Source organism: Coloeus monedula, assembly GCF_965178545.1.
Source record: "Coloeus monedula genome assembly, chromosome: 9".
NCBI lineage: Eukaryota > Metazoa > Chordata > Aves > Passeriformes > Corvidae > Coloeus > Coloeus monedula.
The window spans coordinates 23,324,745-23,464,651 of record NC_138789.1 but is presented as its reverse complement, the minus strand read 5'-3'; the positions used below and the strand labels follow the sequence as shown (position 1 = coordinate 23,464,651).

The 139,907-nt window shown below is 48.5% G+C and overlaps 8 protein-coding genes across 9 annotated transcripts; 5 read left to right on the top strand and 3 right to left on the bottom strand.

Moving 5' to 3' along the window:
• Positions 1-17,114: 17,114 nt before the first annotated feature.
• Positions 17,115-37,388, top strand: DMBX1 (diencephalon/mesencephalon homeobox 1; the record flags this gene model as incomplete). Its single annotated transcript, XM_082287366.1, is given in 6 exon segments — positions 17,115-17,212; positions 17,214-17,268; positions 31,412-31,577; positions 34,813-34,991; positions 36,183-36,537; positions 36,988-37,388. Coding segments are annotated over 6 exon segments (1,254 nt in total).
• Positions 37,389-67,989: 30,601 nt separating this feature from the next.
• Positions 67,990-76,306, top strand: LOC309575848 (fatty-acid amide hydrolase 1-like). The gene is made up of 15 exons (XM_082286682.1): positions 67,990-68,181; positions 69,195-69,308; positions 70,026-70,169; positions 70,471-70,604; positions 71,620-71,826; positions 72,228-72,268; positions 72,826-72,950; positions 73,117-73,242; positions 73,465-73,562; positions 73,933-74,032; positions 74,333-74,373; positions 74,757-74,796; positions 75,338-75,446; positions 75,757-75,902; positions 75,992-76,306. The coding sequence occupies exons 1-15, from the start codon at positions 68,017-68,019 to the stop codon at positions 76,118-76,120; spliced, it is 1,719 nt and encodes a 572-aa protein (XP_082142808.1). The 5' UTR covers positions 67,990-68,016; the 3' UTR covers positions 76,121-76,306.
• Positions 76,307-79,103: 2,797 nt separating this feature from the next.
• On the top strand, positions 79,104-89,867 carry LOC309575849 (vitamin D3 hydroxylase-associated protein; the record flags this gene model as incomplete). The annotated part of the gene is made up of 15 exons (XM_082286683.1): positions 79,104-79,328; positions 80,301-80,414; positions 80,754-80,897; positions 81,245-81,378; positions 81,654-81,860; positions 82,382-82,422; positions 83,017-83,141; positions 83,510-83,635; positions 84,334-84,431; positions 84,912-85,011; positions 85,568-85,611; positions 86,246-86,285; positions 88,394-88,502; positions 89,325-89,470; positions 89,739-89,867. Exons 1-15 carry the CDS (start codon positions 79,119-79,121, stop codon positions 89,865-89,867), a joined length of 1,767 nt encoding a protein of 588 aa, XP_082142809.1. The 5' UTR covers positions 79,104-79,118.
• Positions 89,868-95,894: 6,027 nt separating this feature from the next.
• LOC309575850 (vitamin D3 hydroxylase-associated protein-like) lies at positions 95,895-105,205 on the top strand (the record flags this gene model as incomplete). Its single annotated transcript, XM_082286684.1, has 15 exons — positions 95,895-96,104; positions 97,433-97,546; positions 97,866-98,009; positions 99,260-99,393; positions 99,777-99,983; positions 100,446-100,486; positions 100,702-100,826; positions 101,952-102,077; positions 102,459-102,556; positions 102,728-102,827; positions 102,928-102,971; positions 103,418-103,457; positions 103,900-104,008; positions 104,266-104,411; positions 105,080-105,205. The coding sequence occupies 15 exons, from the start codon at positions 95,895-95,897 to the stop codon at positions 105,203-105,205; spliced, it is 1,764 nt and encodes a 587-aa protein (XP_082142810.1).
• Positions 105,206-106,157: 952 nt separating this feature from the next.
• NSUN4 (NOP2/Sun RNA methyltransferase 4) lies at positions 106,158-109,941 on the bottom strand (the record flags this gene model as incomplete). Its single annotated transcript, XM_082287347.1, has 6 exons — positions 106,158-106,600; positions 107,337-107,461; positions 108,138-108,292; positions 108,459-108,613; positions 108,757-109,178; positions 109,804-109,941. 6 exons carry the CDS (start codon positions 109,939-109,941, stop codon positions 106,327-106,329), a joined length of 1,269 nt encoding a protein of 422 aa, XP_082143473.1. The 3' UTR covers positions 106,158-106,326.
• Positions 109,942-111,136: 1,195 nt separating this feature from the next.
• UQCRH (ubiquinol-cytochrome c reductase hinge protein) lies at positions 111,137-112,443 on the bottom strand. The gene is made up of 4 exons (XM_082286830.1): positions 112,341-112,443; positions 112,234-112,254; positions 111,840-112,001; positions 111,137-111,393 (listed from the first exon to the last, which is right to left on the bottom strand). The coding sequence occupies exons 1-4, from the start codon at positions 112,362-112,364 to the stop codon at positions 111,361-111,363; spliced, it is 240 nt and encodes a 79-aa protein (XP_082142956.1). The 5' UTR covers positions 112,365-112,443; the 3' UTR covers positions 111,137-111,360.
• A 226-nt stretch (positions 112,444-112,669) lies between these two features.
• Positions 112,670-120,319, top strand: LRRC41 (leucine rich repeat containing 41; the record flags this gene model as incomplete). 2 transcript variants are annotated; one of them, XM_082286869.1, is made up of 10 exons in its annotated part: positions 112,670-112,796; positions 112,882-112,968; positions 113,289-113,359; positions 114,118-115,252; positions 115,665-115,910; positions 116,787-116,951; positions 117,287-117,385; positions 117,861-117,983; positions 118,860-118,935; positions 120,083-120,319. In XM_082286869.1, the coding sequence occupies 10 exons, from the start codon at positions 112,670-112,672 to the stop codon at positions 120,315-120,317; spliced, it is 2,364 nt and encodes a 787-aa protein (XP_082142995.1). In that variant the 3' UTR covers positions 120,318-120,319. The 2 variants fall into 2 exon arrangements, with proteins under 2 accessions (XP_082142995.1, XP_082142996.1); XM_082286870.1 differs by lacking the exon at positions 112,670-112,796 and having other exon boundaries at positions 112,935-113,044.
• Positions 120,320-121,681: 1,362 nt separating this feature from the next.
• RAD54L (RAD54 like) lies at positions 121,682-139,440 on the bottom strand. Its single transcript, XM_082286871.1, has 18 exons — positions 139,375-139,440; positions 139,151-139,240; positions 137,996-138,115; positions 137,194-137,254; positions 135,495-135,630; positions 134,650-134,719; positions 132,194-132,482; positions 131,657-131,781; positions 129,790-129,940; positions 128,507-128,633; positions 126,311-126,385; positions 125,769-125,899; positions 125,559-125,669; positions 125,292-125,415; positions 124,896-124,974; positions 124,611-124,790; positions 123,027-123,190; positions 121,682-121,899 (listed from the first exon to the last, which is right to left on the bottom strand). The coding sequence occupies exons 1-18, from the start codon at positions 139,375-139,377 to the stop codon at positions 121,698-121,700; spliced, it is 2,238 nt and encodes a 745-aa protein (XP_082142997.1). The 5' UTR covers positions 139,378-139,440; the 3' UTR covers positions 121,682-121,697.
• Positions 139,441-139,907: the final 467 nt, after the last annotated feature.

The following is a 139,907-nucleotide window of genomic DNA, read 5'->3' as shown; positions in this document are numbered from 1 at the left end:
ACAGCCAGCAGGTTTGGTGTCAGCAGCAGAAAAAAGGGAGTATAGGGCCATGACTCCAAAAATCAGGGCTATGAGATCATTTGCCAGACACAGCCACTGAGGGCTCAGTATGGTTGGGCCCAGCTCTGGGGCAGGAGATCACAGAGCCACAGAATATGCTGAGTGGAAAGGGACCCACAAGGATTATTGAGGCCCACTCCTGGCCCTGCACAGGACCATCCTCAAGAATCACACCACGTGGCCCAGAGCATTGTCCCAACCCTTCTGGGGCTCTGTCAGGCTGGTTCTCTGACTTCTTCTCTATTCCAGCGCCCAACCACCCTCTGGATAAAGAACCTTTTTCTAATATCCAGCCTAAGTCCACCCAGACCAGTAGTGACCTGGAGGCCCTGGAAGACCCACACATAAGAGGAGAGCAGTCACCTCTCCCTTAGCTCAACCTCAATTTAATACAAACCAATGTTCAAGCCCCCAAGGTGCCACAGCCCACTGAGACAGGTACTGGCAACCAGTTTCTAGCCAGGGAAAGTCCAGGTGCTTTCCTTGCATGAAAACCTTTGGAAACACACGTTGCTGGCGTGACCAGAGTGAGATTTGCAGCCGTGGGACACCTGCACAACCCACACAATTAAAAAGGCCAAATGCAACACCCCCTGTGCCCTAGCAACACCTCCAGGCCAGAAGAAGGAGATACCTCAGACAGAGGAGCACCTGGTGGCACCAAGCCCTCCATCCCTGACCACACTGTGGGGACAGCCCCGAGCCACTGGCACACGTGCCACCAGCACCCGCTGTGCCAGCGTGGGGAGATGGATGTGGGCAGGAGGAGGGACACCACAACAAACTAGTTTTGCCTGCCTGAGTTCAAAGATACATTTCAGCTGTCTACTTACTGCTCCACTCGGGTGAAAGCTCCCGGTGTCTGAAGGGGCTTTCTTGCTTCTCTTGGCATTATGGTCAAAATATCATTAAGACTTCTGTAGCTGGAACTGAGCTGTCAGTAAGAGAGAGAACTTGACTGAAGGCATTTTTGCAACCAAGGGATTTTAATTTTCCCCCCCTTCTTTTGCCTTATCTAAGAGAAAGAAATATAACAAAAAACCAAGACAGGGATTTTTCAGCTAAATTTATTTCTTCCAGCATTTGCTGCAATGGGGACATGTTTGGGTTTGCGGCTTGCTTGCTGTTTGCAGGGGGTTTTATGAGCTATTCACATTCAATGTTAAGAAAAGCAATAGAAAGCAGAAAAGGCTGAAGCAGAGAGCTGGGTGCTCCAGGCTTCAGATTCAAAACCTGGAGCTGAAAGTCAGCTCCCAGTCAATTTTTTAGGGTGAAAAGTAGAAGTGATATCACAGTAGCAGCAGTACAGTGAACTCCATGGATTTCAGATGGGTTCATCTAGACAAGAAAGAAGAGGATTTTACAATCTTACAAAGCATCTCATCGTGCTGAATAATTGCATTAAGCCTCGAAACGTTCCCACCAGGTTATTCAGTGTCCTTGTCCATAGCTTGGACTTTAAAGTCAAGAGATAAGAAAGAAAAATAAAGCATAATGTCGCACATTTCCTTTCTGGCTTTCAGAATTTTGAAATGTTACATAGGTCCCTTCCTGCAGCTTGATTAAAAGTCAAAGTGGAGAGTCTAGCACTGTCACATGACTCCTGGACCTGGAGATTTAGGGATGGAGAACAAATGGCGTTGCTCACCAGGCTGTAGGCTTTTGCAACTTTCTTTTCAGTGAACAGATTGATTACCAGCATTGAGCTCGAACTGGGTATTCCCACATCCCATCACTTCCCCCTTGAACAGAGGAAAAATATGGATTCAAATCTAAATCTGGGGAAAAAATATTTCCCACTCCCAGTCACTACCAACTTTTGAAAACAAAGGAGATGCCCTCAGCCTACCAGATGCTTTTTGGGAAAAGCTTTACCCAAAGAGCTGGGTTTTTTTGTTTTGTTTTGTTTTGTTTTGTTTTGTTTTGTTTTGTTTTAAATACAGATCAAACCCCTAAGACAGAGCCCCAGTGCAAATTCCCTGATGCTTGTTTGACTTCATTAGCACAAAAGCAAATGAAGGCTCTTTCCCCATTGTCCTGCTCCAGTGGAAGAGCGCTGAAAAGGCAAAGTGCCAGTGACCTGTGGAAACTCTCCCAGGCTGCTCCATCAGAGGGACAGAAAACATCCCATTACCTCCACAATTCTCACTTGAGCTCTTTAGAGCCCCCTTTACCTGTCAGCTTCCCATGGCTCTTTTGGGAAAGGCAGAGCCCTCAGGGCTGCATCCTCCAGGGCCTGTGAAAATCACAGTTTTTCCGAAGGCCAGCAGGGAGGAAAAGCATACTGAGGGAAAAAATTCCAGTTAGTGCCTTTCAAACACTTAGTTCCACCTGACATTTGATATCCTGGGCCTGGTTATGGGCTACAAGACCCAACCCAGTGGTTCATTCGTGTTCTGCAGTGTGGGGCTGGGACAGGGGCGGGGGATGTATTTTTCTCTGGCTGTGCTCTGAGGTTCGAAGTGTTAAAGTTTCCTGCTGATCATCCCTCTCCTCCACTGGGGTTTCCCTATTCCATGCCTGCTGCTGAATACGAAACAAATCAGCAGGTGACAGGAGGTGCTATAAAATCAGTCTGTCACTGAGCAGTGCAGTCCCATGCTGGCCAAACCAAAGTCTGCTTCCAAAAAAATCCCAGCCCTGTGCCACAACACTTTTTCAGGATCACGATTACCTGTTGTGGGAAAACAGGTCCATCAAAGGCTATTTCCATGAGCCAGGATGGGGGCTCCACTCAGCACCCACCAACTGTGCTGCCTTCCCTTCCCCTTGGCTGCTCTAAAGAGGGTAGGAAAAAGCTCCCACCTTGCTTTGGGAGGAAGAAAAGAAAACAGCTTAGCTGTGGAGGGAAAGACAGCTACTGTTTGCTATTCAAATCAGGAGTCACTTCTGGGCACAGGTCAATGAGAAAGGGAAACTTTAAGGCTGAAAGGATATGGACTTTGGAGATTTCTGCCCAGAAATGGTGTTTGCTGGTTTCATACGCCGTCCCCAGGCAAACACACCCCGCAATGCCGGGCGGACTTCAAAAGGGCCCTTTGAGTGTGGCTGAGCAGAGAGAGGCTGGGGGTCCTGGGGGAGCTTAGCCAAAGATTATACACGTCTCTGTGGCCGAGGACAAAGCTCCCGGGCAGCCAAGAGCCTCGGGGAAACACGTTCCTGTCACAGCTGCACACGGAGTCAAGTGCAGCCAGTGGGTGCAGTGCCAGCACAGGGGACCAGGTGGAACATCTGGGACATCATCAGTGGCTTTCCTCAAAGGTGAAACAGGATCCACAGCCATTGGTGCAGACTGGGCTGACCAGCAGCAAGAAGGGATTTGGGGCTCCCCAATGAGCTGGATTCATGGGGAATGTTCCCAATGAGTCAGGCAGAACCATTCCCCATCTGACTACAATCAGACAACACGTGGCAAAAAGATGTCATGCTCGACAGCCTCTCATAATGGGAGAACATCCAAAGAATCCCCCCAGAATTTCTCAGCACACTGAGCACCAAAACTGCTTCATTTCAGCAAGTTTCCACACCAGGGGGAGTTTCCTCACTTTGTTTAGCTTCTACGTTTATGCTACGTCAAAATACTCCTACAACTTCAGTTTTATTTAACACCCTGTTCGTGCTGTATTCGGTGTTTGCTCACATCCTTTGACGTCAGAATGCCAAAATTATCCACAGATAATTTTGCCTTCCCTGTGGTATTTGCACCAAAGCACATTTCAAAGTGCTGGAGTTCCCCTGAGGACAGAAATGCTGTTTTGGGTTTTTTTGCTGCTCCCCAGCCAGCTTGAAGGAAGGATCTGTGACGAGGAAAGGTCCCATCGCCATTTTGGGGCAAGGTCACAGCATGGGAGTAGACAGGTGGGCAACCCCATCCCTCCCTCCCTTCCCACTCAAGTGTGCTGAGGGAACAGAGACCTGCTAATGTCCCCCTCGTCACATCAGCAAGGTGGTCAGGCTGTATCAGACATGGTAGAAAAACATGGGAACAGATTTTCCTTGTTCTCTGGGAGCAAAGCATGAGTAAGGATGAAACCATGATGCTGCAACAACCCCACTCTTCGTCCTCCTCATCCTGCAGACAGATTGCCAAATGTCAGACTAGATGTGGTGGATAATGAAAATTCTTCACACGAGGTGCTGAGATATAAACCAGAGGAAGAAACCAATGGGTTTAACTGGTTTCCTGCAACACCCAGAGAACACAACGGGAGTGAGACAGGCACCTGCTCACTGCAGAGGCTCAAACCAGCGAGGTCCCCAGGGAACCACAGTGGTTCCCCATCATTCCTCCAAGCCCAGCACTTTCCCACATCTGAAGCCAAGCAGCGCTAAGCCTCACACACATGCTGAGCCCCCAAGTCAAACTGTAACACTTCTACATCCCACAGGGAAGAAAAATTCAACATTTGGTTCATGTTTGGAGTGAAAGCTTGGCCTGACTGTTTAAGAGCTTGATTTCTCCTCACTACCATATTTACACACACCCATCCTGAAATTAATAAAGAATTATCTTTAATGCAAAGTGGTTTCAGATGTGAGCCACTTCCACGGCCCATTATCAGCATCGTGTTTGTTTTTCCATATTGACCGTGTGTGTAATATAATCCTTGTTTATGATAATTGATTTTCCTTGGACTGCCTTCCTGGGAATAATATGCACACTTTTTAACTCTCTCTTTAAAGATCAAATGGCATTTGGGCCTGGTGATTTGAATCTGAGTTGGTCAGAGCATTTAATACAATAAAAGTGAGCTTAAAGGAAAGCAGTTAAACCCTGGATATTTTTCTTATTGCATAGGCTGAAAACCCTTGAATTGAGAGGAAAGTTTGCATCTATTTTCTTGTCGTCTATTTTAAAAGCTGTCAGAGTTGGTTAGTCTCTCTTAAAATTAGTCCTTTGGATCATCTTCTTACTAAAAACAAAATCTGAGCTTTTTTTTTTTTAAAGCGATAGCGGATTAGGGCAAGAAGCTTTGTTTAGCTAAAGCGAGGGATTAGAGGAGATTTGCCCCCATAAAGTTGTGGTTTGATGGTGCTTTTATCCCTGGATGTTGCTAAAGCTGTGTTGCTTCAGGATTAGGAGCATACAAAGAGTCTCCTTGTGCTGTTTCACAGCCAAGAGAAAGACGGGGGGGAGAGGGAGAGACAGGGGAACACATGCAACAGAATTGGGAATTCCTTGGTCACACAAATCTAAAGTTTAAACCCCCTGACACAAACTTTGCTGGACACGTTGTGAATGCGAGATGGCCAGACCTGTAGTGGGAACAGTGGATGCTGCAGTGGAGGGGGTGAGGCCGCCTGAGCCGCCACGTCCCAGGCTCCTGCCATGGATTCTCCTCCAAAATGAGCAAAGTTCAGCTGGGGCTGGCAAGAGAAGAGTGAAGGGAAGGCAAGGCCTCACCATGGCTTGGGCAACATTTCTCCTGAGTGGAACTTGGACCATCATCAGCAAACCCTGGTGAAAGGAAGCCCCAGCACTGCTCCAGACACGCTGGAGCCCAGCACTGGGAGACGAGGGAGTCCCGTTCATTCAAACACCAGCTGGCTGTGTAAGGGAATGGTGATCCTCAGCCTTCCCACCTTTGGGAGATGCTTAAATCTTGGCATGTGCTGGTGAGATGTCCCCATCAGCCAGACCCAGGTCCTCTGCCATGACTCTGGTAGGAAGCAGAATAAAGTGGAAAAGCCTCATATAATGATATAATGATATCCCTGCAAAAAAGTTGTACGTAGAATAGAAATGAATCAACACCAGGCAGCAAGTGATTACGGCACTTCATTTTCCCTGCCAACAGGACTTCCAAGCATTAGAAGACAGACTGTGGGAGTTTCTGGCAGGAGACAGAGAACCTCTAAAACCCTAAGGTTTTACACATATGGGAGATTTACCCCTACCCAAACCAAAATACAAAGAGGCGTTGCACTTGACAACCCCTCCTGCATGACAAGATCATTTCAAAAGCAGGGACAAGGAGCAAGAAAAAAATAAACCCCAGCTTAAATCCAGCAAGACTCCTGAATGACAACTTATTTCCATCCTATGGCAATTTATATATGTCCCCAGCTCTTTCTTTATTTTGGGGGACATGGGATCATGCCTTGATACCCATAGCACTTGTAGCAAAGCTGTGAGACTACAGATGTAACACCACATTGGGCTGTAGGGTCTAGAGGATCCTCATGCTCCAAACCCCAGTGTGTGTGACCCTGTGCAGCTGTGCCAGAATGAAAAAAAGAAGTATCCTTGTTTAAATGGAATGAGCGAATCAAGCTCTTCCCTCCAAAACAGGAAATTACATTTTATTAAAAGACGTAATACCTGTGGATACAAAAATGCTGCTAGCAAGGATTTTCTTGCTATTTTCCAAGTCTGTGAGAGACTTTTCTCTCTCACAGAGATAGTAACGGAGTTCTGTAAACAATGAAACACCTGCAACCGTGAAAAGTCTTGTTTATAGTACAGTAGAAAAATATTTTGACAATGGATGTTTTAGGATTTTAGCCAATCACCCCCAAGGGGTGGCTGATCCTTTGTCCAATTAGACTATGAAGAAAAACGTCTATAAAGGAGTTTGTAAAATAATTAAATAAAACAATCTTGCTGCACAATTCCCACTGGAATTGTGCTGGATCTTCTCTCCTCCTCCCTACGGCTTCGGGACATGGTAATATACCCTAGGGCATTTTAATAAATACCCATTAAAAAGAAACCCTAAAAATCCCTCTTGTCACAAGCAGACTATTATATCAGATTTTTCTGGAAAATCAAGTGACACAGAAGATCTTTGACTTTATCAAAGGACATAAAAAGATGATAAATGTTATAGTCTAAAAGCTGTAGGTCATACACTTGTGCATGAATTTGTACGTAGGCACACAAATATGCACATATGTACTTTTTAAAGCAATCACCTTTGCTCATTTGATACCGAATGGCTGATGGAGAAGTTTTGTTGAAAACAACGGGATGATGAGCAAAACTCTATTCCATTTTGCTTTCCCCTTTGCTTTGCCATGAAGGGAGAATGGGATGGGAGCAGGACCCTGGGTGGTCTGGCTGACACTGAAGTGACCACATGACAGTGTCCCGCTGGACCAGCAGTTTGCAGAGTGGCCAGAGGTGGTGGGATGGGTGGGAAGTGCATCCCAGGGTGGGTGAAAGGTGTTTGGAGAGATGGCTCTCTGGAGGAAGGGTTTTCCTCATCATTCTTGCTGGTGCCTGGCTGCTCCTCCCCACCTCTCCATGGGGGAATGCCCTTCTCCTTGGCTCACAGGAGGCTAAATAAAGGCCCAGGCTGATGTGGAGTACAGATGTTCAACTGTTTCTTGCACATCTAAAGTCTGTGCTTTTAGCCAAGCAGCCCTGGCCTCCATGGATGGAGCAATGTCACTTGTTCCCCCCTCCGAGTCCGTCCTCCCAAGCGCCGGAACACATGGACATTTCAGCCTGAGATTATTGCTTTATTGACTAAGTGCTCTATCAGCTGCAAGAGGAGCCACAAACCTGAAGGATAACAAAGCCTCTGTGGCTGGGGAGAAGAGGCAAAAGCCTCTCTCTCTCCTCTGCACCAGCCCAGTGGCATTTTCCCTTCCTTGTGGGCCACTTGCCAGCTGCAGAGCACTGTGACTCAGGCACGAACCTCCCTAAACAACAAGCATTTCCTCTCCAACATCTTTGCATCATATGACCTTCAAAACAAATCAGAAGATAAAATAAACACATAAAAGCAGCCAGGGTATTTGGCCTGACTGAACTCCATCAGGGCTGTGGAGCTGGAGGAATGCATTATCAGTTCTGAGCAATTTTTGATTTTTCCCCAGTGTGGGACTGCAGAAGTGGCCTTATTGAAAGGCCAGAATTTGCTTCCATTTCAACCAGTGACAGGTACATTTATATTAAGTTGATTCCCCCTTGAAATTATCCAAGTTTAAAGAATTATCTGTCTGCAAGGGGGGAAAAGAAAAAAAAGAAAAGAAAACCGTGCACCAGCCGTGGCTGTTCAGGATGATGTTCTGGGTTTGGAAATTAGCTATTTAAGTCAATAAATGGGTTAGGAGGCAGAGAAGGAAAGGAAGGTAGAGTTTGGGGTTCTTAATCATAGCTTCGCAGGCTTTAGCTGCTCTCCCACTGTTGAAAAATGTTTCAAAAAGCAAAATAAATGATCTTCTAGTTACTAAAGTATTGATTTTGCCTACATCCAGTAATAAAGAGCAAGTCACCTGTAGGTAAAACTCTTGTAAAATATATTTGATACTATAATAGTCTGGAGATAGAGTTACATGCAGCTGAGAGAGGCAGAGGGATGACAAATCATTTCTAATAAGGTGTTTACCTAACATATTTCATGTCATGTGTTACACAAAACTGAGCAGGGCCCATTTTCCTTTCCCCTCCTCTGTCAACCCCTCAGAGAAACCCACTGAGGTGGGGTGGCACAGGAGATGGCATGGCCTTGGCTGGTGCCCACAGCCAACACATCCCCAAAACCAGGACCAGTGCAGGGAAATTGGGTTGAAACACCTCCTCCAGCTGCTCAAACAACCCAACACAAGGGCTGGAGCCTCTGGTGCACAAGTGCTGGTGGAGGTGGCCACTGGGCCATGCTCCTGATCCAGGAGGAAAAGTTCCTCTTCCCCAGTCCTCTTATGTCCTTGAAGTTTCTGCTGCAGAAAACCCAGCCAGCCTGGCTGTGTGCCTGGGAGATGGATTTTATCCCCCAGGAAACTTATCTGTCATTTTGCTCAGAGGTAGGAACGAAATAAATGCAGTCATGCATTTGAGCATCCGTTACCGAAGGACTGAACTTAGTGCTAAATGATGTAAATCTAGATAAATATCATTGCTTTTGAATAAATTACTTGGGGTTTACACCAGCAAAATAGCACTGAACTGCATCCAGCCTCACTGCCAGGACAGGCAGAGCCTGCACTGGTGTCCAAGAGATCAATGTTTGGGCTTCTTCCTGAAAAGATGGTTAGGGAGATCCAGCTCCAGGTCTGATCTGCTGGTGAGGGACAAATCCTTGGTCCCTGTGGCAAAGCCCTCCTCTGGTTTCAGTGCTGGGAAGTTGGGATAACCCAACTCTCAGCATAAATCGAGCCTGAGTGCACTCTTAGCTGCACCCAAGCTGCAAGAGCAATGTCTCTCCTGAGGATAAGGAGAAGCAGCTCTCTGGGGCATAAACCACAGCAGAGAGTGATGGTGGATTCAGAGCACCCCACAGTGCAGAGCTGGACCTCAGCTAATGGAACAGAGGGCTGACACAACAGTGGCTTAAGGGTTCAGAAACATCAGGGTCAGAAATGCCTTCATTGCCCCAAACCTGTTGCACAACTTGTGCCCACACAGGCAGGCCCGTCGTGTTGTTCCCAGAGGATGCAGGTCGTCTTATGGATTTACCTTGTGCTCTTAAAACAAATTAAAAATCCCCTCAGCTGCTGACAGCTGCCCAAATTATGGGGTGCTGCAAAGGGAAGCCAAGCAGAGACTGACTTGCTACTTCACCACCTTTGCTACTCATGTGGGGAGGGTCTCAAGCTAGAAATTTCAGTCTCTCCATGCCAAGCCCATTGGGAGGGCCTGAATTTAAGCAACTTCCTGGAGTTTCTGTTCAGCTTGGATAACACTTCCAGCCCTCCAGCAGCTGGGGAACAGGCTCCAGGAGCTGTAACATCCCTATCACAGCCTTCCTCCACATCCACATTTCTTTTCACGAGTCCCATCAGGGTCTGAATAACAAACCAGAGCGCAGTGGACAGGTGGAGAGCTCTTCACCTCTCAAACAAGCAAGGAAAGACTTTTCTGGCAAGGAAACACCTGTCAGAGGAGAGGCAGCATCCCTTCATGCACCCCATGAGTGTGGAGAATATTAAAATTCCAGGCAGACCCAAGCCATAAAGGATGTCTGTGAAGCTGCGTGGGTGGATATGTTCATGCCAGGTTTCAGTACAACCATTGTAAAACCCCAAAGGAGTATTTCCCCCTAAATTAATCTATGGGTGAGACAGACACCAAAAAAAATCTCCCACCCTTCACAAAGTGATTGGGCAGATCAGGCTTCCATAGTGCCTCCTCCAGCAACAGCAGATGAGCTGAGCCTTCAGCCCGTGCTCGAGCTCTCCTAACTACAGGCCTGACTGAAAAGTGGCTTGTTTTCTAATGTTTCACTGCCTTTTGTCGTAAAATACAGAAAAATGTTAAAAAGAAAAAAAAATCAGCCCAATACAAAGGATGAAAGGTCTGCATTGACTTTAGGTTGTCTTTTCTCCAGCCTCATGGGGAGGAAGAATATTTTTCTCAGAAGATCTCAAAACTAAGGAGCTGCCAGGTCTTTTTGGCCATGTGGTGGCTGATGGAAAAACCTCCCACCCATGCCATGTCCCCCACATGACCTGGGTGATGTCACCTGCCCGCAGCACTCCATCCTCAAAGAACAAGAGATGTTTCATACCCAAACTACAACTGCAACACACCACAGCAGCAGGGTCAACTCAGAACCACCCACATTTCGTCCCTGGTTGGATTTTTTTTCCCAGGCTATTGAGTTACCTGGAGAGTGCCTTCAAATTCCTGATAAAAACCCAAATCTTCTATTAGTGGCACGTTTTTAAAATCACCTCCACTCATTTACATAACCTTTTTCAAGCAAATAATGACATTTCACTGGCTGTAGACTGATGGATAAAAATTGCATGAGGATAAGGAGTAGCTTGGGCACTGAATGGCCCCAGACCAGAATAAAGCCACAGATAAAGGGCTCTGAATCCAACCCAGGTGTTAACACAAAGGCAATTTTTGGTGCATCAAGTCAGAAAATAAAGTTAATAACATTTTAAATTAAACAGGAACCCTTCTGACATATTACTGCAAAATTTCGATTTTGCTGGTTCTTTCTAGGCAGTCTGTGAAAAGACAGGAGGAGAGACACCTGTGCCTTTGTGACAGAGCAGAGCAGAAGAGGAGTGTCCCCAAGGCAAGATGGACCCTGAAATCCATTTCTCCCAGGAGGGCAGGGACTCGGCTGAGGGAGGCCTCTCCACTGACTCTGCCTCTGCTGGGCACATCACTGCTCTATTTATTTGCCTTTTCTCATCACCTTTCCTGCTTATCTCTTTTGCCCTGGATGCCCTCCTTCATCTGCAGCTCCTGGGCTGGAGAGGGCCCCCTGTTTGGCAGGAGCCTCTGAACACAGCTGGGATTCACTGAATAAATAAATAAGTAGATCTGCCTGTCATAACTATACTTTAAATTCCCTGCACGGGAGAGACTTCCCCTTTACATTCTCTCAGCTAACACTTTTACCAGGAACCACAGGCTGAAAAAATTGATCTTTTTGGCTGTTTTCACCTAATGCTCTTGGTAGATTTGATTCCTTACAGGTATTTTTTTGAAAAATAGGCTAAACTGAGGAATGGCTTATTACAGTTACAAACTGCAGTTAATGGCAAAAAAAAAAAAAAAAAAAAATTCCTTGGCTGCATTTGAGAGAAGGTTGAGACCAAGGAGGGAATACGAATCATTCTTTACTCAAAAACATAAAACTAGTTATTATCCCAATTAAGAAAAAGCAGAAATGGGAGGAGGAGCTGAGCTTGCTCTGTATCTTGTAGTATTCAGCTCACATTCTCCTTGAGGGGCAAAATTATAAACTCACATGCTTCTGCAGCCAAGGTATAAAGTTTAGGTCTAGATGGAAGTGTTCTCTAACTCTTGCCAGAGGAATGAAGGGCTGGAAGAAGAATTGGAGGGAGTGTAAGAAAGCAAGCAGGAGAGAGAAGGTGTTGGGTTCCCTTTAAAGCAGGTACCTAAATCTGAGGATTTTTTTTTTTAAACCCTCTTTAAGATGAAGGCTCTGCTAATAACATGTCCAGAAGATGGCTCCTGGCAAATTGCTTTGTTATTCTTGTCAAAAAAAAAAGTCCCTTGGAAGCAGTCAATTTTAAACCATATATCAAAATGATTAATTGCCCTTAAATGAGCAGATGTTGAAGTACCCTTGAATGGGGCTAACGCTTTTTGGATTGCAAACATAATGTATTCATGGACTTGGAAAAATATCATTAGGGCTATTAATTAGCTATAAGCACCAAAAGCTTTGGTGACTCCAAGGTGTTCACTTTCTCTTTTTTTTCATCTTCTTCTTCTTTTTAAGACTTAAGGGGGTACAACTGGTTTTTCTGGAATAAGGTTAGCAGGTTTTTTTTGTTTTTTTTTTTTTGAATGCAGTGCAGGAAACCTTGTCAAGTAGCTCGAATTGGAAAAACTGTAAGAAATACTGGCTGACCTCTAGATATGGGTAGGAACCAGCCCCAGCAGCCAGGACTTAAGGAGGGAGCACTGGTGGGGCAAAGAAAGAGAAAGGAGGGAATAAAAGAAAGAAACCTGACATTGCAGGAGGCTGCTTAGAATATAATTCTGCCCTCAGTGGTAGGAAAATGTGCTAAACCGCAAATATTGCATGAAGGTTTGAGTCGATTTGGGGGGAAAAAGGTGCTTTGTGTCCTCTTAATTTGGGGAGAAAGAAACTTTTATTGCATACTTGACCCCAGAGGAAAAAAATATAAATTCCTCTTCCCACTAATCTCACTTTCCTCCAAACCTCCAAGAGCAAAAGGAGAAATGTAGCAAGCTGTGGCTTGAGACTTTTTAGTAACAGAAAATCCTTAACTGTGAGCCAACTGTGAGCCTGTTTTGGTCTCTTTTCAAATACTGCATCGAATATATTTTCAATGAATTCATGAAAAAAAAAAAAAGGAGGCAGAGAAGAGAAAAAAACTTTTTAAATCTGTTTAAGTTTATAAACAAGATTAAAGAAACAATGTCAAGGGTCTTATGGAAATGGTGATAGTGCCCCTTTAAATAAGAGCAAGTGGAGATTTTCTATATCACTGTGCAGTTTAAATCTTTCTTGATGGACCGGACACTAGTCCTCCTTAAATCCTTCAGAAAGCTGCTTTAAGGAAAAAGGCTGCGAGGAATTTCTTCTCGCTTTAATTGCTTAAGAAACGGTTCCCACAATGAGCTGTGGCCTAGATTTGCCTCTCATTTAAGTTCTGATTTTTAAAAGTTCACAAGTTAATCCCCTTTCGGTCTCACACGAATGCGGTTGGCGTCGGGGACAAAGTACTGGACAATGTCTGGAACATTTCAAACCCCCAAAAGATGCCCCATACCGAAAAAAAAAAAAAAAGAGAGAGAGCGAGAGAGAAGTGGGGGGGGGATGAGGGGGGGAACCCCAAAACAATCCAAAACAAAACCAAGCAGCAAAGTGGCCTTGATTTGGTTAAGTAGCTATTTTAAGACCTTGTTGCCATTATAATTTGAGGCAAGTAGAAATGTCTTGCTCTGTATTTGCCATAGATCCAGGGGTAAGGAGGTTTGTCAGTGTTCTGAGTTTTCTTCCTTGTTCATCTTCCAAAGATGGAGCTTTATCTCTCTTTATTCAACCTAAAATTAAATTTTCACTTCTCTAACACAGTTTACTGTCCTGGCAAGAGGTGTTATAAAATTCACCAAAAAAAACACCCAAAAAAACCCAAACAACCAAAAAGAAAAAAAAAAAAACCACAAAGAGAGAGAAGGAGGGAGTTAATGCATTGGCTGTTTAAAACATAACCAGGCTGGCTTTGATTTTAGTTGTTCTGGAGGAAACAACCACGATTTCTGTGCAAATGCAAACACATTATTCTGTGGGGATGGGGATGGGGATGGAGGGGTGTGTGTTCAATACCCGAGATAGGGAAATTACATGTATTTCTAAATAAAATGAGAAAACCACCATTTTCTTCCAGCAGTATCCCCTGATCGTTCCACTGTTTTGTTGTTTTGTTAGGTTTTTGTTTGGGTTGTTTTTTCCCCATTAAAAAAAAAAAAAAAAAAAAAAAAAGCAGTTTTTCAAATTAAAAGTAGCAGCTGTCCTTCCCGTCATGCAGGTGAGGGGGCTTAGAGCCTACACGGAAACCTGAAATTCACGGTTTACTTAGGAAAGACATAAAAAATGGTCTTTGAGGGGGATTTTTTGGTACATGTATAGACCTAGACAGTTTGCCAAAAATATTACCGTCAATATCACGGAAACTTAAAATGTCGTTTCTACGTGGCAAACTAATAAATTCCTCCCACCCCATCTCGAAGTGCAGGATCAAGTCTGGGTGGCAGATTTATTTATTTCCATATTTCATTTTGTCCTGTGAGGCAAAACTCACAGAGAGAAAAAATTGCCCGATTTCTACCCTCGTCTCGCCCGATTATTATTATTATTATTATTATTATTATTATTATTATTATTATTTATTTATTGATTTTGGCAGGGGTGAAAAGCACCATTTCTCGCCCAGCCGAGCCGAGGTTTTGTGTCGGACACGGTGCCGGACACAAGTTTGAGGAGCCCGGTGCGGACGGGGAGGCTCGTGGGGGGAGCGGGGGGTTCCTGGGAGGTCCCCCCGCTGCCAACAGCCCCTTCCCGGGGCTCCCTTCCCTCCTCCTGCGCATTCCGCCTCTCTCCCTCGCTTGCCCGCGTTTTGGAGAAGAAACCCCTGTAATCTGGACACGACTGGTGCCGATTCCCTGATGCTTTGCCCCATCGATACCTCGGGGCGGGGGGGAGATGCGATAAATCTGTTCCGCAGACAAACTGGGGTCACTTTTCCGAGCTGCGCTAAATGCGCTGTTTACTCGTTTCTGCGAAGAAGAGCTGAATTAAACGCAATTATTTATTTATAGGGGCTGGTTAAACGGCGGAAATCCCGTCGCTGGAGAGCTCGGGAAGATATTCTGAAGACAGAGGGAAACTCTAATTATTTCTTCGAGGGGAAGGGGGGAATTAAAACAGGCTTTTTCCTCGAAGTCATTGCAAAATCTCCCGTGCTCTCAGCGAGCAGAGTCGAGACAATGGTGACATCGCGGTCGGAGGGGTTGGGAATTCGTGCCTGGCTGCAAGCGACAATTCAGAAACAACTGAGAAGACGCGCTGCCCCCAGCCCGGGCAGGCACAGCCCCCCCGGCACACGGGGAGCCCCTTCCCCGCTGCACGGAGCGCAGCAGCCCCGCCAAGTTTGCCGCGTTTGGAGCAGATTTTTGCCCCCCGGGGTTGATGTTTGTGCCCCAGATCCCGCGAGCTACAGGTCCGCGGGGCTGCTCCCAACCAGGTTTTGAGGGGCGAGGAGGGGATTCCAGGGGGGCCGCTGAATTTTGGGAAGCGTCGCCTGCTGGGTCCCCGCCGTCCCCCGTTCCAAATCGTTGTGATTAGCGCGGAAGGGAAGGTGCCGGTGGCAAACTCGGGGTGCGGTGGCAGTGGTGGTGTCCTCTGCAGAGTCACCACAGGAAAAGCAAGAAGGGCCACTCCGCGTTGGTTTTGCGCGGTGGTGCCCAGGCCAGCCCCGGTTCTGGTCCCTGAAAAACGTCCCCGAAAAGCGATCACGGCGATCAAAGCGCCGAGTTTCGCCCAATCGGTTTCCTGGCCAAAAGCGGGTGGTTGGTTTCGAGGATGCGGGGGGAAGGCACAGGGCGAGGGGCTCTCCTCGCTCCTGGGGGCGAGCGGGACGTCGGTGGAGCGAGGGCAGGAACAGGTTGGAATAGATTTCAATAGGTTCACCCCCTCCTTCTCTTTCCCGAGACGATCATTTGGTACCCCATAACCACTGGTTTAAAAAAGAATAAATATGTACAATAAAAATATATACAAGAAAGTGGCACTTGGAGCCTTCTGGTGTCCCGAGCCAGACCGATCCCTTCTTTTTTTCTTTTGGTCAGAATTTGTTCAAAATATCAAGCTCAAATTAAAAGGTCCTCTCCCCCCCCTCTTATTCTTTCTTGTTCCCTTAATTCCTGTCTAAACGGTTTTGCTCTGGGAGAAGAAATCTTTTCTATAGGAGGGAGAGAGGAAAAAAAAAACCTTCAAGAAGAGAAGGGTATTATTGTTTTAATCCTCTTACCCGCAGTCATTTTAAAACAGGGTGTTTTGGAGCCTGAAATGGCGTCTCGTCTCCCAATCCCATCCTAAATCCTCCTGGGCTGGGAGAGAATCTAAAGGCAAGGAACTGGCATCTATTAGCAATCTCTCTAAAGGCTTTAAACTGCTCTTTCTGCTGCGAAGGCATGGCAAAGCTGAAAAGCAAACACAACCACCGCTCCAGTTAGTGAGCTCTGCCAGATAACCAGCCCGGCCGCTGGACGGGAAGATACCTGCGAAAATCCCGCAGAGAGAGTAAAAAAGGGAAAGAAAAGGAAATACAAGAAAAGGAAAAGCTGGTTTTCCACTTTTTATATACCGAAGGGGAAAAAAAAGTATTTCGGGGGAAAATATAAAAAAAAAAAAAAATCACGAGCGGGGAGATTCTTGGAGGATGCTCCTTCCTTCCCCGTCGAAGCTCCTCGGGGTCCCCCCTTGCCCGCTGTCCCTCCCTCTGCCTTCCCTGGCTCCCCTGTCCCGGCAGGGCCGCCCGTGGGCTCCCGGCTGCCGCAGCGGAGCTTCCCGGACGGGGCGGGCGGCGAATCCTTCGCCCAACGCTCCTCTGAGCTCCTTCCACGGCTCCTATTTTATCTCTCCGAGTTGTGACCGTGCCCGTGCCCCCAACCCCCCATTTTAAAGAGTAGTCGAGGGGTGCAGCAGGCTAAACTGGGACAGCGAGACGGCCGGGAGGAGGGTGGAGGACCGCGGTCGCTCTGTAATTAAGGTTAGGAGATTATCCCCCACCAGCATCCCCACTCAGGGGCCGTCGGGGGAGAAGGAAACTTCAGGGTGTGATCCAGCGTGGTGCTAAGCGGGGGGCGCGGAGAGAGGCACGGCTTCCCTTCCCTGTGCCTTACGGACCCCACCACCCCCCTAGTCCTGGCTCTAGCCCTCCTCCCTCCGCCGGCATCCCGTCCGCGTTCAGGGATTTAATTAGGCGTTTACACCTCGGCTTGGAGTAAATGACTAGTAAGAAATGTTGGGGGGGGGGGGGGGGGTGTATCAGCAGCCCCGCTTTGATTGACAGGGTGGAGGACCATTGAAAATCTTGCTGGGTAGCTCCCGGGTCGCTATGAAGCTCCTTTTAAAAATCCTTCTCCAATGCTGACTCCCGGTAGATGGCAGCTCCGCCGGGCGCGCAGGCAGCGCGCAGGCAGCGCGGGCGGATGGAGTAGGGCGGGCCGGGGCGCAGCGCCGCGCTCCCACGCGCGTCCCCGCTCCCACGGCGGGCGGAGAGGCTGCCCCACCGCCCCAGGTAAGAACCCCCCCGGGCAGCGCGGGTCCGGGTGGGCTGGGGATGCCGAGCGGGAAAGAAGAGCACTTTGGGGATGGCTTGCGAGGAGGGGGAATCTGTCCGGGGGGGAATGCGCGGCCGGCGGAGGGACCGCTGGCAGGGATGCGCGCACCGCCGAGGAGGAGAAGAGGAGAAGCCTAGCCCGTGCTCCAGCGCGAATTATGTGTCCTCCTGCGCTTCTTTTTTTTTTTTTTTTTTTTTCCTTTTTTTTCTTTCTTGTTTATTTGGGGTATACCACGCTTAAAAAAAAAGAAAAAATCCAAACCACGGCGAAAAAAAAAAAAAATGCAACCCCCCCCCACTACCAGCTCGGGGCTTCGTTCCCTACTGACTCCAACTCCGAGCCCGCTCCGGTGTGGTTTAGGCAGCTGGCGGGGATGCGAGGGTTATAAGCCGGCTCAGGGAATGGTGGGGGACGCGCATCCCTCTGTCAGCCGGGCTCCGCAGGAGGAGAGCGCAACTTTCCCCCCATTTACATAATGATGTTTTAGTAAGCTGCGCAGCCTGGGGAGAGCTGCCGAGGGCAGAAACACCCCCGAGAGGGGCCGGGAGCAGGGGACGATGGCGATGGCCCCTCTGGGGGTGGCTCCGGGATTGTTTTTTCTTTCTGGTGCGGCTGGAAGTTGACTGCGGAAGGGAGGGCGATATGCCGGCAGCGCTAGGAAGCCTTTTTAGGACAAATCACACCCCCACATCACCCCGTTGCGAGGTTAGACGGCAAAACGGACGGGGACCCCCTGTAAGGAGCTGGCAGGCCGGTCTTTGCGGCCCCCCCCCCTCCGCGTTCTCCCTCTTTAAGGGGTGTATAAATCCCGGACCTGCGCTGTCAGCCCTTCTTGATAAATTAAGGGCTTCGCAGTCGAAACCTATTTACACCTCCATTATAGGGCTAACCAAATGGGGATCCGCATGCATATTTTTACCGCAAGAGATCTCATACATCTCCGCCAGAGTCGCCCCTCGGGCCATGGGATAACAGATAGCGAAGGGGGGGTGGGTTGTGCTCCGCCGCGGCCAGCACTTCAGCGGAAAGAAGTCCGTGTTCCCACTCGGTGCTGGCTGCCCGGGGCACCCGGGACCCGACCCCCTTGCAGAGGGCAAGGAGAGGGCGAGGGTGACCTCCCTGGAAGCCTTGCTGGGGACGGGACACACGGGCTCCTCTAGTCCAAAGCAAGGCCCTCGGGGAAGTTTCTCCTCCGATGGAGATGGGGTTTGACTGCGACACTCGCCGTGCCGGTCCCTTTATCTGGGGAGAGAAGAGGCGAGAAACTCCCCAAACGGAGCCATCCTGTCCCCGCGGTCGGCGGCTTTCCCGGCTGTGCTCTCCATTTATTTCCAAGCGGCGACCTCGGGCGCCTGTGGGGGGACCCGGGATAGGTCCTTGGTGTCCCCGAGAGTCGCCTCGGCGAGGCCGTCAGCAGAAAGGAGGGAGGGGGTAACATCCCCCGTTTCCCGGTGGGATTCCCGCACCGAGCGCTGCCCGCTCCCTTTCGAAACGAAATGCGGGTGGAGCGAGGTGGCACCGCAGCCCCAGACCCGGGGAGGGCTCGGCCCAACAGCCCTGCCCCTGGCTGGGGGCTTTGCGGGGTTGTCCCCGCACCCTCTGCTCCAGCCGGCCGCGCTCCGGCTGTGTCCAGCATTCCGGCTCCACTTTCAGCGCCGGGGAAAAGAAATGTCCCCGCTCCGCCTCATCCCGTCCCCTCCGGCGGCCCCCTCCAGTTCCACATGGTTAGCTCAAGTTTTCCATGTAAATGACAGTAATAAATATCTAATCATGTCCCGCAGCTATCGGCGGCTCGCCGAGCAGCCGGCATTAATGAGACTTCCAGGGGAAGTGGAGGAAAGGAGAGGGGGGGAAAAAAAAATAAAAAGGAAAGTTTTTCCGCTCTCCCTGAAATGGTTTCTAGAGGCGAGGCCCGGCCGAGGTGACGGGGGGATGCGAGGTGCGGAGCCCCTCGCTCCTCCGGAGCGATCCCAACTGTGGGGTCGCGCTCAGGTTCAAACCCGTCCCCTCTAATTTTAACCCTCTCCCCAAAATCCCAGCAATTCCCCCCGAGGGAGGGGCGAATCCGGTCGCATCCCCGGGCTAGGGGCTGCTGTCCCGAAAGCCCCGCGGAGACGCGTGTGCCCATCCCCGCCGTGATTCCCAAACAATTAGCGGAGCTGCAATGAGCTTTGAATGCTGACGGTGGGCCGAGGGGGGAAGGCGGTGGGAAGGCTGCGGCTGAAATTAAACCATGAGAGTTGGATTTGTTCGCCTAACGCTAAACAAATGGACTGATTACCTTCTTTCCAAACGCATCAGTCATACTACATTAAGTAGCAGAGAGCTAATTATCCCAATTAGGAGGCTGATTTATAATTAATGGCTTAGACCAAGTGATAATTGGATGTTAATGGATAACAGTTTTGTCTGAAGTAGCCTCCCGCTTCCCCAAAGGCAGGGCTGGAGGGTTCGGGGTTTATTTACCCTCCCTCACCTCTGCACAGAACACAACGCAAAAGAGAAGCGAAATCTGCTTTTAGCTGGGTCGGGTGGGACCCTCCTTGGGCTGGGGGAGCCGCTGGTCGCTTCCCAGCCTGCCCAGGGCTCGGCAAGGAGGGCTGCAGGGGTAACCTTCAGCACCCACCTTCCCCAGCTTTTCAAGCAATATCTGCTGCTTTTTTTCGTCTCCTCCCCGAGTCTCCAAGCCTTGGACAGCTGACCCTGCTGGGTACCTCAGCCACCTACAGGATGTGGGTCGTGTTCTCGATGAAGGGCAAAGGCTGAGCCCCACGGGGTGCCCCAGCGCAGATGAGGCTGCTCTGTGTCCCGCCTGTCCTAAGGAGAGCAGGATGGGACTCATCCTACAGATGAGAGATTTTACACCCTCCCTGGCCCACACTCCCCATGCAATGGCAGGCAGGGAGTAAATCTGCAGTTTCTCACTGCTCTTTCTCCTGACCACATCTCAGAACTGGCTCACTGACTGTTCAGCTTCTCCCTTCCATGTTCACTTTTCACCCATGAGTAAGTTGATGCAAGCCAATCCCTCTTCCTTGTTTGCCCCAGCCGGAGAGACTTGGATCTACAACCCTTTGGCTTTTGGATTGTGCTTCTAAGCTCAGTTTTCCCATTCTAACTAAGAACTGTAATGGGCACAAAATTCCTGAAAGGGTAAAAATGACTTCAGCCCTGAGTTACCCCATGACTGATGAGAGGTTGTATTAAATTATGCCCACATCGTCAATGCAAAAATACACCCAAAATTGTACTGTCAGTACACAGAAAGCCAGTTTAGATGAGCTTTCCAGCTTTTCCTGCTAATTTAGACATCTTGATGTCTAAATGGGAGATTCTCCTCACGCTCATGCACATGAGCAGGGATCTTACTGCCGTATCAGAAGGCACAGCTCTGTTTCACAGAGCTGGTGCAGATGTTGCTTTTCCTTAGTGCCAGTGTCTCTGCCTGCAGCGAAGAAACGGAGTCAGAGGAGCTTCCCACAAATCAGAGAGAAGGACAGGCTGGTCAGGCAACTTTTTCACAATATAGTTGTAGAGGGAGTGACTGCAGTGGGTTTTGTCCCCAGTGTCTTTATCCTTTAAAGAATGTTTTGCCGAGAAAGAGGGAAATTGACTGAAAAGAAGCCAGAGCGAAGAGTTCTTTTTCCTCTGTTATTTTTACAACCAGCTCTGACAAAACAAAGGTGCTGCAGAGAAAGTCCAGGACCAAGCTCTTCTGATATAGCTACTTACTGGTTTTACTGGTGATGCTGTGGGTCTTAGCTAGAAGTAGTCAATGTTTTCTAAGATTCCAGTGGTTTTTCAGAGGCATCACAAAATTTAGCTCTTCAAGTGGAAAATGCTTCTGCTGAAGCACTGATGAATGTCAATGGGCCTGAAACCCTTTCAAAAGGTTGAGAGCTGATTTCCACAACTTGTGTCTGAACAGCACATTTATAGCTACCTTGCTTCTTCTGGAAAAACACAGGAGTGGGGAAAATGCTGAAGAACATGGATTCAATAAATCCCAAATTTTCCAATCCTATACAGCTAGCAATAAACTAACCTACTTCGGGGGAATTTCCATCAAAATATGCTGGTTGTGAAGAGGGTGGAGAATTCGGAAATGTAGCCAAATAGGAATTAATTCATGGTGCACCAGGGTTAGCCAAACTCCAGGACTTTTCTCACCAGTTTATTTCACTCTAAGAGTTATTGAAATAGATTTTTTTTTTTAAAAGTCCTTTTAACTTCATTAAGTTTTGGATCAGATTTCTTCTGTTTCCTAAAGCAGGTCTGGTGGAATTACAGCTCATGGGAAGGAGAGAGTCTCTGAGGGAGGGCTGGGAGCAGGATGGACCAGCAGTGCTCCGAAGGGAGGGAAATGGGTATTTACGCCAGGAGTTGAGGGTAGCTGGCACAGCTCTCCCAGGACCAGCTGTAGCCTCTGTATGGCCAGAGCAGATACTGCCTTGAGAAATGGTGCTGTAACACTGAAAGCGTGAGTGCGATGCTTGGGAACTCCACCTGGATCTTCCAAAGGAAGAGGAACAGTTGCACTGGGGGAGACGAGCTGATGGATCTCGCCAGGGAAAAAATGCTCGAGGGAGCTGTGGAAACCCGATGTCTCCAGCCGTGCTGAGCACAGGGTGGAGCGAGCAGGGAGCAGCTCTGCGAGCCCTCGGTGTGTGTTAGCCCGAGGTGGGTAAGCGTGCCTCTGCTGCGGGACTCCGCATCTCCCCACAAAACCCAGCAGACGTCTAGCAGCTCTGCCTGCTTTACAGCACACAGCTCTTTAGAGCACACATCACCTGCTGGTGGCCAAAATACATTGCTTACCTTGGCAGCCGCACTTCATTCGGTGTAGGGATCCAAACGCTTACGGGAAAGGAAGCCTTGCATGTACCCGTGGTGCTCCCCAGCCCCTGGCACTGCTGCTACTAACTCCAGTTCGTGGCCCTGTTTTAAGGTGGCACAAGTCTTTCCCCCACCCCAGCCCCTCCTTGTAAAAGCCACTGAGCTCGAGCATCTTTTTTAGTGCTAGGATGAAAAATGGTGTTACCACTTGCAAAGTTAGAACTTCTGGTTTATTCTTTTAAGGTATTAGAAATCCCCCACAATTGCATGGCTTGAGGAGCTGCCTTTCAGGATTTTTTTTTTTTTTTTCTATTTTTGACCAAGGCAGGATTGTCTGTCATTTTGCCTTATAGCTGATTTAAGTCTGAGCAGGAGCAGTTGCCATCATGTGTTTTGTGACTGTAAGAATCATCTGCAGCGGCAGAGGCAGGGTCCAGCTGAACTTGCAGGAACATCCTGAGTTCAGGCTCTCAGCTTCTGTTGCTTTTGAATTTTGCTTGCTCTTTATATCTCTCAAAATCACCTTCAAGTAGAATGGCACTTGGCATCATAACCTCACAGCCTTCCATGTAACCAGCTAGAAGAGCCCCTAGGAAAGTCCTTTTGTGCCAGTGGGGTTAAACTCCAGCAGTGTGGCAGAAACCGCTGCATTTCACAAAGATACGCTGCTCCCCTCCTCGTGTGCATACCAAACTCTCTCAACTTAACACCCAGAACTTACAGCTTCAACTTTTTACATTCTACTAGATCAGTAGTGGTGGTGGTGGGTGGAGAAATCACCCTCCCTGCATGCCTCATCCCAGTGCCTGCCCGTGGAGCCCAGCATCTGGGCTGAGGATTGCACTGGGAGTGCCTGGAGCAAGCCCGCATTCCCCTCTGCCAGCCCGGCTTCCAGGCTTGCAGCACCTGGAAGCAGCAGGAATGGAACTGGGAATGTCTTAAACTGCCTCAGCAAATCTTTACAAAGCTCATCTGTGCACTTCTTGCAGTGTTTGATCTCCCTTGTTAGGGCTCAGTGCTAGATTGTCAGATCAGTGTCGTGGTTGTGGTGCTCATGACAGACACAGGTCCTTGTCACTAAAGGTCACAGGCTTAAAAATATATTTTGACACAGAACTGTAGATCCTTGTCTTCTTAATGAGACTGTCATGGGTAAAATCCTCCAGGATATTGCTCCATCTTCCAGGGAAGGGAGATCCCTGAACCAGAAGCCCCAAGAGGCTGCCTTCAAGACGGTCAGTTTGCTCATGGGAACAATCTGCAATCAAATACGCTGCAGGCAAAAGCTGTTTTGGGGGCAGAGAGCAAGCAGCGAGCCATCCTCCTGCTTCCAGCAGCCCTGAAGAGGGGCAGAGTGGGGGAGTCTGGTTTGGAAAATTCCCTTTGCCAGCATTAGGGAAAACAAAATGCTTCTCAAGAAAGCCTTTTCCACAGAAGTGAGGCAGAGGGCTGAGCAGGTACTTCGGGGCTTTTTTTCGTACAAACACCAAAGATTAACCCTTTAAGCAGCTCGTGAATTCAGTAGTTTGATTGCAGGGTACTTTAAGGTTACTCCAAGTTCTGAATTCAGGGCAGTCCAGAGGCAGAGATGCTGTAAGGTCTGGAGGGGGAAGTAGGTGGGCAGCACAGGAACACGCAAGCCTGGCTGCAGTGGGATGTGACCGCATTCCATATCCACGGATGTGGTGCGTGCAGCATCAGTGTTGGCAGAGCTGGGCTGTAGGGTTCAGTTTCCATTCTGGTGTTAATGATAAGAAATCTTAAATGCAGGATTTTTTTGTTGTTGTTGTTGCTGACTGATGTGGAAGCAGAATGTGATGGGAAACCATAGTCAAAGCGATCTTCATATCAAGAGCTTTACCCAGGAAAATGTTCCACTTCAATATAAATTCCAAGAGCTTCTACTGAGGCTTGAGTGCTGCTCCAAAGGGGAGAAGGGAGGTTTGTCCTGGGTTGATCTGTAAGCACTGATTTTCTCGTGTAAATTACGACAAGCGAGGTATTTAGCACCCCAGTGATGTTTAGTAATGCCACTCCTGGCTGCTGGGCTACAAGCTGCTGGGCTGCAAGCCCTAAAACTTATCCCTCACTCAAAAGCAGAGACTTGGAGAATGTCTTTATTTTATTTTCTTCATTTTCGACCTAACAAGCCTGCCCTCTGAAGAATTCCTCTGCAAACAGAGGCATTGGAAAGTCTTTTGCCAGGAAGTGTCTAATCAATCGCTCACTTCTGTTATCTGGGGCTTTTGGGTGAAAAATGATGATTTCCCAAAAGCCTTAAATAAAAATCACAGCAGCTGATGTGAGTTACCCCTGTCAGCCAGGGCCTGTTACCTCAGCCACTCACAGCCTGCTGTCGAGAATTCGTAGAGTCCTGCAACAAAACTTCCTTGTCTCAGCAGGATGCTCTGAGGTTTGTTTTATTAAAATGACAAGCCCTCTCGCATGCCGTTATGTTTCCACTATAAAGAGATGAGCATTACAAACACAGTTTCTGTGCTCATCATCAGCACAGCCTCAAAGAGGCAATTATTTGACAAGGTCTATCCAAAAAATGGTGACGCTGTCCCTGACTGGAAGTATTTCCAGATTTCAGCTGCCAGCAGTCCTCCTGGTTTTAAGAAAAAGATCTCTTTATTTATACCAAGGTCACTAGGAATAGCTGAGTGTGAGCTGCAGGAATTGGCATAATTGGTCAGGTTTTGCTTTCAGTGGGTTGTGACTTGTTTAACTAGATCCTCTTTAATTAAGATCTCTCTCTGCACTTAGAAATTAACTTCATTTAAATCTAGGGATTTTCACAGGTGTAAAAATATTTCAGGAAGATCAAAAATGCAGAGTCCTGAGGGGTTTTTTTTGGGAGCTGTTCTCAATTCCTCATTTCAGTTATGAGGAAAGTCTTTTGGAAGCCTGTTTTTATGGTGCATGCTGCTCTCCGACTTTGACATTTGAATGAGAACCTATGATGTGTTGCAGTATTTCAAATTATTTATATTTCATCCACTACAAAGGTGAAATTGTTTCCTTAGACATTCAGTAATCTCACGTGAGGAACAAAACTGATTTATAACATGTTGGTTATTATCTTACATGATTTTGGGCCTTTATATATCTAAAAGATTTAGGGATATATTAGGAGAAAAAAAAAGAAAGATTGAAGAAAACCTCTTGCTAGGATCATTTATTCATAACCCCCCAGGTATGTAATTCATTTAGTACCAAATACATATAAACCCAATGTCTGTCTATAGAGTGAGCCTGTTTTCCTGGAATGTGAGTTACACAGAGTCAGAGATTTGTTATTTATCTTTCTGATTTGAAGTGTTTCTGAATAAGGAATTAAAGCATAAAATCATAACACAGAACAGCTCCGGGGGAGGTGAGGGGGGATATTCTGTTGTGGTTTTATTTTCAGTGGTGTTTTTTGCCAGTGGTAATAAGGGGGAAAGGATGTTGCAGCACAAACCATTTGCTGTTATTCCCTGTTAGCAATGACAGTGGGTTCCTGTGCTTTGCATAAACACCAACAGTGATTTGTAGCACCTTTGCAGGTGCTCAGGCTGAGGACCACAACTTTTCTTTTACATGACAGGGCTACTCCTATTTTTTTCTGTCACCTGCAGAACCCTGAACACCAATCAAGTGCACCAGATTTCTGTTTCATGCTTGGGTTTTTTTTAACTGATCCTTTTCTTGTGTGCAAGCTGTGCCTTCCATCAGGGCACACACCCGAGGCTGTGCCGAGCTCTTCCAAACTTTAAGTCCATCTGTGGTGAATCTCTTCATAAGCAATGAACTATGGTGTTGAAATTCCCTTCTGAAAGTGACTTTCTGAAGTCCAGATTTGAGGGGTTTTTGTACAGTTTATTCCCCATGTAAAGAAGGCCTCATACACCTTCCACACCATCACCAACCCTCCTGAGCTTTGATAAAGTGCTAAAGAAACACTTCACAGTGCCCACCAGTCAAAAGCAGACTCTGGTATCCTCTTCTTGAAACATCTAGGAATAATTCAGTATTTTTAACTCATAGGTTTTATCACCCCATTCTTCATTATGGCATCGGACTGTTTTGTGTAGATCAATGAATTGAGTCTCAGTACTTCTTTGAGTTTGACATAACTCACTATTTGGAGGGAAAAGAGAAAATGGTCCAAAGCCCCTGCAAAGCTACATGTCCTACATCCAGCCTCAGCCTCATCTCACCTGACAGTGTTTGCTTAAGAAGGGCAAAAGTCTTGTCCTAGGCATTTTTTTGCTTCTACCTCGGAAAACTGGCCAGAATAAGCTATTGAATAAACTTCCTCCATCTCACCTCAGTTTAGATTTGGGGAGCAAAAACAGTGTCTTGGTTTTAGAGCTCCGTCCCTCCAGAGCAGTGCTGGCACAGGGAGCTGCTGTGGATGCCCTAGTTCAGGACAGCTTGGGATGAAAATAAACTTGCCAGCAATGACAGGAGCTCTGTGGCCAGCACAAGGGACCCTTGAGTTTGCAGGATGCAGGGATAGATCCACTTCTCCATGAATGGGTTTTGTCAGTTCTGTAATTTTGCTGAAGACTTTGCGTGTGACTGGCAGGTGAAGCCAGGTACAGATTGATGATGTTTTGATGGGGGGAGTAACGTGATGAAATGTGGACAGAAAATTGCCCTTATTTCAAATTGTTGGGTGCACTTAATTTAGCTCCAGGCTCCAGGGTGAATTTTGTGATTTTGTTGTGATGGTTTGTTGTTTTGGGGTTTTATTCCCTGATAGAAGGGAAAATATGGATGTTCTCTTGCCACGTACTTCTCAGAAAACTTCAATACCTCGTTTTTTGAAATTGTTCTTAGGTCTGTTTCAATTCCACATACACAAGCCACTAGGAACAGGAATTGTCACCTGCTGAGGAAATGCATGGGTCCCTCTTTGCATCTTCTCTCAGGACAGAATTACATGCAAAAATTATACAAAATTAGTTACCAGTTAAATAGGGAAACTTAAAGCCTTGTACAAAGCTGAGAATATTAAAACCCAGGGTCAGATCTCCCTTGTTAGGTGTTAGGTGGTGCATGATTAATTGCACCACTCTTGTGCTGGATGACTTGATGGGAACCTGAGGTTTTCAAGGCCAGTGTTGGGAAGGGACGGATGGGAGCCACGCTAGTTGGAGCAGTGCAGCTCTGCTCTGGGGTAACGGGGTTCCTGTTTCCAGCTGGTAAATGTGCAAATTGTTTTGCATCAGATTGAACAGCAGCAGCTGAATACAGAGTGGTGGGGGCCGTGGATTAGTCTGGGATGGGCAGAATGCTACATTGCCTGGCCTCAAAGAAATGCAGGAATGGAGAAACCTGGATTTCTCACAGACAGCAGCAGTTAAAGCTAAGGGGAACCCCACGTCCTCTCTGTGAGGCTGGATCCTGGCAGGACACAGCTCCTGCAGGCTGAGAAGTCACAGGCTTGGGAAGAAAAACAGGCACAGCATCCATGAGTCTTCCATAGCAAAAATGTAAGTGAGAGGTAAAAGCCATGGAAGGGTTTTTGGCACTGAGGTAGCAATGCCTGGACTGTAAGGACAGAGTGGGAACGCCGGCAGCGTCTGGTGCGGGGCATGGTGAGGAGACCTGACAGCCGGGTGCTGAGAAATGTGGGAAGCAGGGAGAGAGCCGGGCTTGTGATGCCGGGGGTGGGAGAGTCACTGTTGCTGCCCTGAGGGGCCATGCAGAAAGGGACCACCTGCCCCAGGAGGTGCCAGCCCAGGCACTGCATGGCAGCATCCCCCCCCTGTGCTGGGCAAACACTGCAGGACCAGCCCACAGGCTCCCAGCAGGGGCATTCTTCCCTCACCTACTGTTTTCCTGCACCTTTCCTCAGCTTCTATCTCCTTTCTCTGCTGCTCCTAACTCTTCAATGATCTCTGATGCACAAAATCAGGATGAGGATCCTTTCTTTCAGGGTGGACCCTACTTTAACCTCCCAGTTTATCCACAGATGCTCAAGCCCATACCCTTCCATAAAGCAGGAGTTCAAACTTTGCTCTCATCCTCCTCCTGGCTGTGGCTGTTCCTGAGGCCCTCCAGCCATGCAGAGACATAAAAGATGCATTTGCAGATTTTGAAAATTAAGACCATCTATACAGCCAGTGGGAAGGGATCAGCTTATTTGGTTGCTTAATGAAATATAAAGATTATTTTAACCAGTGTAAGCACTATTCGACAGCTTGTGAAACACAGCAGTGGCTTGATGAATGGCTTCCTCCATTAAAAAAAATTGCTGCATGATGTCTTTTAAATATTTAATTTATTGGGGTTGGAGTGAGCTCAGAGCTGACAGTTAAACAGGAGCTATTTGTGGTCTCAGTTAACTTTGCTTACCCAGCTGAACCGTCTCGCTCAGTAAATTCCCTCATTTTTTACACCGAATCTGGGATGATACATTTGCTACACAAGTGAGTAGGAAGTTCTGCCTGTTGTCTGCACTGCAGCGTAAAAGGCAGTTATCACCAAAGCTGTGATGGGCATTGACTCCCATCCTGAGTCCATCCCTATGAAGTCCTTCTCTTTTTTCTTTTTTTCTTTTTGATGCACTTTCTTCTAGGCCACCCAAAAATGTTGACATAAAATCATCTTTTAACAATCAAATACGCTGCAATATTCCTGGAGCAAGTGTTTCAGTGGAAACACTGGGCTCCAGACACAACACCACTGGCAGTGTCCTTGGAAGACCGTATAGTATGGGAAAATTCCCCTCCTCTCCCTCTTCATTTTTCCTCTAATGTGCCAGCTTGCTGCACAGCTGACCACATGCAAGGGGGATTAGAAAAGAAAAACAGGCGTTTCTGTGAGTTGGGAGTCAAAGACACTTGGCCTCCCCCATATCTTCTGGCAAGGCTGAGCCCCGGTGTGGATTCTCCAGCGTCTGTTGAGGACAGAGGTCTGGCAGCAGCCCAGGGCAGTTAATAGGTTCTGTGTCCTCAAATGGTTTTCACGAAACACGCAGGAACTTAATAAGCTTTGAGACCTCCACCCTGCTGGCCAAAGCTGGTGCAACCAGCCAGCTGGTTCACTAGTGAGCTGGGAGGGGAGGAGGCAGAATGAAGCCGCAAATCTCTGTTTGGCTGCCTGTGTTGGCCAGAAAAGCCAGGCCTGCCCTTGTCTGTGACAGTGAGGCAGTGAACAATTTTATTGGGTGGGATGATGCTCTTGGGAACAGAACCACACCGAGGATGGGGTGAGGCTGCACCACAGATCAGCCTTTCCCAGGTGATAGCAGATGTCCTCTGTGGCCATGTCAGTGGTACATGTCACTGGGACATGTCCCTTAACACGTGCCACCAGCAGCAAAACTTTGCAGTCCAGGAAAGCAACATCACGGCTGTAATTTCACTGTGAACCCCATTGTGAGGAAAATAAATATACATGCCAAAAATCTGTTGGTGTGTGACATCCCTCACCTTGAGCAGAGAACCAGCAAACAATTTTGTCATTGCTTAGATCTTCCCTAAGCTGCGTTAGAGCAGAGCAGAGCTATGGCATTCTTGTATTTCAGTTGGCACCTGAACTAAAAATGTCCATTTTCACAGTTCAGCTTGGAATAGTGGGGAGTGAATGCAGAGAGGGCGAACAGGCAGACACAAAGCAGAGGAAGTTGGCATCAGAGTGTGTGTCAGAACTTTGTGGTGTAACCACACCTGGACCTGTCATCCTTCGTCAGCTCTCAGGGTTGAAATGATGCAGTGGCAGAGCACGAGGGACTTGGGGAAACAGCAGTGAGGCTGAGCACTAAATTCCCAAATTAGGGATTTATAGTTTACTGCAACCTCTTTGAGAAGACAATCCCAAAACCAGAACTCACATTCATGAGGGTCATCTCTGAGTTGGCAGAGTGTTTGACCAAACTCCAGCTGCATGTTTCCCTCCCCCGTTCCTGGGCACCACAACGGAGAGAAGCCACAAGATGCCCCACACCCTATGCTACAAAATTCGGCTTCTTTTCCAAGAAACTCCAGCTTGGTCTCTGGCTATGGCACAGGGTCGCTTCATGTTTGTGCTTCTTGCATCAAGGTGGAGAGTACAGGAGTTCAGAGCAGGAGGGGCAGTGGGACCAACTCATTTCCCTCTTCAACATGAGTCTGAACCTCCATGGTATAAATCATTTACGGGAAAATACAAAGGTCGTTTCTCAGTACAGAAAATACAGCAGATAATTGTTCTTCCAAGTTTTCACTGTTCATTGCATCAAGTTCCTCCTAAAACCATGGGCATTTCTCCTAAAATCATCACCTCCCTCCAGTGTTCAAATTGGTTTCTAAGAGGCTGCCTGAGAAGATGTCTGCTTTCCTTAAGTTAGTCCAGCTGACCCTCTTTCCCTGAACGTTTGTTCATTGCACTGGCTTTCCAGACGGTGACTTGCTGATGTAAACGGTGGTTTAAAAAATTTATTTTGTGGCTAATGTTTCACAACTTCCTTTCTGATGTCTTACAAACTGCAGAAACGACGTCCTGGAGGCCCTCAGTCATTTACAACAGGGATGAATGAAGCATTGCTCGGCTTTTGAGATCAATATTAGCTCAGTTTTACAGATGGTCTGTAAGGAAAAAGAGCTTGAAGTTTCATGCAGAGCCCACACTAGAAAAAAAAGCCATTAGTTTTCTGAAATAATTTCCTTGCTACTGAGCTATGAAATGTCGGTATTTATTGCAAACCTTATTCCCTCTTTAGCCATAACATTTTTGGTGCTATTACGTTGCAGATTTATTTTCTTTAACACCACATGCTCTTTTTTTTGTTCTTTCCCTGTATCATTTGTGTTTTCTTAAGAAGACCTGTAAGAAAAATGCATAATCAATGGAAACAAATTATAAATTAGTTCAGATGGGGAACATTATTTGACATTTCAGCAATGGGATTACAAAACAGTCTACTGTAGGAAATGATAGGGACAAAATCCCAGCTAACCCTGGGATAGAGCTAGGACAATGCATTAAAAGTCACTGTAATATGATGCGTTGTGGTATGCAAAAAATTAATTTCCCTTATTTCAATCAGCATGAGTGGGATGTATTCAGATTCTGGGCTTTCAGTTTGGAAGCCAGACTGGTGTTGATGGTGCTTAAGGAGATATTTGCATTCCCATCCCTAAACCTGTTGGAGCTGAGGGGTCGGACATGAGCCTTGCATGCAGCACTTGAATTTTGAGCTCAGCATTTCCAAAGCTCTCCTGAGACTCCAGGATGCTGGAACAGCACGTCCCTAAGCCCGTTTCTCCTGTGGGTGATGTTTTGCAGGTCTATGTCACCATGCAGCACTATGGAGTGAACGGCTACTCCCTGCACGCCATGAACTCACTGAGTGCCATGTACAACCTCCACCAGCAGGCAGCTCAGCAGGCCCAGCATGCCCCCGACTACCGGCCCTCGGTGCATGCCCTCACCCTGGCAGAGAGACTGGCTGGTAAGAACAACTCATGGCTTTTGCCCTTCCCTGGCACTAAATACCCACCCAAACAAACAAAAAGAAACCACAAAAAAAAAAATCCCCTTGTTGCTTGCATTGAGTGAAACTCCTCTGGAATATGACAGAGCCAAAGGCATGGTGTGCTCTTCAGGACTGGCCCCGTGGCCAAGCTCTGCAGGTGACACCTGACCTCCAGTGTTTGCTGGCAGCTTGCTTCAGACTGGCACCCGATGGCTGAGAAGTGGAGGGAAGAGATGAGATGTGGCCTCACTATATGGGATATAAAAGAGAGAATAAAAAGACACTGAAAGGTGTTATAACAAGTGAACAGAAAGCAGCAAAGAATTTTACAGTCTTGTCAGTAAATAAGGGCAAAATGAACATGATCACAAAGTAAATTGGATTTCTTGGCTCAGGCACCAGCTCAGGTCTTGCATTCCCTAACAGCCACCTCCTGCCAGCCCAGACCGTGTCTTGCTTCTCCACATTGTCCCTTAATGCAACCAGAAGTTTGAGGAATGTCTTCCTGGACGGGCAATCCACAAAGGCATGATGATAAAGGTCTTGGACTCTTTGGATCAGTGAGCCACAGCTGGCTGTCACATCTTCATGTCAGCAATATTCCCTTATCCAGCTGCTAATTGTGATCTTCTTAACACGGTTCTCAATGGCCTGTGGGATCTTTGAGGTGGTGCAGGGCAGAGCAGGAGTCACTGTCCTCATCAATAAACAACCAAAGCGGAATCAAGGAGACCTGGACTCTTCTACTGGCTCTGCTGCAAGACTGCAGAGTGATGACAAGAGAGCACTGTCCTTGTCCCAGTCATCCATCCCCTTGTTCCCTGCCCCTTTCAGTATGCAGGTGGTCAGATGGGAGCAGATGGCCCTGAACTCTGCAATGTCCCTTGCAGACCCTGGGTCTCAAGGTGCCCCTTTTCTAGCTGCGAAGATCTCTTGGAAGATGTTTGTGATCTCCTGTATCTTTTAGAGTAGAGCATGGAGGATTTAATGTCTTTGGCCCTAACTAGAGTAAAGCAGAGCAAGATGAAAAAAGAATAAAAAAGCTATTCTCATATTCTTGACCGGAAGATACAATTGGTTTCCTGACCTCTTATCTTTAAAATTAATAACCCACTTGGAAGACTTTCCAAACTAAATCCCACAGTCCCCTTGTTTGCTTATCATTGGCTGGGTAGGCATTATACACCTACAAGCTGTTTCCTTTGCAGTTGCCTCACATTCTGTTACTTCTGAATATCTTTCAGTGCAGGTTATAGATCTCATTTGCCTTCCAGGGACAGCCAGAATAAAGCAGCACAAAAGCAAATGACCTTAAGTCAGAAAACAGAGGTTTCTGATTGTAAGTGCAAAGCCTCACCTGCAATTTATATTCTCCTTCTTGCACAAAGCCTGAAAACATAGTTAAAACATTAAAATAATTGCTGGTTGCCTCTTGCTGGAGTGGCCAAACTTAATGCATGAGCTGCTGCCTCAGGGGAGCTGGTAAGTCTAACCTCTACTCTAGAAATTTGGGAATATTCCAGCCTGCAGGTAGGGTGTTTAACCAGTGCCCTTTCTCCTGTTTTTGTGTACTTGAAACACAAATGTTAGCTTTTTAAAATGTTTTGGGGGCAGCTTCAATTTCATCTCTTGTGCTGGAATATCCCTTCTCCTCACCTGGCTGCACTGTGAGCTGTGCCTGGGTGCATCAAGGATGGTCCCTCTGCCTCCAAAGGGGCAGCTTTATCAGCAGCATTTGAACTCCCCAAGGAGCTACGATACCTCAAACACAAGAGTCTCTTGTATGCAACCAGCACTATATTGTTGAAGACCTTTAGCCTGATCACATCTTTGCCAGGTTGCCAAAACCACGCAGCTCTGGCAATCCCCCAGAAGGGCGCTGCGAGTGCTGACCTAGAATGGAACAGCTGGAAGTTTTGGAAGAGGAATGTTTGAGCGGTGCAAAGCTGATTTGCTACGCTCCTTAGCCAGTGGATCTGAGACCTGGCTGTGTGGTGCTGGGGGTGGCCCCGACAGCAGGTTTAGGTTTATTGTTTAGATTCATGTCACGATGCTCGTGACAAAAGCACAAATAAACAGCAGCCAGAGCCTTCATCAAGCTCCGTGCACTGATAGTGCCACTTTTTCTCCCTGTTCCATTGTTTTCTCGTGTATTCATTACTCCCTTCTACTGGAAGTCACATTCTTAACCGAATTAAAAATGATACCAGACACTGCTCTTTCTGCATTTCCTCTTTGAGAGCAAACCTCTTGCCAGACTGCTTCATTCCAGGGCTGTAGCACAGCATGTCCCAACTTGCATAATAAAGGGTGGGTTTTTTTCATTTTCAAGTAACTTATTTTCATTGATTTAAGATCTTTCTACTCCCACGAACTGTTGTGCAATAATAACGCCCCTGGTAAAATAATAAGCCCTTTACTGTTGGCCTCAGATTTTCCCCAGTCTGAATTTCTTCTCTGCCCTCAGTTTTCCAAGCTTGGTTTGCAAAGTCTGACCTTGTGAGTAGCTGCTCTGCTGAGAAGAGCTCAGCACATGAGCTCTGGGCTTGCAACCAGTGGGGCTGGACGTGGCCCTGGCAGGAGTTTCCACCCCAGATGCTGGAGAGCGTCTGTGCTCAGTAAAGGATGTGCTTTAGAGCTAAATGCACAAAAGCACGTGAGCTTAAATGCTCTCTGAACTGCAGCCCAGAACAGCTCTCCAATATCATGCCTTGAAGACTACAGTGAGCTCCACAAGAGACATTAAAGAAGTACAACAGTGAACGTCCCCGCATCGTTTTTATTTGTGTTTCTTAATGAAAGATACCTATGCCATGGTGGGGTCTGGGCATCTGCATGTCCTGCCACACTGATGTTGAAGCAGATTGAGTTATTTCAACCAAATTCAGCACTGGAGTCTCAACAGCTTCCACAGATGTCACAGAAAGAAATTCTTTCTACAGAACAGGCTTTTAGAATCATAGAATGGTTGGGGCTGGAAGTGATCTCAAAGGTCATCTAGTTTTAACCCCTCTGCTATGGTTTTGTCTCTTTGGACACATCAATTAACCAGTAAAATCCATATGTGTGTGTTTATTAGCACTAAAGCAATCGAAAGAACATTTTGTAGTTTTTTCTGATGTTAGCAAGTGCTTTATTCGACTGTCAGCATACAAATTCCAATAATTAAATTGGCCACTTTTCTTGTCTTCCAACGGCTGTACATTTCAAGACATCATTTTGGAGGCACGTTATGGATCCCAGCACCGCAAACAAAGGCGAAGTCGCACGGCCTTCACCGCCCAGCAGCTGGAGGCACTGGAGAAGACCTTCCAGAAGACTCACTACCCAGATGTGGTGATGAGAGAGCGGCTGGCCATGTGCACAAACCTGCCTGAAGCCAGAGTCCAGGTACCGATACTCTGTGGGTTTGCGAGTGGGGATGTTTAAAAGAACATAGCGGGGTTCCCAGAGGGCTGACAGCTCCCTTGACCTTCCAGGATTCTTCCAATGGAACCAAAGATTTTGGGGCAGTGAAGTTGTCAAAGGCAGGGGCAGGGAGGATAAAATCATCCAAAGTCACACATCTGCTTAAGTAACTTCAAATCCACGCCCACATTTTTTAAATTTAGGATTGTCTGAAGTGCACAATGGTTTTCATTTGTCCTTTCACATTTCTTTAGGGGAAATTTTAGAAACAGCAACAGAAATCTACTTATTTATTTATTTGCAAGGCTTTTCTGGCTTTCTCAAAAAAGTAGAGACCCAAGTAATTCCAGCTGCTCATTTCCACCAGTGTCAATATTTGTAACGTCTCAGGCCAAGGTTTGTGTTTGCTTCTTGGTTTTGTTTGCTTTTTTTTTTAGTTTCAACTTGTGAAATGTTCTAGTTCATAACCTGCTGGTGGAGAGGTTCTTGTCTTTTAAAACGCAAATAGTCTTCATCGGAAAGAGAAAAACTACTGGAAAAAAATTAGTTCTTTGATATAAATATCAAAACGTTCTGATCAAAAAGTGGTTTGTTTCCCTATCTAACCAACCAAAGAACATGACCAAGATCTGCAAATATATTTCTTCTAATCCCTGTCTGCTGATTTAGGTTAAAAAAATATATGGATTCTCCCCTCCTTTCCTAAATGCAGTTGCCAGACAACAGCCTATGTCAGTAATGACTTACTTTGAGTGCTGCCATCGTAGTTTTGATACACTTACAACCCAATGGTTTTAGAAATGTAACAGACTGTAAGCCAATGTCACGTCATCAGACATTACAGCTGCAAGACATTATTTTTAGATGCAGCTGCCTAACCAATTCAGGGGGAAAAAACCTAACAAACCCCAAAAAACACCAGCAGTGGAGTGTCTTAAAGAATCAATATAGAGCCTAGGTATTTTTTAAAGTCTGATTGATACGTTATTTGTAGATGCACTGAAAACAGTCGAGGTCCAAGGTCCAGCAAAGTGGAATAACCATTGGGCTCAGTGGGCTTGCAGTACCTCATTACTTGGGGTTCCCCTGAAGCTCCCAGGCTGAATGATGCTGAATTTGGCACCAAGCGAGATTCTCACTGGTTTTTCTCCCCTGCTACTTGTGGCACTGAAGGTCTGGTTCAAGAACCGGAGAGCCAAATTCCGGAAGAAGCAGCGTAGCCTGCAGAAAGAGCAGCTGCAGAAGCAGAAGGACTGTGAGGGGAGCCACAGTGAGGGAAAGATGGACCCACCGGTGCTGGAGACCCAGGCTCCCACCCCAGACACTGAGAAGGTCCAGAGCCTCCCCAGCGAGGCTGGCACAGACCTCAACCTGACCCTGTCGGAGCAGTCAGCCAGCGAGTCAGCGCCCGAGGACCAGACCGAGAGAGAGGAGGAGTTCAAGAGCACCTTGGATGAGGCCAAAGTGGACAAGAGCCCTGGTGTGGACAGCAAGGCTTTGAACTGCAAGAGAGCGAGCCCAAAAGCAGGTGAGAGGCAGCATCTTGATGGGGGTTGGTGTTAGGACCCCTTTCCAAGGGAGTGCTGGTGATTGGGTATAGTCCCATGTTCCCTGTGGAGTGGGTGCTCACAGATAGGCTGCCCACACTTGTCCTCTTGTCCTCAGCACTGAACAGGCCCCACAGAAGGCAGCATGTCCATTGCTAGAGCATTGAAAGAGCAAAGCCTTCTGCCCCAGTTAGACCTTGGGGAGAACAGTGCCCAGCAGCAGCAGAGAGCTCAGCCCCATTTCTGCACTCTGAGGTGCCAAGTATGGGAAAGGCACACATTTAGCTCTCATGGGCTGTCACACCCCCTCTCATTTGCCCTCCAATGCAAGAGACAAGCCCATGCTGCTGCCCGAACCCTTCTAGGGTGTGAATAAGCACCTGCATGCAGCCTGTAGGAATAACCCCCATCCCCTCTGTCTCCTGCTACAGAGTCTCCCATCGGCGCGACTGTGACGCCTTCATCCAGCAGTGGCCTGGCTCAGACTCACTCCTACTCCTCCTCGCCCCTGAGCCTCTTCCGCCTGCAGGAGCAGTTCCGCCAGCACATGGCAGCCACCAACAACTTGGTCCATTACTCCTCCTTTGAAATGGGGACACCGTCTGCCATGCCCTACTTGGGCATGAACGTCAACATGGCCCCACTAAGCTCCCTGCACTGTCAGTCCTATTACCAGTCGCTGTCCCACGCTCAGCAGGTCTGGTCCTCCCCCATCCTGCAGGCCTCCAGCTCCCTGCCAAGCCTGAACAGTAAAACCACGAGCATTGAGAACCTGAGGCTCCGGGCGAAGCAGCACGCGGCGTCCCTGGGGCTGGACACCCTCCCCAACTGACTGCCCACGAGAAGATGCACCAGAGGTTGGCACTACACACGGCACTCCTTGGATCCCCACGTGCTCCCACCTCTTCCTGAAGTAAGGTGCTCCCATGCAGGGAAAACTTTGCATTTATTGACGTCTTACTAGCACCATGGTTGCGTCAGACACTGCTACTGGCTTGGTCTTCACTAAATATTTAATGAGGAAGGGGGAGAAGATCTATGTTTAGACAGATGAACTGTCCTCTGGACTGCCATGAGTTAAGGCTTTGACGTTGAGGAGGAGCCCCCTGTCCTCATTCCCTCGATAAGGTGCCAACTGTGTTATATTCACTTTTTTGTTGTTGTTGTTGTTGCGTTCTTTGGGGGAAGAAAGAGTCCTGCTTAGTCTTGTATATAGTTTATAATGTTGACAGCACCCATCACCTGTGTGTTACTGTCAGTGTTACAGAACCATGACCTCTTTTGCTTTTATTCCCCTTTCCTTTTCAATTTTAGTAGCTAGTATCAGAGTTACAAATCAGCCATCCTCTCGACCTCAGCTGGTAGCTAGTTGTTCTTCTTGGGTCAGCATCCTAAAGGTGTTCATGGGGAAGAGAAATGATTGTGCACTTCACCTCTCCACTTCTCCCTTCTCTGCTGAAGATAATTTTTTAACAACTGGGAAATGACCTGAAGGTGAATTTCCTGTTTAGGCACTTCCTATAAGGCAAGCATTTTTTGTTTTCTTTTTAATAGCACTTGCTCAAAGATGACGAAATATTGGCCAAATGCTGCTGGCTGGGAGAAAATGAAGGCCAAATTCGCAGGATTATTTTTGATCTATTTTATTTCCTCTTTGATCTTCAGTGAAGTGCAAACTTTATTTACAAATTACAGGGTTTTCTTTTTGGTGAGCATTTTGGTCTTACTTTGACTATAGATAATAAAAATTTCGTATGGACTCCTGGTGTGTTCATACACCATTAATTTTATGGTTCTTTGACGAAAAACTTGATGTAAGCTGTGTCTAGAAAAACTCTGATCACCAAATTCTATCCTCGAGCCCTCAGTTCCGAAAGTGGTTATCAAGCAAAAATGTAACAAGTGAAAAATGCTGAACTTCTGGAGGCAAGGCAGGTGTAAGCAGGGGCTTTATATTCCCTGTGGAGCTGAGGGGGAATAGATGAACTTGCCAAAAATGCAGGGTTTTCAAGTAACCAAAATTCACCAGCCTCAGAATTGTTGCATTGAACAGTTTCAGTCTCATTTCATTGGAATGACCCATCATTCATCCTTGGGTGGTTTTCCTTGTTGGAAAGGAATGATTCTGCCAGTTTAAATCACTTTTTGGTTGTTGTTTTTTCTTTTTTGCCTAACCAAATAAACATTTTGGACCCACTGCTATTACTCTGAGTATTAGGGAGGGATGATATCCAGATCTAATCTCTAATATCACCTAGGACCAAAAAAATCCAGAGTGACTCTGGGGCAGGTGGTTTGTTTGTATCCCAGGAGTGTCAACTGCGTGTGTCACTAACAGACTGGGAAGAGCTGTGCTGTCTCTCTGCAAATCATCATAATTGATTTAACATGAAGCATAGACCCATAGCCTGTGGCCCCTCTCACTCCCACCTTGCTTCATGCTGGGGCAGCAGCCAGGGGTCAAATTACCTCTTTAAACATGGAAGAAAAGAGTGTTTTCAGCTACATCCATGCTTCTTGAAAAAGCATCTAACTCCTGCAAATAGAGACGTAAGAATAGCCAAGTTTGATGGGAAATAGTGCTTTATCCCTCATAAAGCTGTAGCAGGAGCAGACCTCTGGATGGGGGCAGCTCATCAACCGCACCAGCTTCCAAGGAAAACGGAGTGTCTTCCATAAATATTTCCATTGTGCCAAACACTTCAGTTTGGGGCTTTTCTCTCATGCTTTAGTTTTCCTGACTGTGTCAAATCAGCCCCCGTGACCGGCAGAATTCTCCACTTTGCCAAAACCAAATGTATTTGTAGGAAGCAGATTTTTGGCTGCCACTTTCAAAGGAGTCTGAATAAATTAAAACCACCAAAGCACATTTACTCTGTCCAAAAAGAAAGCCCCAGCTTTCCTTTTTTGCAGCCTGTCACCCAAACCAAGGACACCCAAACAAAGCTTTAGTTTTCCTCCTCCTTCCTCGAAAGGCTCTATTCTCCTATATTTTTTCTGTGCCCTGCTAACCTCTGCACCTTTATGGGCCGTGGAATTGCTTTACCAGAGCAGAGCAAACACAAATTGAATTAATGCCCCTTCCGATGTTGTTCCCTGGTGCCAGTGAACAAGCGAGGCAATTGGGTGTGAGATCAGATCTACACTTCAGCTCTTTTTTAATTAATAAAAGATGCCCATGAAACTGCAGCTCATGCCAGTGGGTGTTTCAGGCAGAGAGCAGAGGGTTGCACTCTTGTACCATCCCAGGTAAGACAGGCATCTCTTCTCTGCCCATGGGGCTGGAACAGGAGGCATCAGCTCACAGCAGGGCAGGTACAGCCTTACCATGGAAGGTCAGAATGCATGGATTTATGGCCTGCTCCTGCAAAGTGAGGACAGGGAGCGCAGGAGATAAGCTCACTTGATCCAGCACTAGATTTGCTGTGATCCTCTGGAAGGAGATGAGACCTTCCCCACTGAGCCAAGGAGGGAAACTCTTCCCTGTGCCTCGGTGCAAAAATTCGTTTTAAAATTCACAGCCTTCACATGTCTTGACCGACCCTGGAGCCTGACCCCTTTCATCCCTGTGCTATTGCTGATCTCCTTCCTCACAGAGGCTTGGAACTGCTACCAGGGCATCTCTCACACCATTAAAAACCAACATCGAGATGAGGCCAGCACAGCTCAGGAAGCAAACTGGGAGAGGAGACATTCGGATCTCCATCAGTCCATAGGGGTGTCTGTTCAGTGCCATCCTCATCTGCCTCTGCAAGGAGCAGCAGCTGACTGAGGTGCAGCTGGTCCTGGACTGGGGCATGTGAATGATTCCCACCTGCAGATTAGTTCTCCCATTCTGAATCAGGATAAAAATATCTAAAATTTAAAAATAAACAGGGGAAAAAAAGGAGATTGTCTTAAATACAGATGAGCCCCTGAAGTGTTTTATGCAACATTTGGGGTTTACCTTGTTACAGTCAAGCTCAAACATCCATGAGGGGAGTGAGCTGACATGAAAAGCCAGAATTGATCTGGAAATGCAAAGACACATGAATTTAGGCTCACAGCTTGCAAAAGATTAGTAGTCAATTATCTGTCAAAATGGACTCTTTCCTGTGTATTGTTTTAAGGTCTCTGAGCTCTTGGGCTATTTTTGACCAATAGAAAATTATGAAAAAACATAGGGAGAAACTCCCCATTCAGTTTAATCCTGTGTATGTATTGGGAAGACTGAAGGGATGGATTCTGCATCATTCCTCTTTGAACTTTGCAAAGCTGGACGTTTCTCCAGGTGGGAAGAACCCCTGCGAATGTCCCCATTTGTGATGTGAGATCTGCTTGTCCCCTTCCCCTCCACCAGCCCCAGCTATTTAAGAAAATGAAGTCACTGATGAGTCTCAGAATCAAAACAGATTGAGGTTCCCTTCTCCTCGCTTCCAGATGGAGGTCTGACACTTCTTAACAAACATTTTAGTTGGATATTACACAGCTTCTTCCATCACAGGCATGAAATGCTTGGAGTGTAACACAGAGATCCTACCTCACCAGACAGATGAACGATTACAGGGGAGAAAAAGAGCTACCCATCCCCTCTGGATGCTGTGCCAACCTGGTGCCAGGGCATTGCTGGGACAGCTTCAGCCACAGGGAGGTTAAATGTAAAAAGGGAAGCAACATTTTGTGTTCTGTGAGGCAGGTGTTCAAGTTGATTTTTTAATGTATGGAAGGAATGCCAAACAAGTGCACAGCATGGCACAGAGGCTGGGAAAAGAATAGGTCCAATCCTTTAAAAACAGTGCTGGAAACTCTGCACAAAGTCTCCCTAGTTCCTATTTGGAAACAGGTTACAGATCTGGAGATTTCCTCTGCTAGTCTTTTCCCCTTCCTATGGTTTTGTTTACTTTGCCTCTGCTTGGTGAACCAGCTCCAGCTCCAAACCCTCCCTAGTGAATTCATAAAGGTTTTATATATGGTCCTTGCAGGATCAAGGCCCAGGAGAAAACCAGTCACAATATTCAGGGCAAAAGTTTGCATTTAAATTTCTTCTACTCTGCAAGAGATGTCTAATTAGTATTAAATTTTTAAAAAATAATTAAGAAAGGAGATATTTAAACAGTTCAGGAGAAATGCTAAATGAGAAAATATCCAGTAATGATGCTGGGAGACTAAAGGAAACTTTTTTTTTTCTTTTTTTTGTCTTTTTTTTTTTTTTTTTTTTTTTTGGCTAAGAAGGGGAAACATCCTTGATGGTGAATATGGGAATAAAGAGAGGTATGTTTTTTCCCTATATTCCTCCATGAAAAATCATCATTTGCTGTGTAGGAAACACAAAGAATGCTGCCAAATATGAAAATAACCATCAGCAAGCAGATCCCTCCACATCTCCTTTCTCATTTAGGTATTTCACCATGTGAAGAATTTTAATGTGTTGCCACTGCAGCCAGCCAAAGAGATGCTTGTCTTTGCTGAAGAAACACCAAAGTGGGTGGACACGGAGGAGGAAACTGTAATTATTTCTGTCCCTGTGTTCCACGTGTGCTACTTCCATTGACATGACAATTTTGAGCAACATCAGGATATTTCTGAAGAGTTCATACGTAAAGGATTAAAAAAAACCCTCTAGAAAAGGAATGCAAATTAAAGTCCACCATTTTCTATTAGTTTAATTACAGTAGCTATGAAGCATAATTCAGTTAAGCTTGAAAAAAGTCAATTACAGAACTTTCCTGCTGGTTTTTACAAGCTGTGTTGATTTTTCTTTTCCTCCCTTCTTAGCCCTCCATGTGCCCCTTGCTGGCTTTTTATGATCTGTTCTAGAGCAGCATAATACATCCCCTGGGTTTTTTTTCTTTTGAGTGAAAAAAAGCTATTTCTCTGCGTAGGTCTGCTCTCAGCCCAAATCCATAGTGGAAGGATAAGAAGAGGCTGGTGCAATAAACAGCAAAAAGGAAAACCCCCAAAAATTTCAACAATGCAAGATCAAACAAACAAAAAAATCCCCTGCTCTGCCGTGCGGCTGCGACCTTCCCACCGTGTTACACAACAGGCCAGCAATGATTAAGGTTCCCTGTTTTCCACAGACTTTGCAGATGCTCTTTGCTTCCCAGCTGCCCAGGCAGCAGCCTCCACATCGTCCCTGGCTTTCCTGGACTCCTGGGGAAGAGATGCACACGCTGAGGTGCCTCCTCTGCATGTGGGTGCTTCCCCTTAACTCAGGCTCTCGTTAATGCCAACGCTGAGCTCGGCCCCAGCGCCTCGTGCAAAGGTCAGGATGTGTCCCAGGACTTGCTGGCTTCAGAGGAACCTGCTGGGGTTTGTAGAGTGAGACCCAAACATGGCACAAAGACAGACCCTCATCACTGCTGTGATGCCAGAGTGGAATTATTGCACCAGCTTCAGTGGAGCAATGCCACGGCTGAGGACAACACCTAAGCCCCACATTAATTTGTAAAGAACATACAATTTTTCATATACTAACCAAAAAAAAAAAACTCATTTATATTTTTAATAGTCTGGGCTCCAGGCTGGAAGGCCTCTTCAAAATCTCTTTAAGACACACATTAAGTCCATAGCAAGTTAAATGGTGCAGCTGGTGCCCTATGAATGGCCAAAGCCTTTTCTAACTGCTCTGGCAATTGAGTGGGGCCATCTCATAAGGAAGAACTTTAGATGTGTCTGTGCAATGGAAAATAACTTTTTGGTTTATTTTCTCACGCCAGGAGGCAATCAATCTATTCTTTTTTTCCCAAGTTCTGACCCAAGGTGTACAGTTAGCTGCAAAGTGTATCCGTGTTTGTATGTCAAACCCATCTTGCAAAGAACAAAGGCTTTTAAATTGCAAAAAGGAAATCAAAGTAATATACTGTACAGATCGCTGTAAAATTGAGCTGTAGTGTAAGACCTTGTGCTTTAGAATTCACTATTGAGGAACTCAAATGTGTATCATATTTATTTATTCTGGTAGGTGAAAGAAGAAGAAAACAAAAAGAGTTTATATTCATTTCTGAAAAGCTGCAGCATGATGCTATGTACCGATTGTGCCAGTCCTGCTTTCTGTAAAATTATTGCCTGTTTTCATACTCCGCTAATAAAAAGGAAAAAACATCAAGGAAAATGCATTTTGTGAATCATTCATTAACCTGAGGCTGGGCCAACACGGAAAAAGCTGCACAAAAAGGTGCTGAATAACTGCTTCTTGCTGTTGGGGTCAACATCTCCAGCTGGGGTGGCAGGTGGAAATTCCCCCTAGGCTGCAAGGCACCAAAGCAGTGGCTGCAGCATCTCTTGTCACCTTCCTGCACAATCCAGGGAGAAATTCCTGCCTGATGAGGTGATGGTAGGAAAGACCTGACCAGAGAGCACATCTCTAGACAGTGGCGCAGGAGAAGTTTGACCACTCTCAAACGACTGGGGTTTCCATGGGATTTTGAGGATGTTTCTGTGCCTTTGGTGGAAGACCTGTCCCTTTTTCTACACCTAGCCACGGGGGGCTGTGCTCCAGGAGATGGCAGAGAAGCTTCTACAAGCTCGCTCCTCTACCTCCTTTTCCTTCAGGGTTAGTTTGAACCTAAAAGGTGAAACTACTCCTTGGGCCAGAGGTTGGTAATGATTTCATGGGCTTTTCACTTTGCCTACAGGCCCAGTTTGATGCCTGATGAAGCTGATGGGAAAAAAAAAAATTTTTCTGAATTTATCAATATTTTCCTGAAGTCATCTGGTAACAAAGTTCCTTTAAAAAAAAAAAATCAAATTATTCAATTTCAGAATGTCATCCCCCATTAATACAATTCCCTAATTTCTGCTCCCAAAAGTAGAAACATTGTAGAGAAAAACACACAGAAATAAAAAGGGGAAAGTAATCTGGCAGGAAATGCAAGTGCATTTGTAACAATGATTAATAACTTTTCAGACATTCTCAAGAAAAGTGACTTTTTCTTAAACCAGGCAGAGAACCAGAACAGTGGGAATGTGGGCAGAGACTGGGAGCATCCCTGCCTGCATAAATATTAGTGCTAATAGTTTTGACCCAATTCCATCAGTGCCTTTGAAGACTGTTTGATCACATGCACCCAAAATATCAGCCAGCCACAGCTGTCCTACACTGCAGCCATTGCTATTTTTTTTATCCACAATAAGGGAAATATTAATCATTAGATCTCCTTTTTCACTGAAGTTACAGGTCTGCTTTGGATATTAAAAACCCTGTGGGTAAGGAGTGTCTGTGACCATCAAGGACACCAAATAGCTCAGTAAATTCCTGCCTTCACAAAGAGGGAAATAAATGGATGAACTATGATCACATCCTTGCATGTGGTTATCTTCAATTAATAATTCTTCCCTCACACAAGGTTGATGAGGTAAAGTCAACCACCAGCTAAAGCTGGAACCCAAACTTGCAGGAAGTTTAAGGTGGTGTTTTGTTCTTGAAGACCGTGGCCTAAAGTTATCAGGAGGTTTGTTCCAGAAAAATACAATGTGAGGGGAAAAATAAGATTTGAAAGAGCTCCAGAGCTCAGTATTAACTGCACATGTGGCATTTTGATCCATTTCCATAAGGCATAACATAATATTTGCTAAAGAAGGAGGAGGAGGAAGGGGAAAAAAAAGACCACAGTTAATATTCTCCCTCGGATTCCCCATTTGCTGATTACTCTGCAAGCTGTGTAATTGGGTGTCTCTGGCAATATGATGAAATGTGCCACAAACATCAAAAAACGGTGCTATATTAAATCTGCTTTTCATAATCTCTTCTCATTTCCCAGACCTGAGACATTTTATTCAATTTTTCCTGACTAAGTTGATATGTAAAGCCATATAAACATATCAATGCAAATAAATACATATATATTTTTCAAATGCTCATTGAAATGCACTCATTACAAAGATTTGCATCAAGGCTCTCTCACAACTGGTAGCCAAAGAAACCAATTTTTTTTTAACATTGCATTATTTTTAAGAATAGTTTACAAAGGTACAGGCTACTTCTTTGTACTTCATTAACAAACCAAGCTCTATCTATCATGTTTCAGCCTTATCTTACCTGATTAGAAAATCATTTCCCTATTTGCATTAAAGGCAAAAATCTATGCAAAGTCACCATAATGTTATTCAAGCCCCAGAACAGCAGTGAAGATCCTATTATGCACTGGGGCAGCCTCTGTTTTCCAGAGCTGCAAGTCCAGCAGGGACCATGCTGGTGTTTTATTTTAACCTGCTGCAAGGCACACGACAGAGAAACCCATCTATTAATAATGCCTAAGTGACTTCAATACCTCCAGCTTTTGTCTGTATATCACTTGGGGTTTTTGCTTACATTTTACCTGGTGTCTCCACTATTTGCTGCCCCTTTTTGGATGAAAGCTGGCGTTTAGCTCGACCCTGAGATGTTCTTCAGCTCTGACCCTCCAGGCTCTGCCACCACCAGGTATGGTCAGACCAGCACCCCCAGGTGAGGATGGGGGATGATGGGGGATGATGGGGATGAGGATGATGAATCCCAGCCTCTGCACTGTCAGACTGCAGCCTGTTCTTTCCTTTTGCAGCTGATGGAGGAGAATATTTCCATTCCCATCGTGGCAGGAGAGCATCCCACTCCAGAAATGGTAGGATTGCAACACGCCTGCACCAGGCTCACCAGATTAGACACAGAGCCTGGAAGGTGTTTAACTCTCTGACTTCCATAAAAATCAGCAGATGTCAGGGAAACAGTTATCTCCAAGCCCTGATTAACCCAGGACTCATCCAGGTGGCTCAGCCAAGTCCAGTTAGACCCAGACTCTCATCCACGTTGCAGGAATAGGAGCAGGGCGACCCTATTGCCCCCTCGCAGCCCTAACCCTGCTCCTCTTTCACAAACTTGCACCCCAAGTTGTTTTCCCACTGGGAGCAGGGCAGTGCTGGGATGGGCCAAGTCCATCTCTCAACTGTGCTTTTCCTGGAAGCCACCAGAGCAGAGACCACGCTTACAGACCTTGAGCTTCCAGCAGCATCCATTCCGCATGGTTTTCCAAATCACCTTCCCCAAAAGTGCTGAGCAGGGAATGCAGTGGCCTAAAGCAAAGTTAGTTCACTCACACACAGATACAAAAAGCAAAGTACAGGCTTCCTTCAGCTCAGCTTTCTTTCCGGCACCTTCTCTCTGCATTAGCAAGGTGAAATATCAGCGTTGGACTGCACCGTGTCCACAAGGAAACACATGCATGGGAGGTTATTTCAGCAGAACACCCCACCATCAGGAAGCTCAGTTGAGGCTATTCCCAGGCTGACTTTTAATATATTTTCATCTATTTTTGTACAGTGAACTTTACACCACCCCTTATTCCTAAGGCAGCTGCAAGCAGTTTGGTCTAACACGCAATACTTATGCTAATTTTCTGATTATTTCTTTCTTACGGAGTCAATGAATAGGTCATGAGCATCACAAAGGCTCTGTGAGTTAGGCCAAGTGTCCATCTTAGTCGTTTGGTGGCCATGGACAGGAGAGCATCTCTCCAATGACACCATGAAAAGAAGCAGAGAAACACAAAGCAGTTCCAAAGCCCCCTCAAAATCTCCATTCAGGTCTCCACAGCTGCCCTGGGAAACGTGAGGAAAACTGAAATACACTGTGTTACCCTGGAAAAACCTGTGCTGATGGATTTTCATGTGTACAGTCTCATTCTTTAGTTAAAAAATGAACTTTCCTATAACAAGATAAATCACTTGCCTGGTGGAAGCAGCTCAGCTCCCTTCAGCTTGGCCTTGTTGAAGGCAAAAAAAATACTCAGAAGTTATTTGTCAGCTTCAGTTTTGCTTCATGTCACCAAAAAAAAAATCTTGTCTGATACCTCATGTAGTCCAGCCCTCTCTTCCCCAAGGAGAAATGGGAGCTATTTAGTAAAACCTTGGGATTGCCCCGAGGAGACCACCAGAGGTGAAACTCTTCCCCCAAGAGATTATCTGCTGTAGAGGGATCCACATATGGAATTAAGGACATATTTATTGCTGTGTCAAGAGAAGAGAGAAGCACCACATCTTCCTGAACACCAGCCCTGCTTCACCCCAGCCCTCCCACCCCAGAAACTGTATTTGCCTCACCTCCCTGTAACAGGCACCGTAAAGGAGAAAAAAAAAAGGCCTCTGATCCACTCTGAAACATGAGATATCTCTCAAACCCTCAATAACATCTTAATTTCCTCTCCTCGCTCTCTGTGCTGGAGATGATTACACAGGCAGGAATGTTTCTGAAGACAAAAAAAAAATTACATTAGTGGGGAACAATAGAGGGGAGACCTGGTGGAGCAGAAGTGAATTAGTTTTGCCTTCAGAGACGCCCACGGAGAAAAGAAAGGTGTCTGAGTGACCTCAAAGTAATTCCTCTGCACACAGAGCTCCTCTAAACAGCTTAACCAAAGAGAGATGAGAGATGTGCTTTTGATTTCAGCCCCATTTCCCAATTTTGTTTGTTTGCTTTGCTTCCACTTGTGTTTTTAAGTCCCTGCACCTCCCAGGACGTTTGCAGGGCTGTTACCTGCAGGAATGTGTCATCTCTCCATCAGGTCTCAGCACAGCAGTCAGGGGTGGGAGGGGGCTTCACCTCTGCCCATGTTCCTTCAGCTTTCAGAGAGAACAACTGCATTTTCCACATAAAATTTAAGGGCAAATTGACCTGGGGTATCCAAAAACAGCAGGGAGGGCTGCAGGGTAAGCAAGGGAAAACAGGAAAGCAAGGAAAGGAGAAGAGCTAGAGCCTTTCACACAGGGAATCGGGAAGGGCTGACATCCCAAATAGCTAGAATTTTATCTAAATGCCTTTTAGGTCCCTTATTACATATTTTTCCCCATTTCACTTCATTTTTAACTTTAAAAAATCCCAAATGCTTCTCTTTAGCACTAAGTAGAACGTTGCTAGCGGAAAAATTTTTTGTTTTAATTTCCCAACAATACCTGCAAAAATCTCTGAAAAAAACCAAAAAAAATACAAACCCAAAACCTAAGAACTTGCTTTTCATTCATCTTTACTTGAAAAAAAATGCTGAGGTTAAGCCCTCAAAGCCTGAATCAGGACCTCAGCCTAGGCCTTCCAATTGGCCTTTAAAACATTGCTTTTTGGCACATTTCTGGGGTCACAAGGGGCTCCTACCTCTGAACTTTCAGACTGTCAGGCCAAACAAAAGTGAGCACTGCTCTCTTTTTCTTGAGGGTGAAGTGGAACATACACCAATAACTGGTGTTCACCATTGAACACTGAAACACTGTACATTGAAAAATCCCTGTGCTGTCATGCTTAACAAATAAATTATCGAGCTGTGTAAGCAGGGCCAGGGATGCTCTTTATTTATTTATTTGTTTGTTTAAGGGGGGGGTGGGGGGGGAGAAAGTAGCTTGTCCATAAGTTGCTTGCAAAATGCAAGTGTCAAGCAGTGGGGGGAGGAAAAATCAACAACAAAGGAGCTTAAAATATTAAGAATCCCAAATTGTGTGAAAATTGCTTTCTGACAGATATCACCTATTGCAAATGAGACAGAAATACAAGTAATCTTGTAAAATGAAAGCCAAGGACAGACTTGTACCTGCCTTAGATGAATAAGTATCCCATTATCTTGAAGAATGAGGGCCCCAGGCTGTGATTATGCCACTATTGTATTCTAAACAGCATGGTTTGTCAAATGGAATAAATCCTAGCAAAATCAAATTAAAAAAAAAAAAGGGATCCAATTTGAGGGCCAGCACACGATTTATTATTTTGTTTAATGTCACCCTCTCGATGTTACTGATTATTGGGCAAAAAGTGCCGTGTTTAAGCATGTGTTTAGAGTCTCCTGTCCCCCCTGCAGGTTCCCAGGTGTCCCCCTGAATGACACTCAGTACTGGCCAGCTGTTTGCTGCTGCTGATTGCCACCACCCAGCTCAACAGCCTTAGAATGGCTCTAGATGGCCATGGCCCAGGCCAGCACCATGGGGAAAGAAACTCAGTATTTGGGTTTCTGCTTGGATGAGTCTCGTGGTGACACCGAGGGATGGGGTGAAGAGCACTTTGTGCTGTGCTAGAGTGCACAAAGTGGAGTGGCAAAACAAGCAGGAGCTAAAGGCAGACAGTGGCATCAAAAATTTACAAGGTGAAAGGAAATTTCCCACTGATCTTCTTGTCCTTTATGGATTTGGGATAACAGTCCATCTCCCAGTGTATCTTGAAAAGGTTTCTCCTCTTCCAAAAGTGCCACTTCTTATTTTATGATGTCTCAAGCTTGATTAACAAAAAAGGAGAGGTGGTTAAGAGGACCAAGCAGATTATACATGTTACGAGGTGTTCTGTGAAATACTTGATGTTGCTTTACCTGCTTGAGTCACAGGGTGGGACTGGACATGAACCTGCCTCTGCACAAGGTGGAGGCATTGCTGTAAAACTGCCATGATGAGTATTAAGGAGCCAGATCCAAATCACAGAATCGTTTATGTTGGAAAAGGCCTCTAAGATCATTTGGACCAATCATTAACCAAACACTGTCAAGTCCAGCCCTGCTTTGCATTCAGCTGACTTCCAAAAGCTGGAAAAAGTTTCCAAAAGTTGGAAAATTCCTCAGGAAGCTGACCCTGACATCTCCCAGTTGCACTCAGAAGTGGATGTTCAGGAGAAGCTGGTACAACCACAGACAACTGCAAACGGGAGGGAAGCTCTTGGAAATATTTCTGGGCAGCAGTTTGCTGAGGAGGGAGCATTCTTGTACCCTGGCTCACCTCAGGGAGTTGCTGCAATTCCTTGACTTTTCTTTGATGGGGCTCTGATCTCCTCAGCTGTGAGAGGAAGGTAATAACACTGCCTTTAACTGGCATAATCTATTCCCCGTGTATAAACCCTCGAGTTACGTAAAAAACACTGAGCCAGGAGCAGAGTGGGAGATGGAACATGTAAATGATACCTCTGGACACGGACCTCAGAGAACCTTTTGGCCAAACAGCCCTTGTGATGATCCCTCCCCCTCCCATAAACCCTGTCTCCTTGAGTTCTCCATGAACGAGCAGTGGTTGTTCATATTCTGGTACTTTAAAGGACCAAGGGTTTTTGGAAATGTAAGTTTTAAGTGCAAAAATACAGCAGTTTGTCAGGACCTCAGGGCAGGAGCTCTTAGGGCTTGAAAGCAGATTGCCCTCACACAACAAGGGCTGATTCTAGCAATGAGTGAGCTGACAGAGTCTAGGAATAATAGCAAGAAATGATGGATTTAAAGAGTCAAAAATAAAGCGGATGTATTTTATTTAGGCAAAGTTACAATTGAAATCAATAAGAACTAGAGAATGTAACCTTGTAATTTGACTTGAAAACATTATTTGTTAAGGGCTATGAAAAACAGAGGAATTTCAAAAGTCTAATTAAGTTTACATCATTTTGTGCGGGCTATTTAAAACTCCTGAACCTCATTGCTTCTGGACATGGGAATGTCACTCAGTCTGTTTCTCTCAAGTTTCATAGTACTGCCAGCCACAAGCATAAAGAAAGTTACTCTCGAGTTTCTAAAATAATTAATGAGATTTTGTCATGTAGATAAAGGACAACTTGACTTCTGTAGCTGTCAAATTTCTGTAAACCACAAGAGAAAAACTCACTTAAAAGCAGAGGTGTTTTCATATTCCCAGGTCTGCAGCAGCTGGATTCTAACCCCTTGGGCTTTCTCCCCCTCACGCCCCAAACTGTGCAAATTCTGGGCAGAGAGTTCCTCTTGCTGGATTTCTACAGCTTCTGCAATGTTCTTGTTCATCAGTGGGTCTCTTGATAAAGTTTTCCTGGTGCTTTTAATCAGGCAAGGGCTCTAGAAAAACACGAACCCTCATTATAGAATAGCTACCAGTAGTCATGGTCCAGAAGGTTAAAAAGACAGAAGTTGTTCCTTTCCCCAGCTACTTTGAGCAGCCCAGAAATGACATTACCTGCAGGACTTTCTTTTCCAACACAAACCAGAAACGATGGCAAGGTTTCTGTTTGCTTTGTGCAGAACAAGTGAAAAACATTCCACACCCACAGAGTCAAACGAAACCCAGATTTTCCTAAATGAATCTGAATATTTTACCAGAAACACTTCTTTTCTACAGAAACATACGGGTCTGAGAGGACTCACACGGGTCCAGCCATCGTGTTTCAGGTTGGGAAAGGTGAAGACACTGGCCCCTTCAAAATCTTCTCTATCACAGGGTCCTAACCTGCAAAAAGACAAAAGCATTTTCCAGGTGGAAACATCAAAAGCCTGCATGTCCTCAGCCTTCTGAAATGAGCACACAGGGGAATTTAATACTATTTGATTCCATTCCCCAGGAAAGCTCAGTGTGTTTGTGTTTTTGTTTTATATGAAAGTAGCTACAAAACTTTCCAAATTTTTTTCTCTTTCGCAACTACTTTTGCCTCTTGGTTTTCAAAACACGCTTTGAGTTTTCAAAATACACTTTCTGTTTTTTTCCCCCACCTCCTTATTTCAAAATTCTTCTGCTTTTCTGGAACTTCTCTTTCCTATCACCTGGAATGTTCAGAAGCAAGCCCCAAATATTTCCAATTAAGTTTCCACCAAGACTCCAATTTCACCTTAAAAAAGAAGGAGAAAAGGCAAAAAAACCCCAACAACTAAAATGCCCAGTGAAAGCCATGAAATCCCATGGCAGGAAAAAAAAATCAAGAAACTGGGACTTTCAAAAGGGAATATTCTCCCTGTAATATGAAGATTTGCACCTAAAAATCCTCCAGCAGCTATTTCAGCATTAACCACCGCTGGGGTTTCTTTTCCTGATTTTCCCCAGGCTATGGTGCTGGCTGCCCACGAGCCCCGCAGCAATGCCCTGACCCCCTCTCCCGGTTCCTGCGTCGTGGGGCGATGCTCCCCAGAGCCCACCTCCCCATTCAGGGCCATGATTATGCTTTCCTCACCACACTGAAAGCCCTGTGCAGAGGGGAGGGAAAGAGGGGAGAAGAATCCAAAGGCATTCTGGCACCCTGGCCCGATAAGAAACTTTAGCCCTATTCAGCGACTGACAACCGCTCGTAGAATATGATCTTAATCCTGTTTCTAACATTCTCTCGCCCTTCGGCCGCCCTATTCCAGGCTGTATTCTTCTAACCGTCGCTCCAGCAAATCCCCCAAAGAGAATTACTGGGGGGAGATAAACATCAAAGGGAAATTCAAGAAATCTACAGTAGGTTCACACAGTGGGGGAAAGAGGGGCAGGTGGGGGCTGGTGGAGAGGGCTGTCTCTCCCCTCGCCCTGGTTGCATTCCTCAGGGCTGGCTCTCTGCAGAGCAGTCCCCACAAACCTGCTCTGCAGAGTGCCATTTTTAGGATGTTCAGGTTTTTTTATCCCGTTTGAGGCATTTTTTCCCTTGGGAGTAAGAGATCCTGGTCATGCAAAGCTCTGTACACAGTCACCGTGCGTAAAAATGCACCCCTTCCCCAGAGAGGTGCATCACCTAAACGGAGAAGATGGAGGTGGGAGAAGTGGTGGATGTTTTCCTGGTAGGAAGCAGAAATGGGGAGAACCAATGGATTTGCCCAGCAGCACATGAGAAGTCTGCTGTAGAAATGAAACGAGTGAACATCGTTTGGGAGCTCCCAGTAATTCCCATTGGGCGCAGGAGCCTTCAGCACTCAGAGACACAGTCCCATGGTGCTCCCTAAAGAGCTTCCAGCAGGTTGCCAATGCCAGCTTGGAAGGAGCTTCCATGTGAGCCCATGGGAAGCCATTCATATTTGTCACAAAACTGTGGGTCTCCTCTGGTGTGTAACCTCCAGGACTAAGGAAAAGGTGGGGTTCTGAGGACAGTGCCAGTCTTTCCATCCTGTCTCACTTCAGTCCTCCAGAAATCAGGGCCCTGCTCTCTGCTTTCTGTGCAGCTGGTGAAAAAGAATAAGCTCCTACCACCTCCACCTTCACATGATCAAGGTGACACCTGGACCAGACATCCTCCAAAGACCCCTTCTAACCCAAATTACTGCTGTAAATACTGTGATTCAAGAGGAACTGACTTACAACAAGGCACAAAAAAATCTGTTCTTTAAAGATAGTGAAGAAAATTGAGACAGCTAAGTTATCCTCAACACTGCAAAAGTGCCCCTTACTAACTCTCCTGGGATCATTCATTCCTGCTGGTCCTAGTTCACAGATATGTTCACACAAACTCCATCAGCACTTTCTTCTCAGCCCTTTCCAGCAGCTGTGAAACTTGTGCAAACACAGTCTTGACCTGGTGCTGGCAACAGCCTGGCTCCAGGCCGGAGATGGGTTTGAATTGCTCGGAGGTGCCCTAACCCCACCCAAGCCTGCTCCTCAGTTCCCAAATGCTTAAAAAGAGGTTTTACTCTGGGGGAAGGGAAAAAAAAAAAAAAATAGGCTGTTGCAATAAGAGCACTCTGAGACCGTGTAGCAGCTTCCAGGAGGTAAAAATCTGATGAGCTGTAAAAGAATAGAGAGACCTAAAAATAGAGCTCCCATCACCCACGCTAAAGGATTAACTTTCTGTTAGGAAACAGGACAGCCTTGACCTTGAGCAAGGCAGAGATGCCTGGCTTGCTACTGTTGTCTCCGCTGCCCCATTACATGTGGTTTGGAGAAAAAGCTTCACATTCTTGGTTCTGGTTTTCCTGTTTGTCAAAGGAGGCTGAATACCCTTGTATGTTTATTGATGCTGTAGATTCACATCTTGTCAGATTTATCCCAAATGTCAAGGGTCTACCTGGACTGCGATGAATCATCATCAGTTAACAGGGTAGGAGCTATGGTGGACTCCTTCCAGCTCTTTTCTCTTGCAATTCTATGTCAAAACCTGTTTTATTTGATGCAGGAAGACATTTAAATATAGAACAGTGATGAAGATATCCACCTTCCAATAGTTATTTTGCTTTCTTTTAACTCATTTTGTGGTTTTGGCGTCTCATCTTTGCAGAGAAAGTTGAGGGCGGGGGTAGGTGGGAGAAGACACATTCCTCATTTCCATCACATTCAACAAGAAAGAAGAAGTCACAAAAGAGAGTTCCCTTTCCAGCCTACACAACCCCTGTCACAGATTTTTGGTGTAACTGCTTGATTAAAGCCACACAACACCCATGAGGTACTCTTACAACCACAGACAACCCTGAGAGAGGCCATAGGATATGGGAATGCATCTTCTTTCTGCTCATCTTTGGTTAAACCTGAGATGGAAAAACATGTCTGGTTTTGAAAACCAGTTCAAGAAAGATACGTATTAACTGGAGAGAGTCCAGAGAAAAATAATGAGAATAACTGGAAAACAGCATCTATAAAGAAAAATTAAGATTATTGATGTTTTGTGTAACTTGGAAAGAGACAGCAAAGGGAGTTTCAGATACATGGGTGCTGTAAGTACATAAAGGTCTGTGAGGGCAGGACCTAGTCCCTTTACTGTGTTCTCAAAGAACAGTGCAAGACGCAGGCTTAGAAATACAATCTTTGAATTTTGCTGATCAGAATACATCTAGGGCTTTCTGCTCTGCTAGCATTTCCTAGGTGTCCTGTCTCTCTGGGATGCTCTCTCTCCCACGTCATTTGATATGTTGGGAATTGTTATTTACTTCTCACACTTGGTGTGGCCTGAGGACTCCACTATTGCTAGGCTGGTCCCCAAACCTCTGTTTCAGCTTCACAATCTAATCTGTCACCCTGCACATCACAAGCCAAAGGACTTCAGTGAATTGACTCCCCCTTGAAACAGGGAATCCATCCTCCAGTCTAAAGTCTGCCAACTAGGAGGTACCCCCCACCTCACCTTCAGCAAATAATTACTGTGCTTAATTACCCTCTCAGCCCATGTTAATCTCACTATAAGGTCCTGTCTCATCCTAAGGCTCATACCTCCTTCTCGGGTTGCTTGAGATTTCACCCTTGATTGCTGATGGCATCCATGGTCCTGGTGGATATGAAAAGCTCAGATAGATCAGTTGCACAGGGAGGCTTAAGTGTTGCCAAGACCATAATGAAAATTCCTTTCTGTAGAAACTGTGACCCAGACATGAAACCCAACCCTCAGTGGGAGACTTCTGATTTCACAGGAGACAAAAGCCAAGCATGCTAAAAAAATTATCACTCTCTTGGAGAATGGGAATTTATCATTCAGGTGGGAAGTGCTCCATTAGCCTCCATGCACTGGCTTACTTAGGGCTGTTTTTCTTGGGATTTATCTTAAATCAACAGAATGGGTTTGGGAATACTCTGTGTTTGGCTTGTATGGACAACAGAGCAACCAAAACACTGAGCAGTATTCAGCATCCAAGGCTCCTTTCTTGTATCATCCCAGGAGTGTTTATTTGGACTTGAGGACTAGTTTGCTGAATATTTGGGAGATGGAGTGGTGATGACACGTCACTCACCGAGATGGTGCCACTAGGCAGAGGAAAAGATGGGGGGAAGCTCATCCTGCCCATAGAGATGGGGTATCCATCCACCTGGGCCTTGAACTCCATGTGCTGTTTGTCCAGTGGCAACTGCATTCACCAGTCTGCTCTACATGTCCAAGAATCATGTCCATGCCTGGCTTGGTGTCCAGGTGTAGGAGCCCAGATCCAGAACTTCCATCACATGGAAAAGAGTAAAGATATCTGGGTATATACATTGTTATTTGATTTCACCCATGACATCGTTAGATTGATTTAGAGTTAATATTCCCACAAAATCCATGCTTAAGGAAAAAAAAGCCCATAGAGATCCTCATCTCCACCCACAAGGGTTACCACGGTTTTTACAGAGAGAAGAAGAAACCAGTCCAGGGACACGGTGGTGCTGTCCCCATATTGGTACAGCAGCTTTGTGTTTTAGAGTCCCAATTCACTTAATTTCCTTGAATTTGTCTCATGACCTCTCTGCTTTATCCCTCCTCAAGTGGGGCAAGCAGGAATGTGTCCACATTCAAAGTGCCATAGAAATGGGTTACAAATTTGGGCATTCCCTGTGTCCAGAACAAGAGATGTTTCTGTATGGCCAGGCTCAGGACTGATCCTGCACTTTCAGGCTGAGCACCATGTCCGTGGCCAGCTGAGTCCCAGGACCGCACCATATCCCTGCTCCCCTTTCCCAGGGAACACAGCTGAAGAGAAGAGTTGGAGGAGCAGGATTTGTGAGCTGCAAAGTGCCCACATGCCACACAATGTGATCACAGCCACAAGGATGTGCTCACGCTGGGGAGGCTCTTGCCCTTTCTCCATGCCAGACCATTGCAAAATCAGCTTCTGGGAGGATTCTGCTTCTCATTTATTCCTCCTGGGTCTGTCCATGCATCCCCCCCATCAGCTTTGCCAAGTTTTAGCTCATTCTGCATTCTGAAAACAGTTCCAATTAAATGGCTTTTCAATCAGTTTGATCACAAGTGCACTTGCCAGAAGTGCGGCATGTCCATGAAATCAGGAATTTCCTGCAGGACAGCTACTCTCTGAAAAAAAAATATTTGGATTTTTTTCTTGGAAAATGATCAGTTCAAAAACTATTCGGCCTTGTAGCCAACATTTTTTTCTTTTTATTTCTTCCAGAATTTGGAGTAGATTCTCCCCCTCCCCCTAAAATTTTGTTCTCAACAAAATATTTCATGGATAAAAAACAAACCAAAAGCACTCTGTCCTGGCTCGGAGTTCAAACAGGCAGGAATTTTCACACAGCCCAGACCTGGGGCTTGGAAATACACTGGCTCCTTGACAAAGCCCATTTTTTAAAGTAGCTGAGAGTGCCCACATTTGTCCAAGGCACACCTCCAACCAGTTTAACACTGGAGAGGCAAACCCAGTTTGAATAATTCCTAATACAGCCCTTTCCAGTAAATATTTATTTTTGTTAGCAGCAACTATGTGAGAGCCATACTTTTGGGGTTGGCTCTTTCCCCTTTTCTCAGCTTCTTGAGGGCCAGGTTGTGATTTTATGTGGCTTTTTCCCTCGTTCCACACTCAGCAGTCCAGAGGATCGCTGTGATTTATCTGAGCAACAAGGGTGCACCTGGTGGTTACTCCCCAGACCAGATTGCTGTGAGATAGGAGAGCTGGGCTGTGCTCCCCGCCCTGCTCTTGATGAGGAGAGATTAGATGGGGAAGCCTGATAGCCTGGCTCTGGAAGGGTGCAAATGAGCAACCCTAAATACCTTCCTAGACCCGCTGACCGTAAGTCCTTGGCGGTGGCTGGTCCTTGTGGGATAATGCCAGGAATAGGCATATTAAGCACATGAATGTCAAGTCCTAATTCATCTCTCTAATGTTGTACAGTAGCAGGACTGTACACCCCTGCTGTGGTGTAATTTCACGCTGAGGAGTCTGATGGGGCTTCCTGCAGACTGATCCTTTATGGATCAGAAAACTCACTTTCTCTTTGTATTGGAGGGTCCTGAGATTATCTTATTAACCACATCCATGCCAGCTCTTATAAAACACTGGGCTCTGCCTCTTCTGAGGACTCCTTGTCGTGCTGCCTTTCCCCTCCTGTGGGTTCACTTCGCAGAGGTGAAGAACATTAAACCCAAACCTCTACACCAGCAGGTTTCACACTTGCATGAGCAAATGGGATATTTTGCATTTTCTTGGCTCAGGTACAACACTGACCTGGCTTGAACCCTAAATCAGTTTAAGGAGCTTGGTGCATCCACATTAGGGCTCCTGTATCCCCATTTGCAGGTTCTTTTCACCTCTCCTTTCCCTGAAAAAGTCAATGTTTAAACTACTTCAGGGTGATTGCTGGCCCAGAGCAGCAAGTTTGAATGCAGGAGTGGGTTCACCTCAAGTGCTGCCCTCTGTAGGACCTGACAACCTGGAGGAAGGGTTTCTTCTCTTCCACCAGTTAGGATGTCCTTGTGGCCTCCGAAGGTGTCAGGCTCTGCACATAGGTCAGGAAAAGGCTGCAGGAGGGAAGGCAGAACTGCACACATTCTCAGACACTCCTCAGGATGTGGGCTTTTCCAATGTGACGAGACAAAAGCCTTCTGCTTTCAACACCAGAGCACGGCTGCCTCCCCAGATGATGCCAGAGGGCCACCCCATAGCCACGTCCCAGCGTGTAACAGGGGATGATAGTTTATAATCTCATTTTCTGGGCTGGCTGCCCTTCTGGTGCCCCTCATGCTCCATGTAAATCATCTGGAGTCTGATTTCTTTGGCTCGCAGGACTGTTCTTTCCTTGTCTGCTTCTAACAGGCTCCTGGCTCAGCAGGGACCTTGTCAGTGAAGACAGTACCAGGACAGTCCCACAAGAAAAACTTCAATTCAGTCTTGCTTGGACAAAATGCTGCGGCCAGGGCCAGCCTCCCATCCACATGCAGTTCCAGCAGATTGGGGGTGCTCTGGCATGTTCATATCTCCTGTTCAATGTGTGTGCACTTCCCAGTCCATTGGCACCATTTCTTGGATCAGGGTTATCCCACTCCTTTTTGCTTCACCTGATGCACTTTAAAAAGGCAGTTCAACAGAGCCTTCAGTGGATTTCAGTTATTTTTATGATATTGTTCCTAGCTGCTCATGCTGTGTCGAGCTGCAGACCTGGTGGCAAGCTTTGGCACCACCAACAGCCTTTTGCAGCTAATGAAAAATAACCTGCATCTTAACTGCAGAAAACAGCATTGCCTGGGTCTTGCCATGGCAAATTATTTAATGGCTCTCCAAGCAAAAAAGTCCTTCCCTGTCTATTGGGCTGTGTACATTCCCTTCCAGCTGTTATCTTGCTGCACTGCTGAGCACCTCAATTTGCAAAGCAGAGCCACAAACTGTCCCATCTTCTATGCAGGGAGGCAGAGTTCCACTTTTTTGTAGAGAAGGGAAAGCCACTGTTGTCACCCCAGCACCTTGCACACAGCCAAAGCATCCTCAGGAGAGCCCAAAGCAGCAGCCCAGCCTGCAGCTGCCTCTGCCACAGCAGTCTGGTCAGAAAAAAAGGGATCTGTCAGGGGGATGTTGCTAAGTCAGGGGATGGTTTTAAGAATTTGATCATAGGGTGGTTGGGTTTTCTTTTCTAATGCAGAGAGAGTAGTGAAGGATTTGTTTTAATTGCTATATTCTTCTTGCTCTTATTTTATTTTCCCATAAGGGAAGAAACAAACCCTTCTGTTCCACCCCAGCTTCCCTTCACAGCAATATGGCAAATGGACAGCAGTAAGAAACATCATCAAATTCTCCAGCAAGACTGAACTATTCTTTCTTTTCTTTTATCTTTTCCCTTTTTTGTTTTTTTTTTTGCAAACAACCTACTCAAGAAACACCCTGAGGAAAATGTGTTACTTGCTGGCTTGCTGGAACCCTCTATTTCTATTTTAACAATCTGGCAACTCTCTCCTTTGCCCTCATGAGCTGGGTCAGGTTTGGCTTGGGCTTGGGACTTTTATGCTCTTTCCAAATAAGCCTATAAAGGTCATGGGAAAAGGCTTATGAAGGTGACAGGGAAAGGCTTGGGAAGGTGATGGGAAAAGGCTTATGAGGATGATGGAGGAAGGTGTTTGAGGCTGTGTGAGTCCTGAGACCCCACTGGATGGGAAGCAGCTGACAGCTACGAGGAAGGCTCTGCAGCCACACAAGCAGAGCTGAGGCCAGCAGAGATCACTGTGGGTCACAAGTGAAGCCAGAAGGGAAGTCCCCAAAGGATGTGACAGAGTGATCTGGTGCATGATGAGCTGCCCACTTGTTGTGGGACTGGAGCAAAAGCCATGGGAGAACTTTCGCCACCCTGTGCTGCTGCTGCCCACAGAGCTGCAGCCAGAGCTAAGGGGACAAGCGGGGATGGAGCATCCCTGTGGCACAGACCAGGGAGAGCCTTCATCCTGCAAAGGGGAAGATTTTCAGCCTAAATAAATGCATAGCCCCCTATTCTGCCTGGCACAGTGGGTTTCCCTGAGACTCAGCCCATGCCTTACTGAAGGACCTTTCCCAATCCACAAGCCGACAGATCCCAAAGCAGAAGGGAGGCCTGTTTGTTTAGACCTATATGGGTTAGGCAGCTCAGACTTTATTCTTGCACTTTGATAGGTTCCTAAATGAAAATCCAATAATATTTTAAGCAGAACGAGTTCCCATGAAAGTCATTTCTAAATCACCCGGCTCATCCTACCTGTCGGCTGGATTCTCCATCCCCACTGGCCTAAGCCCGGTGTAACATCACTGCTGCCAGCTCTTACTCCAGGAGCTGAGTCCGGCCCTGCCGCAGAGAGCAGCGCTGCTGCTGCCTTTAATGAACATGTAAATAGACAGGAGGCTTCAGAGCACAGTAACCCTGCAGTCAGGAAGTTCTCCAAAGCAGCTCGGGAGAAATAATACTTTATTCCTGGTGGTGCAAATAACTGATAGGGACTGGCTAAGAAGGGTTCATGCAAATACTCCTGAATTAAGCTCCGTCTGAAGTTAGAAAGGAAAGATGATAAACACACCCGGCTTTAAAACTGCAAAATATGCTTTGCAGGCATGAAACCGGAGGAGTAACAAAACTATCTGACATCACATTTAACAGCAAAGCATTTCTTATTCTCAGGGATGCAGTTACCTAGAGTCCCACTAAAGAGTCCTACCTATTATTTACATTTCTAAATCTTAAAACCATTAACAAAAGCCACTTAATTCAATTACTTTCCCTGAGCACCGATGTTATTACATTATTGTCACGAAGCCGAGTTTTGGCTCTGGGTTTCTCTTTTTTTTCTTTTTAAATTCATTCCTCTTTTCTCCACGCCGAGTGCCTCCCCGCCACCTCCCCGTCTTTCTCTCCCCCGATGTCATTGTGTAGAACTAATGGGGTAAACTGAAATGGTATCTGTCCTCATTGACAGGTTTATGAGAATTTAATAAAGCGTGGCACGGATAAAATGAGATATTACAAGGCCACACAAAGCTGATTGACTTCTCCACGTCAGCATTTTTATTTGGTTATTTATTTATTTATTTATTTATTTATTTATTTTCAGCACGGGGTGATCTCACCAGTCCTTTGGTGGTGCCGGCTCAGGAGGGATGAGAGGGAAAGGGAAGATACAGGCAATGGGAGGGGCTGATCAATCCATTATGGTGCTTGCTGTGAGCACGGGCCATGCTGCTTTGTGGCTTTCCAATGGCTCCAGGAAGATGGCATGGCAGGAGTCACCAAGGGCCTCCCCACAGCACATGCACATCTCTGCCCCTCGAGCCTCCACGGTGATGGGGTGAACTCACCAAAACCAGCTTGGCATGGGCAGGGGTCCCCACCACTGCTCCATCAGGGGGTCTGAACCAGGGTTGTACAGACCCTGCAGAAACACTCGGCATGGACAGGGCTGGGGGTGCACCCCCTTGTGCACTGTGTGTCCCTGCGGAGGTGACACCTGTGGTGATGCTCAAATGGACTTCCACAGACCACCTGAGGACCCACCTAGAGCACAGGGATGTTTGCACTGATCAACACAGAGCCATCCCAACCTGCAGTAGGGCCCAGGAGGTCATCACCAAGGAAGCCACTAATCACATCCCTCCAGGCATGGTCCTGCCCTGTGCCTCAGTTTCCCCTCCTGCCCAATGCCCACCTTGCTTGTGTAAATGTAAATTGCAGGCCAGCTGGGGGGGTCCTGCACAGATCAAACCTTCCCCCTGGGAAAATCAGTGTGTATATTTAAAGTGTGTTAGCTTCCATCCCAGGACAGAGAGCTGGAAATCTGAGCTGTGCTGTAACTGGCTGGCTGTCTCCCTCTCCTGGCCTGTTCAGAGAGTAGGGATCTCGAAAACGAAAGAGAGCGAAAGGGAGAGGGAGATGAAGAGGCAAAAGGAAAGAGAAAAGGAAAGGGAAAAGGGAAAAGGAAGAGGAAGATAAAAAGGAAGAAGAAGAGGATAAAGGAAGAGGAAAAGGAAAGGGAAAGAAGGAAACCTCAATGTGTGTATACTTTTACTGCCAGGCAAGGGAAACCCAAAATGCCAGTGGCCAAGGAGGTTTGGATTCAGCCCAGTCACATTCAGAGTTGCACAAGGGCTCAGGACCCTGCTATGACTCAGGACCCCACTTGAATCCTGACTCCACACTGTGGATTAACATCACTTTTGGGGAACTCTGTCAGGTTTAAACTTGGGGCAGCCCTTGTTAGCCTCAAAACTTGGGCCATGGGGCTTCAAACACAAAGAATACCAAGTGTTTCCCCTTCTCTGCAATGTGCACTCAGGGAGGGTGGAGATGCCCTTACTCATTCAATTCATTCCAATGTCAAGCGCTGGAACAAGCTGCCCAGGGAAGTGGCTGTGTCACAAAACCTGGAGATACTTAGGAAATGTGTAGATGTGGCACTTAGGGACGTGGTTTAGTGGTGTACTTGGCAGGGCTGGGTTAAGGCTTGGAGTCAGGGTGCTTTCCAACCCAAACACTTCCGTGGTTGTCCTCGAAAGGGCAGGCAGCCTGCCAGACTTGAGGCACGGTCCTGGCCACAACAAATCCTGGCAGCAGCAGAGCCAACAATTTGCAGGATCAAGTTCTGCAGGGATGTTCTCCTCAGCAAAAACAACCTGGCCCCGATGGATCAACAGCAGAACTCCCAGCACTTTATAAGAGCACTTAAAACCACCTGACATCAAAGCGCTGCTCCCCACAAAAGCTCCGGGTGTCTCACCATCCAAATAGCCCAAAAAGGGCTTTTTGCTTCGTACAATACTACAAGTTCAGAGCGTATGACACAGGGTTTAGGACGCTGAAGTCGCCGAGCCGGAGATTCCTGCCAGGCCGGCAGCTCAATCCTGCTCTCTGGTGGCTACCTCCAAAAGGCCAAACACATCCAGCAGCGATGTGTCCTCGGTGCAGCAAGGAATGATCCCCGGTGTTCCCCCTGCATTGGAAACGCTCTTTGCTCTTTATTCACTTAGCTCAAGGTTCAGCTCAGAAGGCAGCTGTGCACAAGGAGATGGAGATCATGGAAGGTTTTACGTTCCCCGCTTGAGCAGAGTGTGGGTCCATCACTGCAGGGGGCCCACGGGCTCCATAAAGGGGCTGCAACCCAACACACTTCTCTTAAAAGCCCTTCCAAAGTCTTTGTATCATGGAAAGCATCCTGCTGCTCTGCACACACTGCCCACAATCCCTGCAACAGCCCCTCCTGCAATGCCCCAGCCTGTAAACCTTCCCCCAGTATTGTGTCTCCCTTGAAGGGCCACAGTGTGTGAAGCAAGCTGGGGAGCATTTCTTCTGCATTTCCTCACCCCATCCGTGCTGAGATGTGCCCATGCTCCCAGCCCCACGGAACGGCAGTACAATGAGCTCTCCCAAAGCACATGGCATGAGCAGATGTCCCCTGGGGACAGCACTTCTGCCATTCCCACCGTGACCATCAGTCTCCCAGGGCTGGGCAATGAGTGCCTGTCACCCCAGGATTGGTTTTATCTATTCATCACACCATAAGGAAGCATCCTACAAAGACTGGACTCATGTCTTGATATTCTGAGGAGCATTTAGCCATCTTCTCCATACTGGCTTCACCCTATAAAGTTTTAAGCAGAGATTACCCCCGTTCTTCACTCTGTAATGCACAATAAAGAAAAAGTACGGGTGAAACTTGTCCCCCTGCTCACCAGCTTTGCTGCCCTGGCTCTGCTCCCCGCCCCAGCCAAGTTGCTCAGTGTGTAAGTGTATGTAAATCTGTGGCAGTACACACAGCACCCCCATCTCCTGCTCTCCTCCTCTGAGCAGACAGAGTAATTACAGTGCAGCAGTGCCAGCACAAGGCATTTCTGCTGATAAATGCACTCAATCTAAGCACAGTTTTATGTATCATTAATTCCTTTAGCATTCAAAAAAAAAAAACTTTTTTGATGGCAGATAATACTGTAATCACTCACAATTGCCAATAAAATTATCTTCATTGAGCTGTGTAAAACAACTACAGGAGTAATTTTACTCACTTAAAAATTCTTTCTTTTTTTTTTTTTTTTCTTATTTATTTTTTAATGCAAAGCTGTTTGGACTCAGACCGCTCTAACACAAACACTGCTAGAAATAAGTCCCCACTCCCTCATTTATATACAAAGGAGCTTTTCAGAGGCTGTTGCTTAAGGTGTCTTCAGCAATCTCAGGGATCTCCCAAGGGGTCCCTTCCATCTTAGGGACCCCTCTGCTATGATGTCTTCAGCTTTTCCTTCACCATGCCACAGCTGCTACATACACAAAGAGCAAGAGACTTTGTACAAGTGCAAGCCACATGTGCAAGTCATGGTCCTCTCCCAGGGCAGCTCCTCCTCCACTCTGCTGGTGGAGAAAACACTTGAGCACTTCTTAATCTGCTTCAGAACAGAGTCCACAAAGCTGGCACAAACCATGTGTTCAAACTGATTATGGGAACTCACATACTCCAGCTTGAAGCAGATTTGGGATCAACCAGCCCTCGCACTGACAGGGCTCTGGGGCACAGGCAGTGAGGAGCACAAGCACCTTTCCAAGGCAGAAGTGGCTACAAAGTGAACAACAAAAGCATCACTGAGTGAACAACTTGGTTGAAACATGCAGTTTTCTTGCAGGGATGAAAGAAATCACTCCCACGTGGCATTGCCTCTTGCCCAAGCTGCTGAACCTTCTTGAAGGGGTTTAACTGCAGCTCTGAGAGGAGTTGCTTCACCTCCTTGCAGACCATTGACTAACTCCACTTGAGAGTCAAGAACCTACAAGGAGAGGAGAAACAAAGCAAGAAGGCCTGCTGGCAGTTGTAAATGTAGCTTGAACCTTCTTCAAGAGAGCCAGATCCCAGGAAGCAGGTGACTGGCAGTTGGTGGCAGGAGCAGGTGTTTAATCTCTGGGAAACAGTCTAAAAGCAGTGAGGTGAAATGGAAGAAGTGTAAAACTCCTGGGTGAATAGTGAACAATCTCTTTTCCTCCTCGGAAGAGTAAATGAAATCAGCTGTGGGAGACCAACAGGAGATGCTGCTTCCCTACAGCACACGGATAAGGCATGGATGCTGGGAGTGCCAGAATCGCATTGCTTCACACAAGAAATATCTGTGTGAGCACACAGCTATTAGTCACTCCAACCTAACCTCTGGCTTGAGGAGCCACAGCATTCCGGATGCCAGGGAACAACACCAAGGAAAACACCGCTGCATATTTGCCGTGCTCTTGGCACTGCTCTGGCGTCAGGTGAACAGGAACTAGCTGGCCCTTCAGCCCCAGCCAGTCTGGCTGACCGTGAGTGATCTGTCACAGATAGAAGAACATGACAACTCTGTGCCCCTCCTTCGGTAACTGCAGGGTTGCAGCATCTCTGGGGTGTGGTGGCACCCACCCAGACACAGCTCTATGCACACAGGGATGGGTATGAGCAATGGGGAAAGAAGCCATCACAGATCCAGGAGATCCTTTCATCCTCCCTTAGCCACAGGCTCCAGCCCTGCCAGGCAGTGGAGGAGGAGCAGGGGTAGGATCAATCCTCAATTCCAGCACTCCAAGATTCAAGCCCCATTTGCAGTAGCATATGGGCGGCCCTACGGATGTAATAGCAGAAAAATGCACTTGCTCATCTGACAAGAACACACCAGTGTCCCAAAGGGACATCAGGGCATCGCCCCACAAGCCAGCAGTTGGCCGCCACCCCAGCCCATGGGGAACAAGACCAGACCCATTTTACCAGGCCCAGGCACATCCACCCGGACGGGGCATCCCCAGCCACCTCCTGCGTACGCTGGCGCTCCACGTCCGGTGCCATCTGCTGGCCCATCTCTGCTGGCAGCTCGGCCACAGCACACACCTGCTGCGTTTTGGGATTTCCCACACCCTGAGTTAACCTCCTGGAGCTGACTGGCCCCAGCAGAGACCCAAGCCTTACCACTGTCCTGCTTGATGCTTCACCCCCACACACTTCCCCGGGAAAGGGGAGAAGGAGAGTCTCCGGCAGCAGCTCCTGGAGGCACAGGTGCTCCAGGCATAATTCTCCTACTATGTTTTCTTCCCTTTCACAAACTGAACTGCAGAAGTTGAAAAAAATGTTCCTGCATGAGAGATTTTGAGCAGGATTTAAATTAGGGGGAAGAAGGCTGGAGAAGTAATTTTGTCTTCCACAAGAACTAATTTTACTTCTGTCTCTCCAAAGTTCACCACCTTTCTTGTTCTCATGTTGAAAGACCTCAGTGCACAAGGTTTTACAGCCTGCAAGGAAACAGCCCCATCTTGGCATTGTGCTGCCATGGGGTGAGATGAGTGCAGGAGCCTGGAGCCTGCCTACAGGGTGAGAAAGGAGGAAAGGGGAGATAGGGATCACAGTGTATGCTCTGCCAGCCTGGAGCTTATTACATCCTCCTGACTCATGGGAAGGGCACTCCTGCCAACTCACTCCTCTCTTTTGAATAGACAGCGGTGCCCTTGGGAGTTTGCAACCTTATATAACTCCGTGAGCCCTACAGCCTGAAAAAGGGCAGGGAGAGGGAAGGAAAAAAAGAAGTAAAAGAAAAAAAACTGCTGGGAAAACTGCTGTTCTTGCATGTGATTTCCTTGACGCAGACAACAGGCAGCTGCATATCCTCAGAGCAAGAAGGCCATCGAGTTCATGCAGGGCTGAGTATTTTTGAGGCTTCAACTCCCTTCAGCAAAGAGCCCCAGGACATGGAGTGCATCCAGCACACCCCAGGACTTTGTGGATGCACAGCACAGCAGCTCCCTCCGAGGGTGCTGCCAGAGTAGCCCTCAGATGGTGAAGACTGAAATAAATAAAGCCAGTGGCCTGAGAAGTAATGCCAGGAAAATCGAGTCTGGGTGCATCTAGCTCCACCACATTTTCTAGCTCAGCATCTGCCCTGGGGTGGCTTAGGAACAGCACATCCTGCTGGGAAGTGAGAAAGCATCCCAGATCCTTCCCAACAGGTTTTTCACAATCCTATGGGCAGTATCTAAAATGGGTAGCTTGAAATATTTTCTGACAAACTTTTGGAAGTCGTGGAGGGGGTTTTTTTAAGGACAGACCCCTCGTGGGGCTGGTGATGAAGAAATTATTTTGGCGTTTCCCTCAAAACGGAGTGCAAGGCCGCAGAGCAGGGATGCCAGACATCGCTGCTAGGAGCCGCGGCACTTTGCAAAGCACAGGCACACCCATGCTCTGCCAGTGACAAGTGAACTCCGCTGGGCACAGCCTGCGATATTCATTGTTTCTTTTTCCCACACAGCCGCTTGGCTCCAGGAAATGCAACAGAGCCGGGTACCTTTGGGACTCCCCTCCCGTGCTGCCACGATCCTCCAAGCCAAGACTGTTCCCAGAGGGGCTGAAAAATTACGGGGAGATCGAACCCTCCCTCGGCGAACGGCAAAACCAAATAAACCTTATCAGATAGAGACCACCCAGCACAGGGAGGGGCGAGCTGTCACCCAGCAGCTTTTCCTGCTCCCGGACCTCCCTCTCCCTGCCCGCGCGGCGCTCGCACGGCAGCAAACCGGTTAAATCCCTGTCCGGCTCGGAATCCCGCCCAGGTTTTGCCTCGCTCTCCCCGCGGGCGGCGGGCGGGTGCCCGTGCCGAGCCGGGCGGGGCGGAGCGGGGTGCGGGGGCTCGGGGTGCCGGGGCTCGGGGTGCCGCTGCCGCAGCCCGGCCATGCGGGTGCCGCTGCCCGCCCTGCTCGGCGGCTCGGCCCTGCTGCTGCTGCTGCTGCGATGGCGGCGGCGCCGGGCGCTCTGGAGGAAGGTGGCGGAGGCGCAGGAGCGGCAGGAGCGCAGCCTGGTGCGGATGGAGGCGGCGGCGCGGCGTTTTCGGGAGCAGGTGAGTGAGTGCCGGCAGCCGCGGCCCCTGCTCCATCCCCGCGGCGGCAGCTCCTCCCCTGGGCCCCCTCCCCGTCGCGTACCCTGTGCCGTCCTCCCTGCGAGGAGCAGCTGCTCGCCCGGCTGTCAGGTGCTCTCTCGGCTCCTTATATAGACCCGCGGGGATTTAGTGTCATTATTTTCCCTACGTCAGTGTGTGCGCGTACACCTCAGCATCGCGGCGATCGCAGGGATGGGGAGGAAACGCTGTCTGGGACAGCGGGAGACAACCCGTTATCTCGGTAACAGTCCCAGGCAGCGAGGAGGGGAAAATCCCTGTCTGAAAGCTCCCCGGCCCCGTCGCCGGGGAGGAAGGCTCAGGCTGGTTGAGGAGGCAGCAGGAAGAGGCGACAGGCGATGTGTTATCAGCAGAGACCAAAGTGCAGCCGCGGCTGCAGGCAGGGATGCGGTGGTGCCCCGAGATCCCGGCAGGCAGCCAGGCTGACTCGCTCAGGTTCAGAGTCCAGCTCGAGGCGTGGGGTTTGATGTGTTTTTCATGGTGTTTAGTAGGTGGTGAGGAAAGCTCTGCTGACCCAAAAATGACTAGCCAAGGGGCTCCCTGGTTATTGCACTTCCCTGTGCAAATATCATGGTTCTGGTTTCATTCCTTGATGGAACAATGTTTATAACCATGACACCAACTCCCACTGTAATTCAGCAAGAGCATTGCACTAAGCTGTTCCCCCAGGCCTAGCCATGACCTATCTGAACAAGGCTGCATGAAAGGCTTTAATTTATTCAGCAGGTGCTTGGTGTGACTGGTCTGAACAGGAAGAAAGGCTGAGAAAGCCCAGGCCAGTACTGGCCCTGAGGGTTTCACACTGTGCTCAGTGGTGTCAGGTAGAGCAGGATGTGGTCCTTCAGCGACTAAATGGCAGATATTTTTTGGGTGAGTTACAGAGGGCACCAAGGAGAAAGGAGGAAGCCATCAGCTGAACTAGAGGTGTGACATTGCCTGTTCAACCTTTCCCATAGCATCCTTCTGTGAACATGGTCTCCATCCTCTCTCTGCCGTTGCCGGAGCTCTCCAAGAAACTCCGAGATGGCTCCCTCCCTCCGGACCACGTCTTCTATGCCTATGTGGGCAAGGTGAGGAGCAAGGGTGGCGGGGCAGCATCTCACCCACGGTGGGGCTGGCGTTTTTTGGGAGGAGCCTAGCACAAGGTTCAAACCGGGCTCAAATGCTGCTGAGCTGTCGCTGCTCACTGGTACGTGATGCCCCCTTGTGTGGTTTTCTGTGAATGGTTAGAGAGCTGGGCACCTGGCTGCCGTAGCTTTCAGCTTGGTTTGGAGGAAGAAGGACCAGCAAGCAGCATCTGCAGAGCCCATACCTTTCGGGGAGCGCCCACTCCTTCCCTAGGGCAGGTATGCCTGTAGGGAAGATGCAGAATGCTGTTGTCACCCCTCCATCTCCAAATGGGTTATTAAACCTCAAAAAGTCAGTGTTCATGTTCATTCTCTACTTTTGCCATAAAGTTCTGATCAGTTCCTGGGTTCCCTCTTTGGGATTATCATTTGTGCCACCCCAGAAGCTCAAACAAGAGAATAGTGCACGGTATTCATCTGAGCTGAGTACCTCCTTTCATCAAGCACAAGCTGGTGCTATGCCCCCCCTGTGTCCAGAAATAATCTTGGAGTTTGGCATGAAAATGGCTTGAAGAGTATCAGTAAGGGCTGCCCTGATACCGACTGCTTAGATGGGGAGGTGGAAAAGAGGGAAGAGGCAGGTGTCCTTGGCAGAACAGAGGTCATTGTGCAGCACCATGGGCTGTGGCTCACCTGTGGGCTTTGCCTGCTTTCCCCAAGGCCCTCCAAATCGCCACAGAAACCAACTGCATCACGGAGTTCCTGCAGGAAAGCGAGACCCAGCTCCGGAAAGCCAAGCTGATGGAGAAGCAAGGTCTGCTCTATGGGGTGCCAGTCAGCATCAAAGATTCCATCGACTGCCAGGTACTGCCAGCACAATTCCGCCTGTATCCCGAAATCCCTGTGGGTTGAAGTTTGGTGGTGGGGGGAGGTTTGACCTCAGCACATGGCTTGACTTTGTCTTAGCTGATGTGGGATGGGCTGCCTGGGCAGGGGAGCCTGTCTCCCATGTGAGCCACAAAGGGTGTTCAGATTTGCCATCAACATGTGTGTGATGGGTGGGTTGTTGGAGGTGCATGTATGTGCTTAAATGTATAGATAAAAGTACAGACGTAGGAAGAACTGCAGTCCTCCATCTGAAAACCTCATTGTCCTCTTTTCCCAGGGTCATGATTCCACGTTGGGGTTCATAAAAAACCTCAACAAACCCGCAGCAGAGGACAGCGTGGTGGTGCAGGTGCTCAAGAGACAGGGGGCAATTCCATTTGTCAAAACCAATGTTCCCCAGTCCCTCATCAGGTAGGTGGGTGCTCTGTTCCCTCAGCACAGCAGCAGTGCTCCCTTCCCCTTCTCGAGGGAGGGTTTCTATCTGGTCTCATTCTCATTTCCCACTTCTTTTTATATAACAACACCTGGTCCCCATTCTTTGTGTCTATAAGTTTCACATTGAAAAGTAAATACATTTACACTGAGGATGAAAATTAACTCTAGTTCCACATGAAATAAAGAAGCAGAAGAGGAAGAGGAGAGGAGAGAAACTGTTGCCCTTCTGTCCTATGCTGGGTGGTTTTAAATCACTTTTCTTTTTATCTTTTTTTTAAATTAACCTCTCAGAGATGATCCTATTAACTCTAGAGTGCACACACATATTCATGGAAGGAGAAGCTAGTTAAACTAACAGCCTCAAATTATTCTGCCCCCAAACCTCCTGCTCTATCTGGCAAGACCACTCTTGGTGTCACTGATATGTGGTGAGCTCACGTGTGCTCTGCTGGACAGCCGTAGTGTCCCTGTGTCCTGCCAAGTGAGCTCTGGCAGCGCTCCTCTGTGGGTGACCATTGCCCAAACCGTTAGAAATGCCTTCCTTAAGGTGATGTGGCAATGACCGACCATAGTTCAAAAAAGCCACACAAAGAGGTTGCCCCGGGGATTATCGGATTTTGCCCCAGCTTCTGAGGAAGTCCAGTGTAAATATCTCTGCAGTTGGCATTTGGCCTGGTCTCAAGCAAGGGCTGAGCTTTGGGTGTCCTGTGACACGCAAGACTGCCTCAACAGGGAGGCTTTCCAGGAGGATTGTGCTGCCAGAGGTTCTCTCTGGGATAGGTTTAATGACACTGAAGTTAGCTGTTACTGAATCCAGAGCATGGGACCACCAGGAAAAAGCTCATGGTCTTCACCACCACAGTAAATGATGTCGGTGTAACAACTAGTGAGCTACCTGATTACCTTCTCAAGGTCTTCTAGTAGTGACTAGGCTCCACAGCAGCAGATACCTGCATTCCTCATTGCAATCTCTCTCTCTCTCTCCCTCCAGCTATGACTGCAAGAACTTAATCTTTGGTCAGACGTGCAACCCTCTGCTCTACACCAGAACCCCTGGAGGCTCCTCTGGTGGAGAAGGAGCACTTGTAGGAGGTGGTGGGTCCATCTTGGGCATTGGGACAGATGTAGGAGGGAGCCTACGTTTTCCTGCTGCCTTCTGTGGGATCTGTGCAATCAAACCCACTGGGAACAGACTAAGGTACTGTGAGAAATGCAGCGATGTCTCTGGGTGACACCCACTCCACCAGCCACTGTGCTGGGATGCTCCTACTCCTGTGGGCCAGGGAAACTCGGGAGGAACTGGGAAGGGCTGGTTTATCCCTGCCTGGGCATTTTCTGGGGCATCTATGAAGGGAAGCACTGGTTCCCAGAACAGAGATGGGGAGGCCTCTGCAATTGCATGCTAAGGGGATGGTTGTTCCTGACTGACAGGCCCTAAATCTGTCAGGCCTAGGCTGAGTGTCTGTTGGGCTTCCCCTCGGCTCTTCCTTCTGCCAACCTTCACTTCTGCAGTTTTAATTGATACTTGCTACTGCTTAAAGCCTTTCCCTTCAATGAAAACTACTCAGCTGCTGTATTTTGTGTCTCTTTTCTTTACAGCAAAAGAGGAATAATGGCTGGAGTCGTTGGGCAGAAGGCAGGTAGGAGTTATGTCTGTCCCGCAGCAGCAGGGCAGTGGTGAGAAGGATCCCCAGCTGGGTATGGAGGACTTTCTCCATCACCTTTAGAGAGAAGCAGGTTCCCTTTCAGGGATTTTTTCAGAGAGCTGCCCCCATATTGTGAATTCTGAGAAACTGAAATGCGCATGAGCTGAGAGGAGCAGTTTGTGTAGCATAAACCACAACGCAACCTGTTACCCACAAGGTGTGGCCTTGTCTGTCACTGCTTTGTGGGGGTGGGATTAGCAGTCAAAGGGAGTGTCTGATGTTGTCCTCATATCATGATTGACAAAGCTTTTTGTTTATTTTTTTTTTAAATCGTGAAATGGAGATGCCAGGGCGCATGTTAATGGATAACAGCTCTGGGTCCATAACTATGGACCTGTGGGTGGGAAGGCACTTGTGGGCATCCCCTGCCCAATTCTTAAAGAGGAACTGTTGCCAACACTAAATTAAGATAGTGCCAAGAGGTCCTGGTTTTGCAGAATGTACTCTTGAAAGACCCCCAGCCATGAATGCTCTCTTGTGGTCTCTTCCAGTGGCTGCAGCAGTGGGACCACTGGCAAAAGACGTGGAGAGCCTGGCGCTGTGCCTGAGGGCGCTCCTGAGCGAGGACATGTTCAGCCTGGACAGCACAGTGCCGCCCCTCCCCTTCAATGAAGAGGTGGGGACCTCCAAGGGGCCAGAGGTCCCTGGGGAGAGCTGCAGGCTGGAAACACCTGGCCCGTGGGTGGGCGAGGCAAATGCTGCTCTCCAGACTCGCCCTGTGGTGTGGGTGTGCTGCTGGCTCCGCTGGCACCCTTCCAGCCAGCTTGTCCCTCTCCCTGCAGGTGTATTCCAGCACAAAACCCCTCCGCATTGGCTACTATGAAACCGATTTCTTCACCATGCCCAGCCCGGCCATGAGACGTGCCGTCCGCGAGACCAAGCAGCTCTTGGAGGAGGCCGGCCACACGGTAGGGGCCTTGGGGCTGCTTCGACAGGGGGGCAAGCCCATCCTGTGTCTTTTGACTCAGCAGTTGTTGCTCAAAGGGAAAACATTGTTTTCAAGGAAGGATGGAGGTTTTCCTGTGGGCTTGTCAGGAAATCCTCAGCCCAGCTGAGCCTATTTCAAGCCCTCAATGGCTTGTCCCACACAGTGCCTGTGCCACTGATACCTTCCTCTGTTGTCCTTCCAGCTGGTGCCCTTTGAACTCACAAATGTGGACTGCGTGGTCTTTAACTACTGTGTCAGGGGAATGTTTGCAGATGGAGGCAGATCCTTTGTCAAGAAATTGTAAGTATGGCCTGGAACGGTTTGGTGGGATTGGTGCCTGTCTATAAAAATCCTCCCTAGGGTCTGGCTGGAATCTGGATATAGGTAACAAACCTAGTGGATGTAGGTAGTGGCTGGTAGGCACTGGCAGGGGTTTAACATTAAGCGATTCAGCTGCACCTTGGTTCTCTTTGGGATTGTTTCCAGCCTTGGAAGGAGGCTGGGAGCTGATATCCTATAAATGCTGTGAGAATCAAGTGTTGCCCACCAGAATGGAGCAAACCTCTTTTTATCACCTAGATTTGCTGTTCGGAGGGGTTGGCCTGGGAAAAGCTGATCTGCTGTGATTACTCCCTACCATTGCTCAGCTAAACCCCCCTCTCCCTTTCAGCGAAGGGGAGATGGAGAAAGGCGGCACGGGGCTGCTGTTCTGGCTGGCAAAGGCACCACACTGGCTGAAAACTCTCCTCTCCTGGATTGCCAAACCTTTCGTAAGGTCCATTTCTTTCTAGTGTAGACAGAGTTAAGCTATATGTGGATAACTTGTCTCCCACTGCAGTAAGGCTTTCTCATAAAGAAGTCTCTGGACATTGCTTCCTGGCTGTGCTCAGACACATCTCCAAACTGGAGTGATGCTATTTCTCTTCCTTCTCTCCCCTCTTTGGGGAAAATCCACAAGTCCTCCCTGCACACTGAGTAAACAGCTTGTATTTGTCACTGAGCTGTCTCAGAGGACGGAGCTGGGATTCATAGAAATGATTTTCCTTTTTTTTTTACTTTCTCCCGCTCAGGTGCCTCGATTTTCAAGTATCGTAAGAAGCATGAAAGAAAAGTGAGTAAATCTGAGCCTGGGAAAATGTGTGAAGATTTGTTTTGCAGCAGTGTTTGCTACATTATTGGTACTGCTGCAGCTGCACGTGTCTGAGAGAATGCAAAGCAGGAAATGCAAGGGTGGGAGCAAACTGAGAGCAGTTTGTGTCAACACCATAACCCTGCTGGGTTTGGAAAACTGTTTGTAAATTGAGGGTGGGAATGAGAGCAGGGGTCACAGCCTTTTGCTCAGGAAGAGGATGAAGCCTGTAGGAATGAAATATGGTGTTTGCTTCAGCACTGGTTAATGCATCCATCATGCCAAGAGGTAGTGACCCCATAAGGCAGAAAGAAGGTGTATGCACAGGGAAGGATGCCTTTCATTGGGTTTGTTTCCTTTTACAGCACAGTGGATGAAGTCTGGAGTCTTCATCATGAAATCGAGGTAAAGTATTGCAGTTTGGGGTTAAATAGTTTTTTTTTGATTTCTCTTTGGGAAGGAGCAGATTCAGCACTCACCAAGGTCAGGAGATTATTGGGTCCCTGGTGATGTAAGGTGGGAACACGTCACTCCTCAACAGATCTCACTTGGGTGTGCAAGTTCTCAGCACATGTAAAGGTTAGGACAACACGTAGGCAAGTTCATGATGCTAGATCAGACCGGAATTTTTGACACCTGCATATAAAAATGTAGATCATCAGACTTGCTTTTATTTCCCTTCTGATTTTCCAAAGACCCATGCCCATGTCCCAAGTCACCATGTGCCCATGCACTCAGTCTTTGCCTCCAGTTTACCAGGGAGAGGGTGCTTTGTAAGCTGGGAGGAATATTGTCCAGGCAGCAAAGCACTGCTGGGTTTTAGCAGGATCAGGCCTGATGTAGCCTGTTGGCTGCTCCCAGGGAGGGACCAAGAGCCCAGCTGGACACCCTGGCACCCTGGGACGGTACATTCACCCCACTGACCACCAGCACATTTCCTCCTCAGGACTTTTGCCACCAGTTCATTGCCCAGTGGAAAAAGCTGAATCTGGATGTCATGCTGTGTCCCATGCTGGGCCCGGCTCTCGGCATCGGCTACCCTGCGAAGCTCTCAGGTAGGACACCGACAGGGGACCTTTGCCGTGGCACTGTGCCAGTATCCATGAGCAGCCTTCCTCCTCTCCTTGCATCCCCAGGGTGCTGGCCAGCAGTAGGCAGAGCTCAGCTCTCAGGACAGCTGCGGCCCAGCCCATGGGGAGCACCTGGAACACACTCCCGGTGTAATGGGAGCCAAAGGGCGACTTCCATCCCTCAGCCCCTGAGTTCCCAGTACAAGTGCCCCAGTAGCTGGAATCCTGCGTACACAGAGGGGGGTGAAGGCTTTCCCTGCGCAGGCTGGCACTGCAAGCTCCCCCTCTCCCCCAGTGGCAGTCAGCTACACCATGCTCTACAACGCCCTGGACTTCCCTGCTGGTGTTGTCCCTGTCACGCTGGTGACGGATGAGGACGAGGAGGAGCTGAAGGGCTACAAGGGATACTATCAGGACTGGTGGGACCGGACCCTGGTGAAGGTGAGTGGTGCCAGGCTCTCCAGGAGCACGAGCTCTCCCATCCCTTCCCCTGGACGTCCCCAAGCCCTCTCCCTCTCTCTGTGCCACAGGCTTTCCGCGGCAGTGTGGGGATGCCCGTGGCCGTGCAGTGCGTGGCCTTGCCGTGGCAGGAGGAGCTGTGCCTGCGCTTCATGAAGGAGGTGGAGACCCTCAGCCTGAAGAAGAACAGTTTCTTCTGAGCCCCAGGCGCTCAGCCGGAGCAGGATTCCAGCTAACACCAGCGTGGGCCATCCTTTGGTGTGGCCCACAGGACTCTTGTTCCCCTCAGTGAGGATGCAGTGATGGCTGGGCTGGCTGCTGGCTTTGGGGGTGAGGGGAAAGCAAAGCAAGCTCTGATGTGGTGGAGCTCTTCCAATCATTGTCCTAATACAGTACTTCTTATTATCTGAGTCAGTTATTTCAAGCCTGGGTTTGTGTGTGGGGTTGGGGTGGATTTTAACCACCCCAGGGAAATACAAGAACATGATCTTTCTCTTACAGATGGGGAAACTGGGGTGTGGGGTGTCTTCTGTCCAAGATGCTGAGACTACTACTTGGAGTGCTGTAGAAACAGGGATTTTCCCCTCTGCTCTCAGCTCCCTGAGGATGAAATCTGGCATTTTCCCTAGCACAGACCAGCAGTGAGAAGGGAAAGCTGAGCCTGCGTGCAGACTCTGGCAAGCAGGGAGGGAGCTGTGGCCCACTTCCCACAGCATAGGGCTGCTGGCACCCTGCACAGCCTGAAGGAGAGATTATGGAATCACAGAAGAGTTTGGGTTGGAAGGGGCCTTAGAGATCATCTCATTCTAATCCCCTTCCATGGGCAAGGACACCTTCCACTAGACCACATTGCTCAGAGCCCCACCCAGCCAGGTCTTGAACACTGCCAGAAATGAGGCATCCACAGCTTCTCTGGGCAACCTGTGCCAGGACCTCACCACCCCCAAGGAAAGAATTTCTTATATCTTACCTAAATCCACTCCCTTTCAGTTGGAAGCCTGCATTGAGCAGCTTTCCAGGGTCAGATGGACAGCAGACAGCCTGCCCTGCACACCTTCTCCTCCCATTTAGCCCATGCCAGGTTTTCCAGCAGGATTTTCCAGCCACTGATGGCCACTGGCGCTGGGATTGGCAGCGGTGGCTGCCCCCGGCAGGTTTCCAAGGGTGTTCCAGAAAGGAATTTCACAATGCTAAAGTGTTTTCCCAATGCAGGGATGTCAAAAGCAGATGGTAACAAAGCTCTGGCAGGATTAATGTTTGGGTTTTTAATGTATTTATTGTAGTTTAAACCAGAGCCATGCAAAAGCATGGAGTGTTTTCAAGGGCTGGGATAGTTTATCACAGCCGCGGAGAAGTCACCTCCCAAGGACCCCCATTCTTTATCAGCAGGCTTTGAGAACAGGAGGGAGGGAGCTCCAGGCATCCCATGACTGAATGCTATGTAAAGCCAAGCCCAGAAGAGCCTCAGTGGGGTTACAGGTGCTTTCTGCCCACACAGAAAATGCTGGATGGCGTTATATGTTTACTTTAAAATTCAAGCCCGGAGGACTTTTCCCGGGAAAGGCAGTGCCACCTGCACCTCTGCTCCCAGAGCCAAGCACCACTTCACTGTTAGCTTAATCACTCTCTCCCTGGCACAGAGGTGGGCAGGGTGCAGGACTCCAAACCATGCAGCCACCAGTGAACCTGAACCTGTAATTATTCCTCACTGGAAGCCCTGAGCAAAGCTCTCCAGCAAACTCACAACCTTGGGACAGTGCACCAGGCAGGGCCGGAGCTGCTGGGTGGCTTTGGGGACTTGAAGCTGCCACAAGGGCCAACTGCAGGCTGCTCCCAGCCCGGCCTGGGCAGCAAGAGGTTGGTGTGAATGGCAGCACTGAAGCACTCAAGGCTGGGATGGGGCAGTGAAGACCAGTCAGTGGGGAGAGGTTGGTGACATCCACACTGAGTTGCTTGGTTCATTTTGCTGCCCGCCCTGTCCAAATAGGGAGGATTGTCCTCAGTTTTCCAGTCAGCAGTTTCTCTGCAAGGTCTCACGTCTTCCCCAAGCTTCCTCCCTGCTGCCACAGGAATATCCCATGGGACATGTCTGTAACAGGCAAGAAGGTAACATGATACAGCAGCACGACTGCTGGCTTCTGTCCCCAAGCACGACCTCTCCACCAGAGAGCAATGGCTATCCTGGATGCTTTCCCCTTACAAGCTGTGCTACCCTGCTGCCTGGAGCAGAGCCAGCGTCTCTCCAGATATAGGGGGGTGGCCTTGCCTCTTGGCGATGAGCTCTCAGAGGCATCCCCTGTCCCTTCCCTGTGGGCTCGCAGATGATTGAGAACTGAGAGAAGCTTAATTTTTTCAGCCTCTCCTCTTTGCATTAAGCCATGGGACAGTCCTGGGCAGGGGGAGCACCCGTGGCAAGGGGCAGCTTCTAAGACTACATGGTCCAGCTTCTTTGCATTCTGCTGGCTGGAGGATGGGTTAAAAACAGCAGAGCAGACTCTGGATCCATCAGAGGGGATTTCCCAAAAGTGCTCAACCTCTGATTCAGGTTGGCAAATGACTTTTCAAAGGGCCTGGGCTTGAAAATGACACAGAGCAGTCATACTCCTTGAAGGCATCTTCAGATAGTTCCTTCCACACTGCGCTTCCAGAGTCACTGTTGCACCTTCATTCTTTTGGTTCTCCTGTGCTCCCACCTCTCCACAGGAGCCGTTTCTCTCCCTGCATGAGGTTCCCCAGGACAAGCAGAACAATATTTTCCCAGGCTCACGGGGCTGCAGGTGAGGCTGCCTGAGCAACAGGGATGACAGCTGAGCACCTCTAGTTAATGGGCTTAAGTGTTCATTAACTATTACATGTGGGTATAGCAGGGCTAGCACAGAGCTGGGCTTTGCTGGCACTCAGGTACAGCCACAGCCTCTGGCTGGGGGAGACACAGCCTTGGGGACACCCCAGCCTTGGGGATGCCCCCCCAGACTGAGTAAGCTGAGCACACTGCTCTGCAGCCTGACCCACAACGCTGCTCCAGCAGCCAGACCCTTTCAAAGTCCACGGTCTGGAAAGTCCATTCCTGGACTTTGTTAAAGCAACTCTGCTTCAGAGCTGATCCTGCACAGCAGGCGAGCGCAGAGGCTGCATTCATCAGCCCTCCGACGAGAAGGTGAGAGCCAGGTGTCTTCAGCTGGACCTGAGAGACAAGTCATGACCCAAGAGCGACTGTGGCAGGTCCTGGATCCATCCTGGGCAGACCCTCGCACCCTCTCGGCTCTGCTCTGCAGCTCAGCTGCAGCTGTGGTGCTTCTGAAATGGCTGGGACGGAGGCAGGTCCAGCAGAAGATGGATGAGGCAAGGAGGTCTCGGGATCTGGCCCTGGAGAGGATGGAGAAGGCAGCTCGCAGGCTTAAGCAAGAGGTAGATTTGGGGTATATGCGCGGAAGGGGTTATATTTTGGATAACCAGAGAAATGGGGGAGCTCTGATCAGTCCCTCTGTGAATGGTGGCTGGGGCACAGGCACGTTTTGGAGCATCTCCAACCCAATGTTTTTTGAGGGTCATCACTCTCCATTGTCTCAAAAGACCCTCCCATAAAAGACAGTGTAAATTAAGTATTCCCCAATACAGACCCATTGAGGAAATCCTGAGGATGAAAGAAAGATTGGAGCTTGGGACCTTCTCAATCAGATCACCACCCCAAACCTCCCTGTGTCCTTTCTCCTCATCCATCCCTACTGCCAAGCCTTTCGTCTCCCATCCCCTTTCCTCTGCCCCTCCATAGGGATCTGTCTGCCCCATCATCCTCAAAGTACAAGAGGGCTTCATGTCCCTCCAACATCTGCACATCAGTGACCAAAAGCCATTTCCTCCTGTCCATGCCCAGGTAAAGAAGCACCTGGATTTGAGGAGGTCAGTCCCTTGGAATTGTCTTAAACCCGTAAGAAATACCTCCTGCTATTCTTTTCTTGGAAAACAGCTTGCAAACAGCCCACACTTTTTTTTTCCATGTTAATGATAAATTTCGTAAAACTTTAGCTGGTTGAACTGCTATTCAGTGAGTTGGAGTTAGAAGGGGAGTGAAGGCCTGTAGAAGAGCAAATAGAGACAGGTCAAACCACTCTTACAGGTTCATGCAACTCTCTAATCAAGGTACAGTTTTCTGCTTGTTTTGGTTTTATGAACTAAGACTCAGCAAATTCCCAGTCAGCAAATTCCCCACTCCAGCACACACAGTGCTCTGTGGGAGGTCTGCATGTCTACAGGGCATATCTCCTAAAATTTTCCACTCAAGGTGATGGCTGGGCAGATATTAGAATTGAGTATCTGCAGCCTTAACCAACCTCTTCTGTCTTTTTCCTCCCTCTGTACCCAATTTTCCACCCATTGCAGAACTCAGACACCCAGACCTCACACATCCTCTCGCTGACAATGGTGGAGCTGGTAGAGAAGCTGAAGGCGGGGTCCCTGTCCCCAGAAAGTGTCCTCTACTCCTACATGGACAAAGTGAGTGATACCTCCAGCATGGCAGAGATGCTGCAGGACTCTCCTGCAGTGGGACTTTCAAATTAAAAATCAGCTGGTTTGCTGAGAGAACCAGCAACACTGGGGATTACAATTTGTCAGTACTGTGATGTCTGAAGGGTGGTTTACAGGCAAATATGCATAGGACAGAGATCCAGGGCAGAAAAATATCTCAGAAATAAACATCCACAGTTTATAGGTAAGAGCTGAATAATAAATGCTGAAGTTTTGAGGAGCTTGAAAATTTAGCTTGAAAACTCAATATGTAATGTCTCCTTCCATCCATTCATCTGTCTTGCTGCTCTTCTGTGTTCTGGAGAGGCTTTGGAGGTGAATCGGGAGGTGAACTGCGTGACAGACTTCATTCATGGATGTGAGGGTCAGCTCCAGAAACTGAAGAAGCAAAAGGAGAAGGGGCTGCTTTATGGCATTCCCATCAGCATCAAGGACCACATTAACTGCAAGGTACAGCCCCAATTCCTCTGCCTTTTGCCTTGGGTCTGGGAGCAGGCCAGGATTTCCCATCCTCATCAGGACTGGCTAAGAATTCCCTCAGACAAGGATGTTCTGGATCCAATATTGTGGGACCAGCAAACCTACCTTTGAAAATTTTGATGAAAATTTTGTTTTCTGCAGAAGTTTCTAGCCTATTCTGATCTGGTTCTCCCTGGGATAGTCAGGTCCTGTTCTGCCTCTGAGAAAAGTTAGGTGGGAACTGTGTCACAAGAGGCATCACGACTTATGTCTGTTTTCGTCACAGCTCCAAACAGCATTTCTCCTGCACCTAAAGAGCTTTGTTTCCCATCCCCAAGGGCCACATCTCCTCCGGAGGGATGGTGAAATTTCTGGGCCAAGTGGAGGAAGAAGACAGCGTCATTGTCCAGGTTCTAAAGCACCAGGGGGCAATCCCCTTTGTGAAAACCAACATCCCGCAGACCATGATAAAGTAATGGCATGTTTGCCTTCGTGGGAACACTGTGACACGTGCCTCTCGCCATCCAAGCTAATCACGCACGTTAATTGCCTCCTTACTTGGATCTAAAAGGATTTCTCTTGTATTTGATGCCTCTTTCTTCTCAAATTCAGCTGTCTCAACAAATCTACTTCATGCTGATTCTACCTTAATTCCACACCCATCCCTGCACGGGTGCTCTATGCCCTGTGTTTATGGTTTGCAAAGGCACAAGTACCTCACTCACCTGCTGATCTTCCTCTCCCCAGCTATGACTGCAGCAACCTCATCTTTGGCCAGACACTGAACCCTCTCAACCACCAGAAGAGCCCCGGGGGCTCCTCGGGTGGGGAGGGAGCTCTGATTGCAGGGGGAGGCTCTATCCTGGGCATCGGCTCGGATGTGGCCGGCAGCATCCGCCTGCCCTCCAGCTTCTGTGGGCTCTGTGGCCTCAAACCCACAGGCAACAGGATCAGGTACGTGCCCACTTCTGTCCTCTTCTTCCACCCACTGCGGAGGCTGCAAGGTGTCCCCCACAGGGCATCAAACTTTGTAGTAGTGCCCATGGTTTCCCCCAGGGTTAAGTTAGCATTGAACTTGCTCTATTAATGACACAAGATGACTTCAATCTGTATGACACCAAAGACTTACTAAGTTTTTAATAGCCCTGGCCAAGAAGCTGAAAGCAAATACTACAGGATGATCTCCTTTTCAGATGTTTCCCAGCCCTTGCTTTGCTTGTAAGAGTTTTCTGTTTATCAGAGGCGGATTGCCCGTAGATAAGGAATTAGTTGCAGCAGGGGAAAGAGATGATAAATACTGTCCCTAGCAGCTTCCAGACTGTGTAAATCTTCCTCCTAGCCTAGGAAGTGTCAAGTCTTTACAGGAACTTTTGCCCATCTAGATTTGACTGAGGGCAAATGGGAAGTTTGCAGCTCAGCGTGGTGACCTGCCTTACAGAGCTGCTGCTAATCTGCTTCTCCCATTATGTCCCCAGCAAACAGGGAGCTGTTTCTCCTCTCATAGGAATGCAGTCAGGTAAGTCCATGATGACATGTTACTACATCAAACCTCTGCCTCTTACATCTCCTGCTACTGAGATGCCAGCAAGGGTGCTTGCTGTGCCCTGTGCCTCATGGCCAGCCGAAGCAGTGACCTACTAAAGCACCCTCCTGTTACAACATTTTGCACCATTTGCTGTGTTCTGGGTTGTGGCCAGTGTTGGCTGAACCTCAGCAGGATGGAATCAATGCAGTGATGGAATGGAACCAGGCAGTGCAACACCTATCAGGAGAGGTGTGAGATGTGCATCCCAAAGACCTGGGATGTCTCACTGGAGATGCTGCCAGGAGACTCTGGCAGCCGCAGCTGCCCCCAGGCAGCATTGGCAAGAAGGCTGCAGCCCTCCCTCCTCATGCCTGCAGAACCCTGGCCCAGGAGGTCATTAGGCTCATTAGGCTGCCTCTGCTCTGACAGATCCTCCCTGCTGGACCTCCTTGCTCGTTACACTCATTCCCCTCATTCCTTACTCCTCTTCCCTGACCTGAAACTCCCCCATGCTGGAGCCCTACCAGTAACTATGAGACAGCAGCAGCCCACCTGGCTGCAGTGACAGCCCCTTTGTGCTCGCAGTGACGGCGATGCTGGGGCCCATGGCGAGGGACGTGGACAGCCTGGCCCTGTGCATGAAGGCGCTGCTGTGCCAGGAGATGTTCCAGCTGGACCCCACCGTGCCCCCCATCCCCTTCGATGAGGAGGTAAGGCTCAGAGGTGCTCCCATGTCTCCATCTGCCCAGCAACAAAGAATGATCTCCGGAGATTTCCATCTGGTTTCATGTCCTGAGATAGCAAAGGATCCAGGGAAACACACATCCTTGTGGACAGGGGACACCCAGCATGAGTGACCCCCAAGGAGCAGCCACACAGCAGGGCTGGCAGGCAGGAGGTGGTGTTGGAAAGACTGTACCAAGGACCAGTGTGTTCTGGACAGCGCTGCTTTTCACCAGCCCTCTAGCTCCCACCATTCCCCCAACCCAGGAGAGCTCAGCTGGTGCCTCCCTGAGCCCTGGGACCAGTCCAACCTTGTGCTTCTCCTGGCTGCAAGTCATGGCTCCTCTCCTCGCAGGTTTACTCCAGCTCAAAGCCTCTTCGCATCGGGTATTACGAAGGAGATGGTTACTTCCAGCCCTCGCCCAGCATGAAACGGGCTGTCCAGCACACAAGGAAGCTCCTCCAGGATGCAGGGCACACGGTGGGTTTCCATGCCTGTGGTTGCCTGGAGCTGTTACCCTGGTCCTCACAAAGTCTGGACAAATCACTTTCCATCTCTGCTTCTGCTCCCTGTAAAAGAGAAAGGCAAATGCAACAGCTTGTTTTCCAAACTGGAGTGACCTTGCTTATATTTCTGGCCTAACAGATGTGATAATTGTGTTCAGATATCTCCAAGTTACCCCAAGCACTGTTTTTTCCATCATGTTTGGTGTTCCCATAAATATCAAACTCACAACAGTTTCCATGAACCCTCAGCTGTTAAACACAGCTTACAGATTTCTTAGTGGGTAAGTGGGAAGGAGGCTGGAGCAGTTGACCCTCCAGGGACTTCTTTTAGCCTACATTTTTCTGTGGTTCCACCAGTGGAGATTTCTATATGGGAGTTGTTCCAGCCATGCAAATTAATTTTAAAAATTGGTGGTTTGAAGTTTCTAAGAATTCTTCTCTAACGTGTGGAGGAGAGGAGCCTGTGCCAGCTCCCAGTATGTGTTAATGCCTTGGATAGGAAAATGGGAAAGGACAGCAGGCAGATGAAAATGAGGTCTTGCTGTCCTGGAGCAGCAAAGGAAGGTGTACATTTCTCACCACTTCTCACTGATCTCTGGTGACCACTGGTGAGGCAGGGAGGCTCACAGAAGGCTCTTTGCTGCCGGTTGGACAGGGATGGTTCTCTTGCAGCTCATTCCCTTTGCCCCGCCCAAGATCGACTACGTGATGGATGAGCTGTTCACCAGAGGGATTTTCTCGGATGGGGCCGCCCACCTGGTGGACTGCTTGTGAGTAAACCCCCATTGGGGTGTGGGCTGTGAAACCTGGAACTGTGAGGCCAGTGGCTGCACCCAGAGCATTTGTATCGTGGGTGCAAACCGAGTCATGAGCAGCAGAGGAGCAGTTTCTGGCAGGATGACTTTAGCATGAGCAGCAGCCAGTCCTCGTGCACAGGTAACATGGTGGGTGCCCACCCAGCCGCTCTCTCACCTCGGCATGCCCAGGGCTGTGCTTTGCACCACTGTAAAGATCTCCAGAGCTTTTATGGCCCTGATGACACAGGCAGTAAAATACTGATTTACCTGTAACTTCTGCAATGAGCATTTCCACCTCAGCGTCTCTTGTTCAGTGTTTTCCATTGAAACAGGCAGATTTTGTCTTCTAGCACCACCCCCCCAAGACAAACCCTGCCTTGGGAGCAGCATTGCTGTAGCTATCACTCTGGCACAGGTGACTTGTCCTGACTTTTTCACTCTCTACCCTTCCAGCAAAGGAGACATCGTGGATCCCAACCTGAAATCTCAGTTCAACACCTACAGGCTTCCTGCTCTAGTGAAAAGGACCTTGGCTATTATTTTGAAGCCCATAGTAAGTGTGTGGGCGTGTCTCACCTGTGTGGCACGAAATCTGCAAGGTGGGGAGGTCCTTTGTGAAGGGAGGTAAATTGTACCACCCAGGAATGCTTGGCTGCTTCATGTTAAGTGCCTGATGGGCTTCCTAGGGAAGTATATTTAATCCCTAAACCCAGGCTGAACTTATCAAGTGAGTCTGACAGCCTTTTGTGGCATTTTTGCTTGGGGAGGTTGAAATATGATCCTTTCTCAGGAAACCTGTGAGCATACAGCTCATCCAGCAATGAGCTCCAGGAGAATGGATATCACTAGCAAGGATCTAAACAGCTTTCCCACATCTCGAAGATGCTCTCCAGGACTAGTAATGTGGTCTAGAGCCTTATTTGTATGGGTTGTTGTGATTAAACATGTAAGTTAATGTGGGAGTAAACCCACTTCACTGGAACTGGCCTGTTCTTCAGAGCCACTTCTGCTAGGACAAGACAGATGCCCAAAATGCAGTTGCAGGGTAGCCAGCTATTCCAGCTGCATTGTTGTTGACTAAACCCAAGTTTTTCTCTTCCCTCCTAAAGTACCCACGAATTGCCCGGGACCTCAGCGCTCTCTGTGGAGTGGGGTAAGACACTCTGAGGTAGCTCTGGAGAAAGGGGATGTGCTTGGCTGTGCCCACCCATGCATGCAGGTAGATGCCAGCTGGCTGTGTGTGCAAAGCCCTGCCGCGGGGCTGCGTGGCACGGGCTGAGCCAGGTGAGTGTGTGCTGCCTCTGCACCAGCTGGGCTCAGCACTGGCTTACCCAGGGCTGTTCAGCCAGAGGTTGTTTGAAGAGCTTAGGCATCCTCAGAGTGACAGAGCTGGGATGACTCCATGGAGGTCAGCACAGGGAGATGTGGGCTGTTTTCCCCATCAGGTGGTACCCACAGCACCAAGTGCCAAGTTAATGCAGAGGTCTCTGCTTGCACGTGCGGTGTGGTGTGAGGTACCTGCACCTCCAGAAGAGGCACAGGCACACCAAACTGACAGCAAATGAATTTAGAAGACTGATTTTTATCCAGGTCTTCTGGCATGCTTTAACAAAAGCTCTTTTGATGTACCCGTAAGCACGTGTGCACCAGGGGAATCAGCTGGGTGGTGCCATTGCTTGTTCCTAGAAGGGTCATGCAGTTACCATAAAAATGGACTGTCTGGGCATTTTCTTAATTGTTTTCTGTTGCCACAGTCACAAAGCTCATTAATTCTGCCACCTTTCCAGATCTGCCAAAAACCTCTGGGATCAGCATGGAGCAGTGGCGGTAATGTGACTTTTATCTTATTTTCCTTACTTAGTGAGAGGTCTACAAAGCTTCGAAGCAATTGTTTTGCACTCTGTGATGGACTTGGGGTTGAAAATTATTCATCTTCCTTTGCCCTGCATTGTCTAAACAAAAATAGAATAGGAACAGCCACTAAAGATGAGGCTTCAATTTGTCTTTTCTGCTTCTTGGTGTGAATTCTTCATTTCAGGTATTAGGTGTTATTGTCGTGAGCTAAGGTCATGCTTGAACTATCAAGCAGAGATATTAGGAGTCCAAAATTGTGTTCTTGAACTCTGTGACTTAAGTGGTTTTCTTATGAACTCTTTTGAGATCAGGAACCTCAGACAGGAAGTTTTTTCCTGGACAACTGCATCCAGTGCTGCCGCAAACTGACCAAGTTCCTCTTTTAAACCAATTTAGTTTTATGCTTGCATTTGTTTTTATTGACTGGCTCCTCTCCTCCCTGCTCTGATGGTTGGAAACCTTCGTGTTTCCTGTGCTCTTTATTCCCTTCCAGTTTATCCTCATTTTATTTTTGTCCTTCAGTTTAAATAGCACCTCTCCTCTCTGGTATTTTCCGCTGCCTCCGTCTATTTATAGAGAGTATCCTCTTTCAGCTGGTGTTTTGCAATGCTGAAGAGGCTGTTTTGGTGTCCTCCCACAAGGCAGGATCTGTGTTCCCTGGGACACCCTCACAACCCTCCGTGAGGAGAAACATCCCCCCAGCCTGCACCACCAGCCTCTATCAGTGCCAGTCACTCCATGGATGTGCACTCTGGTCTGACAAATTATAGGGCAGAGGAAAAACTCCTAAAAAGCTGCCTGGTCACTGGTGGGAGTGTTTGAAATGAAATGGGCATGGGGTTTTTCTTAAGGTGAAAACAGATTCCTCTTCCACTCCCAAAAAAACCCCCACAGAAAACCAAACCTAACAAGTAAACATAAAAAACCCAAGACAGACAAATCAACAAAAACCACACAAAAAAGAGCCATCATCCAAAAAAAAAAAAAAAAAAAAAAACCTCCCAAAAGAAGCCAAAAAGAAAACACTTTAGAAGGTTTGAAGGCTTCAAAGATATTTTGAATTGTTGTAGCTCCGTGAAACCATATTCACATGTTTTCATCTACTGCAAACAAGAGTTGATTCAAAACTTTTGGCTAGTGACCAGCTTTTCTCTCAGAAAAAAAAATAAAGAAAAAAAATCAGGTTAGCTGCAGTGACTGTGTTTCCTGGAAACACATCTCATTGTTGAACTTTCAGCAGGAAGGATCTCAGAGTGCAGGTGGAAATTGAGGTCAGACTAAAGAATAGCTCCAAGGCCAGATCTTTTGTGAGAGTGCTGGAAGATTCTTGTACAGAAAACTTGCTGTGAAAAGGTTGTGCAGGACAGGGGCTGGGCCATGATGGGACAGATGTGTCCCTGTAGCCAGAAAACGGCTGCAAAAACAACCATACTGTGGTTCCACCCATGTCTGTTTGCTGAGACAAAGTGGGACATCTCTTCGAGCGTGGATTCATTCGTTGCCTGATGTTCAGCACAGCTGTGCCAAACCAGACTACAAGTCTGGGTCTCTCTTGGAGCTGCAGTACAATCCTGAAGCTGTGCCTCCTGCATTGTGGGGGATGTCCTGCCCAAATGTCTCTTGCTGCTTCCTTTCCTTACCTGTATCCTCATGCAGAGTGAAAGAAGGTTTTGTGGAAGTATTTTGGATTCATATCTTCTAATACTTCTACCAGAATAACCAAAGCTTTTAGGAAATGTGACATTTTAGTCATCTAAACAAACTGCTGTTGATCTCCACTCAATATAATTCCAAAACAAAGCTGTTCATGGAAAGGACTGGGTTAATACTCAAAGAAATCAGTTCTGAAACGCACACCTAGCATTAATGTCTAGGTCTGGGCAGCACATGGTATTCTGACAGGAAACCTAAAAGTAGAAGAATAAAATCCCTTGACCCCTTCAAAGCACAGCTCAGATTTTATCTTAATTTTTTTTGTTGTATCCAGGAAGGCTTTCTCCTTCCTTTTCCTCTCTGTCAGCATTGATCCACCACTGCTGTCCAGCAGACACCTCTGTCACCTCCTCTGCCTTTCCTTCCAGGCTTACCGCACCGAATTCATTGCCAAATGGAGGGAGCTAAGGCTGGATGTGATCCTTTGTCCCATGCTGGGACCAGCCTTCAACCATGGCTACGCTGGGAAGCTCTTTGGTAACGTCCCCTGAGGAATCCCTGCACACACCCACGGTGGTGTCTGTGGGCAGAGCTGCAGCAGGATGCTTGGGTCCCTTGGGCATTCCCCAAACCACACACGGTGCTCACTCTCCCCTCTGTGGAAGAAAACAAAGGAGAGGCCTCTGGGTGGGTCTTCCCACACCCACCCCTCATCTGAGCTGCAGATGTTTGGATTATTATGGGCAGCAATTAGTGGTCACTCTGTCCCAGTTGTTCAGTGGTGAGTTTTCTCTGTTTTTCTGCTGCAGAAAGCCGCAGAGCTACTCCTGCAGCAGAGAGTGGCAGTGAGGACAGCTGTGGTAAGCTTTGCTACAGGCTCTTGTGGATGCAGCTCTCTCACACTTCCCAAGACCCTGCAAACAGCAGGAAGGCTCATTGCGTGTGACTTGCAGAAAAAGGTGGTTTTTTATAGCTTCCAGCAAACAGTCAGGGTCCTCCAGCCCTCTAGCAATGACCTTTTGGGATCCAAAATCCCCACGGTGGTGTTTCATAACTGGACATCAGGAATATCTTGGAGAGATAGCTGGGATTTTTCCCCAGGGATAGATGCAGACTCTGAATTGGTCCCTCCCAGAGCACACCTAATCTCCACACGAATGACAGGTGAAGGCACAGGTCACTCTCTGCTCCCTGGTATCCAAACATCTCCATCAAAAGTCCCTTTGAGGCAGCACATTTTCAGGGCCTCCTTGGGACCAGCAACTTCAGCCTGCAATTCCTGCAACTCAAGTTATCATCTGAAGGTCTTTGCTGGCCCAGCACATTAAATTTTGCCATTTTGCATGCTCTGTATTCCAGCTGCGACCTCCTACACCAATTTGTACAACGTGTTAAACTTCCCTGCTGGGGTGGTGCCGGTCAGCACGGTCACGAGAGCCGACGAAGAAGAACTGAAGCATTACCGAGGGCACTACCGAGACCCTTGGGACAAGAGGCTGAAAGAGGTCAGCAGGAAAAGACCTTAAGCCTCAGCAGATTATGACTGGCAGAGTGACACCTCTGGGGCATTGTCCCAAGGCGTGTCTACATCCCCTAATGAGAGTGGGATCTTGTTTAGTAGCCCAGTTCGCATCCACTGTTTCAGTACCCTGTGGTGCAGCAGGGCTGGTGTTTGTCAGCCTGGGAGCTGTGCCCTCGCTTGTCTTCCTCTGCCCTCCCTTCCTGCCATGTCCCGTGCCTGCCCTGACTCAGCACTGTCCTTAACTTTTGCAGGCTGTGGAAGGAGCCGTGGGGCTGCCCGTGGCTGTGCAGTGCGTGGCTCTGCCCTGGCAGGAGGAGCTGTGCCTGCGCTTCATGAAGGAGGTCGAGACTCTTGCCCGCGGCACGAAGAGAAATGTGTGATTTCTGGGAGCCAGCCTCCAACGTGATGGCTTTTCATTCCCTGCCCTTCGCTCCAGCCACCTTCTACCCGATATGAAGCATAGTAGGTAGTAAGCTGAAGACTCTGAACTAATGTTTCAATAAAGTGGCACTAAATTTGGTTTTAAAATAGTCAGCAAAAATCCCGTCTCTGTCTAAATTGTCCTTCATTGTTAAACTGAGTCAAAAAAAACAAAAGAAAGGACTGAGAGTTAATGCTGGATCAAAGGGATCCAATAGCAACAGTTTCATGATATCTGTTGTATGCTGTGAGACCAAAGAGCTGTTTATTGTGTTATTTTACTTCCAACTGTGGGCAGGAGCAGATATTTGTGGGAGAGTATAACCTGGTAAGTGCAGGATTCCCTCCCTGGCTGTGCCATTGTTTGGCCAAGGGACTTTTTGGCAAAGACTTGCAGTCAGCCCTTGGGTTTAAATAGCTGCCAAGAGAGCTCTCCTCCACAAACTTGTCCGCTTCCTGAACTCATTTTCTGTCTAGATCTCCACACCACCCAGAAGTTTAGCTGTGCAGGGAGTAGTGCAAAGCTTAATATTCTCTGTTTAGCCATAAGCTGTGAGAAATGTTAACTGGTCCTATCACCACTGCTGTTCCTCATTATTTCTTCCAGTTAAGCAATGGGAAGAGGTGGGGGTTTATTGCCGACAAACGCTTAGGGAAAACGAGAAAGAATTTCTGTGGCTATGCTTAGGCCATTCCACTCTTGGGTGTTCCAACAACACTGTGACGATTGTGTGCTGTTTCTTGGCCCATCCTTCACTCTCAAGGTGGAGGAAGAGGCTGGAGGAGAAAGTGGGAGTGATGAAGGAGACGCTTTGAATAAGCAAGTGTGTGTTGAAACAAGGCACGCTCATTAGCGACGATCATTAGGGTGATTCTTTCCCCAAGCCTGCAGGCAAAGGGAGAGAGGCAAGGGGTGACACTGCCCTTAGTACTCATCTGCCTCCCCGGGGCTGCTCGGGGATGCTGCAGTCATCCGGCTGCCTGCCGTGGCCACCAGCAGGTCTGAGTCACAGAGTGAGCGTGACAGTCACACAGCCTGACTCACCACCCTCTAACCCCAGCGGAGCCGGGAGAAGCTCCATGGCACACCCTGCTCCGAGGAGATGCCCTGCCTCTGCAGGATTGCTGCCGGGGGCACCAGCCACGGAACCCCTGCCTGGGGGGAGCCTGTGGAATGACTGTGACCCTCTCAGGCCAGGAGCAAAGGGTCTTTAGCTGAACTCTCATAGGGAAGATGGGAGCTCTCCATTAAAGTCGTAATCTGCTCAGGTAACGCTCCTGGCTAGATGTGAGCATGCACAGACCTTGTTTTGCAAGGAAAGGACTGTGTCCTTCACTCCTGTATCTCTCCATATCTTTGCAAGGCTGAGCCAGGTGAAAAAGTCCTGTTTCTAAAAGGAATTTCCCCAGGCATACTTGTGCTCTGCATTCCAGCTGCTCCTTGTGGATGGTTCTAGCAGGGATTTGCTGTTCCTCCTGCTCTCCTCTCTCCTGCCTCCAGCTAGTCACCAGATCTCAGGATCCTGCAGCACTTGCTCCCAGACCCAGCAGCCAAGGGGAATTTCTTCCTATGATCCAGTAGATGCTAAAGTAGAGTGCATGGATGCTCCAATAAAGCTATCCTGGCGCTGAAGTGGATGAAGTGGAGAAGACATGCAAAGAAGAAGGTTGAAAAAGTGTGAGGGAAATAAGATACATGTTTGGACCTGACTTAGGGTCTGCCCAGGAATTTAGAGACCAGGTAACCTCCTCAACTGGGCAGAGAGCAAAGCATCTTCCTGGGTAAAACTCAGGGCCCTTCTCCAGCCGGGTTGTCCATGACATCAGTTGTCATTGCTGCATAAATGTAGGGAAAGTGGGGAGGATGATGCTGAGAGCAGTCTGGTGAGCTCAGAGGCTGAAACACTAGCAGAGCAAGGCCTTTAGCAGGGTATAACCTTAAGTTTTCAGAAGAGTTCTTCCCCCAGACCTCCTCCAGGCTGGAGAAGGAATGTCAGCCTCTTCCACACCCACCAGCACAGTGCTGCTGTTTCCAGCCCTGCTGCAGCTCCTTCACCAAGAGCTGTCAGCTCGGGCTGTGCAGCCCTTGCAGACCTGCACCATGTGTCTGCAGAGTGCTTGTCCAGCTGCCTGGCACTGACCAAAGTCCAGGCTTTGCTCTGTCTCAGAGAATTATGTACAAATGCTGCTTGAGCCAAAAGGGCTTTGTTTTTACTAGTTTCTTTCATCTTCAGCACAGTGTCCTGGAGGCAGTCTTTGATCCTTTTTCCTCCTCCCTCTTTATTTGAATACTTTAAATCTGCCCTTCTTAATCCATCTTCTATTCTGTGGCCAGATAAATAACCAAGAAAAATTGAGAGATTGAGGTATCAGGAAATCCAGGGGTTTTATTTTGTTTTACTTTATTTTGCAGCACTTTTTCTTTTGTTTGCAGTTCACATTGGTGTGTAGTCACAACACCAGGAGCAAATAAAACTCTCTAGAAGGATTTGCACCAGCAGAACATGAGTGGTTAGAATGGGTCAGTTGTCCCCTTACAATACACAAAGCACACAGAGCTCTCTATGTAGCAGGCAGTGGCAGAGAAAATTAGGGACACAAACATTCCCAGGACCCCAGACATTCACTTCAAATAAGTTTCAAGGAAGGTGGAAGTTGAAAAGCTTAAAGCAAATGTTTAAAAAGTGGGTGAATTGAAACACCTGAATATAACAAGGCTCACCCTGGAAAAACAAAAACAGCAAGAATTAGGGTTGGTACATCTTTCCCTCTGAAACAGCTGTTTACTGCACAAATCCTCACCCCTCCAAGAATCTCAATCTGCTCTTTCTTTCTTTCTTTCCTGTTATTGTTCTCCAGCTTCCTACATTCCCTACTTGCCCACGGGAGACCAGTGAAAGCCCAGTTTGCTGCTGTAAGCTTTGTGCCCAGCCATGGAGCAGCTGGGAACATCCCAGTCCCTCACCCTCAGGGCACTGGAGTCTCAGCTGTCACTCAGTGGGGACAGACCTGTGCAAGACACCAGACATGATGGAAGAAGTAGGGATGCTCCTGGACTCCTGGTGAAGAACTAAGAGCTCTCTGCAGCACCCTTTCTGATCATGTCTCTGGTCTTGCTGGATGAGTTCTAAGTAGGATTCATACAACCCACCTGGCTATGGAAAGGCTAAAGGAAAAGAGTGCAATACCCACAAAAGTGGGGAAAATGTGGGAATGGTCAGGAGAGAAAGCAGCCCCTGCTGTCAGAGGTCTGAGGATTGCTATGAGAGTTCTCTGTTCCCATCCTATCGCAGTTTATTCAGGAAAAGCCAGCAGGGTCCTGGGTGAGCAAGGTGAAAAAGAGCTGATAGAGGCAGACCCTCACCTCTCAACTGATGCTCGTGGTATTTGGAAAGGTGCAGCTTAGGCAGTGGCAAGTTTCTTAGCAGCTGTTATGTTCTGTGAATGCCAGTGGAGCTGGCCTGGAACTGAGGAAAGTGTTATGCTTCCAGTGGATATTCCAGGCTGAAATGAGTCAGAAACTGGAGAGTTCCCAGAAAACATTTATTCAGCCCTCTGAGCCAGATTGAACAAGTTCCCTGGAGGGGTCCAGTGCATTTCACTATGATTTCAGTATTTTGTAAAATGTCTAGAATTCTTTCAGAGCAGCATAGTTAATACGCCTCGTTTTGTAAATCATTTTAAAAAGGGCATCAGAGTGTTTGGTTACAAATACATGAACACAAGACACAGATGTCAGGATTCATTCTTTGTCATTTTAATCAAGGCTGACTTAAAAATATTTCTTACCAAATTGGAGAGAAAACAGTTCAGTTATAAAAATTTCTGACAAGACCCAGCCTGCTTGAGAGCTGAACCTGCTGACAGTGAATCAGTGCAGTTTTGCTCTTGCAAGCAAGGATGGTGCAGCTCTTGCTGGGGACACAAGGGGACTCTCTGACTTGGTTTAACTGCCTTTTTCTGGGATGGTCCAAAGTGAAGGACGTGTTGTGGATGCCACAATGAAATCCCAGATCAGAAATTCCACGGGCTGACTCTCCCTTTGAAAAGGGTCATGGTTGTCATCTGAACTCCACTAGTGGGTTTGACCTTGGACCTGGATCAACTCAGGTGACAAAACCAACATGGAAGAGTGAACATCAATCTGCAAGTCAGGCAGGTCTGTCTCCTCTGCTATGGACTTGAAACTGGACTTGGGACATCCCTCTACTTCCCTCCTTTACATTCCCTTGGATTTGTGGCCTTGTGGTGTCAGGAGGAGCCATACCTCGGATTCATGAAGGATGTGGAGATGCTGGCACATTGATAGGAAAAGGGTTTTCCCCAGCAGCATCTGGCCATCCGGAAATGCAGCTGTGCCTGCTGAAAAAGCTGTCCTTCGAAATGCCAAGTCAGTCCGGACACAGCTGTGTCTGTCTCTGTTAAACATTTACCACGTGTCTAAAGGGCAGGATCAGGGCACAGATCCCAGTGCACAGGCGGGTGTGGGAGGCCAGTGCCCTGACACTTCCCAGCACAGGGAGGAAGCCCTCCCACATCTGCTCAGCCCATCACAGAGGTTGCAGTGCTGTGACACAGGCAAAGAACCCACCTCTGCCTCAGGAACTGCTTGCACGGATTCCTGGAGGCTGGATGAGGACTGGGAGAGGGCTGGGCATTGCTACATGCTGACTCTGCTCACATGCACCCTCTGGAAGCTCCTGCTGCAGCCAGCACCGTGGAGCAGGAGAAGGATGAGCTGCAGGCGCATCCCCAAGCTGCAGCTCTTGTCACACCAGCAGTGCCATAGCTGAGGGAGCATCCCCCAAGGAAGGGTGCTGCTAGAAGGGACACAGGAAAAGGCCAGCTCAGTTTGTTACCACGTTGCTGCCAGCTCCAGAATGTTTTCTTGAGGGCGCCAAAGCCAATTTTGTTCAGAGTCCATAAATTTCTCTACTTAAGAACTAAGATAAGAACATTCCCAGCTGACACAAATTGTGACAGAAAACAGCAGTGAACTCTTACAAGTGCTAAGAACAGACATGACAATGGAAAACTGAGCACTAGAGGACCACGTAGCCCTGAAGGGAGAAGGCTCTTCAGCCTCCTATCCAAATCCAGTTCCACACTCTGCTGGAAGCTTGCAAAGTTTTGTAATGCACAATCCACAGCCGCCTAAACACTTCTCCCAAGGAGGGGACCCACAGGGAGGACCCACCATCCAAAAGCAACAGAGGAGATTGCAGACAGACCATGGCTGATGTTGGCTGGATTGTTGCCTTCAGCTCAGTGTGTGGTTCTTGGTGCTTGTAGTGAGAGGTATCTGTGCTGGAAAGATGTCAGACACCGGCCATTCCAATGTCTGGTGGAAATCGCTTGCTTCTGGCCTGCAAGCCTACGGGATTTTCCACTGCTGAGGCAATACCAGCACGCTTTGTCACAGGGTGGAACAGCCCCTCCTTCTGGTGCCTGAGGACACCACAGCAGTGCCAAAACAGCCTCTGGCCACCAAGGCAGCAGCAGAAGGGGCTTGGTGAGCCCAGGGTACCCCACAGATATGCATCCCCTCGGCATGCCACTCCCCAGCCCTGTGCAGGGAAGACTTCTTATTTCAAGCTGGTTTTCCTCTTCTCCCATTGTCCTCTCAGGCTACACAGGAAATAGGAGAGCAGCTATTCCCTTGCTTCATTTGTTCAGTTGACCCTACGGTCCTCCCCAGCGGAGAACCTCCCACAGCCCAGAAAGCCCCTATAAACCCAACACCCCAATGAACCCAAGGTTCATTGGCCAAACTTTGCATTCTCCATTTAGTGGTTAATCATTTTCACTGCATGCTCCACCTATGGTAGCTTTGCAGGGGTCAGCTTTGGGCTGAACTATCTGAACTATTTGCTGACCCTGAATAGTGGTGCTGGGGGGAGGGATGGGCCTGGGGAGTCAGGGAAGTTCTCCTGCACCTGCCTTGCTTTTCTTCCTCATTCCATCCCTGGAGACCAGAAACACACACGATGGTCCAGCAGCTGCTGAGACAGCTCCTGCCAGAGAGGAAGGTGGACACTTCTGCTGCCCTCGCCCTGCTTGGCAGCTCCGTGGCAGCCCTGGTGCTCTGGAAATGGCTGGGCAAAAAGATGATCCAGAAGAAAATGGAAGAGGCTCGGAGGACCCGAGACGAGGGTATGAAGAAAATGGCAAAGGCTGTCCAGCAGTTCAGGGAGCAGGTAACCCATCCTTCTGGGGGGTCTGAGTCCCACTGGGGTGTCTGCTGATGTTGTCCTTCAGCTCCTCCGTCCAGCTCATGGCCCCATAGCTTTTATAAGGAGGAGATGTGCCAGCAGCCCTCAACAAGAGGAAAGGGTGCCTTGGGAGAAAGGGAGATCACTGAGCTCCTCAAGCTGGATGAGATGTGGTGGGAGTCTACAGCTTGGGCAATGTGAATTACTCACTGAGATGAGGTTTTTGAACAACTCAGGTGATCATGCACCAGAACTTCATTGATGTAAACTCCAGTTCTTTCATGATCTGCAAATGTCTCTTGCCTATAATGGGTAGAAGCAGGAAAGATTTTTCCTCTACTTAACTCTAAGTTTGCACATCTGTTCACAGTCCTATACCTTTGTCTCTAAAACTTGGCCTCTGGACAGCTCTTGGGGTGTCTCCAAAAGAACTTTTGCAGTGTTCCCAGTCAGTGGCACCTCCCATCAGGCTGCCCAGAAGGTGCCTGGTCTAACTTAACACTAATGAAGCACAGGGTTTTCAGTGTCCCCTGGGAGCAACCAGGAGGTGATGTGGGGGTGACTGAGCCAGGCATCCAACCAGCATAGCCCTGAATTCCTACTGCAACTCGCATTTCTAACCACCTTTCTGTTCTGCTCTATTCACTTCTGAATACGTACTGGATAAACCAGCTCATGTTTACACAGGTAGCATACCTGGAGATAAAGCCTCCAAGTGATACATATCTCTACAGCCTTTTTTCTTAAATATATATCTATATACATATAAATATATGATATAAAACCTCTAAAAACCTGGTGGCAGAACTGCCAGTCTTCTTTACCTGAGTAGGCCACCTGTGAGTCCCTGCTGACTTCCTTGCAGTTTGATGGGCTGGAGCTATTAAATGTTTTTTCTCAGCCTGGGCTGTCCTGCACTGCTTGTACCTGTTCTGAGGGATGAAAGGACAGCCTGAGACTTGTGTACAAGGACTTTGGTACCTCCTGCCCTGGGCAGTGTTTGTTCAGCTGAGGTTATGTTTTGGTCAGTGGGTAAATCCCACCATGCCAGGAGGAAGGCATTGCCATGTCCTCTGCTGCAGTGGATGGACAAAGCCCTTCTACACCTGGGTTCCTGTGTTTGCATCCTGTTTGTGACATCCAAACTCAGGATAAAACACTTGGCAGCTCAAGGTCTGAGCCCCCACGTGCAGGATCTGCCTTTCCAGCTAGCTCTGTTGATAATGTTGACAAAACTTAACAACCTATCCCCCAAGCAAAAGGGTAACTGGAGCTGCTGCCCTGGATCCCCCTCATCTTCCCCCTCTCTGCAGGTCCCCAGTGTCCAGACAGATGCCATCCTGTCCCTGCCCCTGCTGGAACTCACTGGAAGACTCCGGGAAGGGTCTCTGTCCCCCAGGACTGTCCTCTACACCTACTTAGAGAAGGTGAGTGTCCATCCACAGTGAGATGGACAAAGCAAATCTTTTACATTCTCCACACCATGGTGTGTGTGCTGGTGGCTGAAAAAGCTCATTGGAGCTGGATTATGACCAGCCTTTAATACAGCAGCTGTTTAGAGAAAAACATGCTGTATCTCCTGGGTCAGACCCATCACTGGGAGAGTCCTTTGAGATGGCTTGAGCTGGGATGATCTGGCGATAGGGTTATTTATGCCACATTTTGTAGATCAAGGTAGCTACTGAACGCAGCTGTGTAATGATGCTGTTCTTATCTAACCCCTGTTCCTCCACACATCCAACAAAGGCCCTGGAAGTGACCCAGCACACAAACTGCTTGCGACACTTTATCCCAGAGTGTGAGGAGCAGCTCCAGGAGATACAACGGCACAAGGAGAAAGGGCTGCTCTACGGCATCCCTGTCAGCATCAAGGATCACATCGGCCACAAGGTTCTTCCCTTTGTGCTTGTGGAGTGTCCCATCGTGGGCTGGACTGGGTGCTGAAGTGGTGGGACACAGGGAATGGGGAAGGGGCCCAATCCCTCCCTGCCTGCACCACAGGAAACCTGTCTGTGTCTGAGGCAGCTGCAGCCCAGGAGGCACTCACTCCCTCACTCACTCACTCCCTCACTCACTCACTCCCTCACTCACACTCCCTCACTCACTCACTCACTCCACACCCAGGTGGATGGGGGGAGAGAGAACAGAAAGGCTAAAAGTGAGAAAACTTGTGGGTTGAGATAAAGACAGTTTATTAGGTAAACTGTGAACACAAGAAAAACAAAACAAGGAATTAATTCACCACGGGCAAGCAGGTGTTCAGCCACCCCCAGGAGAGCAGGGCTCCATCATGTGTGATGGTAACTGGGAAAGGCAAATGCCATCACCCCAAAAATCTCCACAAAATCTCCCCTTCCTTCTTCTTCCCCCAGCTTTATATGCTGAGCATGACTCCATATGGTATGGAATGTTCCTCTGGTCACTTGGGATCAGCTATTCTGGCTGACCCCTCCCAGTTTCTTGTGCACCCCCAACCTGCTCACTGGTGAGGTGGTACAAGAAGCCCTGTGCAAGCCCTTCTCAGTGATAACAATAACATCCCTATGTTATCAACACTGTTTATAGCACACAGTCCAAAACATAGCCCTGAAGTAGCTACTGTGAAGAAAATAAACTCTACCCTGGCCAAAAGCAGCACAAACCTCCATCAGCAGTAAAAAAACAGGGGTGAATAGTTATAGACACAAATGATTTCTCCTCTGATACGTGACACAGTACAGGCTGCACTAAGGTTGAGGGCTCTAAGCCCAAAGCAAGCCCCAAATACCAAGGCTAACTGAAAAAGGGTCACACTCTGTTTACCTGGGATTATTCCTTCCCTGGACATCCACTGATGGATTCACTTGGACAGCAGGATGCTGGGTTTGCTCCTGAGAGAGTGCACCTGTGGAGAAGGGAGTTGCATTTGGGTCACGGGAGAAAAGGAGCATGGAAAAGAGCAAGGAGAGCTTCAGGAGAAGCTTTAACCCAGCTCTCTGCCAAGGATGGAAGGAGAGGGAGTCCTTGGCCCTTTGAGCAAGGGCTTGAAAGGGAGTGGCTTGGTACCAAACACACAACCCCTGAAGGAACACCGGATGATCCTTCCAAAAGAGCAAGGGAACTGCACTGACCATGTCCCTTGTCACTTCTCCTCTCTGCAGGGGCACTTGGCGACCTGTGGGCTTGTGCAGTGCCTGGGCACTCTGATGGAGGAAGACAGCGTCCTGGTCAAGGTCCTGAAGAGACAAGGGGCCATCCCATTTGCAATGACCAACGTGCCACAATCCCTCTTCAGGTGACACACATCATTAAAAATCTTCCCTCTGGTTGTGCTTCTGAGGGAAAAACCCAGCCTGTAGGTCCCTGGACAAGCTCCTCCCTGGCTCCTGAGATGTGGCCTGGAGAGTCCCTCTTCCGTTATCTGGCAAAAATCTCAACTGAAAGAGCTGTCAGATAAGATTAAGAGGGGAAGAACCTACCATGGGCTAAGAGAAATCAAGTGCACTTGTGCATGGGAGGGAGAGCAGAGGCTCGTGGGAATGAGCCATGTCCTGAGGGACTTATGGGATGGAAGGATGGGGTTGGCTCTGCCACACAGGCTCCCTGCAAGGGAAAGCAAACAAACCCAAGGCATTCAGCCATCCGTCACAGCCTGTTCCCTGGCTTTTTTCTCTCCAGCTATGACTGCAGCAACCCCATCTTTGGCCAGACCTTGAACCCCCTCAACCACCAGAAGAGCCCTGGGGGCTCCTCAGGCGGGGAGGGAGCTCTGATTGCGGGGGGAGGTTCCATCCTGGGCATCGGCTCCGACATCGGCGGCAGCATCCGCCTGCCCTCCAGCTTCTGCGGGCTCTGTGGCCTCAAACCCACGGCTGAGAGGCTCAGGTGGGTGCTGGGTCTGCCCTTCCAACCCTCCTCATGGTCAAGCTTGGCCAAAGGGGCAAAGTACTGGGTGAGTACTTGGAGGGAGGAGAGAGAGTGGCTCTTAAAGGGTGGCTTGCTTTGCTCAAAACCTCTCCCAGGAGACAGCATGGTTAGATTTTGTGGGAAATGGGCACATTTTCATTGTAAATCTAGCCTGGAGTTAAAAGGGGGTTAAAGCAGTTAAATAATGCCAAAAGGGAAAAATTTTGGTTAAACCAAAACTAAGATTTGTTGGGGTTTAGGTTTGTTTGTTTGTTTTATTTTGGCCAAAAGTTCCTGTTTTGCACTACTCAATTCAAATTTTTGAAATAAGTTCTTTCTGTTTCTGGTCCTGAGCTGGAGACCCCACTATGCTATTCAAACACACTGGGAATATTTCCCCATCACTGAAACAACAATATACTGCTTTTTCTTTTCCCACAGCCTATCTGGAGTGACTGGCCCTATCAATGGCATCCTGGCAGGTACATGAATTATAAATTCATTTTCCCTGGATCCTGTGGAGAGCCTGATGTTCTCCTGCAGGCCAGAAGAAAACCTAAGACAACAAATGCCTGCCTGGAGTCCATCTGAAACACCCCTCATTGCCTGCTCACCCCAGCGTGGCCGTGCAGAGGGGTGGGACAGTGTTTGGCACATCCATCTGCTCAGTGTGGGTGTTTGCTCTTGTCCCATCCAGTCCCTTGTGCACTGGGGCCCATGGCGAGGGACGTGGACAGCCTGGCCCTGTGCATGAAGGCGCTGCTGTGCCAGGAGATGTTCCAGCTGGACCCCACCGTGCCCCCCATCCCCTTCAATGAGGAGGTGAGGCTTTCAGTCAGCGAGCCCTGGTTCCCCCCAGGGTGCTACACACCTTCCTGAAGGGTCCAGTTACCTCTACAATAGTGTTTTTCAGTAAAATAGGTCCCTTTGAGAGCACACTTCATAATTCTCATTAAAAAAAATAGGCAAATCAGTAGTTATCCTGTCTGTCTTCTCAGCTTGAATGCAGCTTATTGAATTGAGAGAATCCAGGAAAGAGTGGGGAAGAAAGCAATACTGGGAGCAAATAGCTGGAGATCTTTAGGGCAAGATGAGACAGGATCAGAAACTGCTGCACAAAATCTCTTAGCTGAGGGCATTTACTTTCCCTCTGCAGCAGAGCAGCTGCAGAAGGTTTTTCCACCTCCATCCTTTGCAGCAGTGGTTGAATGTACTGATTTTCAGTAGCTGGGCTTTTTCTGAAGGGTGGGATGAAGAGGGGTCTGGAAAAAAAGGCAGGGGTAGACATTTGGAAAGGGTACCTATAATTAGCAAACCAGAAAATTTGTCACTCCTTAACATTTGGAGCTCTTGCCCTCTTCTGCAGTGGGTGTCAGCATGGGAGCAGACCTACCCCCAGCAGGGTGGGTGTCACGAATGAGTGATTTAGGTCACCTAAAGAATCACCAGCAAAGGCATTGGAATAATCAGGTTTTAACATAAATTTGCAGAAGGGTGACCAAGTTCAGTGACAGGGTTCACTCTGTTACTCATTATGAAGATGGAGCATCCAGAGGAAAATCAACTCTGGAATGATTTGCATGGAGCCTGGGGATGCAAAGGACAAGGATGCAAAGGGCAGGATGACCCTCCCATTGAACCACGAGGTTCAGAAAGGACCCCCCTGCTTTCTGAACTCCTGACAGAGTCTAGGTACAGCTGAGCCCAACCCTAGTCCCAGACTGGCCAACAGTTCATATCTAAGAGTTTAATAGGGAACTACAGGGAGTAGGGGAGACCCTCCCACTGCATCACAAGGTTCAGAGGCCCCCCTTGCTTTCTTGATGGAGCATGGATGTGGCTGGATCCAGTCTTGATCCCAGACCTGGTCCATGGTGTACGTCTAAAGGATTTTCACAGCAATCCCATTAGAAATAGGAACGCTAAAGTGGTGTCTCCTTGCTCCAGGTGTACTCCAGCTCCACTCCCCTGCGGGTCGGGTACTACGACACTGACGGCTACTTCCCGCTGCCCCCCTGCATGAGGAGGGCAGTGAAGGAAACCAGGCGTGCTCTGCAGGCAGCTGGGCACCAGGTGAGCACCACCACCCCCTGCTCTTCTCCCCAGGGTGTCCCCAGCCTCGCTCCACGCTGAGGAAAGCACCCTTCAGAAACCAGACGCAGCTCCCAAGCCCAGCTGCGGGAAAAATGACCCGGCAGAGGTATGGGATTAGGTTACCCCAGCCACGTAACACCAGGCAGAGACACCCCTGCTTGGGGGAGCAGTGCATCTCATGAGCATCCAGCAGGAATAATCTCATGGGGAGATGGCTGGATGGAAAAGGGTTGAGGCAAGGCTTCTCTTGGCACGTGGAGCCCAGGGAGGTGCTTCTCTGCCTTTGAGCAATATCCACATTTGGGTCTTGGAAACTCTTCACATCCCCAGGCCGCAACATAATCTTGTGTTTTGGTGCAGCTGGTGCCCTTCTCTCCTCCTCGGATCCCCTATGTCATGACTGAACTGTTTTTTAAGACGTTTTTTGCTGATGGAGGCCGTGCCTGGTTGGACGTGTTGTAAGTAGGAGCCCTCTGGCAGCAGGGTTGCCAACACCTGCAGCCCCACTCCATGAGCACGGCACAAGCACAATGAGCCCAGCTCTCCCACCCCAAACAGGAAACACCCAGGCCTCTGAGAAAGGGCAAACAGCTTCTGTGGCATGACCCCATCCTCTTGTCATCTCTCAGCACAGGAGATATTGTTGATCCAGGCTTGAAACCACAGGTGAATTCCTGCAAGATGCCAAAGCTGGTGAAGAAGCTGCTGGCTCTGCTTCTTAAGCCTCTGGTGAGTCCCTGTCCCTCAGGAGAGGAATGGGGGCTTCCCAGGGTGACACAAGTAACTGCACCCCCACTACATGTCCCTAAGGAACCTCCTGCCTTTCCAGTTTCCCCGCCTGGCTGCCTACCTGAGTGCCTTGGCAGGAATGAGGTAAGATGGCATTGTCCTCATGGATGTCCATGGAAATGGGTGGTACCTTCTCCTCTAGGCATCCATGGCTGGGGGGGACTGGATTCACAACAGGCTGTGATCAGCTCTCTGCAGGGGTTGTCCTTCATTGCTGGACATGGCTTCACTGCCTCTAGTGATATCCTGACAGGAATGAGGCATTTGAATGGATAAGGTCATTACAGGAAGCCTGTGGAAGAGATGAGTATTAAATCCAGGCCCATCAGGGAAACCTTCTCTCCAGCACTTCCAGACATTTGCTGCTTAATTGCTTGGCCAGATGCCAAAGGAAACTTTAGGAAGATTGTGAAACCTGTATTGTTTTAAGCAATTGCCAAAATCACCAGGGCTTATCAATCCAGAGGACTATTTAAGCAATTCCTCATCCTCTTAAAGCTTAAAGATGTTGCTATGATTTCCACTTGCAGGTCAGTGAAGGAGATGTGGAATCATCACCATCAAATACAGGTGTGTTTTGAGAACTTTACTCTCTGGCATCGTGCCACAAGTTGAGGCTTTGTGGCAAACACCAGGTCAGAAAGTCATCGGTTTGGAAAGGGATTGTGCAGGGGAGGGATTGCTGGGGAGGAGACAAGATGGAGGGAAATGCACAAAGAAGGGTAGGAATGGGTAGATGCGCTTTTGAGTCAGCCCAGACAGGACTTCATTGGTTGCCTGCAGTGCTCATGCCCAGGCACAATGAAGGCTGTCCTGGGAGTGGGGATGGCTGAAGTGGAACCTTTCAAATTCCTGGCCACGGTCTGGCCACATGCTGTGGAAGCAAACACACACTCCTCTGCCTCATCCCTCAAGCACTGCTGCCTGCTGCTGCCTCCTCAGCTGTGCCTGGAGAGGCTGAGATGCTCCAGGCATGGACATGGTTCCATGGCATCCCCCTCTCCTCGCCCAGGTGTACCGCTCCCAGTTCATCGCCCGGTGGAAGGAACTCCAGCTGGACGTTGTGCTGTGCCCTGTCCTGGGGCCAGCCTTCACCACGGGATACCCTGGGAAACTCCTCAGTAAGTGAGTCTGGGGCCTTCCCAGGAGGGCAGAGAACCACAGTGTCTGAGACTGGAGGGAAACATCCACCACCATGGAGCTTCACTGCCCACCCAAGCATTTTATGGGGATTGGGAAAGAAAAGTAACTCTAAAGAGCCCTCTGAGCAGGTGGAGACAGACACATAGTTCTCAGGGGCTTCAGTGAATATGGAATGTGTAAGTTTGAAGTAAGACAGAAAGCTGTGACTGCCTGCATCCTCTCCTGCTTCTCTCAGCTGCCATCTCCTCCACGATGCTGTACAACGTCTTGAACTTCCCCGCCGGGGTTGTTCCTGTCAGCACCGTGACAGAGGCTGATGAGGAAGAGCTAAAGCTTTACCAAGGATGCTGTGATGACCCCTGGGACCAGACACTGAAACAGGTATGGGAAGTGTGGAGCAGAGACTGCTGATGGAAGTTCAGGTAACAGTTTCAATGATATCAAGGGCTCCTAAATATCTCCATCAGCATGGGCACAGTGCAAAAAAATTCGTATCTTTTTTATACACCCTTGCTAATCCCCAAATCCACCTTGAATACACCCCTTGCTTTTCTCCCAAGCCCCCAAATGGTTAAGTGACTAAGCTTTGGGGGGACTAAAGGATCTCCCCCAGGCTGGGTAGGCTGAAGCCAGCAAGGAGCCATGCAGCAAAGCTTCTGGGAGCAGGTCCTTGCAACAGCCACAGCCCACAGCACTGCACTGCACTTTCCCCCTGCTTCATGATGCCTTCAACCAAGCCCAGGCTGTCACTGGAGCATGGATCAGGAATGAGGATGCTGAAGGAAAAGGGATCTGCCTAAAAGACAGCTCAAAGCAGAGCTGGCTGGGGTGCATGCGGGGAAAGGTGTCCCAAACATGTTACCCTAGATTTGGCAAGCATTTCCATCACAGAAGAGCAAGAACCTTCCCTCTGCCCAGCACATTAACAGGGCTCAAACTCCAACCTCCACACTCTCTGGGATGAGTCACAGGCCTAAACCAAGTCCCCAAAATCTGCTGGAGGTCTGAGCCCCCCAGATGACCCCTCAGTGCTTGTGCACCCACTACAGGCTGTGTCAGGAGCCGTGGGGCTGCCCGTGGCTGTGCAGTGCGTGGCCTTGCCGTGGCAGGAGGAGCTGTGCCTGCGCTTCATGAAGGAGGTGGAGACCCTCAGCCGTGACAAGAGAGTGGCATAGTCACCATGGTCCCCAAGGAGAAGGGACGGCGCTGCACGACTGCCACCAGCAGTGCAGAGACTACACTGAGGAGGGGAGGAGGAAGGAAACGCCACCTCCTGACCCCTCTCCTTGCCAATAAGGAACCAAGGATGCCCTGCAGGAACTGGCTTAAGATAGGTTCAAACAGTGATAAATCTAGGAGCTGCACCTTCCTGCAGGGATGGCCATGGATGTGGGTTCAGCCCTTCACCCCCATTTCCGTCAGTGCTGCCTCTCACAGCAGGGCAGTGCTGTGAGGGAAGGATTACAGAAATTCAATAGTATTTTCTTGCTGGCACTGGAGTAACTTCATAGGGATGTAACTGTGGGCTGCCCCATGAGGAATACAGCCGTGTCCATCACTTCCCATCACTGTATTTTGCTCACAAAAATTAAAATTTAACTATTAAGCAACTCTTATCATGAGCTCCAGTAATCCTTCACTGAAGGTGATGATTCTATAAACAAAGTCACTACTCAGAATCATACAAACACCTGCCTACTGGACATTAAATGGCATCTAGCATGGGAACATTCACACTTATCCACAGCCTTGCTAGATGTGAGGGATGGCAACAGTCGCTGGCCTCTCCACAGCACCAGATCTCCAGCATCCCAAGCACATTTCCAACCCCACAGGAGGGGCACTCTTAGGAACCTCTGATTTCAGGACCTCAGGCTGCTCTCTCTGAAGGCAGGAGATAAGGAGAGACAGATGCAACTCATTTATGCAGATCGTGAGATCCCGGACAGAAAGGCTGAGATTCCCAGATGGTGTTTGTTAACCCAAACCTGCTCATGTAGGATCAAAGCAGACAGGAGGGAGAGAGCAGGGCCATTTATCCTGTCCCACACAGGTAGATAACTAGCTCCCTCTAATAAGACCTCTCTCTTTCCTAGATTAAACACCTCAGTCTCAAACAGATAAATATTCAGGAAACACCACAGCAGGTCTTTCTCATTTATTCCCCATGTCTACAGTAAAAAAGCAGACGTCCTTTGGGACATTTTAGAAAGAAAAATAAATATAAAGCAGTTCTGCTTTCCCTTAAAGATTGGGGTATTTCCTGACAGCAGATGGACAGAGTCTGTCGCCCCTTCTACATCCGACGTAATTTGCAGAAATACATCGGCCCAAAGTTGGCTGTGAGGTGAGGCAGGACAAGCTCCCCGAGCCGGCAGTCTGAGAAGAAGGAAAACGTGTCCTGGAAGAGCGTCCGGAAGTGGCTCAAGTCCTCAACGTGGATACTGATGTTGAACTGGGCTTCTGCAATGTCCAGCGCCCTCTCCACCACACACTCGTTCTGCAGCGGGGACAGGGAGCACGTGGAATACACCACCTCTCCTCCCGGCTTCGCGGCGAGGATCCCAGCCCTGCAGGCAAGGTGAACACGTGCGTGGTCACGGGATGAGGAGGACTCTGTGGGACATGGGCATTCCCACCCACCGAAACTGGGAAGCCAACAGGGAACTCACAGGAAGTGACAGACAAACCCCCCTTGAACTCCACAGGCTCGGCAGTCTGGGTCACTGCAACATGAGGAGTGTTTTGGGCCAGGGCAATGAGTCAAACAGATACTTAAATTGATAAAGAATTTAACGTGGGAGAGATGCTGCTGGAGAGCAGCAGGAAGGTGTAATCCTGCAGTCACATTCAAAGGAACGGGATACACATACAGGGGAAGAAATTCTTGCAGTTCAAGTGCTGCCATGGGACTCTCTAATCTGTTTCCTTATTGCCACAGCACACAGTGACAAGCTGTGGCACTTTCCAGCACCTGCCGAGTGCTGGGAGAAGCGGGCACTCAGGAATCCTCCAGGGTGCCAGGACCCAGGAGATCACCACCCAAAACAACTGCACCCATCCTGTTCCTTAGACCCTTCTCCCTATATGCTACAGCTACTGCTGGGGACAGCAGGACACTTGACCTGACCAGGAACACCTGCACTTTCTTACATTTACTGTGATTTGATGTGTTCCAACTACTGCCAGAAAACTACACGTGGTTTCCACATTTCCCAGTTGGGGACAGACAGAGTAAGAAGAGGTTTCAGTGCTGGAGAGCTGCTCCCAGCACCCGAGGAACACAACACAACCGAGCTCACTCACATCAGCAGCTGCAGCTGCAGCATGGGCAGCATCTGACGCTCCTTGGTTCGCCTCTTGTGGAAGATGTTGTTGTCCTCCTCCATGGCAGAGTGTCTGTCTGTTGTGCAGGGCACATCCACCAGCACCTGCAGCAGCAGAGGTCCCACCTCAGACTCCTGCCCAGGTCAAGCTCAGCAAATCCCCTCATGCAGCCAGCCCTGTGCCCACCACCTCCACCCCTGCCAGCAGCTCTCAGTGCCCGAGCTCCACACTGAACTGTCATCATCTGGCTGCTTTGGCATTTTGCGAATGTGCAAAAATGGTGGAAAACAGCCTGCACTAACTCATGTCCTCATTTAATGTCCCTGCTCTGCGTGTGTCCCTGGCAATGTTCCTGCAGCACACACAGGCAGTGCTGCTGCAGCAACGCCTCCCGGAGTGCCCAACCCAGCCCCAGGAGTACCCAATCCAGCCTCTGGAACACCAAACCCAGCCCCTGGGGCTGGACATAGCTGAGAAGCCAGAATTATCTAATCTAATTCACATTTAACCCCTTCCAGGTGATGGACAAGAACAAGATTTCTATCGGGGATTACACAGGCAAATAAAGGTACAAGTCTAGATGCACACATGCACCAGATCCTGCAGAAAGGGATATCAGGGGGAAATCCTACTCCTTATGTGGCTTGGCCTTCTCTCTGTCTCTGCATTTAAGATTATGGAAAACCACACAATTATACAGAAAGATAAGCTGCTGTCTTCCTCAAAAAGAGGAGGGAAGTAAATTGATGGGTTTATCTTCACTGGTTCCCAAACACCTACCTTATGGAAAGTGCCACCTTTCACCTGGTCCCAGTCCCTTCCATCGTAGGATGTGACACTCACAGTATCCCTGACTTCTTTGGGGACATAGCTATGGAGAATCTGGTACAGCCTCTTTGTCCGGGAAACGGAGACGTCGTTGGCTGCCAGGTGCCCTGACAGGACAGAACAGGCACACTGGGAATGTCATTTTTGCAAAACCACACCTGATTCCCAACTCTTGCACACAGAAATTATTAATGGTCAGACACAAATGGGCACAGCACACTGCTCCAGCCCTGTTGTACACACAGGAACAAGGCAATGCCCACCCGCACTTACCACAAATCCCAGTCTGCAGCAGAGCCAGACTCTTCCCACCTGGAGCAGCACAGAGGTCGAGGACGAAGTCATCTGGCTGCACGTTGAGCGCCAGGACTGGCAGTAGAGATGCTGCATCCATGAGGTAATAGTCGAGGAGCCCCAGAGCATCTGGCCTGGAAATCATCAGTTTGCGTAACAATAGCAAACATTGGAGGGGAAAAGAAAAGAAAAGAGCAGTTGGAAGTGAGGATGGAGACACATGGAAGGAGCCCCTGAGGCTGGCAAAGACAGGACGGTCTGTCCAGGGGTGTCTCACCGTGCCGGGCGAAAGCGCGCGATGTCGCCCCTGGGGAAGGTGTAACACTTGATTTTGGAGCTGATGGAGGCACTAAACAGTGGCGATGTCTCTGCCTGTGTCATTACTTCTGCCTGCATCACAGTCCTGCCCTCACCAGAGCCATCCTGGCACCCTCTGGCCACTTCCCCTGCAGCTCCAACCCGCTGCCATTGCTGCGCCTTTTGGGAGGCCTCAGAAATGAAATCGGTGGCGTTGAGCAGCTCCAGCTCTTGGGGAACGTGGTCAGCAGCAGCGAAGTTGTTGAGGAGGGCCCCGTACTTCTGCTCGCAGAGAAGCCCAGCACGGACCGAGGGCCACAGGGCCCCCAGGTGCAGGCTGTAGCTCGTGTCGAAGTGGTGCAGGGCCAGCCGCGTGGACGCGATGCGGGGGGCCGTGGCAGCCTTGTGGGGAAAAATAAGTGGTGTTAAAAGACAAAATACCTTGATATCCCAGTACCCAGCCCCTCCAGCCAGCCTTCGTGTTTTTCTGGGAGAATCCAGCACTGGGTTACATGCTGGCAGAAGTCCATGGGGCCTTTCTGGAGTGTGAGTGTGACAGGACCAGATGGAACGGCATAAATCTGTGACAGGGGGGCTTAAGTTGGGTAACAGGAAAAGGCTTTTCACCCACGGGGTGGCTGGGCACTGAAAGAGGCTCCCCAGGGAAGTGGTCAGAGCACCGAGCCTGTCTGAGTTCAAGAAGCATTTGGACAATGCTCTCAGGCACAGGGTGGGATTGCTGGGGCGTCCTGCGCAGAGCCAGGAGTTGCACACGATGATCCTGATGCATCCCTTCGAACTCAGCATATTCAGTGATTCCAGGATTCTGGGAATGGCCGAATGGGGTCGGGGCCCTGGGTGGGCACGGCTGCACACAGAGCGGCGGCACGGGGGTGCAGCGAGAGGTGAAATGGGGGGCTTAGAGGGGGATTTGCAGTGGGGTGCGAAAGGGTTAGTGGGGAAAAAAGCGGGGTGAGAGCAGCGCCGTGGGGTGCGGGTGCTCTGGTCCCGGCCCGGCCTCGCTCACCCACTTCTCCTTGTGCCGGTGCCGGCGCGGCCCCGCTCCCAGTATCGCTCCCGGTGCCGCTCCCGGTGCCGCTCCCGGTGCCGCTCCCCGCCGCAGCAGCGCGGCCGCCGCCCGCCCGCGCCCGCCCAGCGCCGCCATGGCCGCGGCACCTTCCGGGGCGGGACCGGGGAGCGCTCGGGGCTCCGGGCTGCAAAGGGCTCCGGGCTGCAAAGGGCTCCGGGCTGCAAAGGGCTCCGGGCTGCAAAGGGCTCCGCGCTGCAAAGGGCTCCGGGCTCCGGGCTGCAAAGGGCTCCGCGCTGCAAAGGGCTCCGGGCTCCGGGCTGCAAAGGGCTCCGGGCTGCACGGGGCTCCGCGCTGCACAGGACTCCGGGCTGCACAGGGCTCGGAGAGCGTGTCCGTGCCCGCGGCGCGGGGATGAACTGAATGGCCTTTAAGGTCCCTTCCAACCTAAACGTCCTGTGATTGCTGAGCTGGGTTTGGGCATCAGCTGCTGAAAAGGGTCCGGCAACAAACGTGCTTTGCAGCAGAAACGCACAGGCAGAGCTGGACCCTGCCCTGTGCCAAAGGAGAAAAAACACACACACCAAAACCTGATGGAATTTACATGGTACACTTACCGTAATAAAAGTCCGAAATCCATCAGCAAAAGGACCATGAACCACTACATGGATAAAGAACAGCCAAATTTATAACGTGGTGGCCTTCATTCCACTTTGAAGAATAGCCAAGAAATTTTCTACCCCGTGAGATACCCTTGTTTTCCTCCTAAACATTCTCTCTCACGAAAGGAGCAGGCAGAGCACCGACAGGACAGTTCCAGGTGAGAAGAACGGGCTGGTAACTCACACAGAAAGCCTTAAGCTCCCCCCGGTGACCCTAAGTGGGCTTTGAGCAGGTGAACCACCCACACGCACCTCCACAGCCACGGGGTTGGTTTCCTGGGCAAGAGGGCAGAGCTGGCTGCTGCCAGGAGGCTCTTCCAGCCGCTGGCAGCAGCAGGGGACAGTGAGGGAAAGGTGACAGCTTTCCGCTGAGGGTGGGGAGGAACTTTTCTCTCCTAGAAAAGGGTCACTCCCTTCAGTCTAACTTAGTCAGAACATACTGTTTGAACAACACTGGTCTTGAGGGGCTTGGAAATAACCTTTGTGGCTCCAACAGACAAATTCTTCCCCATGGGACTGGCCTGCAGCAGCTGTCCATCACGGCAGCAGGAAAAGGATATTCCCACAGGTGAGGAAAACTCTCCCGCCCTTACCTGGGTTCTGACACCCAGCAATTTCATCTTAACCCAGTACGAGTCAAGCACAAGAACTAGGAAATAAACACAGGGCACTTCCACAGGAACTCTCAACGTTTAATATGGAAAATTACAGAACATCAACACGTTTGTGGTTTTTTGCATGGCTGCACATCTTCCAGGAGCACAGAGGCAGTGACAGGCTGCCAGGAAGCCGTTTCGTTCATGCTCAGCATGGAGGATGGACTGCAGGAAGCAGAACTGTGATCCAGGAACCACTGGCACTTGCTGTGGAAGCAGATGGTCAACTATGCCCCCTTTCACTTCAGCTTACTGAAAAGCTTGTGAGCAACCTGCAAAGAGAGAGAGAGCCCTCAGTAACTCATGGTTTAGGGATGGAAATCAGCAGGGTGTCACCACCAGCCTCTTGGTTTTCTGGGCCACCAATGCACACATCCTCACAGCCCCTGGCTCTTGTTCTGCAACAAGTCATTCAAAAAAGTTATTGAGATGCCTTGGAAAGCTTCAGCTCAGGTTAAAAAGGTTTAACTGTAAAATGGCAAATACAAGACTGAAATAGCTGAGTGATTTACCGCACACAAGCAATGGGCTTGAGTTACTTAACTGCGTAATAACATACCAAATCCCTGCTAGATCTGTTGTAACAAGGAGGAACCCAACTTTAAACAAGAAAAAGCGACTGAACAACTACCACAGCTCACACTCGACCTGGCAGCACTGTCAGCAGCGTGGCTGAAGGCAGCTCTGCTCACAGCCGCAGCAGGGACGCTGCACTTACACAGTGGTCCCTGGCATGCAGGAAGTCGAAGAGCTCCTCTGTGCACTGCTCCTCCGTCTCGGAGCGGGAGGACACCCGCGCGTCACACAGCTCCAGCCGCTCCCGCGCCTTCACGCATTTCTCCGTCTGCTCGCAGTGCTCCCGCACCGTGGTCAGGGGGTCCTGCGGACACGGGGCTGCGGTGAGCACAGGGACACCCACGCACGCCGCTTCCCCCGAGCCCCAGCGCTTTGAGAGGGAGCCGCGCATCCGCACCGCGCATCCACCCGGCCTCCCCACGGAGCTCTGGGTCGCCGGCACAGCGCGGCCCGGCCCGAGCCCCCCGAGCCTGTTAGTCGGTGCTGACGGCCCCGGGCAGCCGCTCCTGGCTCCCCGCCGCGGCTCCCCGTCTTACCACGAGCTCTTCCTCTTCCTCCTGCAGAAAGAAAAGAGAGCACAGCGTTACCGCCCGCCTGCCCGTCCCGGTGGTCCCGTGCGGGCCCGGTGCCGCCCCGCGCTCACCTCGGGCTCCCCGCGCTGCCCCATCGCGCTCCCGCCGCACAGAAGGACTCGCCAGGGTCACCCGCCGGAAGCGCCGCTGCCCGCGCCGGAAGCGGAAGCGCCCCTCCGCAGGGCGGTGCTGCGGCCCTTCCAAACATGGCAGCCGGCAGCGGCCGCGCGTGTGGCCGCGCCAAGATGGACATTGCTGCGCGCCCTGCCTTTCCTGTCCCTTCTTCTTGTGTGTCTCGGCCTCGGAGCCGGCTCGGCCTGGCTGCCACCGCCGGCCTCTCCGGTGCCGCTGCTCGACGCGACCTCCCCAACATGGCCGCTCGCTCCCGCCGCCTCCCAAGATGGCGGCGCGGTGCGGGCGGTGCGTGCCCGAGGCGGCCATGGCGGCGGAGCGGCCGCGCAGCCTGTTCGCGCTGAGCGCGGCCGCCGTGAGCCGCAGCATGGCCGCCCTGGAGCGGGACGTCTGGGGTAAGGCGCGGGCGGCGCGGGGCGGCGGGGCGCGGGGTCCGGGCCTGCCCGCACCCTGCCGCCCTCTCCCTCTGGCTCTCCACAGCGCTGCCCGGGCACCTCCTGCGGGGGCTCCTGCCTCTCCTCACTGTCTTCCATCTCGAGCGGGCCGAGGACGCCGCGCGGAGAGCAGGTGACACCGGCGGGGACGGCGACGAACCCGTGGGGACACCCCTGGGCGGGAGGGACGAGCCCCTCAAACTGATGGGGTGAGAAACTGGGGAGATGCTTCCAAACCTGGCGGGAGGAGCCCCAGGGACCCTCAGCTGGAGAGAGGAGCTCCTCTAGGCTGGAAATGGCAGCCCTTAGGCAGAGGGGTCCCAGGGACACCGCCCTGCATCCCACACCGGGCACGGTCTGCGGCTGTGCCTCCGGCACCCCAGCGAGCCCCGGAGCAGGACACTGGGAGAGGGAGAGGAGTGAAAGCGCCCGGTTGATGCTTCTTCCCCCCAGGCGTCTCGACACAGCCCATCTGGCGCAAGCTGTGGGACGATGTGATGAAAACCAGGCCGCCCAACTCGGAGGTGAGGAAACGCTCTGGTGGGAGAAGGGGCTCGACACGGGTGCCCTGTTTCTGCTGTTTTCCATGAGGTTTTGTTTCTGGCTGCCTCCAAGCAATTCCTGGCGCCTGTTTATGTGTTCATAGAGCTCTGGACCGAGGTGTGATCCTGGTAATACATTTTGTGAAACGGGGTTCATGAAGGAAGTGTAGTGCACAGCCACACCCTTCATCTCCCCACAGTGAGTTTGTGAAAAGAGCAAATCTGTCTTCAGAGATTATCAGTGAAACAGAGGATAAAAACAGTATCTTATGTCATGTTTACACTTATGCTGGCAAAAAAAAATAAGCTGATGTCTTAGAAAGCATGAGAAAAATGAAGAAGACTGAGTTTGGAGATGGTTTTATGTAGAAAAAATGAAGCAGCTTCATTGCTTCATCATCTTAAAAGAATTATTAACAGACAACTTAGTGACAGCCGGTAAAATAGGTGCTCTGGAAGAAAATTGCTGGTGACATGGTTTTTAATAGGCAAAAAAAATGGCCCAGCTCCAAACCAGTGAGTGTTTAAATTAGGCCAGAAGGAGGATGAAGAGAGCAATGGGATTCACTCAGGTTTTCAAGGAATACACTGAGGAAGGATGCTGAGAACTGGAGAGGTGGTCACAGTGGAGCTAACAGGAGGGCTGACACCAGGTTAGCGTACAGCAATAATTTTACTTTAAAAGAATGAGAAAAATGGATTCTGACTTTCTGTTCCTCCCTCCTGTTGTTCTATTGCAGAGCATAACCTGCTGGAGGAAGAAGTTCCTTGAAACGTTCTTCTCCAACGTCCTCCACGGTGTCTTGGACGTTTCCTCTGACTGGCGCCTCAACGACCGTCACTTTTCGCCGCTGCTCCACAGCTCCCCACACGTCTCCCAGCTCACCCTCTGCAACATGCTCCAGGGGGCCGTGGAACTCACTGCCGAGCACAACCACAAGGTGCTTGAAAACCTGGCTGGCTCCCTGCAGATCCTGAAGTTCCAGCACCTCCTCTCCTGCGACCAGTCTGTGAGGCGCTCGCTGGTTTTGCTCCTTCACCGGCTGATCCACCACGGCTCCGTCAGCCAGGTGTCCATGTGTTCCTGGCCTGTTCCTGACACGGTTCTTCTCGTTCTCATCTTGAGCATGAGTGCTGGGTTTTGGCGCTCAGGAAATGCCCTCTCCTATCACAGCAGCCCGTGTGGCCTTTGCAGAGAGGAGGACAAAGCCCAAAGCCAGGAGTCAGCACAGGAGGGAGCAGAGAGGGGCTGTACTGCTGAGCGGGAGGGGAGCAGTGGTGAGGACCAGAAGGGATCCCCAGAAGAGGCTGAAGCTCACATGAACTCTGTCCTCTCTGGCCCCAGAAATCCTCCCAGCTTGCAAAACCCAGCGTGTGAGGAGACAAGCAGCGAGGTGCCCTGTGACCACACCAACATTCAGGGTGGATCTTCCCCTTGTTCCAGCTCAGAGCAGCTGTCCTGTCACCCTGTTCCTCAAAAGACACGCAGACGGCTGAAACCTGCAGTGGGGAGGAAACGTCGCTGCCTCAGACGGAGCAGGGGACACTATGCTGACCCAGAAGATCTGTATGATTTTGTTTTTACTGTTGCTAGAGAGGATAATTCAGGGTTACTGGACAAAAGCAGGACCACAGAGGGAGAGAACACTGAGAACTGGACTAGTTCCTCCCCAGGATCTCCATGCACTAGCCATGCAGGCTGTAAGAAAAGAGGAGGATCTGCTGGAATCTTTTCTCTGAAAGCTGCTCACCGCTTCCGAAGTGTCTCCACACTGGAATTGTTCTCCATTCCTTTGACTGGGGAGACATGTCGGGCTCTGAGTAACCTGCTGAGCTCCTGGGTGTCTTTAGAAAACCTCATTCTGTCTTACAATGGTCAGTGCTGTGAATAGGGCATTTCCTTCCAGCGCTGTTCTAATGGTCTGGCTTACTGCTCGGGTTTACCCTGGTTTAATTTTCACTGGAAGGGGAATTTTACGAGTATTGGTGCCCCATCTTGAGAAAGGTGTTGGGTGAGATGTTTAATGAGTGTGAGGACTTGAGGGAGAGAATGGGATCCCTCTGCCCCAGAACAGCCTCTGGCTTTGTGCTTAAATGCCCTTCAGAGCGGGCAGAGGGAAGAGCCAGATCTCCATCTCCCACGCACACATTGTAGCTTAAGGATGCATGGATAAAGCGGTGTGTGAGTTTAGCCTTAGACTCGGGCTGCCATCGCTGCGGCCCCATCTCTGCGTGTCGGTGTCTGTACACACACAGCTGATACTTTTCTGTACAAATGCTGTTCCAGGCCTTCATGCCAACATCTCCTGCATCCTCTCTGGGCTCCGGGCCTTGTCCCGCCACCCGGGATGCCGCTTCCGTGTGCTGCGCGTGAGCGACATGTTCTCCCACATGCCTTGCATGGAGCTCGTTCGCTGCGTCCTGAGCGCCCTTCCCCAGCTCCACACGCTCTCGGTCAGCTTCGACCTCAAAAACCATCTGGAGGGCAGCAGGCCGGAGGAGAGTCCAAGCTGCAGCGAGGCAGAAATCCCAGGTAGGAATCATCATTCTGAAAGATGGCCAGGACTTGCCAGGCAGGTAGAGCTGTAAAGGCTTGGTACATGCTTCACTCTACACTATTATGGTGGTTTGTTATTAAGCAATTACAGCCTCACCTTTCTGATTTAGATGTTGTTACAGTTTGTCACTTCCAGTCTGAGGTGTTCTGTGGAGCCGGAATCTTGGTGAAAATGTTTTATTGCTGTATCCCAGCCTGCTGCAACAGCAGCTTTGTACAGGGCCAGTCATAACCTGCTACCTGTGACTGTCCATGGGAGCCTATCCCACCAGATCTGTAAATTGATTGGGAGCTTCCACTTTGTCCATCCCTTTAACTGGGAGGCTGTATGCCTTAGACACACCCTTAAGCAGAAGGAAAGCATCCTTTGATCATCACAGTACCACAGGGGATGGCAAAGCACTGCCCAAGCCTTTGGATTACAGCCTGGGAGCTACAGCAGTGTGTGCTCAGCTCACAGGTCTCCCATCACCCTTATTAGCCCTTGAATTGCCAGAAAAGCAGTGAGCAAAGCCTGAGCGAGTTTGGAGTGGGGTCAGGAAAGACCTGTGCTCTGGGAAGACACTGACTGGTTTGTGCATTCAAGGGTGAGCTTTTCTCAAGCACTGTTGAGCACAGTAGAAATTGGTGGCCCTGTGGTCTGGCAGGAATCCTGAATGAGCTGTAAGTGACTGACATCACCCCAGGTCTGAGTTGCCAGAGCTTCTCAGGGCAGGGCACATTGCACAGGCAATTTCTACCAACCTAAAGGACAGTGGTGTTGGGCAGACAGGCTTTCTGCTTGCTTTACAACCAGCTACACTGAAGACAGGCACTCCAGAGCAAACTCTTTCATTGTTTTTCCTCCCTTAGAAAGCTGCCTGGAGGTGCTGGACATCCGATTCCCCAGGGAACCTCTGCACACCGCATTCCTGCTGCCAGTGCTCAAGGCGTCCAAGTCCCTCCAGCAGCTGTCCCTTGACAGTGCCACACTGCCCTGCCCCCAGGAGCTCGGGCTCCTTTTGGAGGTGCTCAGAGGTACTCTGCTAACCCATGGGCAGCATCACTGGGCACACACAGTGTGGCTTCCATGCTGTGGTCTTCCATCCTCTAGCATGAAGGCAGCTTACTGGGTCCATTTCTTCAGTGTGGACATCATTGAAGTCTCCCAAGAAAAGGAAATGGGTGTCAGCCATCCCATATGCTGTGCTATGTGGATGATCCTGCACAGCATAATGGTTCCTTTTTAATTATCCACAATCCAGCACAAATTACCCACAGTCTAAGCCAGTTTCTGGGTGTTAGCAGGTAGCTGGGTCAGGGTCTTTTTATCCCAAGGATGTGCAGTACCTGAGAATTTGTTTTGGTTTTAGAGTGTACTCCAAATTTGAAGAAACTGAGCTTTCATGATGTGAACCTGGCTGAGCACCAGAGAGAAGTTCTGCTTTTGCTTCAGGATCCCGGCCTGCAAGGTACAGCCAACTCCTGGGTGCTGTTGCTTGGAAAGGTCCTGCAGGTGGCTGCTTTTGGGTGGCTGACATTTAAGGGGGGGATCTTGGGATGTGTAAGGTTTAGCCAAATGTCACAGTCCCTGGAGCAGATCTGCAGGTGTTGTCAGAGTGGGAATGTGCCTGGTTCTTTGTGCCAGTGGAGCAGAGGCGCTGCTGGGCGGCTGGCAAATGCTGCAGGGAAGAATCCATAGTCTCAGCTATAAAACAAAGATTTTTAACCTGCAGAGCCCATCAGCCTTTAATTGGGTGAGCTGGCAGAGCCACTGGTCTGGGTGTGATCTCTGCTCTCTGCAGAAGTGCTGTTATATGCAATCCACTGCTGGGGGAGCTTTGCTTTTGCATGTGGATTAGGGGCTGGAGCTGTCTGCAGAAAGTAATTATGGAATCAGGAAGCACAGGGAGTACTCATATGTACTGTAAATGCATTTCTTCACAGAAATCACGTTTTCCTTCTGCCGGCTGTTTGAAAGCTCTACTGCTGGGTTTCTGTCAGAAATAATCAATACAGTGAAAAGAAATTCATCACTGAAGAGCCTCAAACTGCCCGGGAACCGCCTTGGTGCGTACTGGGAGTGTTGCTGTGGGGCCTCAGAGCAGCTCTCTTGGAGGGAACTTCGGGGCTGGAGTCGGGACCATTGAGAGTGCTGAACTTACCACATGCAGGAACAGAGTGGATTTAGTTCACAAAATAAGGAGCACTGGATCCCTTTTTTAAAGGCAGAATTTCAGTTGCATTCAGCAATGTACCAAGGGCCCAGGTAGTGTGCAGGAATTATGGCTGCTCTTCTCTGCAGCAAAAGCAAGTTCCAGCAGGTCTCCAGATTTGACTGAACACTGATCTGCTTCAGACTGTAACAGGAACAGATCCAGCAGCAGATGCACTGCCTCTGATGCAGAGGCACAGATTTTGCCCAAGTTTGGGCAATTTGTGTCTTAACAGTTGTTGGCAGCCACTGGAGGGATGAGAACAAGTAAAGAAGGAGTTTGTGTCAAAGAAGTAGAATTGAACTTATAGAAATTATAGGTTTTTTGGATCACAGGCCAAATAGAAATGTTTGAGAAATTAATTTCAGATAAATTCTGAGTATTGGTTCCTGTTCTTTTAATGAAGTAAAACAGGAAAGCTTTGGATAACCTGAATACATATAATTTCTAAAAAAAAGCTGCATCTGGACTTCTCAAACAAAACCAGGATTTTTCTAGGGAAACAAACTGCCCTATCAGCAAATGCTTTCATTGCCTCGAACACTGCTCAGGGGGATGAACTCACTTGATGCCACTAGGGGAACAAACTGAGGGTGCAGAAGTGGCCCCTTTGTGTTCCAATCACATGTTTACAGACTCCTTTTTTGCCCTACAATCCCAGCCCTATGGCCACTTAAATTTTAAGACAGTTTCTTATTTGCATCTAATAGGTGCGTTTCTCCCCTTTCAGGGAATCAGAGGCTGGTTGCCCTTGCAGACATTTTCTCTGAAGATTCCTCCTCTTCTCTCTGCCAGCTGGATGTCAGGTATTCTGCTGCTCTAAACACTGAATTTCTTGTTATTGGAGGGAGAGAGCTGAACTGGGCTCTGACAGCAGGAGAACCTGAGCATGGCGTTGTTCCTTCCTTGAGGGAATGTATGCCCAAGAAAAGCTTAGAGAATACTGCAATGGGCACATACAACCTCAAGGGAGCTCCAGGATCTCTGAGACATTTCACCTTTATAAGGAGTCAGGCTCCATCTCTAAAGCAGCTCTGGTTTGCTGCTTCCTTGGAATTCACCTGCAGGCCCTCCCTGAGCTGTAGTTAGGACTAATTTGCCTACATACTTTTATTCTTGGGCATCAGTGTGAACAGCTCTGTTCCCACTGCCCCTTCATAGCAAGGGAATGCTGTCACTGTTCCTGGCAGATCCTGAGAGTGCCTCTGCATTCGTTTCCTCATCTTTGGGCTTAAGAATGCTGCTCTCTTCTTGATCCTGAATGGCCGTACAGATAGGCAGTAACCTTCATGAAACACATGGGGGTGGCATTTCTGCAATACTAACACCTGCTTTGCTTGATTCTGCCCCTTCTTTACATCCTAATGGGTCAGGCTGCTCAGAGTACACAGGCGTGACAATTTATGTAACCACGGCCACACTCCTTCAGCAGGTTTGAAGCTTGATTGTTACTGTGCCTCTGACAAGATTTCAGTCCAGCATGCAACTTGATACTTACTTACACATCTCTGCATGGGAATTGACCTTTTAATCTCTTAGAAATACCAGGACCTGACACATGCCCTTCAGATTTTCTCAGCAGGAAGAGAGAAATGATCACTTACTGCTGAGTCTTGCACTGGGACTGGGCAGTTGGGCCAGGCCGCTTGGGTCCAGCAACATTTTAAGGCCACAACTAGGTCTGCTTAAGTGAGTAGTAGGAGGTCTGGATAATGAGTTTAACTTGGCCATTGTTACCACCTCGGTTTTAAAAAGTTTCCAGCCCTTCATACTCAGTTTTGTTTTTCATAAGAAACACTCACACTTTATACTGCTGAAGGAAGGTGCATTTTGCCTTGAAACATCCTCAGGTACCTGCACAGGCAGTTACTAGAAGGAGCAGTAATTTAAACTGCTCAAATTATAGCCTAGACTCTTAATTGGCTTTCTTTTTCTTCTTCTTTCCCTGGGAAGCTCAAACTGCATCAAACCTGATGGGCTGCTGGAGTTCACAAAGAAGCTGGAAGGCCACATCCAGCAGAGAGGGGGACAGATTCCATTCACACACCTCCGCCTCTTCCAAAATTGGCTGGACCAGGATGCAGAAACAGCCCAGGAGGCGCTGCGGCGTCTCAAAGCCCTGTGCAGTGTAGTCAATGACTCGTGGGACTCCTCCCAGGCCTTCGCTGACTACATCAGTGTCATGTGAGGGACACAGGAGCAGGAGAAACCCATGAGCTTGAATGAAGCAATTCTGATTTCACAGCACAGGTGGAGGTTTCTTCCCCAGTTCAAGCAGTACAGAGTTGTTCTTTTCACTTTGGTGTTCTTTTGAAGAAGGGGTGTGACACTGACATGCCACACCAGACCACGTGGGCCAACAGCTCTATTTCCAGGTGATCTAACCCTTATCCTCTTTTTGAGTATTTTAAGTGGGACATTCATCAAATGAGCTTCTGAACAAACAGTTGTTTATGTCATTGGGTGTTGCAACAAATTTCATGTTGTTTCAGCTAACGCCTCACCAATAACCATCTCCAGCGTGGGGGAGACTCAAAAGCCATTGGGTTGTGGTCCTTGGAAAGCAGGTCTAGGTGATCTTGTTTTTGAGGAGGGGTATTAGACAATAGCACCTGACATCCCTTCCACCTTCATTATTCTGTGATCTGTGAATGTCATGTGAAGAACTCCTTCCTCTACTTAAAGGGAGTAGAAAACAAGCTAACAAAGCCCCCAGCCTTGACCTTTTCCATTTGGAAAGTTGTACTTTATACCAAAAAAGTTCTTTATGTACCAAGTAGCTTGCTGTTTATTTGCAATCACACTGCCCTTTTCCAGTGTCTGCAGTCATTTTACAGAGGTTTTGAATAGTTTGTTATTTTGTAACATTTTTATAATAAAATTATAATTAAGACCCATAATGTACCAAACTGTGAATTTTATTACTGTCAGGTAATGTGATCTCATTAAAACACTGCTAGATCAGGGGATCCTGCCCATAACAAAGCAAGTGGTTTTAGAAATGGAGTTACTGGAATAGAGCCTTGCTTGCATGATCTTTCAGGCCAGATGTTCAACATACAAGCTAAAAATTTTTTCCCTTGTACAAAATCCTCTTGTTCCCAAGTAATCAGCAAGGTTCACATTTCACAGCAAAGTGGATCCTGCAAGTTTTGATCAGCAGCTGTAAGCCGGAGCTGTCAAGGAAAAAAACTTGACTGCACATCAAATGCTATAAAACCTGAAGACAAAACCTGGGTGAGTAGAAGGCACAGACACCAAAGGCCTAGAGTGAACCAGTGCTAAATCTGATCAAGCATGGAAGGTCCCGTTATTCCCAGTTCCCATGGGGGTGTTTTTCAGGCACACAATACAACAGGAGAAAAAAAGCCATGGACTCCTTACTGCTGCAGTAGACTGAACACTGCCAAGGGCCTTCCAGCCACTCTGAAGCCATACTGTTCTGCTGTCCCACGGCCACACAAAATCCAGCATGCACAGCTGCCCACTGTCCCTTTCCTTGAAAGGGATCAAAGTGGGGCAGGCTGCCACAGAGCCTGCCCTTGCCCCCACAGGGGACAGTAACCTCTTAGGGAATCCCTCGCTGCTCCTCATGGGAGTGATGATGGAAAGTGAAGGTGACAGCAGCATCCCATGCAGCCTTCAGCACAGAGTCCTGCAGGCCCCGCTTATCGGCGCAGTGGTGCCACTGGGACAGGTCCGAGGTGCAGTCAGAGCCGTCGGGAGGGGGCCGGACCTGGTGCCCGTTCACACAGCGGCGACACTTGATCCTGCAACAAGGACAGTGCAAGGGCAGTCAGTGCAAGGCTCCTCTGCTGCTTCAGCACAGGGGCTGTTTAAAACTGCAGCCCCGTAACGTTTGGATTAACTCCACTGGAGCTGGATTGTCAGTTTCTGAATTACTACTGCATTTCATTTAAACACACAACTACCTTCCGGTGTGTGTGACAGATAAGGAGTGACTCGCAGTTTGAAAACCTGGGGTTCTGTTTCTAATGGCAGTTGCTCTTCATGTTTGCACATGGTTAAATGGTCCAGCAGGACGCAGAGGAAGTTCAGGAGGAGTTTCTCTTAAACGGTGTGGGATGTTGCTTAAGGCAGATCTCAAGTGACTGCTGCTATTAGTATTGCATCAGGACTCCTGAATTCAAAGAGCACACCATGCTCCAAAACACTCCATTCTGGCTCCCACCACAGCCACCACGATGTACTGAGGCTGTTTTGGAGAGGCCCTACTGAGCTGTCACTTCAGGAGACAAAGAGCAGCAGCAGCCCTGCCAGCAAGGGCTGTTGCCATGCAGAATGGATACCTACCCCGAGCTAAGCTTTGAGTCAGCTTAAAACTAATCCCCTTCACTTCTTGCCTGAACTAAGAGTCTTAATTTTCACAGTGAAGCATTTTCCTGCACTCCCTGTCCCCTTTCTGGTGGCTATAATACCACAGGTCTCTGGGCTGGGGGAGAAGGGCAGACAATGGAGAAGAGGATTCTTTTAGTTCCCAGAACAGCTTTATAAATTCTTAGCCAGTGGAGAAGGCCTGGTATGAAAGCAGTTCAGCAGTTAGAGACCACAGACCACCAGGAAGAGAGCAGCAAGGAAGAACCAATAGGCTCCACCAATTTGAACAGTTCTGATCAGTTTTTTCATTAGCTGCAGTATTTCAGTCTCCAAAACAGGCAGCTACAAGATAGTTTGCTCACCTGTCCAACCAGCACAGCTTTTCTAGACAACAAAAAGGGAGGACAGCAAGAAAGTGCTCATGTCTAGGTGGTTAACAGCTTCAGAAGCAGAACCACTTGAGGCTCACTCTCTGGACTTCCTCCTGCTGCCTGGGAAACCCCTGAATTACACGACCAAACTTTTGTTATCCCAGCCATTAGTCATTCAGAATACTCACTTGTCATGGGTGTCACTGGTGGTGGTCTCATTCAGCGTGAAGAGCTCCTTCAGCTCCCCTAGTGAGAAATGCCTTTCTACATCCTGCTCTTCATCAACCACACAGCTGCTCAGGGCCTTCTTGTGGGTCTGGCGCTGGAATATCTTCTCCTCTATGGTCCCTGTCTACAGGCGAGTCAGAGATGAAGCACAGTTGGAACACTGGTGTTAAAGCAGCACTACACTGGGAAGGTGTCACAGGTCAAACAGCACTAAGATGTCAGGATCACTCAGTGCCTCGCCAGTACAGGTGACAGGCAAGTTTTAGTAGCTGCACTCCAACCACGTCTGTTTTATTGCAGATCTAACCCAACTCTGCTTGTCTTTCCCTGTGGCTACAGAAGTGGATCCAGTGGAGATATGGATGAGGAAGAGGTGGAACTGCCACTCGTGGCTAAAGGTCACACACTGCACCAGGTTGTGCTGACAAGAAGGAAGGGAAAGGAGCTGAGCAGCTACAGCTGCTCCCTGACAAAAAATCCCAACCACAATCTCCCCAAGAAGCAGCAACAAGGTCTAGCCCTGGGTGACACCATCAGCACTATTTGCTGGTTCACCCACACACGGATCAATCACATCCTGTCTGGAGGGAGATGTCTGCTTCCAGAGCAGATGTGCAGAAAGCTCAGCATGCTACATTTCTAAGGCAAAAATCTAAGAGCAACATGTCTTTTTTGCAAACGAATGTGTACCAAGGAGCGGGGTGATTAGTCATGATTTGCAGACTGATTTCCTGTTTCTAAAAGCAAAGGAGCTCCCTGCTTCCAAGTGCAGCCAGGTCAGAGAAGAACTCCATTAAGAAAAGATGGGCAAAGAATGTCTGTTTTCTCAAAGTAAAAATAATAATTGACCACAGAACCCAAACTTACACAAAAAAAAGAACCAAAACCAAAAACCACATACAAAAAAAAACACCCAACAACTTCCCCCTCCCAAACAAAACAAAAAGATCCCACAGTCTGAACTAAAGAGAGAGAGGTGAACAAGGGCAGAGAGGGGACACTTCTAAGCAGTAATCACTACTGGCACTGCTGGACAAAGTGTTAGAGCAGCCTGAAAAGATTAGTCTCCTTCATGGTTTTCCTCTACAGAGCAGCTATCCCACCTGCTCACTGGCAACTCATCCCAAATGCTGCTGGTAATTCCAGGAATGTACTTGCTGTTTCCTAAGTACACGTACACCAAACTGAAACAGACTGCAGCCTGGCTGAAAAACAGCAACTTCTGCATCAGCCACCCCATGAAATTAAAGAAGTCAGATGCCTAAATGACTTCAAAGGAACATCTTATCTGCAAAGCCACAGTTGTTTCTATTTCTCAGAAGCCAGCCACTGCTAGAAACCAAGGGCTGCAGTAATGACCCTCCAGCTAGAACCTTCATGGTTTTCCATGGCAACACATCTAAGGGCAGGAAGCAATTAAGTTCCAATCAATTCTGGTCACCAACACAAAAGAGTTCTTTCCCTTCTGGCCCCAATCAGAGCAGCTGCAGTCTGGGCTGGCACCCAGAGCTCCATGCCGAGGAGGGGAGAGGAGTTTGCCTCACCGAAAGCAGTCGGTAGATGTAGCACATCTTCTTCTGGCCATCCCGCCACACGCGAGCCATGGCCTGCTCGTCGTTGGCTGGGTTCCAGTCAGGGTCGAACATCACCAGTCTGTTGGCCCCAATCAGGTTCAAACCACAGCCACCCGCTTTGCTGCTTAACATGAAGATGAACTCGGGGCTCTGCAAAAAGGCAGGCTTGGATTAGAGCACAGAGGCAGCCATGCTTTTACTCACAGCACTCGGAACTGGCAGGAGAGCTGCTCCCATCTGGCAGGTTCTACTCACCGAGGGGCTGTTGAATCGCTCCACGATCTTTGCTCTCTTTTTAATGGACATGGTGCCATCCAGGCGGACATACAAATACCTGGAACAGACAGCATTTACTACAATCAGACTGCTGCTATCTTTAGAGCATCCTACTTAAAACAGAAAAATCTGTCACCATCGGCCTTATAACAACAGAATGGGCTTTAGAAACGTTAGCAGAGGGCCAGACACTTTCTGCTGAGTGACCCCAGGAGACAAAGCACAAGCCACATTAGTTCCAATTCAGGAACACCTGAGCTACAAGACAGATCAAAAGTTCCTGTTGATAGAAAGTGTAGAAATAGCCAGTTCTTTTACAGCATAGGCTACAAGTCAAATCTAGCAGGATTAAACCAGCAAAACCCAAAGACAAACCTTCTGTTCCTGCAGAGCTTTTCAAATAGATCCAGTGTCTGAGTGTAGTTAGACACTAAAACCACCTTGTCATTACTGGTGCTTTTGGTAACAGCAAGGATGTAATCCAAAACCAGCATCTTGCCTGGATAAAAAGGAAAGAAAGAAAAAGCTAGAGCAGAATTCCCAAATTCCAGACCTTGTAGGGGGCACTTGGTAAGATGTTAAATACAGTCCCATGGTTGCCTGTGTTAGGCAGCACATCTGTACTGCTGAGTTCCACAGTACCTGAAAGTTGGGGCTCCACAGATTTGGTGCTGTAGCCAGCAGGGAACAAGTCCAGGGCTCCCATAAATCCTTCTTCCTCTTCCACACACTTATCATAGATAAGAGCAGGATCTGGAGAATAAATAGAGCTCAGAGACTGTGGTGTGCACAAGGGAGACCCAAAAAAGTTCCACCAACAGTGCAAAACCCAAACCCAAGTGAACAACTCACGATTACAGAGCTTCTTCAAGGAAGTGATGGAAGAGAGAGATGAAACACTGATTTTGCCCTCCTTCAGCTCCTCCACTGGCTTGGCTTGCTTCAGGAAGTTCTTGTACAGCTCAGTCTGCAAAGGTGTCAGTCTGAAACACAACAAGAGCTCTGCAGCCCCAGTCTGCAGCCAAACAAAAACCCATCCTGCTCAATCTACACAGTTCCTTTCAGCTCAGCTTTTTCAGCTACAGCACAGACAGCCTAGAACTGCCCCCAAGGCTGCTGGTAGAGCACAGCTATCTGCCAGAACCGGAAGAGAAGCTTGCAGAGACTGCACAGCCCAGGGCTCTGCTCTACACAGCTGCCCAGAGCTCCCCAGCTGGCTGGCAGAACCACCAGTTGTGGGCTGTGGCTTCAGGAGGAAAAGCAACATTGCCAATGCCTACAACATCATTCCTAGAGGGAAGCAGTCACCACAAGAATGGAAGGGCTTTTTGCAATTTTTCACTCCTTCCTACTGCTTCCACTATTTCCCAGACACAGCAGATGCTTTTTGGTACCTGCAGCAGACCACCTGTTCAATCTTCACTGGCAGGTATTTGGACAGGATGTCTGAAGTTCTCCGAATTAAACACCTGCAGGAGAGAAATTACCATCAGATGCTTGGGTGACTCTGTTTTATCACTACTATTCCTCAAGTGGTCAACACACAGTCCCTCTGATGTCTTCTCTCCACAGGTCTGTGACTGTCCAACACATGGCAGAGGCCAGACACCCACCACCCACATGTATTACAGAGCCTCATATAACCCATTGCCTTCGTAAGGCTTCCAAACGTGGTTCATGAGATTTGGAGGGATCAGACATGATTCCACCTACACAGAGCTCAGTCACAGGAGAATCTCTACTCTTCCTTAGACTACCAACAGCATTTGCAATTTGAGCTACAACAGACCAGCAGCATGGACAGCAAACAAGGACAGGAATCAACCACCACAAACTGTGGGCACAACCCAAAGTACAGGTAGGCAACTCCCCATTTAATAAATCAGTAGCCATCCTTGGCCAAGATGGGCTCATTGCCTGGCCCAAGATTCCAGAAAAGGACATATCCTTTGGGGCTCTGGAAATGCCCCATGAAGCAGTTTTTGCCACACTTCGGGAAGGTGGAATGGACTAGAAAAAGTGCTGAGCTGAGACAGAGTAAAAGGTGTAGAAACCCAGTTCTGCCAGGAAGCATCAAAAATATGTTACAAAACCTATAGAAGAAAGACAGCAGGGATATATGACAACCCCAAAATCAGTCAAAGGCTGGTAAATAAAGGAATAATCTGGTCTCTGAACCCATAAGCAGAAGGATGAAAAGTAATAGGCTTAAACTGCAGTAAGGAAGATTTATGTTACACATTAAGAGCATTTTCTAACTGCAAAGAGAGCAATGCCCTGGAAAAGGTGTCCTAGGAAAATTGCAAGGTCTTCAGTGCTGGGTGGGGATTAAGAGATGGTCTAGGTCTAACACCTTCTACCTTAGGACAGCAAGACTGATTAGATGCCTTCTCCAGCACCCTTCCAGCCTTACATCCATGATTCTATATGTCTTTGCATCACTGCCCCATTTGCAATTCCTACCGAATTCAACAGATTCATCTGCTACTACTTTTGTGCCTTGTCTTCCCTATTTGTCTACCACGACTGTTGCACAGTAAAGGGAAGGACACAGACCTCAACAGAGCCAGGCACAGGCATTCCTGAACACACTTTTACACCCATTTTCCATCAACTATAAAAAGAAATAAATGCACTTCAAGAAAGAATAAGCTTTTCTCCTCCCAACCTTTCCTTTTCCTTAGGCTTCTGCAAGCTGATCTGAGTCAAGGTCAGGACTGTCTCTATGGAGTGACTATACTCAGTGTGAAATTTAATTTACCATGACCATAAACTGCAGGATTGTATTTGTGATGGCTGCAAAAGATCAGATTAAAAAAACCAAAACAAAACCAACCAAACAAAAACCACCAAACAAAACCCACAAACAAAAAATCAGAAAAAGAACTGAAGACACCAGCAGTGCTGAGAATTCAAGTCTTTTCTAGAACGTTCTTAGAGACAGCCAAGCAATTGCCAGCAGATGTGGATAAATTGGTTGTATTCATGAAAAAAAACCAGGTTAAAACAAATACCACAAATCAACCACAGATAAATAAGACAGCGCTTCACATGACAGAGGTGCTTCTTGGGGATCAGAAGTCCCATCTCTGACACTTGTAGTCTCCTATCAGCCCTACACAGCCAACACAACTATTAAAGTGTTAGCTGGACTCTATTGTGACTTGGGCAATCAACAGCACAACTGAGTGACATTCCTTATTCTCCTTCTGCTACTCAGCATCTGGGCTGGATGGATCTCAAGTCTAATCCAGCCCAAACTTGTAGTTATCTTAAAATAAATAAAAGGATGCTGCCTGATTATTCAGATCCCAGGAGAAAACAGAAACATAGGAGTCAAATAATAATTCAGTACCTGAGAGTACTGCTTGGGGGTGACTGCAGCTGACTGTGCCATGTCAGTACCATTTAGCAGACAAAAGCTCCATGCTATGTGGATTTCTTAGGCAATAAATAGTTGCACAATCACTTGCTGAATAGATGTAACAGGCAAGAGAATTCATTACAGCTACTGTAATTTGGAAAGATAGCAGGGCTTATGCAAAGGGCTTATGCAAAAGCCTTGCAAAGAGAAGAGGGATGAAGTTCACCTGTTCACAATACTGATCAGCTCTTTAAGCCTCTCTTCTCCCTTGTGTCGCTCAGCTTCACTAGCATCTGCATCTCTTCCTTTCAAGATGGGCATTTCAAAATGTCTTTTAAATTCCTGTGCAGTTCCTGTATAAAACAGAAGTGAAAAGGTGACAACTACTACCAAAGAACCATTGCTCAGCATCCCACAGCCCCAGTTATCACACCCCAAGCAGAGCCCAGCAGATAAAACAAACCCTCATTCCATCCAGAAGATTGTTTTTCTTTCTAGCCAGGAAAGACTCCAACAAGGCAGGCAAATCAGTACAACAGAGAATCATTTTGTACTCCAACAACAGTGCAAAGCCAACAGTTACATGATTTTACTTCAACAGTTAGGCACATACTGCTTTTGCTCACATTCCAGTCATACTTTTATTCCCAGATTTTGTCCTTGCAAACAACAGCACAGGCATTATCTGTGCCTGCTCTAAAATTATCTGTAATCAGTTGCTTATTACTGGCCACAGGCTGAAAGTGGGAAAAACACCTACTGAGTACATGCAGCTTTGCTGCAGTAGTTACACCATTAACCTCATCACAGAAAGTACGAGCTGCAAGTACAGGGAGAGTCATCTTGCCCAAAGTACAGGTCAAGGGGGCCAGGTGAAATCCCATCAGCTTCCTGTAATAACTACCCAAATTTGAAGCACATGAGAAAAGCAGATGTAGAACATCTACTATCCCATTCCATCCTTTCCTTGAGAACTCCTGGGGGCAGAACAGCTGAACGGAAAAGATTAAGCCCAAATTCTGCTTGCAAGACTAAGAATCTGATGAATTATGTTTAACTAGAGTTGTGCATGCACTGGAATTAATGAGAAGCCTCTTGGACTGAATGCCCAACAACCTGAGACAATCACGGGTGACGAGTTACAGCAACAAAGAAATCATTTACAGTAGTACTCAGTTTCACATTTTTATTTTACCCTAACTGATTCCCCTTCCAAAATACCTGTTAAACTGGTGTACTTTGCTTTACAACCCTGTTGAAACAGATAAGATGATACACGGCCTCTAGAACAGGGCACCCTGACCTAGGCTTCCCGGTTACAAAGAGGAAGAGACTAAGTCTCATAGAATCACAGAATGGTTTGATGTGGAAAAGACCTTGGAGATCATCTAGTTCCAAGCCCCTGACATGACTTTTCACCAACGTCTCAGCTGTTGCTTTTGCTGGCATTGAGAGAAGCATGGCCAGCACCTGCCCCTCCCTCACATCTTCCACACATTGATCTCTTACCCAGGATGCCCGAATTGACGAAGTGCACCAGGCTGAAATACTCCAGCAGGTCGTTCTGAATGGGGGTGCCTGAGATAAGGACTCGTCGAGGTGTGTTTAAGCTGTTGAGAGCCTGGTAAGTTTGGTTTTCTGAGTTCTTCAGTCTATGGCCCTTTGAAAAACAGAGAAGAGGAATAAGGCTGATAAATCCAGTGGCCCTGTTAGGAAGCAGCTTGGAGAGCCTCATCAGCACTGATAAAAAGCATCTCACCACTTTTCCCATTCCTGGTAGTGGAGTAAGTCTTGCAACAGACTTGTTTCAAAGACAAGGATCTAGTGCAAAACCTGAAGCCATTATGTGAGGGAACAAGACATTACAAGCTTCCAAGACCAGAAATTTCTGAGCTCCACCCAGACAAGAAAGTCTACTATCAAAGTAACAACCATCACACAGTATAACTCTAGGAACTGTTTCCTGTTCAAAGATGGGAATGTTTTCAGCTATCAACACAAGCACTGAACTCTGGACCAGTAAAACTGCTCGACCCAAGGTCAAGATCACAAGCCTCTCGGACCACCTACGTAGAGGATTGCCAGACCTTTGCACACTAATAAAGAGAGATTCTTCACCTCTTACAGGGGTAATCTGAATGCAGGTGCAATTTCTCATGCCTGGGAAGAGAAACTTTATTAGCATCTGAGTGCTGTGTAGGATAAAGCACAAGTGATAAGAGGCTTTTTACGAGTGCCAGACAGCACCAGAGGTATTTATTGGAAATATACAGAAGCCACATGGCCAAGGATGTGGATTCCCAGACTCCCTAGGTGCTCGTCCCATCCCAGGGGCACTGAGAGGTGCGGGCAGTCACAGACTAGCAGATAAAAGGTTTATGGGAGCTACATTTCTGGGGATACTCGCTCTGTTTAAGCCTCTCTCTGGCAATTACAAAGCCAAACCACTGGGTGGCACCGCCATTTAATTAATCCTCTCAACCCCTGCCAGGCCCCAGCTTGATCGTTTCAAGGAGGCAGAGGACACTTCCAAAGCATCTCTGGCTCTCACTGCCTATAACCACAAGTAGGGAATGACAAATGAAAAAACAACTCAATTTTGGCCATGTGAAAGCAGAGCTTGACAACAAAAGCTTGGCAAAGCTTGATCCAGTGCACAGGGAGTCAAGCCAGCCCCGTCTCCTCTTGAACAAGCAGCATGAGTAACTCCTCACCCAGCTCTCCTACCTCTGCTCCAGGCATGAGAGTACAGAGAGAGGAAGAAGGTCGTGCCATGGGAGCATCCTTCAAACTCACCCACAAGCACAGAATGCCAGATATAATGGCTGACAGCAGCCAACACTACTCACAAGAGCATGCTGAATCACAGAATTATTTAGGCTGCGAGAGACCTCAGAAGCCTCCAGTCCAACCTCTTGCTCCAAAAAGAGACAAGTTAAAAACTACTGTGCAGAACATGAGGCCAGGCCAAACAGGAAGTACTTCCCACTTTAACAAAGACACACAGCAATGAATGAAAACCAGTAAGCCAGGGCACTACCCAACAGAGTCAGAGACAGGCATGGACCTCCTTTCTGGTACATATTTCACATGGAGAGGGCCCAAGTCGTAGGACCTATCAGACACCTACAAGTGGACACAGTTACCACTGTGGATTTTCTTCATATCTTGGCTCATGAAGACACCTTCTCCCATTCACACTCACAACAGTATGGTTGATTTTATTACTTAGAACCGCTGAAACACCTGAATGGGTGCTGTCCACAGCCACATCTTATTTCCCACTGTCCAGTCTCCTTTTAAGAAAGCAGATTCAGTCTCACCCAGATGTTGAGAAAATACCAGGAATGGATTCTCCTTAAAGGTGCCCCCATACCTCATCACATATGACCAGCCCAACACTGCCCTTCTGCAGCACCTCGGCGTGGAGTCGGAAGGTTTCATAGGAGATAATCAGGATGGGTGAAGGCACTCGCAGGCCACGCTGGTTCATAAAGCCAACTGCAGATGGGAAGGGAGCAAAGGAAAAAAAAAAAAAAGAAGGATGAGGAAAACGGGTCAAACAATCAAATATTTTGTCTTAAAAATCTAGGAAAACCCTTCCACCCACATATACCCATTCTTCCTTCCCCAAAACTGTTCCCATTTCCATGGCCCTTCTGCCTCCTTTCCTGCCTTCCAGCTGGAGCAAAATAAGAGCACTGGAAGCACCTGACTAGATTTGGATGCCAAAAGATCAACTATTACCAAACATGCAAGGGTCTGATCTAAACATGTAAGTGGAGAGACTGCCATCAGTGTGCAGAGATCCAGTGACTGCACAGAGATGTTTACATGAGCTGCTGCAGGCTTCTTCCAATGCAAGATTTTGACCTCAACCAGCCGAACGCACAGATTGCAAACATTTCTGTACCTAGTTTACGGTCAATCTCTTCTTTGGAGCCTCCATCAATGGCCAGTGGCTGGATCCTTCCCCCCAGCCATTTCTCTACTTCATTGTACCAGTTTCTCACCAGGCTGGAGGGAGACACCACCACGGCTTTCTCGATTTCGGGCTTGCAGTCCGGGCTTTGCCGGAGAAGCGTCCACATGAGTGTGATGCACTGGAGAGTTTTGCCCAGCCCCATTTCGTCTGCCATGATACAGCCATGGCTCCCAGGGATCCGCCGGCTCGTCACACAGTCCCAGAGGAATTTCACTCCCTGCCAAAAAATTGTTCTCTCAGAGCAGGATGGGGACATCAGCAGAGTGACAATTTCATTACCACAATGCACAGGACCAATAGCACAACAAACAGCAGATCTGTGTAGCACACACATCCCTGGGGACATGCAGTGTTCTAATGAGACAGAGGGAAATCATCCGAGGCACAGCTAAAATGCCACCACATCTGGAGTGGAACAGCATTACCGGTGCCAACATGTACCTCATAACATGCATAAAATCTCAGTACATTTTACTTGTACAATTATAACAAGCTTCCTAACATGAATTCCCAGAAATTTCTACCCTTGGCTGCATTAGACAGGGTCTGGCCATGAACTAACATGCATTAATCATTTCAAAGAGGTTTATCATCTTAACAACACCCAATCAGGTAATTTTAAAGAATCAGAGTGAGTAGAGTTGTTTCTGCTGCCCGATTAATTCCCAAAATACCATCATCAGCCTTCACCACTTCTGCTTAGAAGCAGTGACTCACCTGGGGGCTCAAGGTCCAAAGCAGATTTAGCTTTAGAGAAGACACAGGGCTGAGGTTATAACCCACGTCACATGGTGGGAGAAGAGCTCAGCCCTGCATTAGGCTCTGACACATCACTGAGACAGATAAAGGGGGGGAAGGGGGGGAAGGGAAAAAAAAAAAGAGAAAGACAAACTGCAAAATGTTCGTGTAGCATGTGATGACAAGAGAGTCAGAGAAAACCAGGGCATTGTGCTGGGAAGGTACAAGCTACCTGCATTGTGCCAACGGAGCAGGGAGTGTGGGACACAAGCTAAACACAGCTGTAAGGATTCACTCCTCTCTACTCCACTATTTAGGACTCGAAGATGGAGCACCTTGACTTGCACTTTCAAGTTCTTTTCCTTCTCTCTTTCTTAGTCCTTTAGTTACAGGTTAATGGAATTTATTTAAGCCAGTTGAACATACATGAAGTTCATTACTGGCTACATGACTTCATTTGGCTGCAGAACCAGCACCTGGGCAAAAGTCACAATAAAGTTGGAGCAGAGCTGTACTACCATTTAGGAGCATCAGCTGAATAAAGCAGCATAGGAATCTTAGCAGGCAGAGACCTATTAATCAGGCTAGAGCAGAAACTGCTTTATCATCGATATTTACCTGCCAAAAAAAAGCGTGCCTAGGACACCAACATAACTTTGATTACTTGACAAAAGCACCAGCAGGCAGTAGCTTACCCAAAACCAGAGTGCCTCCAGCTATGTAGCCAGAGATGAGCATAACACTGAGACACAGGTTCAGTACCAAATCCAAGATAAAACTACAAGCCATGAGCAGCCTACAATGCTCTCAGACCCATCTGAAGATCTCCCAAGCAGGGAGACATCCAGCTTGACTTGCTTAGCCTGCAAGATCAGCAATCACAGCTTCCATCTGTGCTGCCTCCAGGCTTAAATGATAATATACTGCATCTGGAATGAACTTCGAGCTGTCCAGAAGCCTATATCAGATATTTGGAGAGTTGTACCCACTGCTGCCATATTATAATGTTGCACATATTTACAACATAAAATGTTTTTTGGCAGTCTCCACTATCAAATTTCAAGTCTGCATAGGCCAGGGACAGCTCACACCTACCAAGAGCAGCCTCCAAACAAAGCACACTGAAGTAGGAACCTACTCTCCACTTTGCTGGGAACCATGGTACCAGAAATTGGAGCCTCAGTGCTTCCCGGCTCAGGGACTTGCAGATCCAATCAATTCTGCTGAGCAGTAAAATGGTGGTGGACAGTCTGCCGTGCCTGACTCAAGACTGGGCTGCAAAATAGTTTATTGCAACTATGTCCCATCACCTTCCACACCAAATTCCACCCAGCAGAGCTACATCTCCAGACTTCAAGGTAAGTAAAGGCAGGACTTTCAGTCCTGACTCTTTGCTTGAAAAGGGACAGGGAGTATCGGCAGCATTCAGGCCTCTCAGAGGATGCTTAAAACAAATGTTTCACTTTGTATTTGCAACAGACTGGAGTCTGTTAGACTGTCAGTCTGTGAGGTCTATGCAAACCTGTCATAACTCCAGCAGAAGAACTGCGGCTTTTTGAAATGGACCAAATCCTCCAGCCACATCCTCAGGTCCCAGTGGAAAACTTAACTTCTCTCTGACCTTTAGGTCCCAGTGGAAAACTTACTTCTCTCTGATGGGGTCGTAAAACACGGCTGAGGACAGGATCCACCACAACATGGACAGGTGCCTTGTCCCTGCAGGAGGCAGTCAAGAAAGAAGAGAGTGTGATTAAGGAATTCGGCACATGTTTAGGTTTTGTTAAATCTCACTGTTATACTGAGGACTCCCCTGTGGCACAGGGGAAGTAACTTCAAACAAGAAAGTGAAAAATGGATTAATTCAGCTTTGAGAATCAAGTTAGAGACCGACCCACAGTTTAAAACATCAGTGAAACCATGTATGTGGGCTGTGGTTAAAACAAGGGTAGAATGTGGTTCCGAGACACAGTTAAAAAGTCAGTATTATTTTTCTTGCTTCTGTAACAATATTGTAATTGCATTTCTGGAGAGAGAAAACCCCCTCTCTGTCCATGAAGATCCAGCTGACAGCCTTTTTAAGTTATAACAATAGCACAAAAGAAACCACCTCAGAATAAAAACCAGTAGGCAGCCTAACATTTGTCAGTCACGTCCCTTTGCTTGTCCTTAGATGTTGATGTTTCCTGACACACGTCTAAGCCATAATATTTTCTAAGCAACTTCTCCATATGTGTATGCTCATTCCCTGCAACAGGTTTAAATTTTTGATGCATGAGAGATGGAAAAGTCAGTGAAAGAACACAAACAATCCAGCATGGGTACATTCCTTCTTTGATTGTAACCACACCTGAACCAATCCAGGCAGAATACTTGGAATCAAACTCCCCCTTGATGTTCAGACCCCAGCTCAAACACATTTGGGAGAAAAGCACATAAACCCACACCCAGAAAGAAGCCAGAGCTACAGCATTCATGCCAGGTGATGACTCACTTGTCTATTTTCAGCTGGTCATGGGCACTCAGCACCGGGGGCTCATACAGAACCAGAGCTCCATCCTCAAATGGGTCATGGAGAGCACTCCTCACTCCTGCCCGTTTGACACCCAGCGAGCGCAAGCCCAGGGGCCCTGAAAGCAAACAAAGGCACAACTCAAACAACAACATCTTCCTGGAAGCAAGCAGAGCCTTGCAGCAGAGTCTGATTACACTTAGGAACCGTGAATTAATTGGGTGCTGGAGTGGAGGTGCACGCACAGCTGGTGCAGACAGCAAACCTAAGCAGGGCCATTGTTTGGCAGCACTCTGGAAGCACACAGCGGGAAGCTCAGAGGCAGGAAAAAACAGAACGAATGAACAGAGGCAAAGATGGAGCAATAGCACTGGTTGTTCTAGATTTTTGAAAGCCAAGGAGGGTTCCAGAATGTACATCTCAACAGCTCAACAAATACACTCCTACAGATAGAATAAGGTGGGTGAAATTTTTTTTTGGGGCCACCTAACCCAGTCTTAGCCAGTTGTATCTTTGATGCAAGGTCAGGAATTGATCTTTAACAGTGACAAAGTTCTACAGTATCACAGTCAGCATCATATTGTCACTACCTGCTCTGGGGTATTATTTTCTCTCTGCTGAGCAATAGTAGATGCTTGGCCTTGGAGCCAATTTCTGTGAAAAGTAGAAACCAAGCATGAGTCCCTTTCCCTAGTACTGTATTTTGATGTCACAGTTTTGAAATGGAGATGAACACAACAACCTACATAGAAATCCCTTTTCCCATCAAAACTCAGGCAACTGTGCTCCCAGGATTGATTTTGCTTGAAAAAGATTCAATCAGTCTATTTGTCCATTGTTTGCTAAAGCTCCTTGCAAAACAGAAGTGTACCACAAGCTGAGGCAGCAGTGCACACACAACAAGAAAAAAAGCACAAGAAACAGCCACTTTTCCCAATTAAGACACTGAGGTAACAGCCACAGAAAGCAGCTTTGCCAGTTACAGTTCTGTTTGAGCCTCCTGACAAATCCGCTTCTCCAGAAGCGAGCTTTGCCAAACTCTTTTGGGGCTTGTCATTCCATATTCAGTGGCTGCTTAAAAACATTTTTATAACTAAACTTTGAGTGAAACCGGTTGATCTGCATTCGTGTTTTTAAGCTGGAGGGTGAAGGGGAAGCAGGGGACATGAAAAGGCCCATTTGTTTCCGAGATCTTATGTTTCACTGATTCAAACCAGCTGACGCTTTGAACTTCAAAATGATCTTGTTTTGAAGATCACCTTGAGGCTGAACACACCAGGCCAAGCAGAAATAAAACTGGCACATACAATCTTTTTCACCTCAGCCTTCTGTCTGTTAGCATCATTATTTAAATGATAAACCTTCGTGGCTTGGAATTCATTTTGCTTTTGTATTTCTGATATGGTGTAAAATCTCCTGGCAGTACATCAAATACATAGCAGTAAGACTACAAAATCCAATTCTGAAATGTAGGATTATCCAAACTAAACACTAGTAAGAAATATGAAGACTTTGCTAATATGCCAGTATTTTTCTTTCAAAATTAAGTCAGGATTTCTGGAACATATGCATCAGTGCAAAAAATAACAATAATCCCCACAGATATATTTGACAGGCCTAAGCATCATCTGTTTTAATCAAGTCAGCCAACGTAGACAATCCTTAAACCTCCTCATCTTACCTTTGTAATTTGGAATGGGGACTTTGAAGGGTTTGGACAAAATGCTGCGGATAAAAGCCTCCTAGGAATCCAGAAAAAAAACACATTTCAGAAGTCTGAAATCAGAGATTGCTCAGGAGAGCAAGTCCAGGACATTTTTTGAGAACTCAGTTTTGCCAAGTACTTGGAGTCCCTCTATTTAATCTACTCAAGCTTCAACTACTTTCAAGACTGTCCAAAAGGAAGAAAGTAACAATTCAGCACAATTTCCTCCACCAGTTCTGCTTTTCAAAACTGTTTTCCTTTGGGTTTTCTAATACATGAAATTGATTTTTCATAGCTCCCATCTTCCTAAATCCACTGGTTTTATTCACTTCTTTAAAAGCTACTGCTTACCCCTGCCTTGGTAATTCAGTCAGGCAACTCATTTCCTGTAAAGGAGCTGGGTTACCATTGCAGGAACATCCGTGCTGGATCAGCAAGCACCCAGTCAGTCCAGCATCTGGTCTCCAGTAGTGGAAGCCCAGAGAGAACCAGGCAGGCACACAGCATTTGACCCACCGGGGTGGAAAGCAACTCACATCTCTGGGCACTGTCCTTCACCAAGGCCCCATGGAACAACCTCACCCAGGACTTCACTATAGGGAGTTCTCCCCCCACACCTCCATCAACACTGAAGGATTGGAGCTGGCAAAAAGCCTCTCCAAAAGACTTTGTGTGTGCGTGGCACTTCCATAACACCTCTGATTAAATGGGGCCATGGAGGCACTTGGACTTGCTTGCTGAGTGAGCTCTGTGTGTGCCAGCAGCAACTCCCACTCACGTGCTGACTGCTGTCCAGGCACTGGGGTCTGTTGGTCAGCTGAGCCAAGGGTTTGCGGAAGGGCGACCTGTAGCATTCTCCACTCTCCGTCTCACTGGCTGCCTTCTGCCTCTTCCGGCTCTGGAAAACAGAATTGCAACTGAACAACTCAGGGGCAGCTGGGGAGAGCAGAAGATGCTCTGCTGTCACACTCAGTAAGCACCAAAGCACACACTCCATCGCCCAGGCAGCCGAGCAGCTCTGAGCCCACACAGCCATCACTCACCCCTGCTGCCAAAGGGCTCACACAGCAACACCACCAAGGTCACTGTGCCCTAAAGTTTAATTTATGTGAAGCTTAAAATATTCTCCTAGTTAAGAAAATAACTACCACCTTCTAACCTGTAAAAGGGCAGGCTTGTCCACACTAAGATTTGTCCTGTCACCCAAAAAAAGCAGAATTAAGAAAAGGAAAGGTCAGTAGCATGGAACAAACGACACCAAAGTCCCCAGAGGCTCCATGGCACCTGGTGTTATGCAGGTGAAAGCCCTCACACTGAACCCTACATTTCAATCACTTAGAAAAGCATGAAAATAAATGTCGTTGATCTGTTTCCTGATTTAACACAGTCCTCTTCAGCGTGAAGCATGGTTTGAACCACCTGCTGGCACAGAAAAATGGATTTGACAAAGAAAACATTAGGTGAGACTCTTTGACCTGTGTGACATAAAACATAACTGTACACTAGGATTAGGGCTGGGACTAGTGGCTAAACGAGGTCTTTACTGTTTCTTACAGATAATCGGTGAAATTGATCCTCCCGTGTCCTGCTACAAAAAGATGCAACATACTGTCTTAAACATTGACCTATTCCTAGTTACCCAGTCACCCTTCCTTTCACATAGCACTCGGAAGCTCTCACAGGAAGAAGTTTTCCCGCAACCACGACGCACCACCTGTACACAACGAAGTTCTTCCACCAACCCCACGCCGAGACACAAAGTCTTACGGCAGCATAAACCGGGGGCCTGATGCCAAGAGGATGAGGGAAGGCTCAGGCACCAGGGAGTGACTCGGATGCAGCCCCGCCCCGCATCCCCCTGCCCACGGCTGCGGGGTCACACGGGGCCGAGAACACGCACACACCGAGCCACGTCCCGGAGCCCCTCGCTCACCGTCGGAGGTCGCCAGTCCTCCTCCTCCTCTTCCTCATCTTCATCGCCCGCCTTCCTCTTGGCCAGCTGGCTGGGGGCCAGGCTCCTCCTCTGCAACAGAGGCACAACACACACACACACATATAGAGTGAGGGGCCAGGAGGTTCCCAGCACAGACACCTCCCTTCCTCCTCCTCCCCCCCACCCCGGTCCGGTCCCGTCCGGTGCCCCTGCCCCACACCCACCATCGCCTCACGGGAGCGCGCGGACCCGGTAACAGCCCGCGGTAACGGCCCGCGCGCGCCGCCGGCGGGAAAAGCGCCGGGCCCGCTCCGCCCCCCCGCCACAGGCGTGGCCAAGCGAGCACCGAGCCGCATCGACCCGCTCGGGGCTCCGCGGAGGGAAAAAAGGAAAAAGAAAAAGGAAAAGGAAAAGGAAAAGGAAAAGGAAAAGAAAAAGAAAAAGAAAAAGAAAAAGAAAAAGAAAAAGAAAAAGAAAAAGAAAAAGAAAAAGAAAAAGAAAAAAGTAAGGGAGGGAAGGAAGAAAGGGGTCACAGCAAAGATATACACTCCACTGCTTTATATATATATAGATATATGTCTGTGTGTGTATATATGTATCAATAAGAGGCTTGAGATTTATCATTAATTTCTGTGTCAAGCAGAGCTGTTCAGAGGGGGACTGGGAGAGAAAATGGGAAATAAAAAAAAGAAAAAGAAAGTGGGGTTGTTGTTTTTTTTTTTTTCTTTCCAAAGAAAGATCCTGCCAGGTCTGTTCC

Bases quoted from the DNA above. Each gene is read 5' to 3' on its own strand.
- UQCRH (XM_082286830.1), bottom strand. From the start codon at position 112,364: ATGGGGCAGCGCGGGGAGCCCGAG. The intron at 112,255-112,340 runs GTGAGCGCGGGG...TTCTTTCTGCAG, and splicing joins GGCAGCGCGGGGAGCCCGAG to GAGGAAGAGGAAGAGCTCGT. The intron at 111,394-111,839 runs GTAAGTGCAGCG...CTCTCTTTGCAG, and splicing joins TGCATGCCAGGGACCACTGT to GTTGCTCACAAGCTTTTCAG.
- RAD54L (XM_082286871.1), bottom strand. The intron at 134,720-135,494 runs GTGAGTCATCAC...TGCCTCCTGCAG, and splicing joins GACCAGCTGAAAATAGACAA to GGACAAGGCACCTGTCCATG. The intron at 129,941-131,656 runs GTATGGGGGCAC...TGTTTTTCAAAG, and splicing joins GGCTGGTCATATGTGATGAG to GGCCATAGACTGAAGAACTC.
- LOC309575848 (XM_082286682.1), top strand. From the start codon at position 68,017: ATGCGGGTGCCGCTGCCCGCCCTGCTCGGCGGCTCGGCCCTGCTGCTG. The intron at 72,951-73,116 runs GTGGGGACCTCC...CTCTCCCTGCAG, and splicing joins CCCTCCCCTTCAATGAAGAG to GTGTATTCCAGCACAAAACC. The intron at 75,903-75,991 runs GTGAGTGGTGCC...TCTGTGCCACAG, and splicing joins GGGACCGGACCCTGGTGAAG to GCTTTCCGCGGCAGTGTGGG.